This window comes from Primulina tabacum, chromosome 5, assembly GCF_025594145.1.
Source record: "Primulina tabacum isolate GXHZ01 chromosome 5, ASM2559414v2, whole genome shotgun sequence".
NCBI classification, from domain to species: Eukaryota; Viridiplantae; Streptophyta; class Magnoliopsida; order Lamiales; family Gesneriaceae; genus Primulina; species Primulina tabacum.
The window spans coordinates 3,045,598-3,152,821 of record NC_134554.1 but is presented as its reverse complement, the minus strand read 5'-3'; the positions used below and the strand labels follow the sequence as shown (position 1 = coordinate 3,152,821).

The following is a 107,224-nucleotide window of genomic DNA, read 5'->3' as shown; positions in this document are numbered from 1 at the left end:
TCCCCTTCTCCGCTTCAAATGGGAAGGCCAACATCCTTTTGTCGCCCGTTAGCAAGACCGAAACTAGATGCGTCGAGCTGCCTAAGGTCTTGACCACCTCATTTTCTTGATCTATTTATTCTTATTCTCGAAAGAATGGAAAACAATTAATCAAGAGTTGATAATTCCTAGGGTTTACATTGATGTCAGTAGAAAGTGGATTTACATATACCTCGATGACCATAAAAAATCCCAAAAAAATGGATATCCTTCTCATTGCAGAAATTGGGTATTAAAAAATGTGCAACCTCCATGGTTTCCCTTCTTCCACAAGTTGAGAAGGAACCCCAAGAGAGAACTGGATGGTAGGCCGAAGAATCGTTTGAAGAGTGGAACCACGTGCCCGGAACATTTTGAGAAGTAAACAAATCACTTGGTGAAAACCCTTTGCCATGGGTCAACCAGTTAATTGGTTCTTGATAACTTTTAACAGTTGTTTCATGGGTATGCCCACAAGACATACGAGAGTTGACAAAGGCATCTTGTTCATTCACTTCTTTTTTGCATCCAAGCATTAGATCAAGTTCTGAAACTATGCCATTGCAAGAGGGCCTCTTTTGAGGGTCTGCATCCAAACATCTCTGTATTAAAGAGGTTAACTTGGTTGAAGCACTGGACTCAGGAGTAGCTAGAACAGGTCGCAAGCCTTCAGAAACCACAGCAGCTGTAAGTTGCTGCTGAGTGTAGTTCATTTCCAAGACTGTATGGGCCTGCCACCAGCATGTAAAATATAATAAGCCCAAAAGATCAATAATGACCAAGCAATATAAAAATTTATACTCGAAACACCAATTAAAAAAAGGAAATAAAATGCACTGTGTATATTTTACACGAACTCGGCATTTTTAAGTATTATTTAACTTGAGCTAGATTTTCATATTACCAAGTTATATGATTTTGTTTTGTATTAAGAAGTTCCATGGCAAGGGCCGACTCAAGGGGATACAAAATAAAAAGATTCCTAACAAACTAGAAGCTGATAGTGATGGATTTTACAGTAAATATAGGGTAAAAAATGCAAAATATCACCATTACTATACAGACATCATCAATTTTGACATTGATGTTTTCTCATGAAGTTTCGAGACTTCCTAGATGCCCTTAGTTTTTCATGGTAGATACAAGAACAATAAAATAAAATCGTACAACACTTTGTGTGGGGGCTCGTGCTCCTGATTAACATTTAATGGCCAAACAAACTGGATCTGTTAATGTAAACAGCGAAAGCGATTAAAAATTTTTCTTTTGGGCCAATAGAAATTTCGGCATGAACTTCCCGTAAGTAGGACATCCCAAAAATTTCCAAACAACACAAACAACATTTATATACTCGAAATAAAGTCATAACATCAATTCACAAACCTATAGTCGCACTGGCCAGGACTAACATATACAGAGCCGACAAGGCTCGCTCACACAACAACAATCCAAAACATCGTAAAAATAACAGTACAGCTACACAGGTCATTCCATGGCAAAAGTATGACTCCATAATATAATATCTGGGAACTCTCAATCACAATCCAACTACTGGGCACCGCTACCTGACGCTCCATCAGACGCGTCAAATCCTCCTGGATAATCTGCTATGGCATCAAAAACAACCACATCATAAACAGAAAAGAGGGTCAGGCCCCAATACGACGAACCAGTAAAATTATGACAATTATAACTGACGTGAAATAAAATCAAGTAAAATGCAATGAAATGCAATGCGTGTCGGTAACAACGAAATAATGGATACCAAAACGGAGTCCAAATGAAAAGCATCAGCAACAGGAACAGTGGCCACCCGTGCCAGGAATGCAGCAACGTAATGTCATGCCGCCGCTCATCCATGCACGTAGCATCGAGGGTACGGGAGATACCCGCTCAGCCCTCTTGCAAGTCATCAGGAGTGCTAATCCTACCCACCCGCTCCATCGATGATGCAACAACTCGATAGATCAATATCAATATCAATAGCAATCAAAGGAGTCAAGGCTCGAAATGCTATGCACCAATAGTATCAACTCAAATAAATGCATGAATGCAATCACGTATTCACAGAAGCACATAAAGCACGCCACAACTCATTACAAAATACTTAACGTCATTCCACATCGCTATAGACGTGATAATAAAATAGTTCATGCGTATCTCAACTGAATACTTAATTTACCACTGAAATTTCTTAAGGATTTCTCGAAGAATCCAATCCTGTGGCAAATAATACATTTCATATCAAATTCCATTTATTTTTCCAATATTTGATAATTTGGCCTAAATTTAGGCTTTACAATTTCTAAAACTCAACTCAAAGTCAAATATAACGATTTATTTAACTTAAATCTCTCAATACCGGACAACTTGAAATTCGAAAATTCAATCATATCGAATCTGAAATTTTCGATATTTACTAGGAATTTCCAAAATTTTCATTTTCTATTTCTAATGCTATAAACGCATCTCAATAACAAATTTAACATTTCAAAAATCATAAACTCCCAAATAATTAAATCTGAATTTTCGAATTTAATCCAAATAAATTCCGAAAATCTGTTAGATACCTCTAATTAGCTCCGATATAGTACCTACAATCAATAATAAAATATATATTAATTGTTGGAACTCAATGAATTAAAATACCCAAAATTCGAAACCCTAAAATCTGAATTATACATCTGAAAGTTTCGAATATCGTTCTAAGCTTCGAATTCAAGCTTCAACCAACCTAAATCAAGGTTTCCTCTTGATTTTCCGGCGAAAATAGGCGGCGGTCTCCGACGGGTTTCCGAGAGTCGCGATTTTCCTAACAAAAAGGGTATCACTGGATAGCCCTTGTCGAGAGGATTCCAAATATGTATTTACTTTCGAAAATCGTTGACCGACGGTGGTGTTACGGGCAATCAAAGACGGAAGAAAATTGTTGACTTCGGTTACGGGAGAGAGAAAGAGAAACGGTGATGATGATTCAAGTTTCTTTCTTTACATTATATTATTTTATATTATTTACTTAATTAATAAAAACAAATGGGCTGGGCTTCTTGTTTGGGCTTGGGAAATGGGCTCTCACATTCTCCCCTACTAATAAAAGATTTCGTCCTCGAAATCTAGCATACACAACATTTATACAAAAGTGGTTTATAAACATTTACCACTGATAGTACATAGGAAAATCAGAATACATGGAATAATTTATTACATTTTCAAACAAATGAGGCCATTGCTGACGCATCTTAGCCTCTAATTCCCATGTAGCTTCTTCTCTCCCATGTCTACTCCATTGCACCATAACCAGTAGAATCGTCTTATTCCTAAGTTGCTTTTCTTTACGATCAAGGATTTGTACTAGATGCTCAAACATAGCTAAGGGAACTATCCAACTCCACCTCATCAGTCCTCAAGACATGAGAAGGATCCGGCTCGAACTTTCGTAACATAGATACATGAAACACATCATGTATCTAAAACAAATTCTGCGGCAAGTCCAAACGATAAGCCAAAGTGCCAATCCTCTCAACAATCGTATATGGACCAATATAACGCGGAGCTAGCTTCCCTTTGCGCCCAAATCTCATAGTACCACGAAACGGTGATACTTTCAAGAAAACCTGATTGCCAACCTGAAATTCTAAAGGCCTACGCCTTTTATTAGCATAGCTGGCTTGACGATCTTGCGTTGCTTTCATTCTTTTCCTGATCATTTCAACCTTTTCTTTCATTTCTTGAACAAATTCTGGCATTGACATCTGTCGTTCTCCTACATCTTCCCAGCATATCGGAGATCTACACTTTCTGCCATACAAGGCTTCAAATGGTGCCATCCCGATGGTTGCTTGGAAACTGTTATTGTAAGAGAATTCAACAAGTGACAATGATTCTTGCCAACCACCACTAAAATCCATCACGACTGCTCGCAACATATCCTCGAGTGTCTGAATGGTTCTCTCTGTGGGTGATATGCAGTGCTCATTGCCAACTTTGAACCCAATGCTGATTGCAAACTGCCCCAAAACTTCGAAGCAAACCTGGGATCACGATCTGATACTATGGTTACAGGCACACCATGCAATCTGACTACATGATCAATGTACATTTTTGCCATTTTCTTATAAGTACAAGTACGATCATAAGGAATAAAATGGGCTGATTTAGACAATCTATCCACAATCACCCAAATCGCATCACAGCCACGATTAGAACGAGGTAGGTGTGTCACAAAATTCATAGCAATGTGCTCCCAATTCCACTATGGCACTTCAAGACTATGTGACATACCACCAGGTCTCATTCTTTCAGCTTTAACCTGTTGGCACGTCAAACATTTAGCCACAAAGTCAGAAATCTCTTTCTTCATACCTTCCCACCAGTAATGGGATTTCAAGATATGATACATCTTTCTGATTCCAGGATGAACATTGTGTCGAATACAATGAGCTTCTCGAAGTATGGCTTCTTTTAAATCTATAAAATTCGGAACCACAAGTCTACCATTATAGCGCAGACATCCATCTGAAGCCACACTGAACTTGTCTGACTGACATGTCTGAGTCAATTATTTCAATCTATGAACATGCGGATCAGTTCTTTGTGTTGCTTTGATTTTAGAAACAATCTGTGGTTCAACTTGAATAGATGAAACTATAAAGTAGTCGCCCCTAGACTGGTAAGTCCATCCCGAAATTCCCAAATGCTCATGAACTTTTGAAATAGTCAAAGATGCCAACATTTTAGGCTGAACCTTTCTGCTCAGAGCTTCTGCAACTTGATTCATTCGCCCTGGTTGGTACTGAATCTCACAGTCAAAGTCCCTAAGCAATTCCAACCATCGACGCTGTCTCATATTCAAGTCGGACTGTGTGAAAAGATACTTCAGACTCTTGTGATCAGAATAAATCACAAATTGTTCTCCGTACAGATAATGACGCCATATCTTTAATGCAAATACAATGGCAGCTAACTCCAAATCATGAACTGGATATCGAGTCTCATGTGGTTTCAACTGACGAGATGCATACGCAATCACTCGTCCATTTTGCATCAAAACACAACCCAGTCCATTCAAAGAAGCATCTGTACAAACAACAAATCCACCTGAGCCTGTAGGCAAAGCTAACACTGGAGCTGTGGTCAACTTTTCTTTTAAAGTCCGGAAACTAGACTCACATTCCGCAATCCACACAAAACGTCGATCTTTCTGTGTCAACTGGATCAGAGGCCTCGCTATTCTAGAAAATCTCTCAATGAAACGCCTATAATACCCGGCTAATCCCAAAAAACTTCGAATCTCTGACACATTTGTTGGTTTAGGCCAGTTGATAACTGTGAGAGCCCAACCCAAGTTACACCCTTAAGCCCAGCCCATTTAGTATAAGTAAGTTTTTTAAAAAAATAAAAATAAAAAAATCAGATCATAAGCGCTTTCTCTCTCCCGACCGTCTGTAAAATTCAACAAATTTTCATCCGCCTTTGACTACTCGTAAATCCACCGTCGGTCACCGATTTTCGAAAGTAAATACATATTTGGAATCCTCTCGACAAGGGCTATCCAGTGATACCCTTTTTGCAAGTAAAAATCGCAACTCCCGGAAACCCGTCGGAGACCGCCGTCTATTTTCGCCGGAAAATCAAGAGGAAACCTTGATTTAGGTTGGTTGAAGCTTGAATTCGAAGCTTAGAACGAGATTCAAAACTTTCAGAGGTATAATTCAGATTTTAGGGTTTCGAAATTTGGGTATTTTAATTCATTGAGTTCCAATAATTAATATATATTGGATTATTGATTGTGGGTGCTATATCGGAGCCGATTAGAGGTATTAAGCTAAATTTTGAAATTTAATTAGATAATATTTCGAATTTAGCCTATTAAGGGAGTTTATGTTTTTTGAAATGTTAAATTGTTATTGAGATGCGTTTATAGCATTAGAAATGGAAAATGAAAATTTTGGAAATTCCTAGTAAATATCGAAAATTTCAGGTTCGATATGATTGAATTTTCGAAATTTCAAGTTGTCCGGTATTGAGAGATTTAAGTTAAATAAATCGCTATATTTGACTTTGAGTTGAGTTTTAGAAATTGTAAAGCCTAAATTTAGGCCAAATTATCAAATATTGGAAAAATAAATGGAATTTGATATGAAATGTATTATTTGTCACATGATTGGATTCTTCGAGAAATCCTTAAGAAATTTCAGTGGTAAATTAAGTATTCAGTTGAGATACGCATGAACTATTTTATTATCACGTCTATAGCGATGTGGAATGACGTTAAGTATTTTGCAATGAGTTGTGGCGTGCTTTATGCGCTTCTGTGAATACGTGATTGCATTCATGCATTTATTTGAGTTGATACTATTGGTGCATAGCATTTCGAGCCTTGACTCCTTTGATTGCTATTGATATTGATATTGATCTATCGAGTTGTTGCGTCATCGATGGAGCGGGTGGGTAGGATTAGCACTCCTGATGACTTGCATGAGGGCGGAGCGGGTAGCTCCCGTACCCTCGATGCTACGTGCATGGATGAGCGGCGGCATGATATTACGTTGCTGCGTTCCTGGCACGGGTGGCCACAATTCCTGTTGCTGATGCTTTTCATTTGGACTCCGTTTGGTATCCGTTATTTCGTTGTTACCGACACGCATTGCATTGCATTTCATTGCATTTTACTTGATTTTATTTCACGTCAGTTATAATTGTCATAATTTTACTGGTTCGTCGTACTGGGGCCTGACCCTCTTTTCTGTTTATGTTGTGGTTGTTTTTGATGCCATAGCAGATTATCCAGGAGGATTTGACGTGTCTGGTGGAGCGTCAGGTTGCGGTGCCCAGTAGTTGGATTGTGATTGAGAGTTCCCAGATATTATATTATGGAGTCATACTTTTGCCAGGGAATGCTCTGTGTAGCTGTACTGTTATTTTTACGATGTTTTGGATTGTTGTTGTGTGAGCGAGCCTTGTCGGCTCTTTATATGTTAGTCCTGGCCAGTGCGGCTATAGGTTTGTGAATTGATGTTATGACTTTATTTCGAGTATATAAATGTTGTTTGTGTTGTTTGGAAATTATTTCCAACCACAACAGTTTTGGTCAAGTTCCCTGTGGACCAGTCTTTAGACCATATGCTTCTACCCAATCATTTCAGCAGTCTAGTTACCCACCTCCCAGAGGTCCTATTCAGCAGCCATTTCCAGGGCCACAGCAAGCCCAAGTCCATGCTTTGTCTCAGGACCAGGCTCAGGATGCACCAGGAGGAGTGATTGCAGGTATTTGTTATTTTTTTGACTATCCTGCACGCATATTGATAGATGATTAAGATGATGATTAGCGTCCGGGTCCCCACAACAGGTGGTATCAGAGCGATAGATACTTTAGACTGAGATAGAAGAGAATGAGCGGGGTAGATTGAGTTTTCTTTCCTTGCATGTGATTGCTAGCATGAAATTTATTTTAATGTTGACTTACATTGTGTGTGCTAGCATGACATTATGCTTTACTGCTTTAAAATACATGTTATCTAATTATCTGATTTGAATTGGTAATATGTATTATTGAGTATGAATCAGATTTGATTCTTGATCAGCAGTAAGATGATCAGAGAAATATTGGAACAGATTTGTAGTATTTGAGTACTAATGTTTTGATAAGCAGATATACCTCCACGGAGAATTCCAGAAAGGGGTAGTACTTCGACTGAACAGATAGATGTTTCAGAAACTCAGATGGAAATACAGTTGGAAGAGTTTCCGTTATTTCAGCCGCCGATTCTGAGTGATATCGAGACGTCTGAAGATTGTGACAACTGGTTTGATGACATAGAAATACTGTTTGATTTACTTGATTATTAAGATGAGCAGAGTATTAAACTGATATTCCACCAGTTACGAGAGACTGCCAGAAGTTGGTGGACTATAAGTAAAAGAATGCTAGAACAGAGAGGTACAGTGATTTCGTGGGAAATATTCAGAACTGAATTTTATCAAAGATTTTTCCCAATTTCGTACCGAGAGGACAAGAAAGCAGAGTTTGAGAATTTGAGACAAGGTCAACTGGATATTGAAGAATATGTTGCTAAATTCTCTACTCTACTGCGTTTTGCTCCTAATATAATTGGAAATGATGAAGCTGTAGCGGATCAGTTCATCAGAGGATTGAACTCGGAGATAGTTGCATTGATGAATATGCAGCGACCTTATCATTTTGCTGATGCCTTGAGTAAAGCGAAGAGAGCGGAGGCGAGTCTGATTAGACAACTAAAAAGGGTGTGTGCGATGCAACCCCAGACATAGCAATCCTCTCTCCGATTTGATCGCGGCAGCACGAGTGGAAAGCAAGATTTGCTGAAAGCTCGAAAGAAACCATTCAAGAAGTTAGGGAGCGGACTGAGCGGTTCAACTAGCTCCAGTGGTTCCAGCCCAAGTTATACTGGAGTGTATTGCAGGATTTGCGGAGGGAGATATTCCACAGAGCAATGCCAGGGAGTGACTGGTAGTTGCCATATTTGTAGACAGCCGGGACACTTTGCTAGAGTTTGTCCTCAGAGAAGTTCCCGAAGATTTTAGAGAGCAGAAGACCGAGGAACGGACATAGGACACACCTGATGATAGAGTGGCAGGTATTGTTTTTTTATGATTATATTGCATAGGTATTGACATATACTAATGCATTCCCTACGATTATCTTTGACTGAGTTGCATTGAAATATGCTGTATCTGTTGAGTCTGATTGTACTGTAGTATTGATTCCCTTATTTTTTTTTTGGAAAGAAAAATGGATATCAGAGATTTCTGTGAAATATTGTATACTACAGTAAGATGAGAATAAGATTGAGTTAGATTATGATGTACTTGTGTTTTCTGATTTAACCGCATTATTGATATTAATATGCTGAACAAGTACAAAACTATTATAGATTCCTTTCAGGAGAGTATAAGATTCAAACCAGATATGGTTGAGTAGAGATTCCACAGTAAGGATTCTAGATCTAGAATTCCTTTGATATCTGTGTTGTCTATGACTCGATTGTTACAGAAAGAAACAGATGGTATCCTTATGTATTCAGTAGATGTACTGAAATCGAGCCTAGCATTGGCAGATTGCCAATGATGTACGAGTTGGTTGATAATTGCCAGATAAGATTTCAGATTTGCTTTATATCAGAAAAATAGATTTCAGAATTGAATTGATATCAAGTACTGTTGTTGTTTTAGAATTCAGTACAGAATGATATTAAATGTACAGAATGACATTGAATGAATTGAAAGAATTGAAAGATCAGTAGAAGAGTACCGACCAGGAGTTACATCTGATTTAGTGTTTCTCTTTGGCATGTTTCAGTATGTTCCGAGATATTCTGTTGAGTTCATGCTTGTTGTATCTATGATAGCTTGATATACTTACAGCATCTGATTGACTGAATCGAATATCTGAGGATTGTATTGAATACTCTGAAAACTGTAATTATTGTATACAGAAATTATTCAGATATGAATTCTGCTTGAAACAGATTGTATTCAGAATATGCGATATCTGAAGTTAGTATACCGATTGATTTTGACACAGTTGAGATCAGAATCAGTGACTGAGAATGATACCGATATCAGACATATCAGAAACATCAGGAATATCAGAAATTTCAGAAATGTCAGAATTGTCAGAAATTTATTTTTGGTCTGAGTTGGCAGATTATCTTATACGATTGTTATTTTGTGTCTGCCTGAGTATTGTTATATTTTTACAGCAGTTCAGAAATATAATCAGAATGTTCAGAGCTTAATTTCAATAATCAGAACAGAGCATCGATCAGAGTGACAGATATGTGATTTTACGGTATGAGAATGATTATCTTGTGATGTCAAATAGTTCAGAATTGTACAACAGAATTTGATATCGATAATCAGAACCGAATACCAGGTAGGTATTTTTCTTTAATTTATATTATTAACTGATTGTTTATACCAAATAGTTCGAATTGGAAATGACAGACAGGGTCAGAAGCGCACAGAAGTGGATTCAGTTGCATTTTGGTGACTGAGAATGTATAATATTCGGACAGACAATTTTGATATAGACAGATTAAATCAGTTATGGCAGAATTTATGCTGAAATGTTGGCAGAATTGTACTGAAATGTCTGAATCGCAATAAATGAAGATAGAAAGATAGAGATCAGAAGATTTATTACAGAATTTGTATATTCTTGACTAGACATAGGGAGTATATTTCGATGAATTTCGTAATAAGACCACTGCAATACTTTCCAGACTGTGATATGATATGCTTTGTGATTGACAGATTGTTCGATCTATATCTATTAGTTTGTACCAGATAACGTACAAACATGACCAAATGACACAGATCGATGTCAGAAAAGTGGTCAGAATAACTAGAATGCCGAAGTAGAGTATATCAGATTGTGATTTTGCTTGATTTTGTACTTGTGGCAGAATATACCACAAACTCCTTCGCATACTATCCAGATCTGAGAGATTATGTATAGATCTATAGTGCTGGATGTTAGCACTAGTTAACACGATGCACTGTCACTTGGTCCAATGAGAATCATCAAATGAGTATTGGGATAGCAACATACGAAGCATTGTACAATAAGTACTGCAGATTTCTTTGGTATAAGAATAATGTCTCAAAGATATCTGAGATAAGATCTGATACGGTCAGAGATATGACAAAGAAAAGGTAGGTAATTCAGAAAAGAATGAAGATAGCTCAGACCAGACAGACTTAATATGCCAACGTCGGATGGTGACAATTGGTATTCAAGGCTGAAGATTTAATATATCCTTGAATGGGATAAACAGATTTGATAACAGCTGATGGTAGGATTTGTTATGAGCTGTAGTTTGGTATATACGGATGTTATATAGCCAGTATTCCGAGATTGATTTTGTCAGAGCTATTTTGAGAGATGGAATCTAATATGAGATTGAGATTTCAGAATAGATTCATTGAGACGAGTTTCTGATTTAAACTCTGTATACATTTCTTTTGATAACTCTGAATTGATTACTTGCGAGTTCGTTCAGAATGGATTCATTGAGATAAGTTTCTGATTTAAACTCTGTATACATTTCTTCTGATATCTCTGAATTGATTACTTGCGAGTTCGAGGACGAACTCAGATCTAAGAGAGGGAGAAATGTAAGGCCCGAGATTTTATTACTATAATCTGAGATTAATCTGAAATGATTTATTTATTAATCGAGAAAATTATAGACAGAACGGATCAGATCGGGAGAGCCGAAAGAAGGAATCACATTAGGTGTGAAGAATATAATCGGCGCACATGCGCGGCTTGAATGCGCGCATATGCGCGGAACGTCCAGAGAGTTCGGCGCACATGCGCGGCGGAAGGTGCGCATATGCGCGAGTAAGGGAATATGCGAGACAGAACATCTCGCGCATATGCGCGAGAAACGTCGCGCATATGCGCGAGAAGATTTATGCAGCAGGCACCAGCGCATATGCGCGCATATGCGCGCGGCATGCATCATGAAAAATCGCCACATGGTGTCTTGGAATGCAACGTGTATATGTATGTATATATAAAGAACAAACATACTCTCTCTGAAACAAAAGAAAGAAGGAAGCCGAGGAGAGAATTTTAAGGAATGCTTCAAGTTTCTTTCGAGTGAGAATTTGAGTGTTACACAAAATCCGTCCGTCTGATTTTGAATCCGACTTCAGTACTGTGTTCCTATCAACGCAGGCTACAACTGGATGTAAATTTTGTTACGTTTAGACATGATTTGAAATTATGATATTGTCAGAATTGAATATGAATCAGATATGATGTTTCTGCTACAGTAGACATTGTATAACTGAAATCAGATTAAAGAATAGACTGTTTATGAAATTGTTATGAATTTCAGAGTTGATTTAGTTGAGATTCTATATCAGAGTTGTGTTATTATTCAGATTATGAGTTGTACTGATACTGGTTATGAATTCTGGTATTATATCTGTGATATTGAGATAGACGGAGTTATCGTGACTGTATTGTTATGCCGTCGAAACATCAGTAGATTGATATTGATCAGATTCAGTATTGATTGAGATTGATCAGATTCAGTAATGATTTCGATTGTATCATGATATCATTGATATGAATTAGATTGTACCTTGTTCAGATATGGATCAGATTATATACCGATTTGAGTATTGATCAGAACAGGTCTTGAATTGAGTTATATACTGATATGGTATTTATATGATTGTCATTATCAGATTTGGGTATGGACAGATTGACATACAAGACTTCGTCTTCATCAGATCGTGAAGAGAAATGTATAAATTGATGTTAACTGGGAGATCGACTTGAGTTAGATTTAACTCGAGTTTCCCTAAACCACATACTTATATGGTATTGTTTTTATACCTTTGTATTTTCATGATTATGTTTATTCTATTGAATTAGAAATAGAAAGCAGAGAGCTATTGAGTGAGAGTCGCTGACAGAGGGGTTAGATTTTGACAGTATAGTCACTGACCCATTGCACATTGTCAGACTAGGCTTAGTCTTGGTAAATATGCCAAGGCACTGGACGTTTGGTGTATCGATATGCTTAAGATACATACATTGTTCTTATTGTAGATTATTCGATACAGCTAGACCAAAGTCCAGATATAAGAACGTACCGCCACTGCGACTGGTAGTAGTAGGTGGGAGACTTGTTACGTTCTTATTCACCGGGATCCCTAGATTAGAATGAGAGATGAGTCGAGTCTTAGATATCGAGACTAGAACTTGATTTACAGATTTGTATTGATTTATGTTTCGTAGATTACAATTCAGATATTATTTACAGATTGGTATTGATACATGTTGTTTGATTATGCTACATGTGATAAGATATAATTCATGCTTTTATGTTAATTCAGTTAACTGCATGTATACATTATTTATACTGGGATTTATTCTCACCGGAGTATCCGGCTGTTGTCTTGTTTGTATGTGTGCATGACAACAGGTGGGACAAGATCGGGGTCAAGAAGATGATAAGAGAAGACGAGTTTAGAGTGGTGACTCCGGATTTATTGTAGACTTGGTTTAATACTTGAAATTTATTAGTTAAACCTTAGACTAGTTTGAACTAGAAGCATGTTGTACAAGATTTGTATTATTATACTGGTTTGTATAATAGATTGATTCCATTACCTTCCGCATTTTAAAAAAAAAAAAAAAAAATTTAGACCATGTTTATCTTAATTGATAATTAAATCTCAAAGACGATTAAGATGATGATTAGCGTCCGGGTCCCCACAGGCTACAAGAAACAAAACCCAACCACAGAGTCTTGATATTGAGGGGCTGCTTGTCAAGGCTCTAACAGATTTCTTTTTGTAACCATTAGGCAACTGCAATAGAATAATTCACCCTTATCTCAGAACTTCAAAAAAAATCACTTTCAGAAGCCAAACACGTAATTTTTACCTTACAACTTTTTAACCCCTACCAACTAGACATCTACTTCTCAATAACATTATTAAAATTGACAAAGCAAAAGGTGAGACCTATTTCGTAAAAGCATTAGTAGCACAAAAAGCAACGCAATAGCCAATCCCAAGCATCAGTAGCCTTTTGAATTGGCCAATAGTTATGGTAACTCAAGCTCAGCGTGAATTTTAATAATACAAAAATGCAACAAATTAGATTTCAAACTAATTTTTAAAGCAATTTAGATTTCAAGATTGGTAAACAAATTTTTTTTTTAAATATACGCTCCAAATTATCATTGCAAGGAATTAGCCTAGCATAAGAATGACATTAGCTTTTCATCAACTAAAAATATAGTAAGTCGTTGAAAAGTTCTTTCTTGATTGCAATTCCAAAACTATAGACGTCCGATTTTTCAGTTCGTATCTATTTTCTCAGAACTTCAGGTGCCATGTAAATAAGAGTACCAACCATATTTCTTTTCTGGAAGCCACCTGTTTGCTGGTCAGATTTATAGTCTGCTGTAGAAACTTGTTTAAGATTATTCTCGTGCTCAGCTAAACTGAAGCTGCTAAATGTGGACGAAAATTCTTGTCAAGCTGCACAGAACACAGCGTGCAACATGCAGGTAAAAGACTAAAGTTTACAGAAAATTAGTTTTTATACAGAAAATTCAGATGTGTAGTAGTGTTATAAGTTTGGGTGCATCAAGAAATCATTGAAGACATTACAAGAATATTTGCTGGTTTTACATCCCGATGCACAATCCCAAGGTTATGAAGATATTGTAAAGCTTTTGCTGGAAACAGAAAACAAAGGAGCTGTCATTTTGACCATTCAAATCCATATTCATCTAACACTTGAAAAGGTCAAAAGAGGAGTGAGAGGAGAAGAAAATATTAGAACACTAAATAGATTGTTCAGGAACCAGCCAATCAACTTATCAAAGTATCTTTCCAGAATGGCTTAAAAGAGGAGGATAGAACATAACCAACACAGATCTCCAGTGAACCTTATTTTGTATCTAATTGTTCAGAAAAACACTTACAATTCTATAGCACGTCATCCATTCCCATGCTAGTTTGTCATCTCATATGTTACACATTCATCAAAAACATACATTTTCATCTACTGAATTTGGTATGCAAAACACTAAGTCATAGAAATTTATGGCAATTTCGAGAAGAAAATCGAATTAGTGGCGGAAAATTCAGTTACTTTTGGCAAACACCATGAAAATGACATTATGATGAAATTTCAGATTAAGAAACATGCACCATAAAAAGGAGTAAATTCAGAGAAGTTATCATGCAAATCAGCAAGAAATGGGGATTGACAGAATAAGAATCTGATATGCATATCCATTTTTATGGTGGGCACTGCATATGATGGAACTAATTTGGCTGGCGTATGCTTTTACCAAGTTTAGTTGTCATGCACACGTGCAAGAGTTTCAAAATACGTATATATTCAAATTTCCACTTTGCTGATTGACGCTGAAAGGTACTTTGAATATAAAAAATATATGAGGTGTTAACCATGATAGAACAAAGAACTTGGGTCATGCAATACTGAAGCACCAAATATAATACAAAATACAAAGCATCTGCCATATAAATCATAGTTAAGATGATGTGCAATCATGACATCGATTTCAGAGAGATTAATGTTCCCCACTTTAAGCATCGAATATACCAAGAAATTTATTGACACACCAACTACTACCGTTCAATCAATTAAGGTTCATCAGAGGCAAGTGTCTATACCTAAATAATGCTTGGACTCCATTCTTCAATGTGCAGTTTCTGGGCTAGATTTCCAGCCAGAACTCCAAGAAAAACATGTAGTTTGGGGGCCTTGCATGATCACTTTAATATTCCTGGATGATCTAACTTGCTTCAGCAATCATATTCCAAAAAAATTTACAGAGCACCAAAAATAATTGTTTGTAAATACATTTGAATATTACATGATAGTGACATATACTATCAAATTCACTCTATACAAAGGATTCTAATCTCATCAACGTGTCTGCTCACACAGAGGCGCAATTATCTGTAAAACTAAATCTCGCAATATTTGTACGTTTTACAAGTTGTCGGCCGCAGATCTAACTAAATAACCAAGGTCTAGCATGATGGAGGCACAAATGCAAGAAGTAACAAGACCAAACGTAATTACATATAGAAAGGAATTGCGTTGAGAGAATTGACCTCCAAACGTGCTGATACAGCGGAAACCACGGTCCAGAATAGCTCTACATTTTTAGCTCAATACAATCTGCAGAATATTTTTTCCGTAAACTGGTGTTTTCCCAATAAATATCATAAAAAGAAAGAAAAATAACCAGAGTATTTGCAATTCTTAGTGGAATTTATCGAGGTCATCGGAAGTGGATAAAATCTGTTTCTTCACTGCCACTTTGTACCATCAAGAATGGCTCCGTAAACCACACTCTCCGCCCCTTGAAACCAAAAACCCAGAAAATCCCAGTTGATGTTTAAGCAAAAAGTTAACAGATAGCTTAAATACGACTATACGATCCTCGAAAATATAATGGTAAGTGGATTATTTCACCCCTACCTCGGGCAATTGGGGAAGTAATGGAGTAAGAAGAAGAGTGGAGATGAAGAGGATCGTCTGACTGTGGCAGCAACCTCGAATGCAATTGTTTGGTCCCATAATTTCCAACACCATTTTTTTTATTTATGTTCTTGAGGGATCACCAGGATGAAAAAATGGGATCGAGTGAGTTTCTTGAATTAGCTACACCACACAACACGCCATTGAACAGAAACTGGGATTATCATCTGAGAAAGTCATAATCCTGTTATTCCTATTTGGAATCGAAACCGAAATTGCTGTGATTTTATTCCCATTATTCAAAATAAGTCAGTAAATAAAATTGAAACCAAACCAAAATGGAACAAAATATTAAAGTCATAATTAGAACCTTAAATCTAGTTTATTTTTTTAAATGATTTACAAGCAAGCATATTAAATTGATTTCTATAAGTTAAGTTTTATTTTTTTTTTCTTTCGTTAAAAAGATACTTTTTGATATAATTACTGAGCAATTAATTTTATTTAATTTGATGACCACTTGAGCTAAAGACTCAAATCATAACATCAAAAACCAACTTCTCTGGTATGTATCCAAAAGTATAGATAGATGTGGGGTTTGAGCATAATTATCACAGCCATGATTTATTAAGAAACTAACATACAATAGAGAGATACAAAAACCGCTTCACATTTCAAATTTTCTCTAACGTTACATACACATCTGGTGATCTAATCTCATCTACACTATCCTGCAAATGGCTACAGCTTTGACAAACGGTCAACACTTGCGCAACCGATCCTATAAATTATAATTCTACGTTCTTCAAGATTTTTCAAGGCATAGACCATATTGCAAAAAACAGCCTGAGTAGTTGGGTCATATTTCGTTCATGCTTTATGGTATGTGCGAGAAGAAACACCCTGCAGAAGTCTGACGAACCCCAAGAAACTGAGCTTTCCATCCGAGTGTCGAATCCAGTCCTGCAGAACCACATGAACAGGTACGGATGGACTAAGTCCAAGCTCCTGTTCAAAAGGCGATAAAGGTTAGAAATTTCTTAAATTAACAAAAAGAAGAAATGAGAATTCGCAACATCATCGATTGGCTATTGAACCAATCTAAACAGGGGCAGATCCAGAAATTAGGAGATATGGGAGAGATGGAACAGACATGGCAAACTACATGGACTTGGAAGTTTGAGGAGCAAAACTTACAGTTTTATAAAAAATAGATAAAAAATTTCAAAAAACAAATGTGATGACTGGACTCCCCCCTGAATCTAAAGCCTTGAAACATCGATGCAGGAAGATCTTTATAACTTAAGGAAGGCTAAATTCTAGTCCCAAACATGTTTCAAGCAGAGGTCGTATGTTTTTCCATGCCTCTATGCATGTGCATTTGCATGTGAATGCGGGCAAATGTGTCATGTGTGTGAAAAGGAGAATAGAACGAAGGAGGGGGAGGAATACTGGGGCAAGTTCCTCTATCTTAATGGGCCTGTTTCCATCCTTCTCAAACAATTCGTAGGCAAGGCGTGCGTGTTGCTCCCAGGTTTCCATTCCTTCCAGGTGATGTACACTTGTGGCTGCTGCACAAAATTCTTCAAAATCCAATTTTCCGTATTGAAGAGAACTCACCTGATTGACACATGAAAATATGATTTAACCATTTTCATCACCAGTATGATTGTAAGCCTTGTGAGGATAGATGATCTGCAAAATATATGACAACTAACGTTTGAAGGAGAAATAGGTTGCCCAGATTATTACCATATTGACATAATCCAGAACCCGTGAGTCCTTCATTGCATCAGTGTAGTTCTTTGACATAACCTGCAACCGAATAAATAAAATCAGTAAAGTAGGATAAATGAGTAAAAAGACCAAAAACAGAGAAATAGAGAGAGAGAGATGACCGTTTTAAAATTATGTGGATATATAAATCCGCTTTTACTTGGTCCTAGCAATTGGAACTGTTCCCTTAGATAGGCTAACTGAGGTACCGACAACGTTCTTGCAAGTGCCTGTTTCAATAGCCGAACAGGTTTCTTAGTTAATACTTAATCATATGAGCCACTAGTACCATTTTCACTGAAAATACAGTTGAAATGCTAAAAGACGGTACAAGAGAACACAAGCCATTATATTACTGAAAAATTGACTGATGGATTACCGGTGAGTGTTTTCTTACTACAGTAAAAATATACATACCCTTAAAGCCATCTTTCTCAGAGAAGAGGAACATATATAAGCTTTTACTAGCTTATATATAATCATATCCAGCGGGATCTTCATAGAGTGATGGCCAGCCAGCCATGGATGACCTATAAATTAAAAACTTCACCAACATATTTGGGTACAAAGTTATAAACACTAGATTTTCTTGGGGACTCCCTGGAAATACCAGTTTAGGCATCCCGTTTTGGATAAAACAGAGTCCATCATAAAATTTTCCACCCGACTTACAAAGAGCCTGAGCTGCTGTCAGCCTTTTCCGGTAATCTTTGTTCAATAACCTCTTCACAAAATCTATGGCATTAGAGGACAAAGAGGGCCATGGATCTTCATCAAAGCTGGGGTCAGCTTTTAGAACAGCACGGAAGATTCCAGATTCTGTCCTTGACCAGAACGGTCTGCTTCCGCAAAGAAGAATATAAGCAATTACACCGATACTCCACATATCGGCTTCTGTTCCATATGATCTATGCAAAACTTCGGGCGCCACATAGTAAGCACTTCCAACAATATCATTCAATCGTTCATCTAAAATTATCAATCTATCTAAATTAACACCACATAAATAATGAAAAGAACAAAAAAGGTATTTAATACCAATAAGCTTATTAACCTGGCTTTACATAATCAGACAGTCCAAAGTCGATGGCTTTCAAAGTAGAATGCTCGTCGTTTGATGTGAATAGAAAATTCTGAGACGACATAAGAATTCAATTATAGTTGTATAAAGTCATAAAATTCTTAACAAAAGCAGGAAAAAAATATTCAAAAAGCGTATACATTTAATTATATGAGTGCTTGAGTTTAGCTGATACATATTTCCTGGAAAATGGAAAAACCAGTAAGGCATGCTATCAGTCTTGGAAGAAATATTTTAAGGTCAAACATCAGTTGATTAATTAAAGCCACTCCAAGGATATTTATGCAATATAAGTTAGAATTCACCAAATAAAGGAAGCTCCTGTTAGAGTAGTCCATAAAATCGAAGTATATATCCAAACATGTTTCACCTATATAAAGAGGTGATGATTGTAATTCAAACAAATTGAGACTAATAGAGTTCTAGTAGTCAGATGTGGATATAGCCTTTTCTGGCACAACCACGTTTATCATTTATTACACTGCACCCATTCATTGATACATTTTGCTACTTCAGAATAGAACCCCTGCCAGAACTTAAACTACAGAAAATAAGACCAGAATTATCGATACATAGCTTGATGTGGCAAAAGTAATAAATATCAAACTGAATAGCTTTCCTACAGGGATGGGCAAATGAGACTATTCAATGAAATAAAGGTATTACGCTACGGTATATTTGCTAGAAAAAGGAAACATACCTCGGGTTTTAGGTCACGGTGAACCACACCTTGGAGATGACAATACGCAACCACACTTAAAATCTGTACCATGACCATTTTAGCATCTTCTTCCGAGTATTTGCCACCCCTTGATCAAACAAATGTAGAATTACTTAAAAGGCCAGGAATGAAGAGGGACTTCTAAAAATGAAAAAGAAAAGGCGTTAAGCTTTACCTCGCAAGTATTTTATCCAGTAATTCTCCTCCTTCACATAACCTGCAACGAGGAAAAAAGTCTCCGGAAGTGAATATTCAGATTTTAGAGACGCCGTGCCTGAGGTTCAGAGGGGATTTGAAACATGCCAGTTGAATGAAACCACAAAAGGCAAAGATAAAGCTAGATTATATATCTCTCAGCATCGAAAATGTACTTTGAGAAAAGGCATAGCTTTGCCACCCAGTTAATTGATTGAGGTTAACAGTCAAAAGTCAAAACTTACTCCATGACAACATAAACATTTTCTTCATCCTCGTAGGCATCATAGAATCGTACTAAGTTCTTATGTCCCGTCAGTGCACGGAGTATCTTTACTTCTCTTCTGACGTCCTCTATGGCAATAGCTGTTGTCATCTGCAAAATAATTTTAGAAGAGTTGGTTAAATAATGAGAGCTTCATCATTTTCTCTCATCCTTCACATCATTTTTTTCTAATCACACAGCAAGTATCTTTTCAAATGAAAATCTTGCATCGCTTGAGAACCATCAGAATAGTGGTACTTGACTTCCATCAGAAACTTGACGAGAAATCAAAATCTTGTGTGCCAGTACAAATATGATTGTCACGAGGATAAGGATAAAAATCTCAGGATCCACCAATTAAACACTCATATAGGCCAAACTCGAAAAGAAACCTGGTCACGAAAAAAAATTTGCAAAGTTCTTGAGACAATTGCTTATATACAAGTGAAGATCTTCAAAGATAACAAAAAACTACTCGCAAGCATTAACAGCAAATAATCTACTGACTTGATTAGTATTATAATGTTATAACTGTATCTTTCATCCAAAAACCATTATAAAGAAAACAAAAACATTGAAAATATCCAATTAAACATCGCCATAAACAAATATGCCAATTTATGGACAACAAGACATATATCCTGAGATAAATAACTAATAATTCACTTGAAATAAATTAACTTGTAATAATTGATAAAAGCAAGAGATGGATTTTGAGCCATTTCAAATTGTACCTTTGATTTTGGAATGACTTTGGCAGCCACATCCTGCCCTTTCATACTACCCTTCTTCCCCTTAGCTGCGGAAGTGTAACCAAAATGACCCCTGCCCACCTCATCCTCAAGCTCGTAGTGGCTGTTGAAATTCTTTAAGAACCCAAAATTCTTGTCTAATTCAATGATCTCACACTCACTACCCTCTGGTATGGTGGCCTCGTTTGGCTTCAGAGAGCCATGCCTTCTTGCAAGCAAGGCTTTAATGTGCTTAGCTGGTGATGGAGGTGGGAATGGACGCTTAAGGAAGCGCAAAGGAGTTGAAAGGACACTGCTAGAATGCGCGGGGGAATTCTTGAATGCACTAGGAAGTGGACTCGGGCTGTAGAATGGGAATTTGGGCGTTTTCCCAGTAAAGGAATTGAGTGTGGCATCATCGTTATCACCAGGGATTATGGAAGTTTCAGAATGATTTTGTGGTGGTTCGACGGGTTTTCCATGACAAAGTCCCATCGAATCAAGAACCGTATATACAGAAGATTGAATACGTTTAAGTAAAACTAGAGGGGAAAATATGGCTACTCGTGATCACAACATTCCAAATAAGTTTTGACTTCCACGAAGAAAATAAACAAGAACGGGTGCACCAACAATGCTCGAAGACTCGATCTTTTGCATAAAAGCTAAAGAAAGATACAATTTTAAAGCTTGATCAGCAGAACCCAGAAAAGGAAACGAGAGAACTTAGTAAGAAAACATAGTTCAAGGCAAATCAACGCGGAAAAGAGAAGCACGAGAAGGGAAAAGGGAGAAATAAAATATAACTTCTTGAGATGATGAAAGTAAAAGAAGCAAAAAAAATGCATTAAGGGAAGGAATATGAACCAGAAAAAGAACATAAAAGTGAGAAAAGAGTTGATCAAAGTATGCAAGAAAGCAGAGGTGAAGGTGAAAGAAGCCCAACGACCTCTCTTCCTTTGCTTTTTCAAGCTAAATTGTAATTAAGAATTCACCCTTATAATCCAGAAAATTTATCGTTTTATGCATACAATACAAGTAATCCTAATAATGGATTTCTTGATTGTTTTATTTAGATTAGATGATTTGAGTGAATAATGTTAAGAGGGGCCCATAATTAATGAAGTGATAATAATGGGAGTGCGGTTTAAGTTTGGATGGTTCCAGCCTGTCTTTTACTGAGGGAGACCGTGTGTGAAGATGGAGAGGGATCTGTAGACATCTTCCAACAACTCAAGCTAACCACCATTTTTATTTCTTGTTCTTTTTTTTTTTTTAGCTTTGACCAACTTTTTCTCCTACTTTTTTAGACTACTTATTTATTGGCATTAAAAAAAATATTTATTTGGTGGAAAGTTCTTCTACCTCCTAACTCGGGAATTAGGAGATGGTTTATTTTTTTCAAAAAAATAGATAAATTTAAAATAATTTTGGGAAAATTATATTATTTTTAATTGCCACGTTTTCTACTTTTGGTAATTTTAATAATGAATTTTCATTTTCAAATATGTAATTTTCATATTTTTTATTCATGATCACGTTAACGCTGATTTACAAATTTTTCCTGAAACTTTCGTGTTTTTTATTTGCATCTTTTGTCATGTTAACAATGATATAATTTTTAGTCAGGTTATTTGAAAGTTTTTTTTTTCCATTTTTGATCTTTTTTTACTCGAGTTTGTCGGAAATTGCTTATGTGGTAGACGTGGACGATGGTATGAATTTTGGAATTAAACTTCAATATATGTCATGATTTTTTAGAATATTTTCTGGAATGAAAGATGACGAACTCGATAAAAAAACAAAAATGAAAAAAAAAATACAAGCTACAAATTTGATTTGATTGTTAACATGATCAAAAATGAAGAAAGTACAAATTATATGATCAGAAATCTAATTTTCATTTAAATAATTTTAATCTTATATGCTCTTTGATTAGTAAATATAATCATATTCTAGAAAATGTTACAATGAGTTTTGTGTATATAATTGACACAGTTATAAATTACTTGGCAATCTTATATTTAAAAAAAAATTAAAAATTCCACGAGTCTTTATTGTTCATCATTTTCGTGCATCATTTCAAGCCGTGAAGAATATTATAAAGAAAAATTACTCCCAACCACTGCTTTTCCGAATAAAAATATTATTTTGACTTTCTCAGCAAATTAAAGTTATGTGTACATAGACAATTTATACACACATACATAAATTATACATTTCTGATGTTTGACAACTTAATGCAACGCTCATTAACAAGCACATTTGTTCGCTTTGAAAAATACAAATGTCTCTAATTAGTAATTACCACGAAATCTCAATTTTGAATTGGTAAGAGATTGTAACATTATCCAATCACGTTGTTACCAATTAACAGAAAGTATTTTTTTTTAACGATAAAGAGATATTCATTCAATAATATAATGAGCAAAATACAGACTCATGAGATCACTAATACAAATATTTTTTTTTATTTGGGCAAAAATGATGACACCTATGTTTGACGAAAATGATTACATCCCTTCCTCGTGGGAATCATCTTGGGAAATTACTTGTATTTCTGTAAGTTGAATATTAAATAATTTTTCGATAGTGATTCGGATTTAAAAGTAGGCCTTAAAAGAGTGATCCTTTAGAATTTATTCTCCATTATCTTGATGGGAATTTGTTCGATTCTTTTTATCTTTTTGAGACTCGAGTCCTTTTTTTAATGATAAAATGCAAAGTTTTCGTGACACAAAGCTATATTGCAATATATTGTGTTATTTAATTTATATGTACTCGAAACATACACGTATGTGGAGTTAATTTGAGCTTGAGGAAATTAAAACTGATATTTTATTGATATGGGATAAAAAGCTAATACTACGAACAGAGACATCAAAACGAACTAATGAGTCATGTCAATCAACTTTTTGTCCCGAGTTGAGAAATTACTAATTTTAAGTGATGTGATGGTATGCAACTCAGTAATTCATCGTTAGGCAGGACGGGACAAGCCAACTCCATTTCAACGGATTGGGATCTCCTCCCCAGAACGTATGGTCTGTCGGGCATGATATGCTGGGATAAATTAAGTGAGCTGATTGAAAAATTTATTGAATCGAATTATGTTTCATTCATGAGAGTGTTGAAAACTGAGCAGAAGGATCCTAAGTTGAGTGCTCTGCACACTTAAAAAGCGAAAAACGTTTGTGAAGTATAGGAAGATTTTCTGGTGTAGTCACTCTGATACTCGAGTTTGTCAAGTATTCACTAAGAGAAAGTGCGATATAGAGGGTATATAGTGTGTTCTTGTGAAAAATGTTAAATGAATGTCCTAAATGATCGAGAAAACATGAGTATTCATAAGAAAAAAAGTAACTATGATCTTGTTTTCAATATTCGGCTAGTCCTCATGATCAAACGGCTGCACATGCCTTGTCCACATGACACACTATTGCCAATCCATAATTTTTTCTGTCTCGTACATCGCCCCTACGTGCACTGATTGATATACTAATGATTTCGAGGCATGATCATCCATACACGTGGCCCCGGAATCGATGTCTGTCCTGAGATGCTTGGACAGTGGTCATGATGTGAGGTCACTAACAAAGTCCCTGATCCATTATCCTTGTCTTCTTATACCGATCGTGCTAAGCTGGGAACACATGCTTGTTTTAGTATGCGTTGGTCTAATCAGTTTCCCTAGTTATGACATATTATTATATCAATGAAGATTTATATAAGAGCATTTTCTTCACTAGAACCAGTTCTCGCCTAAGCTTCTCTGTCTTTGTTATTCTGCCAGAGTCCAAGGGTGATCGGTCTCTTTCCGGGACATCATGGCCCAACCTAAGTTATTTTTCACCCACAAGCGCCTTCTATCCACTGTATGTTATATCAACTAATGTGATCCGCCACTATATTGGAGACATGGAATGTCTCTCTCTATTCATAATGTGTGTGTTTTATCAACTGATGTTATCCGCCACTATACTGGAGACATTGATTGTCTCTATTCATGATAAGGAATAGACCATAAAAGATCATATTATAAACTAATAAACTTTTGATAGATGGAAGGAATATTTAGCGATGGGTCCAAAAAAAGCGTGAAAACATTAATATAATACACACAATACTTTCTCCTAAACAAAATTTAATACATTATATGATTATTTAAATATTCAATTCCCCTCTGTCGCAAAAGAAAAAAGTTAGGAAAAAACCGTGTTTAATTAGTTTTAAGTTATTCCCATTAACTTCTTGAAGCTTAAAGCCTCGTCAAATATTTAATATTCTTTTGGGAAAAAAATACTTCTCTCTTAATCATTACCCCTTTTCAAGGTCCCTATGCTTCTAATCAAATATTTATTATTCTTTTGAAAAAAAAAAAAAACATCTCTTCCTCATTGGAATGGAAACAAAATTTTAATTTGCTCCTTTTGGCTAATGATGACATAATAAATCTTTAATTATATATAATATAATATATGTGTGTGTGCGCGCGCGCACATGTATGTTATTTAAATTTGATCAATGAAACTTAAGCCTTTGGGAAAAGAATAATGTTTACAATATTTTACATAGATATAGTTTAAAATTGATCAATGAAACTTAAGCCTTTGGGAAAAATTTTATGTTTATAATATTTTATTTTTGGACTAGGCATTCAATCGATTTCCCCGATTAAATATATAGAGGAAAACAAGGGGCTCTGCTATTTGTCCCATATTTTGGCAGAACGGAGTTTAAGCCCACACACAAAAATAAAATAATAAATTATTCTTCTTCTCTTTTATTCCCTTCTCTCCTCCATTTCTTTAATTAAGGAATAAAGTAGATTTAAAAAAGATGATATAAGACTCGTGTTTTCGTATTTATTCCATCGCAAATTTAAAATTTAAAAATTGGACATGATCATGGATTACAGATGTTTTTTCCTATTTATTACAATAATTCCTGTATAGCCGAGAATATTAAAAATAACATAATAAAAAATTAAACATCAAACATGCATTTTGATTAATGTTTATTCAAATGTTTTATCTTCTATTTTATAATTGAGAATCCTGTGGAAATTTGGGGAGGCGCTCATTAGTTATATTTCATCATGATCCTCGGTGCTCGTCTTCAATTTTAATAATTCTTCACAATCTCTACATAATAAAGGATAATAATATTAGGTGTATGAGTTAGTAAAATAAATGAACGATTGTCCAATGATCAACAATTCTATTCTCCTATCAATATCTTTTCAGACGTGTTTATCACACACGGTTTGCATAGACGTGATTTGCGAGCTATTGCGATAATTCGAGAGTTTACTCAGTACACATCGAATGATAGATGTTGTAAGTTTTCAAGAGGACAATAATACTTCGAATTTCTAAATTTTTCTCATTAGGTTTTTTATTATAAGATAAGTGTTACAAGTATAGTCTCTAATTCAAGGCTTCATCCATTTATCGGGACGTCAATTGCCACTATGCCGAGAGGCACGAGGCTAAACTTTAATCATTTTAATGCCACATACCAAACATAATTTTCGACATCATTAATGGTAGATTGGTATCTGCTGGAATGAGATGGACAAACTTTTTAGGACCAAACATTAATTGCATTTCAAAAAAATAAGAACATTAATTGTGCCAAGAATCACTTGCCCTAGTTGAGGTTCCCGTCTTCGGTTCAAATCTCATCGACTTTGTTTTGAGATGTTGGTTAGGTTTATATAAATCCTTCGTCACATTGTATAAAAAAACAAAATATTGACACTCATGGGATATTCGAACAGGTGGATTAGCTAATAGTCAATGACCAATAGTTCAATTCTCTCCACCAACAACTTCTCGTACGAGCTTGTCATACAAGACTTGGATATCCAATGTGGTTTACCTAACTAATGTAAAATACTGACTATTGTGTTATCTGAGAATTTACTCAGTACATATCGAAAAATAACAGTTGTGAAATACCATGTTATTTAAAGAAACGAAACATTATTTTTTTGGTATTAAAAAACAAAACAAAACGCTATAGGAATTTAAAAAAAATGAAAACATTATTGTTGGTAAATAAAACAAAAACATTATTATATCATTTAAAACTCTACCATTCTATCATAAATTTTCTTACATTCTCTGCTATATCCGCTCGATTTATTGGCACCCCATCACTAAATAACCTTTTCTCAACTTGTATGTATATATAGCAAAGACTAGTGACCTTTGGCATAAGTTGTTTTCTTGTATAATTTATTTATAATTAATTTGATTTATATTCAAATAGAGATAATATCATAATTATAGAAATTAATGACGGATTATATTTAATTTTAATAGATAGCAAGCGATGCAGTTTAAATGATAGCGTAGGTATTGTGATAGATTATGTATTTGCTAAAAAAATGAACAATTATAATTAAATGTTCATTAGTCATCGAGTTTTTAGAAAAAACAAAAACAAAATTTCGATATACTGAGATTATCGTACCAAAAATATCGAACTTTTCGAAATTTTTTGTATGCCGAAGATTTCGGTACGATACGATATGGTAACAATACCGAAATATTCGGTACAGTAACGGTATAAATTTTGAAATTTTCGATATATATCGAAATACCAAAACAATATATAGAAATTTAAAATATATATTATTTTTAAATAATAAAAAATAAAATTAAAAAATATAGGTTTTTTGGTATAAAATGATATATATCGATATCGTATTGAAATATCAGTATACCACAAAATTTCGGTATAATTGATATACTGGTTATATTTACCAAAAACTTTGGTATACTGAGACTCGTATATCGAAAGTATCGGTACGATATCGATATATATATTTTATTATACTATAATTTGTTGATACGGTATATGGTTTTCGATGCGGTACGATATGGTATATCACCAATAAATTTGAGCTAATTCTTTTCAAGAAATTGAATAAGTATTAATCATGTTTTATTCTTTAGAATATCGAAAATTCTCACATTCAAAACTAATCTAATCGGACAATTTTTGTGCCAAAAAAAATATGACGAGGACCATGAGTGAGGACAAAAATCAATAACTTTAAAATACTAAAATTGCAACGAATAGTCCAATATATTTATTCTGACGTCTCAATTAATAGCTAAAGATTCACAAATCATACTCCATTTTAAGCAGAATGTGAGCAATATAAGGAATATCTTTTAAAAAATGCAATTATTTTATAATAATTGGATATGAGACTGTTATAATCGAGTTTCACACGCAAGATCTCATACCAAATTTGGGAGACGAGTTACAAGTGATCTGCTAAAAAATTAATTTATTAAAGTTATATATTATATGTTTATTTCATCTATGCTGAGTGGATGCTTTATATATTTTGTGCACTGTAACTAGGTTTCACACTTGGGAACTTTATTTTTCAAGAATTCGATCTAAAAAAATCCACGAAAAGGAAAATATGTGCCAAACAGCATATCTGGGAAATGAGAGGGGGAGGAAACATTAATTTGACACATACAGAGAGTTGATGGACTTGAAAAGATACTCTCCCACTTTGTGTTAATTTTATGGTTTTAGGCCAACCTTAATAACTAATGCTCTTTCAACGGGTGAGCGTGCTTCTTGGCCCATCAAATCATTCGAGTGATTATGTAATTAGGGCCTCAATATTTGGAGGATATTTTCATATGTCGACCTCGAATTTGAGAAATGTATACTCGATATAGTTCGAGCTTTCAAAATTTAAATTGAGCCATGTTCGAGTAGTATGAAATTCGAGTTCGAGCTCTCATTGGTTTGTGCCTTTTATAAACATTAAAAAATTAATATAAATTTACACGTTTGAATTTAGGATACTTATTTTTCTCAAAAATGGATGGAAAACTATTCGTTTTCAGTGGAATTCTGCTTCTCTAATAACAGTAAACAAATTATTTGAACTTTTCGATTGAATAATAATAGAATTATATGTATTTAAAATCATAAGTTATCTTATTAATTTTAACCAACTTATTAAGCGCAGTGAACCTGGTATGGACAATTGTTTCTTTGATTGGAAAATATATTTTTATATATATAATTTATATAACAATGTCGATGGATTCATTTAAGAAAGAAATGTTATCATCTTATCTAAATCATTCAAACTAATATATTAATCACAATTATTTATCACATCCAAGTAAACCGACACTGAGTTTGTGTTTGGTTGATTGAATTAAATAAAAATAGATGAACAATCAAATATTTATCCAACGTTTAGTTAAATTTTTATGACTTTTTAATAATAATTTTGACCCAATTAAAGTTCTATTTTTCTTGATAATTATTTGATCATTAATCTACGAAACAACTGAGATAAGCTATCACAACTCATCAAATTACATTTCTATCCTCTAATTTTCTTATTTCCAAAGCCTGGTCACTTGACTAAATCTCTATCTACGGGTATATATCTCTCCCTCTATGTATCTTGAAGATCTACAAATAATTCGAAGTGTCAAAATTAACATAAGTTTCATCTTGTGATTGCAGCCGAATAGGAGGAGGGAAAATCTCACTTTTTCTCTCATACTCGTTCTTTTTTATCAGGTATATATGATGATTTTTTTAAAAAAAAAATTAAGGACGACTTGGTTAGATTTTGATATTGCTATTTGTGTTTAGATGAGAGTTCACTGTGGATTGATTTGTATATTTTGCTATGTGGTGTTCATTTGCAAGGAAAAAGATATTTGAAGATTTGGGAGTAAAAAATTGATGCAACAAAGCTGTTGGTGAACAATACGCATGAACTGGAGCTTTTCTTTAGCCAGCACGATGAGACACGACTTATGCTTTGGAAGAAATTATCGGGTTGATTTCAGATTTTGAAAAAATTATTGTTGCATATTTCAGGTTTTTAGTTTCATTTTATTTGAGATTTTGAAGAAACTATTAAGCTTTTTTTTAGCTTGCATGATGATAATATCAGATCGGAGCGTTGGTCCTGATCAAATATTTTAATACCAAATGTTCATTGGTGGCGGGCTACGTGTATAAATGTATGAATGAGCATGATTTGGTCTCTTCTGCACCCTCAGTCCTCCGAGTGCGCGCCGAGCACCTTGGAGCCATGGCTTCGTCTATATAAAAAGGTGGTGATGGTGACCGGGGCGTCGTCGTCCGGGATAGGCCGAGACTTCTGTCTGGACTCGGCCAAAGCCGACTGCAGAATTATAGCCGCAGCTCGGCATGTCGATCGGTTACGTTCTTTATGTTGGATAAATGAATAAATAAAAGTGTTGAAGAGAAAAAGGAGTGGGACTTGTCCCACATCAGAAAATGAGACAAGTTGGGTCTTCCTTATAATCTCCAAGTTTGAGTTAGGGGTTTGGGCCCCAAGGGGTACCAGAAGTTCTGTACCTAGGTTCTGTTCTGTACCTAGGCTTGTACAAGTGTTAAATATCTGCATATTTCTTGAAGTGTGCATTGTAGGTAGCGTCCACACCCCATTAGATTTAGCAGAAGAAGAATGGGACGATATCATTAAGACAAACTTAACTGGAGCATGGAAAGTTTGTCTGTACGCATATGTGCGACGCAACGTGTGGCGGCCCCAAACGGGTACCAGAAGTTCTGTACCTAGGCTTGTACAAGTGTTAAATATCTGCATATTTCTTGAAGTGTGCATTGTAGGTAGCGTCCACACCCCATTAGATTTAGCAGAAGAAGAATGGGACGATATCATTAAGACAAACTTAACTGGAGCATGGAAAGTTTGTCTGTACGCATATGTGCGACGCAACGTGTGGCGGCCCCAAACGGGTACCAGAAGTTCTGTACCTAGGCTTGTACAAGTGTTAAATATCTGCATAATTCTTGAAGTGTGCATTGTAGGTAGCGTCCACACCCCATTAGATTTAGCAGAAGAAGAATGGGACGATATCATTAAGACAAACTTAACTGAAGCATGGAAAGTTTGTCTGTACGCATATGTGCGACGCAACGTGTGGCGGCCCCAAACGGGTACCAGAAGTTCTGTACCTAGGCTTGTACAAGTGTTAAATATCTGCATATTTCTTGAAGTGTGCATTGTAGGTAGCGTCCACACCCCATTAGATTTAGCAGAAGAAGAATGGGACGATATCATTAAGACAAACTTAACTGGAGCATGGAAAGTTTGTCTGTACGCATATGTGCGACGCAACGTGTGGCGGCCCTGCATGTGTTTGTTCCAAGAGTACTGCCGTCAACTCAACGACAAAGGTAATGTACGTGATCATAAATCTTTTGATATGTTTATAATCCTGTTGTGCTGCACCGAGAACATTGAAATTCTAGGATCATGGAATCTTATTTTAAAAATTCAAAATCATACAACTGAATTCACCAAATTCCGATGGGGAAAAAAATTCAAGCATGTGAAATTTCACTAGCTCAGCTTGCGAATTCTGTTATATATTTACCCCATAAAATCCTCTGTCTGTATATCAAAAGTAGGACTCCATATCACCAAATCCCTGGTGATACAAAATAAGAGTGAACTCAGATCTCGTGGACTTTTAAAATCAGAGATAACGCAAGGTCTTGTTCAAAAGGAATGGCTCAAAAGAGTGAAATGGAGAACGACCCCGATTAGAACTTCTGGGACAACGGATCCGGCATTGACATCGCTACTACGGTACTTAATCCATGATTCATCCGAGTATATCACTGGAAATTTTTTTTATTGTTGACTCCGGTGTCACTCTACCGGGAGTCCCAATACTTTCATCCCTTTGAATTCACAAAAATTAATGTTAGTTCCTTTATATGAACATATATAGCTCACTCTGTGCGAAATAAGAATTATAATGCCGGGTTGGTCCTAAATCGAACATAGGTTTTAAGAATCTTGTCAGTAGGTGTGCTAAGTTTAGTTTGAAGAATGAAACCATGAATGATGCATAATATATAGATAATGTAAAGTTTAGTTTGTTGGAAATTTGAAGAGTTTTGAATAAAAATTATGTCTCGTGAATGTGGGAGTGTCTTTTAGCTCTCCACATTCTTGAGTTAGTTGAAGAGTTTTGGCTCTTCATATTTTGAGTTAATGAAAAGATTAATTAAGTTAATTAATCTTGCATGACTCTTGATATGCATTTTGGGGCTTACAATAGTGTGTTCACTTCCTCATTTCATACACATGAAAATCTTTTCTCTTTCAAGTATTCTCTTGCATTTCATATTGTTAGCTTTTCATTTGACCTCCGTTAAATCTCGGTGATAAAGTAAATGTACGTTTTCAGTTCGCCGTATTAGTGTCTCGTGCTAAGTCACTGCTGGTTGTTCCTTTGTATCCTGGGAAACAGACGTCCAAGACGATCCTCGAAGCACATACAGGAGGAAACGAATCTGTTTTAAGGACAATGTACTTCGTACAGGCCTCGGTTTGGTTTAATTCATTTATATCGTTTCTCTATTGTTTTCTCTTCACTGTATTGCTCGCTGGTTTTATTGACAAAAACCTTTCTGTACTGTCCCATTTGATATATTGTACAACATAGTTTGAAGAATGAAACGATGAATGATGCATGATATACAGATAATGTAATGTTATGTAACTACAGCGCATGCTTTTCAAATCGTCTTGTGACATATTCTGGTTATTTTGCTTCATATTATTAATTTAGCCTTTTTTTTCAGGAGTCGACACTTTTGGTTGGATGTAAATTGAAGTGAAATTATCCTTTTTGAAATTTCAATATTAAAAAAAACTTTACTAGTTGATGATTTCCTTAAAAACTGATTCTAAGATTTTTAATACCGAAAGTCCAAAAGTTGTTCAAAAAACCTTCCCCCAAAACGTTAAAATGTATTATTTTATCTCCACAATACCTTTGACTTAAATGTGAACTAATTACTAATTATATTTTGGATCTGATAAATTAATGCATCCCAAGTTCTTAAGCAATTAATAAATAAAATGAAATTTTAGTTTTCACAAGTATATATATATATTTTTCTTTTAACTTAATAAGACGCAAAGGACATGGAATTAAATTATATGCCATTAATCACCGTAGCTATGACAATTGAGGTGGTAGGTCCATAATATTTGAGAAAAAAGTCGGAGAAAATTAATAGGATGCATGTGTGCGTCTGCTGATCCATTCTCAGTGTAGCAAACACTAGCCCACATTTTACTAGTGGCACCACGCATGCGCAACTAATAAATAATCACTTGTAGCAAAAATTAAATTTCAAATAAATAACTAATTGTGGTAAGAATTTTATTCAAATTTCACAAAGAAAATTGTTATGGAAAATCCACTTCCTATCAACGAAAAACTATTTTTTTTAAAAAAAAATGACATTTGCTGTCTATAATAATAGTTTTTAAATATTTGCACTCGAGATTGAAGTTATTTTTGGAAGTGTACAGTTGAAGTATATATCAGAATCAAATTTTTTTTAATGGAGTGCTTATACAAAAAATACCAGTGATCGGGCTACATGCATTATATATAAATTGTAATGGATAACTGTTATCATGTATTGTATTGTCTAATATATATTTATATTCCTAAAAGTATATATAATTTGGGTGGAAAATTTAAAGAAGTTGGTGGTGGAAAAATTACCCTTAAGTGTTATTGTTTTGTTTTTGTATTAAATGTGTCAGGTTGTATTTATAATTTGTAATAATCTTGATTATTGACTTCACCAACAGTCGTCTAAAAATAAACAAAAATAAAAGCGAAGAATTTAGGGGAAATTAATCAAATTTAAAAATGAACGTAATGAGCAAGTGACTGGACGTACTTTAATTGAAGAACAAATGAATTTGATACTCACCCATTTTTTTATATTATATATTTAAGGAAAACTAGCTAGTTTTACAATATAGAGATATACAACGTATATTTTTCGATATATTATCATGAAATATTTCTGCTGTGTTATATATCTTGATTAATTCCTATGCTGAAATTGGACAATTGAATTGACTAAATAGGAGAATGAATTGAAAAGGTCTTTTCGCAAGACATTCCTTCTTTATGCTTTAAGAGGAAATGCAGACCAGAAAAACAACTACAAAAACTTTAGAGACGGATGTTATTCATTCACTGCACCAACAACCGTATTAATTAAATGGCATTGGAATTATCAATTTCAAATGATTTTTGTATACAAATTAGCCTGAATCCAGTTTAGAAAAGAATTGAATATGGGGAAGGAAATGCAACAAAACCCTAATGCAGCATTAATTGTAGGGAAGGATCAGATTGAAAAAAGCTCAAGAAAACTCTACAAGATCGATAATATTATATTGAGGAAGTCGATAATAATTAGTTCTTCATTCAAGACTAATCTTGGATTTTTTTCTTCTTTTTTAATTCGCCGACTACTTACTTATCTGTTGTGTAGAGGATTTGGACCTGTGCGAACTCTCCTCTTCTCGGCGCCGAAGATCGCGTCTCCATTTTCTTGTGTTGCATCTCCTAATCTGGAGCCATTTCTATGTACTTTAACAGCATTCATGAAAGAAAAAGAACCTTTTTTATCTCTGGATAATTTACCATCTCCACCTACAAAACATGGGCTCTCCAACATCAGCAGCAGAAGGAATATTGTGCACAAGCCGGCCGCTTCTAATTTCCCCATTAAACCTATGAAATGTTCTCTGCTGGTAAGAAGCTCGATAAGATATAGAATCGGATCCAATAGCTCTACATAAAACAGCTTCTCTAATTCTCTCACCTTGTACACCTTAATTCTTGAAGGCTGAAGCAGAAGATATAAGATTGGTTTGAGGTTTAATGCATAGATTCGAAGTGGGAATTTAAATATGTGGAGCACTGGAGCTTTTCGTATGGACTTGTTTTATACTTTCCAGGGGGCTGTATATATATATAAATTGCATGAATTTTGTTGCCCTTTTTTAAAAAAAAAAATTAAATTCGGACTCATATAATTATCCTTCTATTTTTATTATTTTAACTTGATACATACCATTAAAAAAAACCCATATATATGTATGGTAATAATAATAATATAAAATAAATTATGTCACCAAATCTTGGGTCCTAATTAGTGTATACTTTTGGTGTGTGTTGAGAAACTTTTTCCCTATATATTAATTTCAGAGCCAATTAATTCGTTGCACGAACTCGCACACGTACATACACTTGGACGGAAGAAAGGGTGTCTGCCGACTTAATTATATATTATATTATTATATTATAAATACGTAACTTAATATATATATTACTCAAGGTTTGACTGAAGTTTCGAGAGTTTTTAAAGGAAAAATAACTCGAATTTAATTATCAAAACATTAAAATTCCCTAAAGTACTAATCGACAATTCACGAGCATAATTGTCTGAATCATAAATGGTAGCGGCATAAGATTTAGTTGTCACAACTTTGACAGATATACACAAGTTTTAAAAATCAATTCTACACGTACTTCGTTATATTTTGTATTGAAAAAAGTGACATATATATCGTGTATCGAATGAGTATTTGTTATTTTACATTTCTAAAATAAACTATACTTGAGTCTTGTGGTGCCTAAATTCCGCAATGGTCGTGTTCATCATTTGACAAAAGACTAGGACAAATAATGGGACACTGATATTACGACTATTAAAGCAATTATTTTCTTTGGTACAAATTAATGATGTTGTCTTTATTTCTTTTTTCTCCTGTAAGTTAAATTCGATAATTCCGACAATAGAGATTATTATTAAAATTAGTATTTCGTTGAACCAAAAAAAATTGTAGCAAAATATTGCAATGAAAAATGTAATGGTCGGTCATTTAAGAATATTCATTTGTCCTGTATAAATAATTTATTTAGTTCAATAATGTATACGAATTTTAATTTGACTTGTTTCTTCCATTGGAGACTGACCCACCATGTTTGACAAAGCCTGGAAAAGTGTGTTAAGGTGAATGGATGGCGACTAGGAAGGAAGCTTCTGGCAATTACAAATTGCTTTAATTTTAATGGGAAAACTTCATCATTATCCACAAGAAAAAATATATAGAAATAATGTTCTTCACTTTTTACAAAACATTTTTTTATATATATTAAACTTTTTTTTATTTTTTTGACATTTTATTCATTATACGATCGGGGCATATGGCAAAACCAGAAAATTGTAATCTAATTAATTTTTTAAAAAAATCACTGTCTCTAGTAAAAGTTTACGAATATTGGCTGATTTAAAATTTTTATTTAAATTCAATATAGATTTTTGTATTAAAAAAGAAAGAAAGAAAGGAACACATTGCTATAGGTAGAAATTGAATAAAATGATGGATTGGGCTCTTGGGAAAGATCCGCAGTTGGATTGGTACCTTGCTGGAAGACCAAATTGTATTATTTAGTTTATGAAACAATTAGTTTGTTTACCACTTTAGCCCCAGACATATGACCGCATTCATATACAAACTAGTGGTATATATATGTATTTTTTATTTACTTTGTAAAGTCCTATCTTGCAATGAAAACTTTATAATCATATTATGTTAGTGTATTTTTAAAGTTTAATCTATATTTTTCAAAATGTCTTTTTTTAATAATAAATTTATCATATTAGTATAGATAAAATATAATATAATATAATAAATATCATGTAAAAAATGTTGATTTAATGACGGATAAAAATTTATAATATTAGTTAATATAACAGAATATGATTAATTATATTTAAAATAAGGCAAAAACTTGTGTGAGTCGCACGGGTCGTATTTTGTGATACATATCTCTTATTTAAATCATTCGTGAAAAAAACTTTTTATGCCAAAAATGTTATTTTTTATTGAAAATATTGATATAGTTAACATGTCTCATAGATAAAAAATAAAAATTCGTAAGATGTGCTTTTAAAATAATCTCACTCTCTTTCAATGCAGATGTCATTTTGGTAATTTCGCCAGATAGTTCCAGAATTTTCTTCTATGTTGATATAAACATTTCTCCCGAATCCAAAACCCTAGTGCTGTTTCTCTCTTTTTCCACAATATCTTCTTGATTATTTTCCTCGAGGAAAAACAATGGCGAAGCGCCTGTTACCACTCCTGAACCGCGTTTTAGTTGAAAAAATCACCCCCCCTTCAAAAACCAATGCGGGTATTCTTCTTCCTGAGAAGACATCTAAGGTAATTGCTCCATTTTCCCCTGTTCACATTCCCCTCTTTTTCCGGTGTCTATTTTAGTTTTTAAATTTGTATTACACTAAGTTCACTTCATTTTGTTTCTGGGTTTTGTCTGAATTAGAGAAACTCGGTTATAATTGTTAAGACAATTATAGCAAAATGTCTGGCAATATAGACCAGGCTGATATTGGGGAAATGGTAAGAAAAAGAAGGAGATGAAAAAAAACCAGTATAGAGGTTAATGTTGCTTGTTTGGCTATTAAGAAAATGAACTGTAGATGCTTTGGTGAAGCAATTTTTTCCTTTTTCCTAACTCCCTGCAGAGCCCAAACATTGGTTTTCAGAATGAAGCTTTTTGTAGTTGTTGATTCCTGGATTTAGTTACTGTAGTTGCTGATATGATTTGTTTGATGATTCAGTTGAACTCTGGAAAAGTTGTGGTTGTTGGCCCCGGATGTCGTGATCTGGAAGGAAAGCTGATTCCCGTGAGTTTGAAGGAAGGAGATACTGTTTTGCTCCCGGAATACGGAGGAACTGAAGTGAAGCTTGGTGAAACATTGTAAGTATTTTATCTCGGTCGATTCTTGTTTGATGGGGATCATGCATTGTAATTTTCTTGTCATGCGTTTTTCTTCTTGTTTTTGTTACCCGAACAAAGTGGTCAGCTTGTTTGTGCCACGGCTACTAGTTATATGAAACTAGTTTGGTATAAACTTGTTGACATTTTAACTGGAAAAGCAGACTAAGCATTATATTTCAATTGCTGTACCATATTTGATAGCTCACCATCACACTGAATCTCGTATCTAATGAGTAACGACAGCGGTTCAAGTTAAATCTTTTTAAGCATCGAATTGGACAGATTTTCTGTTTGATGTTTTCTGGAATGGAAGAGCTTTAACACAGATATAAGGATTGTTTTTCTTGAAAGTAATAATTTTGTTCATTACCTGTTTTGATCGGTTGTATAGATGCCATTTGAGCTTGTTACAGTTGTGCTAGGCTGGTTGTGTGGATTGATTTCGCTCTTGATTTTTCAGGTATCATCTGTATCGAGATGATGACATTCTGGGAACTCTGCACGAGTAATTCAGTGTCACCCTTAGGTTTCACCGCAGAGAACCATACTTGGTTTAAATTTTACGTTAGTAACCATTTTGTCTGACAATGATTTTGATGGAGATTGGTGGATTATTTTGTGAAACAATTTTCCGTTATCATGAATTATAATACAATCGAACTGATTCTCAAGAACTCAGAGAAAATGTTTTTGAGATTAATTGTGGTGTTTGAATTGATTTTCGCAACAAAAATGCAATCAGGAGTTATGGCTGGAAAACTTTAGTTTGTGACATGTGAAAATTTGAAAGTAAGCTGAAATCCGGGAAACCATACATTTAGATGCATGTCATCTTCTCCGGAACAAAGTGAAAATTTTGTGTCGCTATGGGTCTGTCTCGATGACAACTCTATTAACTCGAGGAAGTGGCTGGCCTCGAACAAACGAACCGAACAGAACCAGCGATCTCTTCGGTTGGGAATATGGTGCTTCATGAGAAGCTCCTCTTATGGTAGCAAATGATAAGAAGTCTCCATATATTTGCGTCCATCCACCAACCTGTAAAACACCCAATAGTTCCCATCAAGTTGTTAAACATGTGAGATATCCATGTTCTTTACGTGTCATTGCAATTTGTTCAAATATATGTTTTGTAGATTCAAGAATTGTAGAGAAATGTGAGAAAATGGACGAGCGTGGAGAAATATTCGGGAAAAATTCGCAGTTCCAAAACAAATAACTCAAGCTTAACTCGCATGTGGTTGTATCCATATTCTTAATTTGATTTAATGTCATGCGTAAGTTGAATCAACCTGTCTTCCCACAAACCAGGCACTGTATGACACCGTTGTGTTCAATCCCATTTCTTTTGCCAGGTTGTTAACCAGAGTCCGAGTTCCGGTTAGTGGGAGAACCGAATCTTGGTCGCCACTGAGAATTTTCCAAGTAAATTAACCATTAGGTAACTGAAAGAAAGCGGTGGAACGACTATAACCAACATTCAAAACTCACCTGTAAACTAATACACGAATCTTGGACTTGACAAGAGAACCTAGAATACCGATTGTCGGCGTCTCCAGACACTGGAAATCATAATGTAGAACACTGCAACCCAGATATTGAATTGAAAGCGCAAATATTGAACGAAATCGTGGTTCTTTAGTCACTTCGATTTACGAAATGTAAATAAGGGTTAATAAAGTTTAGGATCTGGGCTTTGTGTAATTTGAGAGAAGATGAGATTTACTCGCTACAAATGCTCCACTTGTCGACTCCAATAAGGTTCGCATGGAAAGCTTTCTGCACATCTTTTCTGTTCAAGTACACGTCTGTTTCATCTTCTACGCACACATCAATCTTGGGTTCATCTTGCTGCTAACAACAATCCAACATAAAACATTCTAGTTAAATTAACAACAATTTTTTTTGGAAAAAAAAAATCGACTTTTTATGCAAATACTTATCTTACAACAATTAATCCAAGAACACACTTGCAAAAACTAAATGATAAAAGAATGCGAGGAGGAGCAACGTGACAACATCACTCACCAGTTGATTTAGAACCATGGATTGCCCGAGAACAGATGACAAACAGACATCGAGTGTAACATCGTAAGAATCGATGAATTTTCCGATCTCTGCAGAAACAAGTCGTATAACCCGAGAGCAGACAGGTGTAAGAGCTCCGTTCTGATACTGCCTTCTGATTTGTGAATAGTTGCAAACAAATGTAAATTCATGATATGCAGCATCAGATATCAGTCCATGTGACCACAAGTATTCAGCCCTCGAGTTGAAATCAGTATTGAATTCAAGAAGTGGATTTCCTATCTGATAGTAGTCGCAAGATAATCAAGAAGTCAGCTTAAATACTGAAGTTCACCATTAAATTTTTCATGATTTCAACGAAATAATTGACGTATTTATTGTTATTACTCACGGCAATTCCTTTAAGATTGATCTCTGCTTTAGATTGTACAATGAGGTTGGCTAGTTGTGGAACATAATGCCCTGGTGAGAATCAACTTCTTTATTTCAAATTGAACTTACAAAAAGCAGCTTCATTTTTCATAAACATCCCTATCAAGAGAAACATACCAGCATAACTTTCCCCTGAGATGATAAAATCTCTGTTCTTGTATTCCGGGAATTTATCGAACCAGTTTTCGAGGAAAACAAGGTTATCTTTAGCTAAACAAGAGCAAACGTTCATTTAAAAGGACTCCTATACTTCATTGCAAATTAAAATGTCATCTGTTTTCTAGTAGTTTTCAAGTAAACGGAACCTGTCATTTCGTCATCCACAGATTTATAGTAGGATTTATTGGTAGAATAAGAGAAGCCAACCCCGGCAGGTGATTCCAAGTATATCATGTTTGCCTCTGTAAGTACACATAAAAATGTTTCATTACAATAGCTAAGGGGTGTAAAAAATTTGGTAAAGAAATCCGGAAAACACATTTTATATGGAATAAGTTGAAGAAAAAGTGTCACCCTTATTCCAGCTATAGTCATTTTTCACCAAAATGTTGCCACTTGGCTTAAAGGGTCCATGCTCACTGAACGCCCCCGCTCCCAGAGATGAGCATCCAGGCCCTGAAATATAAAAAAGATTGCATCTTATCAAATCCAAGAACGCCTATACCCGATAATCGGATGCCTCGCACTCTCTCTATGAATGGATGCATGAAAAGTGTTCAGTAAAGTCGGCCAATTTGGTTTAATCGTTTATGTTAAACGGGCTACAGATACGACATGTTCACTAGGAGGATCTATTTGGGTTCCCTATTTTCAATTTTTCTTGCAACACTCGTATGATATCCATAGACAACCAATAGCAGTAACCGCATCAATGATGCATCGAATTGGTGAAAAGGCAAACATCCATGTACACTCAATTTTTAGCATAATTTGTCTCGAAAATACAGATTTCACCTCCCTATTTTCACCAACTCTTTCTGCTTTTCACATCACATTGATCAACTACTTTTCTGGGATCCACTTTGTTTTTCAAGAAACAAAAATGCACGCATTAAAACACAGACAGAGCGTAATTTACCTCCATTTAACCAAAGAACAAGAGGCTTTGAATCTGGCTCAGTTTCAGCCTCCACAAAATAGTAAAAGAATGCTCTTTTCTGCACTTCATCAACGGTAATATAACCTGAATATTGCTGAAAATTAACCGTTGGTTGGCCGGGTAGACTGACTATTTCATCAGCTTTTAAATGGGATTCTACAGCCCCCAAATACATCTGCAATGCACAGATTATTACAAAGATTGGCCATGGCTGCAGCTGAGACACCATGATTGTAACTGTGTGTGTTAACAGAAAGACGAGAAACAGAAAGAGGAGGACTGATTTGTGGTTTATATTGCCTATGTGACTTAACTCTATAATATAGTTTAAATATCTTAATTGATAATTAAATGTGCCCAATGATTCCATATTGAATTTTGATTTTTGAGGCACCTTTTGTACTGTTGCAGATGGAGATATTATATGGAAGATAGATTAGTCTACTCTGCTCCACTGGCATCACTATTGAACTTTCGTGATATTTGAAAAAAAAAAATTAAAAATAAATACATAAATATTTCCCGTCATTCAAGAATAAAGATAGATATATATATATCTATATATATATCTATAAGATTGTATGCACATAATTAAAGAATTTCAATGCTGGAAAAAAAATTTCATATACATATTAACGTCTGTAATCTGAATTTTTAATTGTTACGTAATTAGAAATTTTTATAAAAGAAACCAATATATTAAAATGTATAGAATTTTAAAACTACGTGTGTTTAAAATGAATAATAATTTCCCTTTTTATTTTTCTCTTAAAACTTTAACTCATCTTAAAAAAATGATAAAACAAGAAAGTGGCAGCGGCCCTACCGCTTGGAACTTTATACACAGGTTTGAATCTGAATTTCGAAACGAGAGCCAGGAAAACAATGGGAAAGGCAAAAAGAGATTAAAATATAAAAACAATACAACCTGTGCCCACTCATATCCATAAAATTTTATCATTCTTTATTAGAGATAATAATTGAATTGATGGCCAGTAATGAAAGATATATTGTTTCAACTAATATTTATTTATTTTTATTTTCCTTGGGTGTAACATCGTCAACAAATTATATTATTATTCTTGTGCGTGTGTAATTCAAAGTTTGGGGAGTTATCTTATACGGGGAATGGGCTTTGCGGGTACGTTTTGTGTGTGTGTATTATCGGTCTTAGTTATGGGTTTTGCTTGGCACATATATCCATCTATCGACAAAAAAGATACATTAATGATGACGCTATCGATATATGTAAGAAAATAACAAAACCATTATCACAAATTCAAGTGGCTTGTTACTTACTGTTTGCAATTCTAGATCTCGTGATTATTACTCTAGCATGCTCTTTTTTAATAATATACTAACATGCTAAGAGGATATCAAAAACACACACACAAACATATACATACAGTTTTGATATGGTGCACACCTACCGTGCACACCTATGTGAGCACCGATGAATTGTGCATCCAATGAGTGAGTGACACCTCATCGGTGCTCAAATAGGTATGTACATTAGGTGTGCAGCAACGGTATTCATATTTGTATTTATTTATTAGGTAATACACGTTTATTAGATTTGATGGAACATGTCAAAATTATAAATCCGATAGGTAAATATTGCTTCATCAATGAACATAAAAGGATTTAATAAAACTTATTATTATATATATATATATATATTGTTAGCTACGAAACATAGAATTTGTGTGTAGTATTTTGATTCAACTCTCCAATCATGTAGTATAAAGAGCTTCATTGGTTTTTAAAAATCAAATTTTAAGTGGATGATTTTGGACCATTTTTTACAATTTCCTCTTGAAGAAGGATAGCATGTATTCATGTAAATTCAGGAGGGCTCGGGGAACTTGAGGAACATGTAGTCATGGGGAGTGAGGGTAAGGTAAAAAAGTACATCAAAGTAATAAAAATTATTTTTATTTTTTATATATAAAGGGTATATTTGTAACTTTAATCAGGACTTCATCCAATTTAATTTAAAGCAGTATTTTATGGAGCGTTCTACTATAATAATAATAATAATAATAATTAAATTTTATTGAGGAAAAAAATTAAAAATAATTTTATTGATTTAATTAACAAAGTGTAAAAAATGTAAGTTTATTAATTCAACGTCTCTTCCACTGGCCACGAGTGAAACAGGGGGGAGAGCCTTCCATTGAAGTGAGTGGTATTCCTGCTATTCCTTCTTCTCTGTCATTTATTAACTAAATCACTTTTATTATTGTTTAATTTTAAGTATTTATGATTATTGTCTTGTATTGTGATTGGGTTTAAGAATTTGATAGGTGTTGATTGTCGATGTTAGGGTTTGGGATTATGGGGAGAGGTTAAATTCGCAAATTTTTTATTTGTGTTTTATAATCTTTATAATGCTACTATCTGTGTGTTTAGTTTCTAAGATTTAGGGATTTTGATTAAGAATTTGAAGGTTGTGTTCTTGAGCTAGACTTCCTTTATAATTTTTCAGTTTGCTTGTTGGGATGATTATACGACGATGTGAATATTGGAACTGTGGTGATGATGTCATTTTTTCAAAAAATTTGGCGTTCTTTTTTTGAAGATACAATCTTCACGAGTAGCCAAACAACCCATATTGATTGGCTGGCTAATTTGGGGGGTTAGGGGTTCATAAATTTCTATTCATAGGTTAGACTTATGTTCTTCTATGATCTATCCACGGGTGAGCCAAATTGATTTTGAAATTCTTGCTGAAATTCGGTTTTTAAATCCTGTTTTACCTGTAAATAATGTCTTTAAATTTAGGTATTTCAATTGGTATGTTGTCCATATGCAATCGCCATGAAGATATACTGGGGTTGAAAGGGAAGATTTTTGGGTGGGAGTATTCAAATTAAAGCTGCACCACTTTTAATCAATTAATATAGCCACATTTCTATTTCAGTGATAATTTGTTTCATGTGCCAAGTTGCGAAGCATTTGAATTTTCAACTTGTTTTTCTCTGCATTTAATGTAATGCATTGGCTCTCTGGGCTTGGCTGAACTGCTGCTGCTGCTTTGTTTTTTCCCACTCCTTTCTTGGAGATGATAACGTATGAGACGTAGTATCAATCATGTACCCAAATAAATCTTCTTTTTGTTATTTTTATTTCAATTTTTTGTTACCCTGAGGAAAATTATATTTTTATGAAGAAAATGGACCCAGAAGCTGCACGAACTGCACGCGAGTCGCTGGACTTGGTGTTCCACATGTCGAACATTCTTGAAACTGGGCTCGATCGCCATACTCTATCAATTTTGATAGCGCTTTGTGAGTTGGGTCTCAACCCGGAGTCACTCGCTGCTGTACTCAAGGAGCATCACAGTGAATCACTAGCTCCCTCTTCCTCTACATCACCTCCTTAACCTTGTATCTGAACAAAAAATTTGTTTCTGGTAGTTCATCCAGTCACAAGGCCTTTATTCACATCAACCATAAGCTGGTAACTGATCATCTCAGCGGTGTTTGTGCAGAAGGATTTGGAATGTGTCAATTTTTTAATACATGCAGATATGGTTGAATAGTTTTGAGTGATCTCAAACCTGTATGTTTCAAACCAAATACCCTTAGGTTCCGCTTGGAAAGAAGGAAACGACAATCATCTTCTTTATATTTCAAATCCATTATAATTAACATTTTTTTTTACATGGATGAGCAAGTTATGGATTTGAAATTCATTCAACTTAAATTCGTCCGAACAACCAAATTGATTTAAAATCCATATATTTAAAACTCATTTTTTCAAATCCTTTTATCCAAGAACAATTTTAATTTTTTTATTTTTGAAACGAAATCTTTGAATACAAGCACAATATGCCTAGTTTTGCCGCATCTAAAAGGGCATTCCTATATTTATATATATATAATTTGAAATTTTGATGTGTCTTTTCAATTTCGTGAAATATTCATTTATACAGTGAATCGGGCTGAGGATTAGTATTTTAAAAAACAAAAGGATCAAACTCTTGATAATGGCCCTTTTTATATTGGTCTAGTTTGACTTTGAAGCCCATCGAACACAGCTAGGTAAGTTCAACAAGAAAAGAAAGAAATCCAAGTATGTACGCAATGACATTTGACTTCGATTTTCAAATATCCGAGTATACAAGGATTAGTTTGATTGACCACCTACTCTTTTTTTTTTTACTTTACCATTCACTATTTTTCTTTTGCAGAATGGGATTTTTTATTTTTACTTTTTTAATATTCTTAGGTTAACCTATCGAAGTTACGCTTTAATTTGAGCTGCAGACCCTACTCTGGAAACGGAGATACCCACATTAATAGCAGGACTCTAAACCATTTCGATTATATATTTCGATGTTGGGAAAAAAAATGTTCAAATAGGATGGTAAAATCTTTGGGTTTCATTAATTTTTAAAAATTATCCTAAATGTTATTTTATTTAAAAAATAAAATAGTTGAGTGACTATTGAAATTGTTATGATGAGGTAACACTTTCCCAAAAAAAGAAAAGCAAAACATTTTAAAAAATACTTGTCTTTTAGTTTTGGTTCCAAATGTCGCATTAATAAGAGTAATTGTTATAATTATATATATAACAAATCTAAAACATAACATGCATTGTGATATCTTCAATAAATAAAAACTCTAATTTAGATCAATTGGTAGGCCTTGCCTTTGACTTGACTTTGAACAAACTCCATCCAAAACCAATTCAATGAATTTTGTGTTTCCTTTCGTCAACACCAATAAAAATAAAAATAAAAATAAAAATAATAATAATAGTAATAATAATAATAATAATAATATAATAGCAACTATAGAGTTATCGTAATAATTCTTTTTTTTTTCAAGGCAACTGCCGAGAAAGCTAACCAAAATTCTCGTATATAAAGCGTGGTTCACGGATAGCATAATAATTAAAATGTCTCGAACTCGAAACATAATCGAACATAAAAATGATAAAAAAAAATGTAAGACGGTCTCACGGATCGTATTTTGTAAGACAGATCTCTTATTTGGGTCATCCGTTAAAAAATATTACTTTTTATTGTGAATATCTATAGGATTGACCCATCACACGAATCATGAATATTTAGAAGTCTACAAACAGTTAACCACCCTTTACATGTTTATCGAGTCAAATTCTCGAATGTTCTTAGTTTTATTATTTGTAACTCTTGAATATCACTGTGTCACGAATTGACACTCACTTGCACATCCAATAAACATATAACATTTCATCGATATTCACATAGATGTGGTTGATGAATGTTTAATTTAATCAGCTCTAGCACCAAAAAAATGGAATGATAATCGAAACGTAAATTTTTTAATTTTATTTTTACAATGTAAAAAATTTGACCGATTTGACTATCAAACTTTTAATTATATAATATTAATAATATTATATCTATCATAAAATATTATGAATGATTATTTTTTTATTAAAAAATATAATTTAAGTTATATCAGACAGGTCAGATTGCCACAATAGACGTCTGATTTAATTGAAAGAACAAAAAAAATAAAGAAATTATTTGAGAACATTTTAATTTAATACAAATGAACAAATATTAGCTCGAATGGGGACAAAAAAGGATAAGAATGTGGGTATTTGGAATACATGTGTTTCCATAAAATTGTCAGAGAAAAAGGTTTTGACAATTGGAAGTACAGTAAATGAAAAAAGATACGATTAGGATGAGACCGAGTCGCCCATTGCCTTTGTGCGTAGAATTTCAAATAGATTTCTTTGTTCAAAAACGTGTCCCTTGTTTTATGGCCAATACTGCCTTTAACGTCACTATCAACGCCAACCCTTTGCTGCGAAATGTTTTATTTTATTTTCAAACAGCGGTAATATATGAACCCATATTAGGTTTTTTGCGGGGACGATCTCACGAATCTTTATCTGTGAGACGGGTTAAAAAATAATATTTTTAGCATAAAAAATAATATTTTTTCATGGATGACCCAAATAAGAGACTCGTCTCACAAAATACGATCCATGAAACCGTCTCATACAATTTTTTGTTATGAGCCCAACTCAATTCGAAGCTCCGGATATATCCATATTGTATTTACTATGAAATTAGTTAAAAGGAAAGAATAAAATAAATTTTGTTTACAAAAAACAAATTTTAAAAATATATATATATGTCAGGAGGCGTCGGTCGTAGTTGCAAATGTGATCCTAAGCTTTAAAAATAAATTGTTTAATTAATTTATTTATTTAAAAGAATGGATAAAGATTGATGTAGGATAAAGAGTGGGTCTCACGATACAGAGGGAGATGGATGTCTACTTGCTTCGTCTCACCACCAAATTGCCATCGAGTTAATAGCGTGCTGCTTCAGAACACGACTTACTCGCTATGATTACACGTGAAATGCGACTCATTTAAACATGACCAACGAACATTCTGTTCACAATGTGTGTTGTGTTCTTTAACTAATTTAAAGAGGAAACGATTTTGTACAAAAATTAATTTTCATATGAAAAAATATAAATTTTCTATCGTCAAACTCATCGTATCTTCATGACAAATAAAAAAAAAATAGTGAAGTTGAATTTTGAGAGGAAAAAGTTCTATCAAAAATTTACAACATAAGGTTTTCGGTAACTTGTTAAATTTAAATAGGCAAAAACTTGTGTGAGATGGTTTCACGGGCCGTATTTTGTGAGGCAGTTCTCTTATTTGAGTCATCCGTGAAAAAATATTATTTTTTATGCTAAGAGTATTACTTTCTATTGTGAATATCGGTAGAGTTGACCCGTCTCACATATAACGATTTGTGAGACCGCCTCACAAGAGACCTACACATTTAAATATTCAAATTCCTTTTTTTCCCCCAAGGCACACCATTTTAGAACAAAAAAATTGAAGTATTTCCATGCACTGACTTAAAATTATTCATATTCCACGTATAAAATAATCATGCCTGTCTCTAGCTAGAATTAATTTTAAAACAATTAATTAATATTATATCCGTTTGATACCCAAATCTAAAACAAACAATTTTCCAATACACAAAAAAATTCGAAAATTTATACGAATGCCATTAAAAAAACAAACTATTAATTCCTGATCATAAATTTCGGCTTTTATAGTTATTTACATTTCTCAAACAGATTTGAAGAACCAGCGCAAAATATTGTTTTGTCAAATACATGAGCTCTAAGCCGCTGCGAACAAATTTAAAAACCAAAAACTTTTGTAAAACGATCTTATAAGTCAATTTTATGAGACATATTATTTAATTGAATCATTTTTTAAAAATATTAATTTTTTATGTCAAAAACATTACTTTTTATTGTAAATATATACATGATTGACTTGTTTCATGAATAAAGATCAATATGATCCTCTCAAAAATAACTTACTTAATTTTTTTTTTATTTTTGTTAAAAACGGTCCGCACGGATCTAAAGTAATATGGGTAGAACAGTAAATATTGACTTATTTATGGAACTATTTTAGACTTATTTGTTGAACTCTTTTTTGTCTGTAAAATATACAAGTCACGTAGGTGTCCATTTATCGTCCCTTGTAATCTAAATTTACTGGTAGATTGGTGACACCGCGTCTTCTTCAAATTTAATTCATATATGCGCCCAGCCGAAAATGTCCACAACACGGCTCATCAATCTAGATATATAGACTGACAAATTATATATATCAAGTACATCGATTCACGTATTGCGTACTTGTACAATATTTTTTATAATTAATTAAATTTATATTTAAATGAGAATCGAAATATAATTATAAAAAATAGTAAAGAACTACAGTGCACTTTGGATTAAAAAATAGATAAGAAAAAGAAATGAAAAAATGTCCTAATAAGAATTGAACTTAGAACTGTGAATAGATTTTTAAAAATATGTTTTTTATTATAAATATAGATTGAATATATCTCACAAGATATCTACTCGATTGTATTTCAATCTCAAATTCAAAATCTCGATTTAAATTAAAATACTTTGTGTCATATTAGCTTACGATTATAAGCCATCTGCAAAAACTTCAGAGTAGGTTTCATTTGAGACGGTCTCACGAATCTTTATCCGTGAGACGAGTCAACCCTACCGATATTCAATAAAAAATAATACTCTTAGCATATAAAATAATATTTTTTAATGGATGATCCAAATAAGAGATTCGTCTCACAAAATACGACCTGTAAGACCGTCTCACACAAATTTTTGTCAAAATTTCAACCATCTTTTTCTTTACCATCGAGATTTCGTGACCTAACAATTCAACATTATTTCGATATAATTTTTTATTAGAATTATTTAGAAATTCGAAGTTCAAACTTTTCAATAACATTAAATATGAAATAATATTTTCAAGATTTGATACCACACTATTTTAAGGATCATAAATAGAAAAGAAAAAGAAAAAGAAAAAGAAAAAGAAAAACTTTCATAACTGTTAAAAAGGAAGAATGAGAAATATATATTAAGAAATTGGAACATGCTAAATAAATGAACATGTTCAAGTGAATGAGTTACCAGGTAATGAGTCAGTGAATCCTAAGAAGTTTCAAATAATAATGACAATTTTTTTACATTTACTTGCTTTACTACAAAATCGCACACTTTAATCATAAATTAATATTTTCTCCCTCGCTTTAATTTAATTTATTTGAAATCAATTTTCTCATACAAATATCATAAGCTAATTATTTTAATAATTCTTCCTAAAAATATATTATAGATAGTATAATTGTGTTCCAACTACCTATTTATTATAAAATAAAAACTCATTAGATAAATTAATCTTGATTCTTTTAAGTGTGTCAAAAATGTATCTATTAAATAATTAGTCAGGATTTTTAACTATCTAATACGATTTTTTTTCTAAATTATCTCTTTATATCTCGTTTTATTTTTATATTTGGCTACAAATTTATATCCAAAATTCATCCGAGAAGATTAAAATCGTAGGTTGCCAAAATTACTATGTAAAAGGTCAAAACTGTTAACGGCCAATCTGTACAAAATAAAATATCTGAATATCATTTTTAAAATTTTTAATTTTATCTCTACAATATGATCACTCTGAAGTCTATTTACGGATAATATAGATAAGCCAATATAAAAAAAAAAAATTAAAACTATCTCATCATGATTTGAAACACAACCACCACTCTTCAAAACTGTTGAAATTATAAGTTAAACAAGTTTAATTTTATGTTGTATTTTAATATTATATATATCATAATATAATATTATCTCAGAAAACCCCATGCGATAATCATGATTATAATTAATATAAAAAGCAGTCACGAGATTAAAAGTAAAAATAACTTCAATAAATTTATATTTATACAAAAAAAAAAATATGCTCATGAATATGTCATGTTAGTGGAACGATTCGGGGTGATGAAAATAATCAGTTTTGTATGATAGGTTATTGGATCGGTTTCGGATTTATTAGATTGAGAGTATAACTCAATTTAAAACCGGAAATAATTATATTATTTTAGGATTGAATCATATTAAATCGAACCAAATTAAGATCAGTTCCGGTTTTATTCAACTCCTAACATGCTTAATTATTTTGTTATATGCCTCGTTAAATAAATAACTACTTATTTTTCGACGTTGTTACAACAAAAAGCACATTTATTAATTATTATTTTTACGTATAATAAAAGGTCTCCCTTTCTCTGTGAAACATCCTCCTGTATGGTATTTGAGATAGAGATAGAGATAGAGATAGAGAGAGATTATCTCTCATTAATTTTTTCTCACAATTTTAATCTCTTCTGAATTCTCCCCAATCCTCACAAAACTTTCCTCTGAATTTCTCAAGTGGAATGCATTGAATTCTTTTACCATCAGACTTCACAATAACGTTTCTGGATTATTTACTTTTTTCTGCGTCTGTTGTTTAGAGAATCTCCCTGGCCTGGAAGCTTACAGATTTATTTATAATTTTTTCCCACTTTTTTTTCGATTTTTCTTGTTGAACTCGATTCCTGTTTATGAATCCGATCATCGGCTGAGGGTCGGGTTTTTTTTTTCTTTATCGGATATAAGAGGTGCCCATCAAAATTCTTGGGCCAGAGCCGATAAAAAAGGAACACAACTTTTCAGATTTTTCGTTGAAAAATCCGAATATTTTGATACCTGGGTCTCATCAAGATTAAATTTCCTTCCCTCAACTGTGATAAAAACTCCCTTTTTTTCGTTTAAAATTCCCATTTAACAAGGCCTCGGGAATTGAATTTTCGTCATGGCCAACAGTTCGGTGATTCTTGATAAGTGGAGGGAGTATTTCAGGAGGGCTAACTGTGATATCTTTAGTATAATCGAGCAAGCAATCATGGTTGCGGCCTCTGATTGCCCCTACGACTTCAAATTAAACAGGGATCGAATTGCTGAGATGCTATTCACATGTAAAGTTACCAAATGTTTTGGTTGCGATAAAATTGAATTGGCTGTGCCAAATGTAAAGGGTGCTGAAAACAGTGGGGATAAGCGTAAAAGTGTGACTGAGGCTGTAGGGAGTAAAGATTCAAAAGAAAGCAAGGTGAATAGCTGCGTAGATCACAGGGAGATAATAGAGATGAATGCGAATCAAGTTAGTAATTACAGCTACGGGGAAGCTGAAGCTTTGAATGATGAGATTGATGAGGAGTCTCAGTTATATGAGGAGGTCATGAGGATGAAGGAAATTCTCGAGAACACTGAAGAAGAGGTTTGATTTTGTTTCTGAATTATTGTTTTTCGTCAAGATGCTTTTTTATTGATGATTCATTTAATTTTAGCTGTAATCTTTTGCTTGTTCTTGGGTTGGCCAAGATATCTTCTGGTTTGTGATATTTATTCTAAATTTTGTGCCCAAATGTATTGATACCTTAATACCTTTGTTATGGTAGAATTTAGAAGTGCGTTTGCTTCCTTATTGATTGTTTGGTTAGGCTATCTCGTTTGATCGTTGCCTCTCTTGTTTCTTGACAGTCTGACGTGTTATTGTTTGATTCCCTGAGGAGGCTTCAGCTTCTGCCTTTGTCTGTGGAGATTCTTAAGGTTTGACTGGAACTATTGCCGGCTATAGATAATCGCCTTTCGAGTTCTTTCAGAATTATCTATGCTTCTCTATTCTTGTCACATTTTACTAGTGCTGTCTAACTTTCTTGTTTCTACTTCAGGCTACCGAGGCTGGAAAATGTGTTAATGCTCTACGGAAGCATAGATCTAAGGAAATTCGGAATCTGGCTAGGACTTTAGTTGGGTAGGTGCTCTTTGCTCTACTGTTATTGATGTTTGATGCTTAACTTAGTTGGATTGATATGATACTAGATTGCTGTGACGTATATATATTAATTTACTGTATTCGTGTTACATGATTGTGGACTGTACTAATTAGTCCCAAGTCTTTCAGATTGCATTTTATTTCTTATTCATGTTTGTCGAAATTTTTTAACTTGGATCTGCGATTTGAGTGGTTCCTTTTATGTCTTTTTTTCCATTAAGGAGTTTGAAATATCTTGTATTTTATATGATAAAATCGCTTTTGCTTACTGCCTACACTCATTGTTTCGAAACTCAGGGATTGGACGGTTATGGTTGATGCCTGGTTTAGTTCTACAGAAGCCATTGCAGGTAGCAACTTGAAGATGTTTCTACCATTCATTGCATCTAGAATTTTCTTTTCATGTCTTGTTTTGAACTATTAAATTTTTTATGTCTCGAAGGTGCAGAAGTAGCGACTGAGTCTGTGAAAACTTCTGTCGTCGAAGAAGAGGAGGAAGGGCTTCCATCTCCTCCACTAGATGAAGGAGCTTTCTTTGCCACTCCTTCTTCGATGGAGCTTTCACAGGTGTCGTGTCTTCTCTTTGTTTATTATAAAATGTTCCAAAGTATGGACGTTTTCGTTGTGGACTGACAGATCTTTCTTTATGTTACATTGTTCCTCCTTTGCGACTGGTACAGTTCTTTGATGGCATGGATGATGATGGAAGTGAGTTTCTTCTTTCGGTTTTGCTATTCAGTTCTTTATTTGAATTCCTCGCAACAAAGTGAACTAAAGAGGTTCATGATTTTTAATGGGAATGTTATTTCAGATCCAAGAAACAGTGAGGCATTCAACAAAAACAGAGAGAATGGCAGAAGACCAAGACTTGAGAAGCCCGGAATTCCCATGTTTAAGCTTCCGAATCTTGATGATTCAAGGGCTGCTGCAAAGGACAGAAAGGATGAAAAAACGAGAAATCAAGAACCTAAGTTGATTAAACAACCAAACAGGCCTCGCAGTACCGAATCGGGACTGCGCAGAACAAAACCAGACAAAGACGAGACCCCGAAGAAACCAATGCAACCTCAACAAAAGATGGTATTACAGATAGATTTATGATCATTATCGTGTCCTAGCGGTTCTGATCTTCATTCTTACTGCGTTAATCTTTTTGTTATTCACAAGAAGTTGAGTGACAATGAGGACTCAGTTCAGATGAAACTGGAGGTCACAAAACGGAAACTTCATGAGGGTTATCAAGCGGCAGAAAATGGTTAGCTTCCCCTACTTTGAGCCACATGAGTTTATCATTTTCATAACTGATTCCATCATCTTGTACTTGTCAACAGCCAAGAAACAGAGAACAATACAACTAATGGAGATTCACGAGCTCCCAAAGCAGAATCTTGCACAGAAGAGTCAGAAAACCAGACCTGGTAGCCACCACAACAGGCAACATTGGGCAAACGGGCGGCGGTGAATCGCTGACTCTAATCCAAAATTCATCATCTTTCTTACACCTCCACCCATAACATGCTTAAGTGTACCGCTAACTGTCTGATCATATGGTTTCGAGTTGCTTATGAACTGTATACTTTGAGTGATTGATCGGTAGAGCAGGCTTTTGCTGTGCTGATAAAATTAGCCTTCACAGCAGAAACCTGATGGTCGAACTTTTAAAGAGAATAACGACGAGTTGGAGTTAGTCATCGAGTCTAGGCCTTTTTTCCCCTAACTTTATTTTCACGTAGTCGAGTGCATTTTATATGATTACAATGCCAATGTTACATTAAAACATTTGAACTTGAAAAAATTATTGAAAAAGATTTATACTTATTTTAGTTGTTGAGGTTATGCATGCTTGTCTTACTTTTGACAGCCATGTGTTATTTTATATGATAGAAGTTGCAGTTAGATTATTTTGCAAGTTAAGACCATGTTGCATTTGTATGTCTTTTATGGAATTTCTTTGAAATTTTCCTGTTTTGTGTGCATATATTATCAGAAAAATAGATAGTTAATATCCGTAATAATTATTTTTACTTTCTTGTGACAAATAAACAATTAATTTTGGTGATATAGTTGGATGTTGGGTTAGGTCAACTTCCTACGAAAGAAAAAATTATTGTTGACTTTTGGCTCTCTTCTTTTTAATACTTTAAATAAAATAAATGAATAAATAATCAATCAATTAATTAAACCCTTGAATTGTTAATGGCCAATGACATTACCAAGTTTAACAATTTTACCAAATTTATTAGCCTCTTTTCCCTTTTAATTATGTATATATGTATTTTTAGGCACACACCCAAACGGATAGTACTCTATTACCTTCCAAAAGGAACACTCCATTATATTTTGTCGTATACGTAAAATCACTTAAATTCAAAATACATAATTTGGTCAAATTTTGATCACTAATCATATAAAACCTAAGCTGCGGGGGTGTGGGTGTATATATATATATATATATATATATATATAAAACTAAAAATTAAATTTGTAAAAGGGTGGTGAAATATTATACAATTACATGTAAATTATTTCTTAAGAGCATATAAAATTTAACTGAGGCCCCCTACTTTCCCAATTCTACGCGTATCATATTTGACCAGTTCCACTCCCATTTTGAATCAATTCACTGGACCCGCCCGCGTATATGGATTCCACACGTACAACTCGATTGTTTTTTTTTTTTTTGGGTCTTGATTTCTAAGATAAATTACTTTAATTTTTATTATATGTATATTGTATATATCATTTATTATATTATCACATTAATCAAGCGACGCCGGAGAGCCACAATATAATTTTCCAATTTTAAGCTAATATTTTATATTTCCGTCCTCTAAAAATTAGGGGCTGTGATTTCAGGATCTAGGGTTAATGATCCAAGTTCGAGGATTATAAACATAGTTTTTCGACCATGAATCTGAAAATATAACAATGTTTTAGATAAAATTGTAATAAGAATATTATTTTTGAACGTGATGAAAGTGAATTTATATAATTGTGAATAATGTGGATATACAGTATGTATTTCCTGAAAATTAAAATATTTTTGGTAATGAAATTTGGTGGACCATTCCCTTTATTATAGGAAATGAAGAAGGTCCCATGATTTGATGCTTCATAATCAAAAATAATAAATTATGACTTATAAATCAATGAAATAAGCGTGACGGTAACACTTGAAATAAAATAAAAGTATTTATCTAATGCTAAAAATATAGCAAAATGATACGAAAAAGTGTGTGGCATTTGGCAATTGGCATTGAGTTATTTGATTCTCATTTTGTTGCATTTGAGATCCCAAGTGATAAAGATTGAATTCTTATTCTTTTATTCTCACCCAATCAAATTCGCTGCCCCCAATCTCTAAATACCGATTCCATATATTTTTTGGGAAAATATATGGTAATTGAAATCTTGAATGCCATCACTTATTCCACGTTTCGAATTTGAAAATTGGCATCTCGTTTATTTTTGTTCATTTTATATAACATACCAAATAAAATGTTCACTCTCTTAATTTGTTTGGAATCATTCCAATCCCAAATTTTACATAAATTAATAAATGAAAATTCGTGAGGTTGGCAATATCAACTGATTCTCAAAACCATGCTTTTTCAATGAAATTGACCCAAATGTCTCGTCCTAAACAATTCAGAGGAGAAAATTGTAAAAAAATAAATAAATAAAAATCGCATCGATTAATTATTCAATGACTCGTGAGTCCTTAGCCTCTCCCATCCGGAATCAGTAAATATTTGAAAATTGAACATACGACTTCGATTGATTATAATTAAACTAATAAATAAGCTTCGAATTGATTAAAATATTGGAGAGAAATATCTATTAATTATTTAGACAACATGTTTTGTAAAATACCATAAAGATATCGACAAAAATGAGGGGGAAAAACATGCACGGCTCCTATATATCTCCGTTTTACGACAAATATATGAGTTGAGGTAGCTTGATTTTCTTTGTGTACATTACCCAATTATTAGGTAACCCTAGTTTGAAATAATTAGGGAACTTGTAAAATTAGAATTCGCAATTTGAATCCAAACCAATTGATCCCACAAATTCTCTTTCCTACTTAATTTTTTTAAAAAGAATATACGTACATGTAACGTTGATTTAAAAAGTATAATATTTACAAAAAGTGTGATTATATTTGTTAGACTCCTTATTTTGTTATTATTTTTCATAAAAATAATAGTAGTATAAGAACGGGATTTTTATATATTAAAATTTTTTATAATAATTATATCATAATAATTAGTATCCTATAGTATACAATATAATAGTAATTTTAAATTGAAAAAAAAATATTAATTATAAGCTCACTAGTTTTAAAAGTGCATATTACATTTAAAACACGCTAAAAAAGATAAGTATATTATGATAATCAAAAAAATTATTGTGATACGGTCTCATAAGTCAATTTTATGAGATGAAAACTTTTTAAGACAGTTTCATTGGTTAATTTTGTCAGACGTGTCTTCTATTGGGTTACTTGTGAAAAATATTATTTGTTATTGTAAATATGAGCACAGTTGATTCATCTCACGAATATAAATATGTAAAATCGTCTCACAAGATACATACTCTTATATTAATATGCCTCTGTATAATAGGCAGTATGCATACAGATTATTAAATATGGTTTAACTTCAAAGTACCTATTAATTTGTATTATGATCGGTCATTCAATTTTTTATATTACAACGAGGGGTGGTCAAACTCACTTATCTGTGGGTTGGAAGAAGTTTACGTCATTGAGTACCTCATCAGTCCTTCAATTTAAATAGTTATTGCGATCGATTCTCTACTGGAGAAATTTTCGAATATTTCGCCTCATTATTTATTTATTTATTTATTTATTTTGTGAAATAAATAAAACCCTACGATGAAATTTTAAGTTGATAATGTGAATTGGAAAAAAAATTAGAGTGAGTGAGTGAGTGAGATGGTGTCGACAAATTAAAATGAGATGCGTGCGAAAAATTTTGTTTAAGGTATAAATTTATGTGAGACGGTCTCACGAGTCATATTTTGTTAGACATATATCTAACTTGGGTCATACATGAATAAATATTACTTTTTATACTAAGAGTATTACTTTTATTGTAAATATCGGTAGAATTGATCCGTCTCACATATAAAGATTCGTGAGACCGTCTCACAATAGACATATTCAAAAATTAACACGAAATGATAGATGAGAGAAAAATGAGTTCCGAGAATGATTCAAAACTATTTTACTCATAAATAAAAACTCTTATATGTAAGATATAATAAAATTTATAGATAGAAAGATTGAGATATTTATCTTAATATATGACATCATCACTCTTTAACTCGATCATTTTTTACCATCTTTCATTATTTACATAATAGTTTTGATTGTGCTTAAAAAGCATTAATATGACTCATCATTTTCTTTCAAAGACGGTTCATGAAAGTGGATTTTAGCCGATTGTGCTATTCGAACGAGGAATAAACAATTTGTTGTCTATAACATTTTCCAAATATAAAATTTCCATCTAAAATATATTTAATATTTAATTCACACACATCTTAAATAAACTGATTTTATGTTAATTTGGTAACTCGTACACCTCTCACGTGGCATTCCATGTGATGCCCCACTTTTCGACTTGAAAAAAAATAATTTAGTGTATTTAAAAAAATTTAAGATAAAATACAGATTTTGATTTTTTTTTCCTGCAAGATATAATCTCTCGACACAAATAAGACCTCGAAAAGGATTATTTATTTGGACAAAAACGATGTATTTGTCAAATTAATGAATTTAGTAATGATATCCATGTGTATGGTTCGTTGTTGCACATGAAAACTCAATCCTAAAGCACGTGGCTTGATGCATACAATGCTAAATCATGTATCTAAATCAACGGCAAAATCCCTTATCCTATAACCCACAACCACATTTCCATTACGCCAACTTATATTTCATAATTATTGTGCAAGATATTTATAAAAAAGAAATATAATTTAATTTTTACGTAAAATAGATTAAAAATGTGAATTATTATATATAGAGAAATGTTGAAGTGAGTGGGAAAGGGATAGCCCCTCTTGAACTTTGAACCTTCAATCACCAAAATAAGAACTTGGCAAATTAATGGAAAATGTTGAACGGTGGCCCTAATGTACACTTTGAATTTGGGACAACCTACAATAATGAGCTTTGACAAGCATGCAATTCGAATTATGATATAAAAATAAAAGCATATATATATTTCTTGAGGGAATATAAAGGCCTATATATGATATTCCATCGTTGGTCGCTGAAATTTTAAGTATTTTTAACAAAAAATATGGTTACTTTATCTTTCATTTGTGATGCTTCCGAAAATGGAATGTGGCAGCATTGAATTTAGTTTTATTTGTCAAATTAAGATGGTTTTGACCATATATTTCATATACATTCAAAAGCATTTTGTCGTAACTATGAAACATGACGAAAAAAGTTGAAATAATAGGTAAATATTGTAATCATTTATGGAAGTAATCAAAAGTTCAAAACTCGAGAACGTCCACTAGTAATGCCGTCCTCAGGGTATCGATAACCCCTTCAAAATTGTGTTGTTTCTCAAGCTTGTTATGATGATAATTTAGCCATGTTATTATTATGACAGTAATGCAAGAGGGTAGCGATATTTATTATCAATGCACCTCATTCCATTTGGTTCAACACAAATTGCATAACCAGTAGTATTGTCTACAACATATCATCGAAGATTCACAATAATACTCCAAACCGAACACTAAACAGAAACTACAATCCCCAATAGTGATCACGATATTCCTCCCATTTTCTTGTAGCTACTAATAGCAGATTCGGAAGATGGATACCAGGTAGTTTTTGAACCTTCCATGCAGAAATGTACCGAACACAGATCAAGATAGTAGATTTTCCAAACACTGATGTAAAGCAGAAAAATTTCCCAACGCTGATGAAAAGTTGAAAAATTGGACGGTTTTCATCTCACATGTGCGCCTCTTCCTCTTCTTCCTCGTCCACATAATCCTCTTCATCATCGGCTGTAGCATCCTGGTACTGCTGGTACTCAGAAACAAGGTCGTTCATGTTGCTCTCAGCCTCAGTGAACTCCATCTCGTCCATCCCTTCACCTGTATACCAATGCAAGAAAGCTTTCCTCCTGAACATAGCAGTGAACTGCTCGCTCACTCGTCTGAACATCTCCTGAATTGAGGTTGAGTTGCCAATGAAGGTGGATGCCATTGAAAGTCCTTTTGGTGGGATGTCACAAACACTTGATTTCACATTGTTTGGAATCCACTCGACAAAGTAGGAAGAGTTCTTATTTTGAATGTTTATCATTTGTTCATCTACTTCCTTGGTGCTCATTTTTCCACGGAACATGGCTGAGGCTGTGAGGTAACGTCCATGGCGTGGGTCAGCAGCACACATCATGTTCTTGGAATCCCACATTTGTTGAGTCAGCTCTGGAACAGTTAGGGCACGGTATTGCTGGGAACCACGAGAGGTTAGAGGAGCAAACCCCACCATGAAGAAGTGCAGACGGGGGAACGGAATCAGGTTGACAGCTAGTTTTCTTAGATCAGAGTTGAGTTGACCGGGGAATCGAAGGCAGCAGGTAACACCACTCATAGTTGCAGATATTAAGTGGTTAAGATCACCGACTGGATTAACAAGGAAAAGCATAATGATGTAAGGATATTCCTTTGCCGTTTAAAAGAATACAGCTAGTTGCCGTAAGAATTCGTGCTTTTCAGAAGACATGAGATGTTGCTAATTAATACGCTATTAACATCTAACAAGGCAAAAACATACTAAGTAGACATAATTTTGAATATAAAATTCTACGCCACAACACCAGCCAAAAGGAAGGATGTATGTTATTCAAGGGAAACAAATAAACAGAATAATACCAAACAGATGCTTTGGTTGCATGAAAATAGAACAAGAAGCACTGAAATATTGTCAAGAAGACATATAACACCAATGGAACAACCAATAATGTTGTCCCGGTGTGAAGGGGCTCACTCTACAGAAAATTTAATGAATCCTATATAACGTTTGACATGGTCATCAATAGTGGTAGTGTCGTCATAACATTAATTTTATCATGACAAAGATGCTGAAACATGGAGAATATCCCAACACTTAATTCCCACAGCATAAAATTATTCGATGCCTCTGCATAATTTGTTCACTCATATTACTAGTTTCAAATGTAAAGATAACGACCTATAAAAGCAAGGGCAAAAACACACGCGGACAAAAACCAGAAACATTGTAAATCACTAAGGAATGCCCCTTAGGAATATATTAATAGCAGATCAGATTTTTTTTAAATATAAAAACATTCAAGGGGTAAAAATGCAAAATGAAATGCAATTTTGGTGAATTATACTCACAGCTAGGAGTGGTAAGTTTGAGTGTCCTAAAACAAATATCATATAAAGCTTCATTGTCAAGCACCATGCATTCATCTGCATTTTCAACAAGTTGATGCACCGAAAGAGTGGCGTTATAGGGCTCAACCACCGTATCTGAAACCTTTGGTGAAGGGAACACTGAGAATGTCAACATCATCCTATCAGGGTATTCTTCCCTGATCTTTGAGATCAACAAGGTACCCATTCCCGAACCAGTTCCTCCACCAAGTGAGTGACACACTTGGAAACCTAGAAGCAAGATTTAAACTTTCAGGCGACCTCATCAAAGTCCAATAAAATGTCGTCAAATTTTTCCAAAACGAGAAATCTCCACAAATTATGAATCCCGGTCGTAACTAACAAAGAACCAAGTCCAGAAAAATCAATAATTTACCTTGAAGGCAGTCACAGTTCTCAGCTTCCTTCCTCACAACATCAAGAACTGAGTCAATCAGCTCAGCACCCTCAGTGTAATGCCCTTTGGCCCAGTTGTTTCCAGCACCCGATTGGCCGAACACAAAGTTATCAGGACGGAAGATCTGGCCGTATGGACCAGTACGGACACTGTCCATGGTCCCAGGCTCGAGATCCATGAGCACGGCACGAGGCACAAACCTCCCACAAGACGCCTCATTATAGTAAACATTGACACGCTCCAATTGCACATCGGATGTTCCAACATATCGTCCAGTTGGATCTATGCCATGCTCATCACAGACAACCTCCCAGAACTTTGAACCAATCTGGTTGCCGCATTGCCCTCCCTGGACGTGCAGGATTTCTCTCATTGTTCCTGTATAATTCATAAAAATTCTCAAAAAGAAACACATGATCATTTATCACATCACAAATGGACGAATCAACTGATTAAGTTGTTTGTCGAGATAAACAACTTTAATAATTGAAAGATACATGAAGGAGTATCTACAATCCCGGTAAATTATACAATTTCCTGAAGGGAACGATAAAACGTAAAATTTCCACTACAAGTAACAATATTTTGAAGTCCCAATCCATATTACAGCAAAATTCGAGATCTAACGAGATGAAAACGAAAATCAAACCTTAATCCGCAAAATAAAACAAGTCATAACATGTATAAACACGCATATACATTCTGCCTGAAGTAACAATAAACTATTAGATATTGCACAGATCTAGCCATACAGCAAAAATATTGATGTCGTTGTATCATAAAATTCTCAAATACAAATCGGATCTACAAACAGCACGATGTCAAAGTCATAAGAAACCACGAAATGCTGACAATCGTCTAGATCTACCAACATTTCGACTTCCGAACACATAAACTTTCAAAATCGACTTGACAAAGTAATCTAAGCGTAAAATCAAGGAATATCTTCTCTAACATCAGCAATCAACGTTCATACACGTAAAATTATGAGAAATTCCTTTATGAAAACATAAACATCGCGAGCAGATCTAGATCTTACAGAAAATACCTTCGAATTCGAGAAGAGAGACTCTGAAATTGCAGAGGCAATCGAGTGAGTGATATCTACTCAATCGATGAGAGTGAGTGAGAGAGCGTGTGAGAAGAAATGTTTGCCACACCGAGGGATTTTATCTGTGTGGCAAGAGCCATCAGCGGCACAGGTTGTTTCCCTCCTAACGCTATTGGTTATTGACGCCGTACGATTGCGAAAATCGACGGACGAGATGAAATCAGGGAGTATAGCAACAGAATTTTATTTTTTTTTTGAGAAGGGGGTTTTCGATTAAAATCTTAAAGATATATTCACTAGCTGTGGCTGAAACACACGCTATGATCTTAGGGGAATTAATAGCCTACGTGGAGTTATTCGATTTGTTTACATGATGCGCGTGTAGGAAATATGATTGAGGCGAGTGAAGTACGCCGATACTGTTGGATAGAAGCAGACACAACTATGGTTGCAGGCGGTCACGTGATAGATAATTGTTGGCATGTGCCATGTGGCCCGGAGTAAATAAATATATTATTAGTTGTTGCATATAATGCGCTGGTTTTTTTTTTTTATAATTAAAATCTATATATAATTAATTAATTATAACCTTGAGTTTTAATTATAATTCTATCTCAAAATTAAAACGGAAAGTTTTTATTTTAAATTTTGTAACCAAATTCGAAACGCTATGGTTTGTTTTCAATTCATTTATAAATGGGAAGTGAAAATCCTACATAACCGAGTTAGTAAATTTTTAAAGTTCCAAGTAATTTAAATTACTATATTCGTATAATTGGATATTATTATTTTTAATGAAAAGTAAACATTTACGATATTTAAAGCATAATCGTTAAAGAATGAAATTTAATTAATTAATTACTTAGCATGTCATTATTTAAAAAAATAATTGCACATTTCCCGCCACACTTTAAATTAATTTCAAATTTAAACAAAAAAAGCTTTTATACACGTCACCTAAACCTACCAAATTTCAAAAACCAACACGTTTAAATAAATTACCTGTTTTCTTAACTCTGCTAAAATGTTGTTTGAAATTTTGCCTTCTCTTATTAACATGTAAGCATAGTTTGATACATGTTATAGAATAAACATGTGAAATAGGATAAATAAGATGTATAATATTATATTTAATATTTGGTATGATTTTATTAAGAGTGATTAAATTTATATATTAGATTGTAATGACAAAATTAACCTTATCATAATAAATTTTATAATTTCAAAGTTGTTGCTTGAGTTCATATTTTTTATCTGTTCATAGGCCGATAGTGCTTGCATGATTTATTTATTTTTACCTAATTTTATATATTATATAATATGATAATTGAGTCTTTGATTTTATGAGTCAAGTCAAATATCAATTTTTAAGGTTAATCGATTGATACTAATAATTTTATTGATATTTATAAAAATTATTTATATAATTATCTCCAAATTATTATATAATATATAAAAATAAATAAAAATATTTATTTGATTTTAATTTCTACCTACTAGCATAGATTTATAAAAATAATTTATAAATTAGGGGCAATTAAGTCATTTGTAGTATATTTGATCATTAAATTAAAATTATCACACCTAATAGAAGAGACATTTTATCCTTCTAAAAAATTATTTATCAAGGGCCCATAATATTATCATGGGATTTTTAAAAAGGTATCAAAAATGTGATAAGGAGGATTATTTATCAATCACTTCCTTATCCCATGTACCAAACTATGCCATAAAATATTGGTTCGAGGCGTAGTTGGGATTTAATTTAATCAATTGGATTTCAAGCACCATCATTAATCGTCATTTAACTTCAATTAATAGCAGGATATGGTTTGAATTAGCAACATCATATATATATATATATATATATATATATATATATATATCACAAACTTTTTCTTCCAACTTTACCCTTATATGATACTAATATTACACTTTTATTTTTTTTATTTCAACAATTCAAATATCAATTTATTCTCTCCATAATTTGTCAAATTTCACTTTAATCCATCGATAATGATAAAAAAGACTGTACACACACGCATATCGTGTGCATAGTAACTAGTATTTTATTAAGGTCGAGAGCATGATAGTAACCACATAAGAAGGACACTAACTTTTTCTTCCAACTTTACCCTTATATGATACTAATATTATACTTTTGTTTTTACTTTTTAAATTTCAAGACACTTATTTTTAATTTTTTATTTAAATAATTCAAATATTATTTTAGTCCCTCCATAATTTGTCAAATTTCACTTTAGTCAATCGATAATGATAAAAAAACTGTACACACACGCATCGTTAAAAGATGCTTCAACAGTGGGTGGGACATGGGTGGAATCCCTAAAGAGATGCTTCAACCACCTGGCTACCAAATGCCTGAGAGATAGCTTCTATTTCTGTAAACTTCTTAAATATCAAGGAGAAATGATTTGAGAATTTTTGTGTGTATGACATGAGACACAAAGATGCAGTCTTCTGCTACAAACGAAAGGTTCTTGAAACAAATTCCGAAAAAAAAAACACAACGAAAAGTTCAAATATCTTTATCCCTTGCTCTAAAATCAAGATACCAGGAGTACCGCGTACATCAAGCACCAACTGTTATATGTTAACGGAGTAATCAAAACTAAGAGGCTGCTGACTGACGGGCGCCTACGACAGATCAAAGAAATGTGTTAGCTGCGTATAGTTGGGGTAAAAAATAATAAGCAGTTTCAATAAGATCATACTGCATTGTTGTACACACCCTAATGACAAAAAGATGTAGACAGAGTATTAAGTTACCACACAACAGAACTAACAGCATTCCTGAAATGGAATCACACTAAGAATTTATGTTTGTACATTCCCAAGACACAACTATTTGGTATAGTTTCACACTTGAAGCACAAGGATTTGAGGTGGTGTCTAAATAATTGGGCAATTCACAATTTAGGGAGCGAATTCATGCCAAAAGTAGCACTCAAATCAGTGGTTCAGAAACCCAAACCCCCGTCCAATATGTGACTAAATATATTGAGTGGAAGAAGTGAAGAACAAATTGGAAATCTCCAGCCACAATCTAGAAGGTCCACGGTAGGTGCAGCCATTGTTGATTCTCCAATGGCTGCCATCGTCAATTCACACCAATTAACATGTGCAGAATATCCTCTATAAATAGAGGCTTCAACTTGTTGTTTAAATCATCTCATTCCCAGTTGAGGAATCCTAATCCCAAGTAGAGGAGATTGAGAGTGCTGTGAGATCCGAGAGTTTTTATTTTTTTCTGTAAATTAAATCTATGAATTGAATAGATTGATTTTTCTCTCAAATTAGTTTGATCTTTGATAGTTTAATTCCCAACAAGTGGTATCAGAGCCTGGTTAGAGGTATTAGCCATCAAAGGAGAGCTCTCTGTGAAAAATTCGATTTCGTGAAAGTGTCTGAAATCTTGTTTTGATTATACCACGACGTAGCTCTCGTTCCCACGAGTCTACCGGTATTTTCAGATCGAAAATCGGACATCAAACGAATTTTCTGTGATTTTTCAAAAGTTCTTTATGAAGAAGATGATGAACAGTGCCCGCCATGTCATTGTCACGTAAGCGTCCAGTCAGTGCCACGTCATTGCCACGTAAGCGTCCAGTCAGTGCCACGTCATCAGCACTATTCAATTTTCTGAAAATTGCATTTTGGTCCTTATATTTTCTGCTCGTTTCAAAATGGTCCTTTATCTTTCCTAAAGTACAGAATGGCCCCTGAACTTTTGGTAATGACTTAGAGACCCCTGAACTATCAGAAAGTTATATAGTGATCCCAAAATTTTCAGCAATAGAATTTCTGACCCCGAAGTGCCTATTCCACCATTTTCGGCCGTTCCGGACACAACGGTGTACTCCGTTTTACGAGATTCAGCTCCTATTTTGATAAATAAATATTGAAGATGACCACAGAAGAGTCAACATCATATTCTGGAGCTATGATTATGCTCACGGCAACCAACTACACGCTGTGGAAACCTCGGATGGAAGATCTCCTCAGCTGTAAAGATTTGTTCGATCCCGTAGAATTGAAAGGTGAAAATCCTGATCCAACCAAAGCGTCAGAGTGGAGGAAATTAAACCGGAAATCTATTGGTCAAATCCGACAATGGATTGATCATAGTGTCTTCCACCATGTTGCACAGGAGACAGACGCATATGCTCTCTGGAAGAAGCTGGAGGACATGTACCAGGCAAAGACCGCTCGGAATAAAGCCCTGTTGATGAGGCGGTTAGTCAATATGAAGTTCAAAAGTGGAACTTCTGTTGCCGAGCATACCAGTGAGTACCAGAGTCTGGTAAATCAATTATCGTCTGTAGAGATGCCGCTTGGAGATGAGATGCAGGCACTCCTACTTCTCAGTTCGCTTCCTGATAGCTGGGAAACACTTGTAGTTTCTCTCAGCAACTCGGCTCCAGATGGCAAACTTACCATGTCCATGGTTAAGGATACCCTGTTCAACGAGGAGGCCAAGAGAAAGGATATGAGCACAGATCAGACTCATGCCCTTGTCACAGAGCCCCGAGGAAGACAACAAGAGAAACAACAAAGGGGTAAAGGCAAATGGAGAGGCAGAAGCAAAAGCAGAGGCAGATCCACCGATGGCAGAAAACCTTCGTATAAATGTCATCACTGTGGAATAGAGGGTCATATGAAGAAGAATTGCTACAAATGGCTAGAGGAGCAAGGCCAGAGCAGTTCTCAGTCGAAGAACAAGGGTGAAGAAACGCTAGTCATCATTCCTGGAGATGTAGCGTTCTGTTCGACCCATAATGAGACATGCCTTCACGTTTCAAAAGAAGACACAGAATGGGTGGTAGATACTGCAGCTTCCTACCACGTGACTTCGCACAAGGAATACTTCATGACATACAAAGCTGGTGACTTTGGAGCAGTGAAGATGGGAAATTCCAGTTCCTCTGGGATTGTAGGAATTGGAGATATCCAAATAAAGACAAGTGTTGGAAGTACAATCACTTTGAAGGATGTCAGACATGTGCCAGATCTTCGGCTCAATCTTCTTTCTGGAATAGCCCTTGACAACCAGGGCTATGATAATCATTTCAGCAATGGCACATGGAAGATGTCAAAGGGTGCTTTGATAGTCGCTCGAGGACACATTTGTGGCACACTGTACAAGACTCACATGAAGATATGTACAGACACCCTCAACGTAGCTGAGAAGGAGGGTTCTCAAAATTTGTGGCACCAGAGACTCGGCCATATGAGTGAGAAAGGGTTGTCTACCCTAATAAAGAAAGAGCTTATCATCGTTGACAAAGATGCTGCGCCAGATCCTTGCATTCATTGTCTATTTGGTAAGCAGCACAGAGTCTCATTCAGTTCCTATTCAACGAGAAGATCAGAGTTGCTCAATCTGGTACACTCTGACGTTTGCGGTCCCCTGGAGGATGAATCACTAGGCGGAAATAAATATTTTCTGACTTTCATTGATGATGCTTCTCGAAAGGTGTGGGTCTATTTCCTGAAAACGAAGGACCAGGTATTCGAATACTTCAAAATGTTTCATGTCATGGTAGAACGTGATACAGGGAAGAAATTGAAGTGTCTCCGGTCAGATAATGGAGGCGAATACACTTCCAAGGTGTTCGATGCGTATTGCAAAACATACGACATTCGACATGAGAAGACGGTTCCTCGCACCCCTCAACACAACGGTGTAGCCGAAAGAATGAACCGGACAATCATGGAACGTGTTCAGAGTATGTTCAGTATGGCTAAACTGCCAAAGTCATTCTGGGGAGAAGCAGTCAGAACCGCCTGTTACCTGATCAACAGATCACCATCAGTACCACTGAATTTTGAAGTTCCGGAGAAACTGTGGTCTGGAAAGGATCCATCATACTCACACTTAAGAGTATTTGGATGTTTGGCGTACGCACATGTATCCAAGGAGCTCAGACAAAAGCTTTATGCAAGGACCACTCCATGCATTTTCATTGGCTATGGAGATGAAGAATTTGGATACAGACTATGGGATCCAAAGAAAAAAAAGGTGATCAGAAGCAGGGACATTGTGTTCCATGAAAGCCAGACAATAGAAGACATTGAAAAACCTACAATGTCTCAGAAGTCAAATATTGGTGCTCTAAATTCAGATGCAGCACTAAACCCGTTCGATATAGTGACAGAATACATGCCAGAAGCAGAAGCTGAGGAAGAAAAAGGGGTGTTGAGCAGGGGGAGCCACAACCCACTCCACCAGATGTTCCAGGATCATCACAAGGCCCAGATGATGGTGAATCTTCTCAGACTATTCCAGAAGTTCGTAGGTCTGAACGAGGACGGATTCCATCTAGAAGATATACGGAATCCGAGTACCTTCTGCTTACTGAAGATGGAGAACCAGAGAGTTTCCAAGAAGCACTATCTCATAAGGACAAAGAAACATGGTTGTCAGCAATGCAAGATGAGATGGAATCTCTGCAGAAGAATCACACTTATGAGATCGTAGAACTTCCAAAAGGGAAGAAGGCACTAAGAAACAAATGGGTGTTCAAGATGAAGAAAGATGGCAGCGGACAAGTGGTGAAATACAAAGCACGATTGGTAGTCAAAGGATTCCAACAGAAGAAAGGAATTGACTTTGATGAGATATTTTCACCAGTAGTCAAGATGACGTCAATCCGAGTTATACTTGGCTTGGTAGCAAGTATGAACTTGGAGCTTGAACAGATGGACGTGAAGACAGCTTTTCTTCACGGAGATTTAAAAGAAGAAATCTATATGGAGCAGCCAGAAGGTTTTGAGGTTTCAGGTGATAACCTCGTTTGCATGCTTAAGAAAAGCTTGTACGGTCTAAAGCAGGCACCATACAAGAAGTTTGACTCATGCATGGCAAGTCAAGGCTATAAGAAAACTGCTGCAGATGAGTGCGTTTACATTCAGAAATTTTCAGACGAGAGTTTCGTTGCTCTTCTACTTTATGTAGACGATATTATGATCGTGGGAAAGGATGCAACGAAGATTAGTCAGTTGAAGAATGAACTCTCTAAGTTTTTTGAAATGAAGGACTTAGGACCAGCTCAACAGATTTTGGGAATGCAGATTGTTCGAGACAGAAACAACCAACGGTTATGGTTATCTCAGGAGAAGTACATTGAACGTGTGCTCGAGAGGTTCAACATGAACAACGCCAAACCAGTCAGCATTCCACTTGCCAATCATTTCAAGATGAGCAAGAGTGCATGTCCTTTATCCAAGAAAGAGATCGGGGAAATGTCATCAATACCATATTCTTCAGCTGTTGGAAGTTTGATGTATGCAATGGTATGCACAAGGCCAGATATTGCTCATGCAGTGGGAAAGGCGAGTCGTTTTCTCTCCAACCCTGGGAAGCAGCATTGGGAGGCAGTAAAGTGGATTCTCAGGTATCTAAAGGGTACTACTAAATTATGTCTTTGTTACGGAGGAGCTGATCCAATATTGGAGGGCTATACGGATGCAGATATGGCCGGAGATATTGATAGTAGCAAATCTACTTCAGGATATATCTACACTTTTGCGGGGGGAGCTGTCTCATGGCAGTCACGACTGCAGAAGTGTGTTGCTTTATCCACAACAGAAGCAGAGTATATTGCTGTCGCTGAAGTTGGGAAAGAAATGTTGTGGCTAAAGCGATATCTTCAAGAACTTGGAATCAATCAGAAAGAGTACAAGGTACATTGTGACAGTCAAAGTGCTCTCGACTTAAGCAAGAACTCCATGTACCATTCCCGTACAAAGCATATTGATATTCGATATCATTGGATACGTGAAGTTATGGATCGACAACTGTTGAGACTAGTTAAGATTCATACGAAGTAGAATCCAGCAGATATGTTGACAAAAGTGGTAACGCGAGAAAAGTTAGAGCTATGCAGAGACATAGCTGGAATGCTTGTTTTGGATATGGCTGGAGGGGGAGAATTGAAGAACTCAAATTGAAAATCTCCAGCCACCATCTAGAAGGTCCACGGTAGGTGCAGCCATTGTTGATTCTCCAATGGCTGTCATCGTCCATTCACACCAATTAACATGTGCAGAATATCCTCTATAAATAGAGGCTTCAGCTTGTTGTTTAAATCATCCCATTCCCAGTTGAGGAATCCTAATCCCATTGAGAGTGCTGTGAGATCCGAGAGTTTTTATTTCTTTTTGTAAATTAAATCTATGAATTGAATAGATTGATTTTTCTCTCAAATTAGTTTGATCTTTGATAGTTTAATTCCCAACAAGAAGTAGAACACACAATCACCAAACCTTCTTGGCATGTCAAAATCTGAAGATTGGTGTTCCATACAATTTGGAGTAAAATTGCTCAACATGTTAAACCGGACTAATACCTAGGGAAACTAACTAGTTCAAGTATGTTATGTTTATGCATCAATTGCACTTCTCCACACGTAAGGTCGCTACAGGAAAATGACCTGAATAAAAATTACATGGTCGAATAAAAAAAGCCCAGCAAAAATATTTACAGACACCATTTAAGCGCTAACTTTTCCACCACATGCAGACTGTAATATGAATTAAAATAACAAGGGCTTGAGACGTATACCTGGAAAAAGTTGTGCCTCAGTTGATCATATGAATGTGTACGTATGCATCACAGTCTGCATTGGCCATTGCATGTATAGAGCATCCCCAAAATTTTGACTCAATCCTGCTGCACAATAATGACCCATCACTAGGTTCCTGTAGTTAAGGGCAGCTGGAGGCACTGGTATACGAGTTAGCTGAGGGTACAAAGACTCATATTGGACAAATGGAGGCTGAATCTCCGGTATATTAAATTGGGCCTGAAAGAAATTTTGAGTGCTTGGGGTGTTCCTAACATATCTGCACCAAATCAACATGAAATTGGCAGTTACTGTGAAAGCAATTAAACATCATATGCACCTCGCCCTGGAGCGTATGATATCCTCTCTCTACAGAGATAGAGAGAGAAAGGGCTATTGAATCGAGAGAAGAAAAGGGAAACCCTTCTTCTTCCACTCTCCAATTGAAGATGGAATATCAATGGAATAACCGATTGATTTTTATTACAGCTTCAAGATGATGTAATAATTTATAATAATAATAACAAACAATAAGATTGGAAAAGTCAGAAAAAGGGCTGACGTTAAAATCTTCGAGATTTGTTTTCTTTTTTTGTTTTTAACAAGAATATCTATTTTGATTCTCTCTTATATATCCCCGGCATTGGGTTTTTTAAATAAATAATAAAACATTAACACAAAATATCGATAAAACAAAAACTTTAAAAATTAACAATATCTCGAGGTATGAATAGACTATTGAAAAAATTTACGATAATGCGATGTTTGAAACACATCTTTTATCTTTGAAAGATTAAAACAAATATCTTTCAAAAAAATAAAATAAATAAAGAGGCGGGGACTCAAATCTCGCCTCCTCCTTTTGTTACTGTTATTTTATTTTGTTAAATGATATTTTTAAATAATTGTCCAAATTTATATTACTTGAAAGTTTTAAATGACAGGATTTGCATTTGAAATTTTAAGCTACATGCGTTAACAAAATTAATTAAATCCAATTTTTAATTTTTAATTTTTTTTTGGACAAACGAATTATTTGTTGATCTTTTAAAATACTAAAATAAAATAGAAATTAATTTATATTTTGTGCAAATTGATACGATTTCCAATTTTTCATTCGAAAGTCCAGCGAAACCCTACCCAAAGAAATCCCCAAATCTCTCGTCCAATCATCACACAATTACACACACGGAATGCCAGATCCAACGGTGGTCGTCGTCCCGCCTCCGCCACTCGACGACGATTTCAGTTCCGGCCTTGCGATGCCGCCCCTCGACGACGCCTTCTTTTCCCAACAGTTTATGGAGGGTAACGGTTCTGGCGACAATCAAGACGACCTTGATTTCGATTTCTCATTCGACGATCTATGCCTCCCTTCTTCCGATCTCGACGAATTACTCTCCGATCCGGTCTACAACATCACACAATTAGAAAACGACCATTTGTTTGATAAAGTCAATGGCGGATCAGGTCTTAATTTGGATCAATATCACGGGGCTTTGAAATCAGATGGTCCAAACTTGCGTCATCTTCCCGTAGGCAGCGATAAGAGCTCCAATGGGTCCGGGGTTCTGGATTCGGGTTCTCCAGGTCTAGAATCCAATCAGATCTCTGGTTATTTCAATTTGGTGTCGCCTGAATCAAATGTATCAAATCCAGGGAGCTCTGGAAGTTCCGGTGGTGAAGCGAAGGGAATGAATTGCCCTTCCCCCGAATCTCAGGGTTCTGGGAATTGTGGTTCCAATGTATCTGATAACTCAAAATTTTTTGCCAGATCGGTAAATTCTATGCCAAATGCTAACATCAGTTTTATTAGTTCCGATAATGTCGATCAAAAGATTAAACTCGGGGGGCCTCCTAGTGATAATGTCTACAGTTCCATGTTAAAGAGGAAAAAAGAGAGCGATGATTTAGCAGTTTGTGATATGGATAATAATTTAGAGTCCAGGATTAACGAGTTTAAGAAATCCGAGTGTAACGTTGAGACTAACCGTAATAGCTGTAGTATCAGTGATTTGAACGAAGATGGCGATAAAAAGAAGGCTAGGTTGATGAGGAACAGGGAGAGCGCACAATTATCAAGACAGAGGAAGAAGCAATACGTCGAGGAGTTGGAGGATAAAGTGAGGGCAATGCATTCGACAATACATGACTTGAATGCAAAGATTTCATTCTTTATGACTGAAAACATTACTCTACGGCAACAAATGGGCGCTGGTGGGAGTAATGGCGCAGTCCCACTTCCTCAAATGGCACCTCCTCAACCTGGGATGTTTCCACCCCCTGGTATGATGTATCCATGGATGCCATCTGCTCCCCCATACATGATGAGGGCACATGGATCTCAAGTGCCACTGGTTCCAATCCCAAGGTTGAAATCACGACAGCCAGCCAAGATGGTAAAGGCCAGTAAAAAGGTGGAAGCTAAGAAGAGTGAGGGGGCAAAGATTAAGACCGTTGCAGGTGTTAGCTTTCTCGGCTTGCTGTTTTTTATTATATTATTTAGATATTTGGTTCCGATGATTGATATGAAATATGGAGCTGTTAGGGAGGTATTTTCTGGTGATAACAGTTATGTTGGAGGTGGATATTATGAGAATCACCATGGGAGGCTGTTGATGGCGAATGGGAGTGAACATGTTGTGAAGTATGGTGGTGAAAGAGTATCTAGTTGTAATAGTGGTGGTGCACATTGTGGTCGAAAAGGTCATGGAAGTGGGGGGGAGCCAAGCACCTGACGAGATTGTTCATTTGGGAAATGGGAGTGAACCCCTTGTTGCATCATTGTATGTTCCTAGGAATGATAAGCTTGTCAAGATAGATGGAAATTTGATAATCCATTCAGTGTTGGCGAGTGAGAAAGCCATGATATCGCAGGGTCAGGTAGGTGGTGAAAATGGTTTAGCAGTTCGTGGAGATTTGGCTCCTGCCATTCCTGTCCCTGGTATGGGAAGGAACGGTGCTCGGCTTCCCCACCTAAGGGCACTGGGTTCTGGTTCAGCAGACGAAGATGCTTTGAAGTCAAAGGCCAATGATGGCAGGCTTCAGCAATGGTTCCGTGAAGGCCTTTCTGGTAAATATTTTTTTTATATTCTTTTGCATGTGGCTTCTTTCTGTATGTGGTATTCTAGGTTATAATCCTACCATTGACTATTCACGTGGTTAATTTCAAGAGAGTTGATTCTATGCATGCAAATAAAAATATCTGTAGTTTTTCTAAGAACTCTGTTCATCCAAAGTTGTACTCATCTTTTTTGTTCTAGCATTCCCTGTTTGCAAAGGCTGGTATCTTACCTCTTTGTACGTATTGATGCAGTACAAAGTGTTACGATTTTAAATGTTTCTTTTTGCCTTGACTCCCCTTTTCCTTTTGTATGGGACAACACAGGTGTATGCAATTCATAAACAACTCGCTGGCTCCAATATATATATATATATATTGAATTATGTAGTTCTAAAAGAATCTTTTATTGATATATCTTCTGTTTTGTTTTCAAGTTGGTTGAATGATACTTGTCATGACCCATGTGAACACATTTTTGCTCAGTCTCAGAGAGAGAATATTTGCACTGTTTTCTTGCTCATGGTACACTTTCAAATTTCGTGAAGGATAATGCTAAGCTTTCCTTCAGGTCCGATGTTGAGCTCGGGGATGTGCACAGAAGTTTTCCAGTTTGATGTGTCATCAGCTTCCACCTCAGGAGCCATTATTCCAGCCACTGCCTCGAGAACCATTTCTGAACAGCAGAAAACGAAATCTACGCAGCTCAGCAAGGGAAGGACCCGCAGAATCCTCCATGGTCTTCCTATTCCCCTTCCTGGATCCTCTCACAACATTTCGGAGGAACAAGCTGGAAGACAATCACAAAACAAGAACCTGAACTTAAATAATTCAGCATCTTCTGTGGTTGTTTCTGTGCTCGTGGATCCTAGGGAGGCAAGTGATACTGACGTAGATGGTGTGATGGGAGCGAAGGCCCTCTCTCGAATTTTCGTTGTTGTTCTAATTGACAGTGTCAAGTATGTCACTTACTCATGCATGCTTCCTTTTAAGGGAGCTTCTCCTCACCTAGTGACTACTTGAGAATTGGAATAGGAGCTAGTGCTGAATCAGTTTTGTAGATATTATGCGGTAACTGTGTTTATAGTTTTCTTAACTTGCAAACTTTGATGGGAACTAGTCGGCATGCTTTGCCTTGTGGTTGAGTGTAAACATTTATTAATCAACAGAATTTATTGGTTCAAGTAGTGGATGAATCATTTATCGTATTTTTGTTATAATATTCATATAACACTATATTCAGTTGCCCGGGGGACTGGTTTGAGTGAGTCGATGTTTAGAACTGGTACCCTCTGGCTTACTTAAGACCCGAGCCCAGGGATGCTATACTAGAGCTTGACTGGCTAGGCATTGTAAATTCTCCTACTTACTCGAGCGGTCAATCATGAGCTTATATTCTAGCTGTAGTAGGTACGGAGTTTTGAGTTTGAGCTGGAAAACGTAGAAAGTGAAAAGTCGAAGAATTACCAAATTGAATGGTGTGTGAATCTATTTTCGATTGGTAAATAATAAAAGTCAAGCGCGATGATTTCTCTGAGCACCGAGTTTGAATCATTGGTGATTGAGCTCACTTTGGCTCGGGTTGTGTGGTTGGAAAATGAGAAGTTAGCTTACATATGTCTCCCAGTTCTCTCGTTCAACAAACATTCACACCACGAAGGATTCCAGAACAGCTTTTAATGTTTTCTCTGACCTCGGCCTTTTTTTTTTTTTTTTTATCGTTGACACTGGCCGTGCTTCCTTTGCTGTCCCCTTCCCAAGATTGTGTGATCCCGTGAGAGCAAATGGAGTCTCCAGAACATATTTATAGTACTGCACGATAACGTTTCCAAAAGATCGGTCATAAACATGTAAGTAAGAACAACTAATGGCAAAACCTCTCTATCATGAATCCACTATACGAGAAAACAAGAAGATCATACTGTTTGATCACCGATTTTCTCGACAGAAGTTTCAAGTAGTTCATCAGGATCATATGAATTTCCGGTGACAAAAGGGCCAAGAGAAGCAATGACTTTCTCTGGTGTCACCATCTCTTCTGTTGTTGCATCGGGTTTATTCGTAAGGCGTGTCAAAGGTGAAGCCACCACCTGAACTTTTCCTTGTTTTCCATCCTCAAACTTTACCTTCACCCATGGCTCTGCAAACTTAGGTTGTCAGTAAGTGCCCGATAATGATAATATATTAGCCACTCGCTGCTGTTTCCAAGTCGGTGGAAGCATAAACTGGTAAGACTGTACCTTTCCTGCAACCAACTATATTCAGAATTTTCATAAGCTCAAACAGCAAAAGCAATGTATTTTATAGGGGAAACGAGAAGATCGTGACATCAATATTCTGATAAAGGGGTAGAGTCTTCGGTTTGCCCTGTTCTTACAATGCCATATATATTGGCCATGAATTGTAATTCATCCGATGTATTAAATTATATCATATGAATTTGTTTGATATATATTTTGGTAAATTTCAAACATATTTTAAACTTGGGCTGAATCAGTCGTTAGGCCCATTAGTGCATTGGGTTGTCTAAGGAAGTCTTGGATTTGTATATGGAACGTGTGTGTGTCTGTATCGGACAACATGCTAGTTCGACTGCCAAAATCATGGGTGCGAAATTGTTTTCCATAAAATTGGAATAATAAAATAAACTTTATTTTATTATTCAAATACAACAATTATAAAGAGCTTTGATTATTTTGGTTAACAATATCATTTAAGATTTAATATTTGGATACAATAATAATTAAAATATAGCTTTGAATTACGCTGTAAAATTTTGTGCAAAATAATTTAATTATTTTTTAAATGAGCTTCTCTATCCAAACATCATTTTTAAGTTTTACCTTTTAAAATTATTTTGACTTTAAAAACATCTCTATCCAAACGTATTCGTAATTAATTTGGTTTTATGTTCCACAAAAATTGTTTTGCATAAAATTTTACTTTAATTAATCGATATGTATTATTTTATAATATCGAAGATTATCTCATCCATGCATAACGTGAATAATTTTAATAATTGTAATGATTTTTTATATTAATTATAATCTTGATATATTATCATGCAAGCGTTCACGTATATCTATAATTTATTTATATATTACATAGTCATACTTAATTTTCTTGTCGGGGAAAAGTATATTATTTTCACATTAACCACTTCCGGTTGGGGTACCTACACATGGATTAAGTCTCGAGGTAGTTAATTACCTTATCTTATCTTATCTTTTTTTTTTTTTTTGGAGAAGGAAATCTAAAATACCTTATCTCGTTGATTGCACTCAACATCAACTACCATATTAATTAATACATAAGCCTAATACACAATAGAATTTATAATCACTCGTTTCCTCCATTAATCAGCAATTATAACATATTATTATTATTACATAAAAAAATTTTGTGAGAACATCTAATAAGTCAACTTTTTGTGAGATGTATCTTATTTAGGTCATTCATGAAGAAATATAACTTTTTATGTCGAAATTTTTATTTATTGTTGTAAATATAAGTATGATGGACATATTTTACGGATAAAGATATGTGAGGTCGTCTCACAATAGACTTGTTCTTACTAGATAATTAAATAACCTCTATCCTCAGGATCTGGCGGTAGTTATTATAACTAGCTTTATTAATAAGAAAAGCCCTTTAAAATAAATCATATAGGCCCTAAGATACTAGGATTCTATAAGAATATTAGAAATTGAGATAAACTCCAATGTAAAAAAATTGTTGGGAATCTACATAAATTGGAAACTAAAACCAAAGGGATCAGTTAATCACAGCCCCAAATTACCCCAAACATTCTAATTTTAACTACTTAACTATCAGGATTAGCAAAGAAAGTTGCTTTTACTACCAATTTACACTGCCCATGCTATAAATTATTGGCATTATTATCAATTTCACGCTTTTAAAGACAAAGTTTAGTGATTTCATTGCTACATTAAGAACGCATTTTCCAAGTTCTACCTTCAAAATCAATTTATAATCTTTCTGTCTCGAATTTCTACTACATTTTTTTTTTCAGTTGTCTCAAATATATAACAACATAGTATCAGAAATATCATTTCTTGAACGAATAAAATAAGAGGTTTGTTCATAAACTTTACTTTTCTAATAGTTTTTTTTAGTGATTTCGAAAAAGAAAAAAAGTCAATATATATGGGACGAAAAGAATATATTACTTTTCACAAGGTTAGAAATTTTTTTGTTGTTGTGTATTTATTTATTTATTTTGGTATATAAGTAATGATAATGGTTCGAGATTAATTATTTTTATTAATATTTATGATTATGTAAATATTAAGAACGAGTTAATGAAGTAAATATTTATTTCTTGCAAGTAATTCGTTAACTTATTTTTGTTAGTCCCACGTGCGGAATTTGAGATAATAAAACCCGAAAATAAAGAAAAAACTGGACACCGAGATTTACGTGAAAAACCCCTAAAAATTATTAGGGTAAAAACCACGGGCAAGATGAAAAGAATTTCACTATAATATTTTGTGGAGTACAACTCACTCACTGTGTTTCCAAAGAGAATACACACTCTCTTAATTATAGATGTAAACGATCCAAACCAAACCAAACAGTATCAGGCTCGAGCTTGGTTCGATTAAAATTGTTTGAGGCTCGAGCTCGAGCTCGATCAAGCTTTTATTATCAGGCTCGAGCTTGGTTTGTCTTGAAATTACCAAGCTCGAGAAAAGCTCGAGCTCGGCTCGTTAAAAGCTCGTTTAGCATGTTAATCAAGCCAGGCTCGAGCTTGATTCATTAATAGCTCGTTTAGCATGCTTAACAAGCCTGGCTTGAGCTCGGCTCGTTTTCGAGCTCGTAAAGCATAAAATTGAGCTCGAGTTTGAACTTGATTCGAGCTTGTTAAAAATTAAATATATCTATAAACTAATTTTAAATCAGACATAAAAATGTAAATTCATTCATAAATAACCAAAACGACACAAATAAGAGATAAAAACATAAATCAATATATTATTGAACATTCCAAAATAATACATCTAGAATATCCATCATACACTGATATCACCATATAAATAACAATAAAATAATTTCACTCCTTTAATACTTCAACTAAGTCTGGTGAGAAAGTAGGGAAGACGTTAAAGAATCCATTAAAATCAGGAATTACGAAATCATCTCCAATAACAACAAGTCAAGTATCCTGCAAAGTTAATAATAACATTAGTACTAATATTTTTATTTGTCTTGTGTTCAATTCCTTCCATTGACATTAGCACTAATATTTTTATTTGTTAACTCAACAAATGAGTCGAATTCAAGCTTACGAGCCACCTAAATAAGCCAAGCTCGAGCTCGATAGCCTATTATCAAACATGTTTGCGAGCTCACGAGCCGAATATCTTTAGGCTTGAGCTTGGTTTGATTAGTTTTTGAGCTCAAAATCGAGCTTGAGCTTGGCTTGATATGATTAACAAACGAACTCAAACGAGCTTTTTATCGAACCGAGCTTCGAATAGCTCGCAAATGGTTTGGTTCATTTACATCCCTACTCTTAATACAGGAGAACAAAACACCTCACAAATATTATACAACTAAGCACTCAAATGGATATAAGATGAGAGAAAACTCGAAGAAGAGATGATTTGAAATGAAGGGAGGAGAGCTCTATTTATAGAGCCCTTTGTCCGTGTGAATACGCGTTAAAAATGCGTGTTAAAATTCATCTTCAAATTTTCCTCGCCAACCCACGTTTTTCATTCAGCCCATTCAAAGTATGACACCTTTGGCCCCATATCATTTAATTTTTTGCCGATATTTCTCCCACTTGGAGATTTGATTGAGAACCAAACACATCTCCATACATCATTTCAATCTTGCTATTTCCTGCTGCTTACGTTTCCGCTAGACCACTTGAGGATCTACACCACTCAAACTTTTCAATGTTCACTGGCTTGGTCAGAACATCAGCTATGTTATCTTTTGTATAGATCTTCTACATATCCACGCTTCCTTCCTCTACTACTTCTCGCACAAAGTGAAATTGGACTTCAATGTGTTTCGTCCTTGGAATGAAAGGCTGGATTCCTTGCGATGTGCAAGGCACTCTGACTGTCACAAAACAAAGGAACATTCTCTTGTCTGTGCCCGATCTCCTCCAATAACCTTTTAATCCATATTGTCTCCTTGCAAGCTTGAGTAGCTGCCATATATTCTGCCTCTGTTGTAGATAACGCCACAACTGTCTGCAGTTTTGAAACTCAGCTTACTGCTCCCCTCGCAAGTGTAAACACATAACTAGTAGTAGATTTTCTTTTATCAGGATCACCTGCATAATCTGAATCGACATAGCCCCTGAGTGTAAAATCTGATCCTCCATAACATAATGCAGCATTCGAGGTACCCTTAATGTATCTAAGGATCCTCTTGACAGTGCTCCAATGCTCTCGTCCAGGATTCGCCATATACCGACTAACTGCTCCCACTGCTTGAGCAATGTCCGGTCTTGTACAGATCATGGCGAACATCAAACTTCCCACTGCTGATGCATATGGTACTCGAGATATCTCTATCCTCTCTGCTTCACTACTAGGACACATCTCGGAGGATAACTTGAAGTTAACAGGAAGATGGGTCGATATTGGCTTACTGTCTTGCATGTTGAAGCGTTGCTAGACTTTCTTCAAATAATTTTTCTGGGAAAGCCAAATCTTTCTGTTACTTCTGTCTCGGTGAACTTGCATCCCTAGAATCTTGTTTGCTGGTCCCAAGTCCTTCTTATCAAATTCCCTAGCCAACTATGCCTTCAATCCTTGGACCTAATCTTTGTTGGGGCCTGCTACCAACATGTCGTCCACATACAACAGCAAAATGATATAATCATCACCAGACCTCTTGAAATACGTACAAGGGTTCGCACTCAGTCTGTTGTATCCAAGGCTCATGATATAGGAATCAAATATCTTGTACCAACACCTCGGCGCCTGTTTGAGACCGTACAGAGATTTCTTCAACCTGCAAACCAAGTTCTCTTTGCCTTTTTCCGCAAAACCTTCTGGCTGGAGCATATATATTTCTTCTTCAAGATCTCCATGAAGAAATGCCGTTTTCACATCTAGCTGTTCTAGATGTAGGTCAAATACCGCACACAATGCCAACACTACTCTGTGTAAGGACCGTGTATCGTATTATCGTAAATCCTATATGATTATCGATAATTCATGAATTTGATATGTGATTATACATTTGATGTATATTATGACAATGAAATTGAGAAAATGAATATTGAATATGAATTGACGTTGTAAGAGCTCGAGTGGAGAGGCCGGACGCCAATTCAGTACAAACATAAATATTTTGTACAGAATGTGTGGCGCCCGGGCGGTAGAAAATGACCTCCCGAGCGCCAAGGTAGTAATTTTGAGTATTCGGGCAGAAGACATCGCGCCCGAGCGGTAGTTTGCGACCGCCCGAGTGCGATGCAAGTGATAATCGAACAGGACATGCCGCGCCCGAGCGGTAGTTTTTGACCGCCCGAGCGCGGTGCATTTGAAAGCCGGGGGCAGAATGTCTCGCGCTCGGGCGCGAGAATTCTACCGCCCGAGCGCGAGAGCGGTGGAGATAAGAATCAGATTTTTGTTTGTTTCTTCTTCATTTCTTCACCGTAGTTTCGAGAGGAAAGTTCGAGATTTCGATTTCTTCCGTCCAAATCGACTTCGAAACGCTGTCTAAACGCGAAACAAATTATATATTTGTGATCTTCGCGTCGAGGGCTTCTGACTGAGGTAATTTTCTTCTGGTTCCAGCAGCTCTAAATATCAAAGTGCTGGAATAACATGTATTTGAAGTTGAATTTCCTATATGTAGTAGAATAACCGACAAGAAACTTGTATTCGAAGTCGAAATTGAATTATGATATGAATTTGATTTGATATGAATTTTTGAAGTTTCAAATGATATTTGAAACTCATATTAATAATTTTGGAGTATGTTATTGATTGGAATGAGTATGTTATTGATGTAGATAAAGTATAATATCAATATCTTCAGGCTACATCAACTGGAAACGAAGAATTGAGGTATGTTGCGACATGATAACATACGACATGTATCTATATTATATGATATATGTCGGCTTGATTGGATTGAGAATATGTGTCTATATGCCTATTTGTTGATTGATGTGGCATACATGACATTGAGATTGAGATATCGATGTATAAAATAAATGTTTTGTTAACACACATCATTTTATGCATACATCGATACATGAACATGCACGTTGAGCTATGATCCTTGGATACCTTGATATGATTGGATTGGATTCCGGGGTTTGTGAACACAATTGCTATGCCGGTATTATATGACCCGTAAAGCATAGACAATTGTGGCCCCATATGATTGGATATGAGATTTGGGATTTGATGGCGCTTTGCCGACGCTATCATACGAGTATCCCATATTGGCCGGTGTGCCAGCTCGAGCATTGATTTGATAGCGATTCGATTGATTCTGACATGTGCTCAGTGGATGGGCATTTGACCTGATACCTCCACGACATACATGCATTGCATACCATATATCATTGTTTAGATACTTTTGGTATATATGATTGGTTGTTCCATACGGAGCTTTGCTCACCCCCAAGGGGGGCTGTTGTTGTCTTTATGTGTGGACAATGGCAGGTACTCCAGGATATCAGGAGACCGAAGAGGGTACCTCTGGAGGGAGTCACAGTTTGAGTTGAGGTTTATGTTTTGTTCCCAGTATATATGTATCTATATACCGGGGCATGTCCCGAGGATATGAGTTGTTTGTATGTGATTGGCTTTGATTACGTGTGCGCATGTTTATGACGTGATATGAAATACTATTTTTAGTATTCAAATAAAATGATTTGGGCTCATTGTAAAGAAAATTTAAACTCGTTTTCCGCTGTAATTAGTTAACCCTAATCAGATTGCATTGTAATAACGATTAGGAGCCAAGGGCCCCACACTCTGACTGTTGTAAGTCGAACCATAGGAGAAAATATCTCATTGAAGTCAATGCCTTCTTTCTGAGCATACTCTTTTACCACCAATCTAGCACGATACCGCTCCATTTGGTTATTGTCATCACGCTTGATCTTATAGAACCATCTGTTTCCAATGGCTTTCCTCCCTCGTGGTAGTGTAACAAGATCCCAAGTTTTATTCCTGTCTAATGCCTCCAACTCTTATTGCATTGCTATCATCCACAAGGATATATCTGAGTTTTGAGTAGCCTCGTGGAAACTCGATGGCTCACCATCCTCTGATAATAGACAATATGCAATATTGCTTTCAATGACATAATCTGAAAGCCAAACTGGTGGTCTTCTGTCTCGAGTTGACTGCCTCACATTGGAAACCTCAGACTCAGCATGCTCTTGTTCTTCGTGCTCTGGTACTGCTTCACAAGAAACCTGACCTTCGTCCGTCTTATTTTCCACCTGAAATATAGTAGTTTCTGAATTCAATGTGCCTTTGTCTCCCTTTACTTTATCTTCCTCGAAGATAACATCCCCGCTGATGACAAGCTTGAACAGTAGGATCCCACAAGCGAAACCCCTTTACTCTATCAGCATAACCCAAGAAGATACATTTTATGGATTTCGAATCCAACTTCGATCTTTCATGCTCATTGTACAGAATGTACACAGGACTTCCAAATGTATAAAAACGATAATAATCCGTTGGCTTCCCAGTCCACATCTCCATCGGAGTCTTCAGATCAATCGCCACTGAAGGAGAACGATTGATAATATAACAAGCGGTTTTGACTGTTTCTGCCCAAAATGACTTTTCTAGACTTGCAGTCCTCAACATAGCTCTTGTTCTGTCCAACAAAGTTCTGTTCATCCGCTTCGCCACTCCATTTTGTTGAGGTGTGTAAGCCGTCGTGAATTGTCTCTTGATGCCCTCATGTTGACAATATGCATCAAATTCATCACTGGTATATTCTCCTCCATTGTCAGTCCTTAGACACTTGATTTTCTTTTCAGAATCAAGTTCAACTCGCGCTTTGAAATCTTTGAAGATCTGGAAAACATCTGATTTCTTCTTGATTGGATACACCCAACATCTCCTAGAGAAATCATCAATGAACGAGGCAAAGTATCTCGCTCCTCCTTGGGATACAACCGGTGCTTACCAAACATCCGAATGAATCAGCTCTAATATGCTTTTGCTCCTGGCAGTAGAAGTGTCAAACTTTAATTTGTGTTGTTTACTGGTAACACAATGCTCACAAAAGGGTAGTGACACTTTTGTAAGTCCCGGCAGCAGCTTCCGTTCTGAGAGAATTTTCAACGCTCGTTCTGACATATGCCCGTGCTTTCTATGCCATAACACTGTTAATTCTTCTACTGAACCAATTGATGCAACAGCTAGTTCCGCCTCTTTGTGTGTTTCTCCCAAAAGTACATACAGATTTGCAGCAATCTTTTTCGCCTTCATAACCACAAGCGCGCCTTTCACAATTTTCATGATCCCTTTCTCGATATGAGTTTTGCACCTGATGTCATCCAATTGCCCCAAGGGCAAAAGATTTTTCGTTGGTCCTTTCACATGTCGTACCTCCTGTATGGTGCGAATTGTGCCATCAAATATTTTAATTTTGACAGTACCAACCCCAGCGATTTCCAAGGCATGATCATTTCCCATGAATACAGATCCTTCTGAGACTGGTTCATAATGATCAAACCATTCTCTCCGAGACGTCATATGCCACGTCGCTCCTGAATCCATAATCCATGTGTCACAAAATTTGTGCCTGCCTTCTGCAACAGTTGTTGCTTCGCTGAATAATATTTCACAACTCCTGAAGTACTGACCACATTTCCTTGAGAACTTTTCTTCGATACTCATACACTCTTTCTTGAAGTGCCCTTTACCGCCACATTTAAAGCAGTAAATATTTTTCTTCTTACTTCTCGACTTTGATCTACCTCGTCTTTGACTCCCACTGGAATCACGGTCCATAAATCTTCCTCTTATCATCGGTAACGCCTCTGCCTGCTTTGATGTTATCAACCTGTCTTCCTTATTCTTGCGTCGGCTTTCTTCTCCGAGAACCGCAGTTAAGACATCGTCGAATCTTAGAAAGCCCATCAGAATATTGTTGGTAATGTTGATGATAAGTTGATCGTATGAATCTGGTAGACTTTGAAGTAGAAGCTACGCACGTTCATTTTCCCCTATTTTATGCCCCATGGAAGTGAGTTGGGCAAATAGAGTATTTAGTGTATTGATATGGTCGGTCATCGATGAGGATTCCGCCATCCGAAGAGTATAAAGCCTTCTCTTTATGAAAATCATGTTGTGTAGCGACTTGACCTCGTACATCTTTGTCAGAGTATCCCAGATAACTTTGGTTGTTTTTATCTCAGAGATACTTTACAAAACTTCGTCAGCTATAGCTAAGTGTAAATTAGCAACAACATTATCATTAATCTCGTTCCACTTTACATCGTCCGTAATTTCCACTGGTCTATCTCCAATAGCCGCCAAGCAATTCTCCTTTCTTAAAACTGCTTGTATCTTTATTTTCCACAGCATAAAATTGCTTCCGTTGAACTTTGCTATCTTGTACCTTCCCGCCATTATGTCTATAAAAATTTTAGTAGACCGGACAAAATAATCCCGCCTTAATAAAAAAATGTCAAAAAATCTTTTCTGATGTGGAAGATCAGGCTGCAACCACAGAGCATACTCAGAATTTTAAGAAATTTTAAACAAAGGCTCTGATACCACTTGTTGGTCCCACGTGCAGAATTTGAGATAATAAAACCCGAAAATAAAGAATAAACTGGACACCGAAATTTACGTGGAAAACCCCTAAAAATTATTAGGATAAAAACCACGGGCAAGATGAAAAGAATTTCACTATAATATTTTGTGGTGTACAGCTCACTAACTGTGTTTCCAAAGAGAACACGCACTCTCCTAATACAGGAGAACAAAACACCTCACAAATATTATAAAACTAAGCACTCAAATTCTTATAAGATAAGAGAAAACTCGAAGAAGGGATGATTTGAAATGAAGGGAGGAGAGCTCTATTTATAGAGCCCCTTGTCCGTGTGAATAAGCGTTAAAAACGCGTATTAAAATTCATCTTCAAATTTTTTTCGGCCAACCCACGTTTTTCATTCAGTCCATTCAAAGTATGACACATTTGGCCCCATATCATTTAATTTTTTTGCCGACAACTTTGATGCCTTGCTTATTCTTAACCAACAGGTAAAAACCAGGGAAATATAAATTTAATTTCCATGTACTATGACGCATATCAAGCTCCGAAATTTAATGGTTGAAGAACTACTTTTATATTGTCTTTTATCTATCTTATATATATTATTCGACTAAAAATATATCTTATATTTATCTGTACTAAATAAATCAAAATTAAAGACCTTAAATGTCTCTTAGGACTTTTCCCATTTTCATATTAAAAAATACTCTCACAAATAAAAACCCGCCCCTTAAAAAAAAAAACAAAAAAGAAAATCACGAAATTAAAATTTAATCTTTACTCAAATTTTTTTAAAAAACTAATAACTATTCAAATATATACAAACAAAAAATAGTTTTATCTCGATTTATATTATCTTATGCATGTCATTAGTAAAAACACAATTTCTAGATTAAATCTTCATAATCGTTCATAAAACCTATATAATAAAAATAATATTTATAAGTATATAAAAATGCACACAAGCAATTATATGAATATTCTCTTGCAATTTATTATTATTATTATTATATATTTTTTTAAATCTTTTTGGTGCGTAAAAGTTTATATACCCTATTACAAAAAGATGTTAACTAGTTGAATTTTGTCGCGAACTAGTGAATGCATGGCGAGGTCACTTTTGTGTCCAACATGGTCAGTTCACTCGAGGCCACAACATATTTAGTAATAAAGCAGCCTCCAAGCTTTGGTTGAGAAATTAAGCCATATTTGCTTCTAAATAAAATATTCGAATTCGGTATCTAGACTGTGAGGCAATATTTAAATTTAATAGGCTATTTTTTTTAAATAAAATTTATTTAAAAATACAAAATGTTAGGAGGTATAACAATATTTTGACCAGAAAACGATCGACACGTGTCACTTACATATACGCACATTATCGCTTTCACTCCAAATAATAAATAGTATGATCCGACTTTAACAAGTGGACATTATCAACCAATTATAAAGTGAATAAAATACATGGCATGGGAATTGCGACCCACCTAAGATGGATGCAGAGAGACGAAACCGAATAAGCTATTTCCCATTAATATTAACAAGCTTTTTTGTGGTGGTTCTCCAATTGCTACTTAGCATACCATATAAACATTATGCCCACGATTAATAAAGTGCAATGGGCTGACTCGACAAAACTTAGGCTAAAGAATACAAAATAAAATTTGATTGTTAGATATTTTCAACGGTAGACAAATTTATGTTCATTGACACGTTGATTCTCGTGTGCGCATATATTCTAGTAGAAAATTGCACCACAATGCTCTCCGACCAGCGCCCGGTTGCTCCGGCACGAACACGGATTGACCCAAGCAGATCCATAAAAAATCTGAAACATAAAATTTTACATGTTCGGTGTCACGTCAATGCTCCGATAAAAAAAATAGAGAACGAAAATACAAATTAATGGACTAAAATCGTAAATAAAGAAATAACATTACCGAAAATGAAAATTGTGTAATTTACATAACCAAAAATATTATTGTGAAATCGAACGACCATTACAGCTAATTTGCGTCCGGGCAGATGCTGCGGCGGAGCCCATATTGCAAAAGCTTGTTATTCATGGCATCAGCTTGCACTAAGCTCGCCCTTCGCGGTGGTACCTTTCATGTCATTTAATCGGCCACTATGAGTTAAAATATTGGAATATAATTACCACACACACACACACACACACACACACACATATATATATATATATATATATATATATATATCCTCGCACTCGCACACTTCATGTAACCGGTTAAGGACATTCATATCGACAAGTATTATAATATTCACCTCATCAAAAAAACGTGAGATATAAATGTCACATTATATTAACATCTCAATTTTCTCGTATTTATTTTAACATTAATATTCGTAATTTATTAGTTTCACTATCCATTTATCCATCTTTGTTCTTATTTTATGTTAAATAAATATATTTTTCAATTTGTTTACACCTTTTAAATTATTATTATTTAAAATAAATATTAATATTATTTTAATTTTTTTTATTACGTAAAACTATTTCATCTTATTCACATATTGATATTGTATTATGTCCAAATATGCTCAAAATTGGGTAAAAGAACCAAATTGAGAAAGTGATCATTTAGTGGAATTTGGATATTTGATAAGAAGCATTTTCATAATTCACGAAATTTCTAAAAAATCCTATGTTATTTTCATCCATTTCAGATAAAAAATAGAATTCTATAAATAAATATTAAACATGAAATCTAGATGATGAAAAATAGCGGAGAAGAGATTTCGGGAGTGATTTATAATGTAGAATAATGTGTTTAGATGAATGAAATAATTTATGGAAGAAAATGAGAATTTCTAGAAACTAGCCATTGGATATTTTATTTACAAAAAAATTATTTCAGCTTTATTTAAATATATTAATTTTTTTAATATAAAATAGTAGTTTGGATTTGATTAAAATTGTTTTTTAAAAAATAAAAATAAATGCTGTGGTAGAAATTCATGTACCCACCCACATGTACGCGTCGTTTATTGGCAAAAACTTGTGTGAGACAATCTCACGGGTCGTATTTTGTGAGACGAATATCTTATTTGAATCATCCATGAAAAAATATTATTTTTTATGCTAAGAGTATTACTTTTTATTGTGGATATCGGTAAGATTGACCCGTCTCACAGATAAATATTTGTGAGACCGTCTCATAAAAGACATACTCATCTTTATTTTTGGTCCCGTAAATCACCAAGTTTGGATTTATTTCATAAGTCGGCATTTTTTCATTTATAGTTTTGTTTGTGCTGAGACTAAATTTTAATGATTTATAAGACTAAATGTGAAACCACGACAACTAAGCATGATAAATTTGTAATTTTTAATCTCTCTGTGCGTATGAACTTTTATCCTAAAAAAAGTAGTGTCTTATTTATCTAAAAGAGTTCAAATATGTATTACCCTATATTTTTAAGAAATAATATTTAAAGAATAATATCTTCATTGATGTGTTATTTTTATTTCTTAAAATGTAAATTCCTCTAATAATTTAATTTATCATGTTTAAATATTGGGGAACCAAGTAAATTTTTCTGTAAGCTCAGCTCGACGACCTTGTAATAGTAGCCTAAGCATAACGAGTCAGATTCAGAAAAATTATATTTTTCGTTCTATAAATTGCATGTTTTTTTTTAATTTTTGGTCATATTATTAGCAAATTTATCTTAAATAGGTTTTATGATATTTTTTATTAAACAAAAATGAAATATAATTGTAATTTGAGGCTAAAATGGTTTATTAAAAAGTTTAGCTATGTGACACCACAATGGCTTCCCTCGTTTAAAAAATGAATTATTTCATCTTTACGCATTTGTTTATTTTTTTTAAAATAGCACACACAAACACACACGCACATATATATCCAAAAGTGAGTAAGAACCAATAATCGGCCATTAACAAAGTAAAACTAAAGAGTTCCAAGTTTTACTAGTTACATGACTAAAAGATAAATTATAAAATAGGTAAAGTCAAAGCATTAAAATTAATTTTTTCCCTACACACACCCTATTTCTTATACCTCAAAAAATATATATTTACCATAAAAAGTTTCACATATCCTAATCATGCATATTCCATTAATTAGATCCACTTGAATCGTAGACCGAAGTTCCGAAGAAAGCCCTGTCACACCCAACCCAATCGCTTATAAATATTCAAGTGTCAAGCCATGGATATTCCCCTAGGCCAGAACACAAACCACATTCAAGAATCGAGTGTTTTCCTCTCTACTAAATATAATTTCTATCTATCTAGGTAAAAAAATCTCAAGAAATGGAAGGAAAAGGATGGGTTGGCAGATTTCTTGAGAAGGCAAAGCTTTACATAGCCATGATATGCTTACAATTTGGGCATGCTGGAATGAATATTATCACCAAAGTTTCTCTTGACGGAGGAATGAGCCATTATGTGCTAGTGGTCTATAGACATTCCTTTGCTACTGTGGCTATTGCCCCCTTTGCTCTTCTACTTGAAAGGTGAATATGTTACCAAATTCTGTAATTTTTTCAATAAAAAATAGTATTTTATGAAATTAACAGCAAAATCAAATGATATTTAATCTTTCGTTTTGTTTTTGGGTTTTGTCGCATAGGAAAGTGTGGCCAAAGATCACATTTACTATTTTCCTGCAGCTGTTTTTCTTGGGACTTCTGGGGTGAGAATTTATATAAAACATAAGCTCATGTATATATGCATCATATGTAACATGCCACTTACAAGTATTTTTTTCATCTTATTTTGGTTGGTAATTTCGTGTTGGGATTTAAATTTTGAAGGCCTGTGATCGATCAAAACTTGTACTACGCTGGTCTTAAATTCACTTCGCCGACATATGCATGCGCCCTGAGCAACATGTTACCTGCAATGACCTTTGTTATGGCAGTTATATGCAGGTATACTAAATCAAGAAAAACCCTATCTTTAACAATTCTGAGTGTTTGTACTGGAAACAAAATTAAACTAAAATCTCTTTTGGAAAAAAAAACATTCTCTACGTTTGAATTTACATTTAAAAAAAAAAACCCTTGAGAGCACAATTCAGAAATGAAGAAGAAAATCAATTATTTTCTGCCATAATTTTTAAGCTGTTAAACTCAAGAAAATGTACAAAATTTACTGCCTAGCTAGCTAGGTTCTGTCAAAAACAGCAACCGCCAAAAAAATGAACTGATTTGAGCTAAGAAATGAAGAGTTGTGTTGATCATATAGGATGGAGAAACTGGATTTGATGAAAATAAGGTGCCAAGCAAAGGTGGTGGGAACACTCATAACAGTTTGTGGAGCCATGCTAATGACATTATACAAAGGTGATGCCATAAACATGGTATGGTCAAAATACATACATCCTAGGCAGTCCTATGCTCCTCAAGCTACTGCTGCTCATGCCACCCAAGAAGATTGGATCAAGGGTTCAATTCTTCTCATTATCGCCACCCTAGCCTGGGCTTCTTTCTTCATCCTTCAGGTATATAAATTTTATTAATTATATATATATATATATATATATATGTGTGTGTGTGTGTGTGTGTGTGTGTGTTTTAATTTTACACTTTTCTCAGTGTTTTTTTATATATAGTTTTCTAATTCTACAGGCTATCACATTGAGGAAATACACAGCACAGCTTTCACTCACAGCCCTTGTGTGCTTTTTGGGAACACTGCAATCCATTGGTGTGACTTTGGTGATGGAGCACAAAAGAGATGCTTGGGTCATTGGTTGGGACATGAACCTGCTAGCTGCTGCATACGCTGTAAGTTTTTTTTCTCTTTTGTTTTTCCAATATTATATAAAATAACCTTTACTTTTTTTCTTATAAATATTTATTTGTGATTTTTCAACTTAAAATGTTTATGCAACGTTTATCTTGTATTGATTTAGGGTATTGTTTCTTCGGGGATTGCATATTACGTGCAAGGTTTGGTGATGCAAAAAAGAGGGCCAGTTTTTGTCACTTCTTTCAGTCCACTGATGATGATTATCGTAGCGATCATGGGCTCTTTCATCTTGGCTGAGAAAATATTTGTCGGGGGGTACGTAATTATAACATCCTAAATATTCCCGAAGAAATGTTTAAGATTTTCAGTATTATATGTAATTAATATAGTGTAATCCGGCTTTGTGCAGTGTTCTTGGAGCAGTGCTGATTGTGATTGGACTGTACGCAGTTCTATGGGGAAAATGCAAAGAAAAACGTGAAGGTGAAATTCTTGAACCAGAAAAGGGTGCAACTGGAAACAACCAAAATGTCACCGAAGTGGATGATATTGAAGCAAAATTTGTAGAATTAGAGAAAAATGGAGTTAAAAAACTGTTCGTGTTAGCAGTTAGTGCTCCAATGCCACAGCCGCCTCCCATGATAGCCATTGAAGCACCCAAATTAAACTAGGCGAGGAAAAAGAAGCGAAAGTAAAGGAAAAGAGAGAGTTAAACAACGTCGACGTCGACTAATCCCGGTTTCGAGGTGTGACAAATAATGGTACGAGAAAATATATGAAATGCTTCAAATTGGCTGCATGATTGGGAAATAATAAGGAAAAGGGCATGAATATGGTGACAATAGAGGTTTCGATTTTTCTTTTAAGTTCATATTTAGTAATTTGTTGTTTTGCTTATTAAATTCCGGAGCTTGTAACCTTTTTTGTTCGAGGTGATTAAAGATTTCCAGAGAAAATATATAGCGTTTTACTTTGCTTAATGTCCACTTCTAATAATTGTCGTAATTAAAGCCGTTAATCGCGTAAGAGACAAAAATATTCGAACCACTATATACAAGTACAAATATTAGAATAATGGATATTTTTTCAGTCATATTTGATTTAAAAAAAATGTTTCACTAGAGAAATGAAAATACTTATTTAAATTCAATAGAAAAAAGTTTATTTGATGACGATAAAGTTCAAATCATGAAACGTAATCGGAACAATCTCCTAAAATCTAATTAACATTTTCTTTAGGGTTTCTTGTTCAAAAGTTAGAATATAGAACCATGTAGTAAAACCATAAATTCAGTTTAAAAAATTTAAAATCCCGAGCATTAGTGGGAGTCTTAACTTACATAAATAAATTACTCGATCTATTTAAAATAACTTATTACCCCATTTCTCAATAGCAAAAAAGAAAAATGGATAGTATTTATTTACTACAATTAATATATTAAACTATATTTAATCAAAAGTTTGATAGCTTCAAGAGATATTTTTTAATGGTTAAAGTTTAAAGTTGTGCTAGGATTGCTGGTTCTGAGATCTATGAAATTCTCTGACTTGCTTGGATAAACGAAATTGAAGTGAATTTCAAATCTACTCGATATTAAGTTGTGCAATTTTAACAAATGCGCATGAGATGAGTGTCAGTTAAAATTCTTCCGCTAACAACAATTCATTTAAGCAATCATAATGTTGTGTGAATGTAAATTTTTAAATAATTAGAATCGATGGATTATGTGGTTTGCCGTCTAAAATTTGACATCTATCTGATTTTACTTAGACCATTTATTACCCTACGATTAGATTAATCATGTTTTATTATGACGAAACAAGAATATATGTATAATTTAATTCCTCCGAGTTAGAAGGGTAACTTAATTATACCAAATTTGAAATATGCATTGTATGAAACCGTGTGATTCTATGTCGAAATTTCAAACCTACGATAATTTTATTACAACATATATAATGCACGGAACATACTTTACAAGGTACTTTTTCGGCCAGGTTTGCCTAGTATTAATTATCAGTTGAAAATATTATTTTTTTGGTTGAACTGTCAATTATTTTCCCCTAAATACATGGTAATATATTTGAAACGAATTCTTGATGGTTTCTTTCATAATAAATTATAAGATATCATGTGATTTTTTATTTTTTATTTTGGTTTCATATTTCAGTTTGTGAACGTCATTCTAAGCTGATCGCTATACATATTGTGAATAGGAAATTTAATTCAAAAAAATATATAAAAAACAGACAATAAATATATATATAACTTATCCTTCAAATAAATATTGGATCTCACATTAAAACAAAACAATTTTTCTTATAAAATTAACCTCGTGAAAATTATATAAAAAAATTGAATTAAATAAAAATTTGAAAGTCAAAGTCAACTCACAATTGACAACCAAGCATACTAATTACAAATTTAAGACAAAAAAAAAAAAAAAAAAAAACACCAGCCAACCTACGAATACTAGAGTTAGTAAATCTAGTAAAAAGGTACGAAAGTGGGTGATTGACCGATTGAATACCATAATACCGTTTGCTTAATTATTGCATTAGATCGTCCAGTACTAATAATGCTAAGTAAATTATTTTCAGTAATATTAAACCAGTTAGGTCTAGGTGTTTATTATTTTTATCAAAAAAATTAAAACTGTTCGGTATTTTAAATTGTACAATACACAAAATCTCATTTATCATCGTTTTCTTTATAATATTGCTCCTAATAATCATAATTCCAAGTAAGCGACTACCTTACAATCACGGTCATACGGATATTTTTTAGGCTCGAAGTAAATTTCAAAATTTAGTCCTTAAAATATTATGAATTGTTCCATAATCTTTTGAATTATGAGAGTTTTTCAAGTCTAAACATGTGAAAAAAAGTGTAAACATACAAGATAATAATATAATATTTACACTTTGGCTCGACCTTACTGTTTGTACAAGTCAAAACAGGCGAATTTGGCTCTTAAATTTTGGTTACACATGACAGGCAAATTTAATAGAAGCTATGCACGCACAAACATTCAAAATTTTCGTTAGCTTTCATGCTCAAAATTTTGACATGATATTTCATTTCTCGACAGGTACATTTTTTCTGACGAAAATAGAAATCGATTTTATTTTGAAGAACACAAGCCAAAACTAAAACTCACAAATCGAGTTAAAGATAACAATAAAAGATCAACAGCCCAATGTGCACATGAGGGAGTTTGATTTAATTTGTCATCTTGTAATATAGTTAGGATAGTTTCAACTGTGTAACAAACTTATTCCAGGTGTCATTAGTTCATTTGTTCTTTTGTGTATATATACTTGTAACTGTACTCATCGGTGAGTCAATAAAAACAATCATCTTCCTTACTCCAAAACTTCTTCTTTCTTGGTATCAGAGCATGTAATGGCGGAAGCCCTCTCTCATATTGATTCCAGTAACAACAACTCTTCCAGCACCAATTTCATTTTAGTTAATCCTGCCAACCAGATCAGCTCGGTCAAACTCACCGATGAGAATTACTTACTCTGGCACCTTCAAGTTTTCTCTGCAATTCGTGGTTTGGGGTTAGAGATCTTCATTCTCGAAACCCCACCCATTCCTTCGAAGATGTTAAATACTGAAGAAACGGTAGATTTTATAAATCCGAGCTATGTCTCCTGGTGCCGTCAGGATCAACTTTTGTTTTCCTTTCTTTTAGCTTCTATGACCGAAGGCGTCCAAAGCCAAATGATCGGCTGTGAAACCTCGTCGCGGATCTGGTTGCGAGTCTCACGACTCTTTGCGTCTCGTTCTAAAGCTCGAGTTATGCAATACAAATTGCAACTACAAACACTAAAGAAAGGAACCATGAATATGCGAGATTATCTCAGCAAGATGAAAGGGTACATCGATATTCTTGCAACCTGTGGGCATTCTATTCCTGAGGAGGACCAAATTCTTCACATTCTAGGCGGTGTAGGCCTTGAGTTTGATTCAGTTGTTGTCCATGTGACATCTCGTGTGGAATCTCTTTCGGTCTCAGAGGTTGGAGCCCTCTTATTAGCCCATGAAGGAAGGATTGAATCCTTCAATCTTACTTGAACAACACACCACCTGCTGTGAATGCTGCTGTTCTCTCCTCACACAAAAAAAATGATCACTCTTATTTTCGCTCGGATTCATTACCTCGTGGTCGTGGCCGTGGCAGAAGTACTCGTGGTGGAAGACGAGGATGGAACAACAACAGTGGTCGTCCCGTGTGTCAAATTTGTGGGATTGATGGTCATGTTGCACATAAGTGTTACTATCGATTTGAGAAAGATTTTGTTCCCAAATCCATGAGAGCTCAGTCTACTAATCAGAATTTCTATAACAGATCTTTCAATACTTCACCAGTAGCAGCCATGACCACTACAGGTTCTGAAAATATGAATGATGAATGGTGGTTTCCTGACTCAGGAGCTTCGCACCATGTGACCAATGAGCTTTCAAACTTAACTCTTGGATCAGAATACTCAGGCGTTGGTAAGGTTCACATGGGTAATGGATCAGGTCTGTCAATATCACATGTTGGTCTTTCTAAATATCGTCCACTTTCATCATCTCGCACCTTGTTTCTGAATAATTTGCTTCGAGTTCCTCTTATTACCAAAAATTTACTTAGTGTAAGTAAGTTTGCGTCAGATAATAATGTCTTTTTTGAATTCCATCCTCAGTTTTGTGTCGTGAAGGACCTAGCAACTCAAGCACCTCTTCTACGAGGGACTTTGCATGAAGGACTTTATAGATTCAATCTGGGAATGCCAATTCATCCTCCTCCTCAATCAGCTGCTTATCTCCACACTTCAGGTTCTGAATTTAGCCTAAAGCATCCTCAACCTTTGCTTCAGTCTCCACAAGAAATGTCGCACACTTTAGATCAATGGCACTTTAGATTAGGTCATCCTTCCTTAGATGTTGTTAAGCAAGTTTTGACCAAATGTAATATTCCTCTTTCAAGAAATGATAACTTACGTTTTTGTTCTGCTTGTGCATTGGGAAAACATCATCAGCTGCCTTTTTCATCCTCACAAACTGTTTATTCTGAACCACTTGAACTAGTTTACTCCGATGTTTGGGGACCAGCACACACGATTTCCACCAATGGATATAGATATTATGTGAGTTTTGTGGATGCTTACAGTAGATACACTTGGATTTTCTTTCTCAAATTTAAGTCTGAAGTTTTCCGAGTGTTCACAGATTTTAAAACCCAAGTTGAGGTTCAATTCAATGCCAAAATAAAAATTCTACAAACAGATTGGGGAGGTGAGTTTAGAGCTTTAACTTCATTCCTTAAGCTTCACGGTATTCTTCATAGATTGTCTTGTCCTCGTACTTCACAGCAAAACGGGGTGGTTGAGCGAAAACACAGACACATAGTTGATATGGGGTTGTCCCTTCTTGCTCAAGCATCCATGCCTCTTGATTTTTGGGATAATGCCTTCTTCACAGCAGTATATCTCATTAACATGCTTCCAACACCTGTTCTTCAAAATGATACACCTATTTACTATTTGTTCAAAAAACAACCAAATTATTCATTGCTTCGAGTGTTTGGGTGTAGATGCTTTCCTTGTCTTCGTCCTTATAACATACATAAATTAAATTTTCGTTCTACTCCGTGTACATTCATTGGTTACAGTGAAAAACACAAGGGGTACAAGTGCTTAAGTTCGGATGGTCGGATTTACATTTCCCGGAATGTTACATTTGATGAGTCTTTCTTTCCTTTTGCTCATAAATCTGTTGATAAGGTTCAACCTGATCAATCCATCGAGTCATCGTCCTTATATCTTCCTTCACTCACTTCTCCATCCTCTATTCTCCCTTCTCCATGTACAAGTTCTCAAGAGCATGAATATATACACCCGATCCTTTTATTTCTCCTGCATCTGATTCCAGCCCAGTTCACTCTCCTTCTTCTAATTCTGATGATAAATCCTCCATTCCCTGTGTGAATACTCACCTAATGACTACTCGATCCAAGGTAGGAGTTTTTAAGCCTAGAGTGTTTTTAACTAATCATTATGCTTCTTGTGAACCTTCCACTGTACAGGAGGCGAAATCTCATCCTGAATGGGCTAATGCCATGACCTCCAAGTATAATGCATTGCTGAAAAACAACACTTGGACTTTGGTCGAACAACCTTCTAATGTTCCTATTGTAGGCTGCCGCTGGGTCTTTAAGGTCAAGACCAACACTGATGGATCTGTTGCTCGCTACAAAGCACGATTAGTGGCCAAGGGTTACTCCCAAACTGCTGGCCTTGATTACAATGAAACTTTCAGCCATGTGGTAAAGCCCACTACCATTCGAATCATTCTTACTCTTGCTGCGTCCAAAGGATGGTCTGTCCAGCAGTTAGATGTTCACAATGCTTTTCTTCATGGAAATCTAGAAGAAGATATATATATATGCAACAACCGCCGGAGTTTGAAATTCAAAATGCTAAGCAACCACTTGTGTGTAAACTGCACAAAGCAATTTATGGCCTTAAGCAGGCTCCGCGAGCATGGTTTGATAGACTTCGAACTACTCTTCAAGCCATGGGTTTTCTTGCTTCTAAGGCGGATGCTTCCCTTTTTCTTAAGATCATCAATAACTCTGCGATTTACATCCTTATTTATGTTGATGATATACTTATTACTGGAAGTGATCTCTGTCAAGTTAAAACAGTGATTCAGAAATTGAATAATCAATTTGAGCTGCGAGATTTGGGTTCTCTAACTTATTTCTTGGGGATTGAGGTGTTTCAGCCTTCTACAAATGCCTTTTTTCTTAAACAGACAAAATATATTAAAGAGCTGCTGGTGAAAACAAAAATGGATCATGCTAAGCCATTACCAACTCCAATGACTTCGGGTCTCAAACTATCTTCTCATGGTGATGATTTCTTTGAAGATGCTACACTTTATAGAAGCACAGTGGGTGCCTTACAATATTTAACCATTACACGACCCGACATTGCTTACAGCGTCAATAAGGTGTGTCAATTCATGCACACTCCTTTACACTCACATTGGAAGGCAGTTAAACGTATCTTGAGGTATTTAAATGGTACACTTGAATATGGTATTAAGTTGTCTGCTCCTTCCCGTCTTGGCTTGCATGGTTATTGCGACGCAGATTGGGGTAGTGATCCCGATGATCGGCGTTCCACATCCGGTTTTTGTTGGTTTCTAGGTAATTCTCCCATTTGTTGGAGTTCAAAGAAGCAACATGTTGTTGCTAGATCTAGTACAAAAGCAAAATTTCGAAGCATGGCAAATGCAACTTCTGAGTTGATTTGGATTCAGTCACTTCTCAAGGAGTTATGTGTTCCTCTATCCAGTACCCCGATCCTATGGTGTGATAACATTAGTGCAATTGCACTAAGTGCCAATCCTATTCTACATTCTCGTACCAAACATGTGGAACTTGATCTTTATTTTGTCCGTGAAAAAGTTTTGTCCAAAGTCTTGTCTGTGCAACATGTTCCATCTTTGGATCAAGCAGCTGATGTATTGACTAAACCATTGTCTGCTCTTTCATTTCATCGTTACAGAACCAAGTTTCGCGTTGAACTTCTTCCCACGCTGTGCTTGCAGGGGAAAGTTAAAGATAACAATAAAAGATCAGCAGCCCAATGTGCACATGAGGGAGTTTGATTTAATTTGTCATCTTGTAATATAGTTAGGATAGTTTCAACTGTGTAACAAACTTATTCCAGGTGTCATTAGTTCATTTGTTCTTTTGTGTATATATACTTGTAACTGTACTCATCGGTGAGTCAATAGAAACAATCATCTTCCTTACTCCAAAACTTCTTCTTTCTAATCGATCGATTTTATTTTTTGAACAAATGATTCGAACGTCCGTCCACATTTGACTCGTTGCATCGTATGACGGCGCCAATGTCTTTCGAATTGGACAAATTTAATTAATATTTCAAAGTGTGGATAATGGCTGCTACGGTAAAATTGCATTTGGGATGTGCTTAATCTGCATAGATATCACCTTGAGCCGACCAATATTTATGCAACATCGATTCTCCACATAACTTTGTCTCATATATGTTTAAAAACGTTGTTTTTTTTCTTGCGAGTTATTTTTTTTAATGAAAAAAAACACTCACAACCATTACTCTTTAATTTGGTTGAACACATGATAAACTCCGGATATATAATAGCATATAAATCACAATGATAAACTCGAAGAAAACTACAAACAAGTTTAAGCAAATATGGCTGTGTGTGATTCAAACTTTATACACTCAATCAAATCAACTGTTCTGGTGTAGTGCTGGCCAACTATTCTTGTATTATTAAGAGCTTTTGTCCCATTTATAAGAGACACTATCCGAGACATAAATCAACATCACAGTTCAATCCCACTATCTTATTTAGAAATAATTACTATAAGCATAAATCTTACTTTTGTGACTTTTAGATATATAAGATGAATCCATATGTAATAAGAGTGAAATATGTTACACACACACACACACACACACACACAAGACTTAGACGTAGCATAAAATCACACGCACACATATAAGACTTAGACGTAGCATAAAATCACACACACACACACACTATATGTATATATATTTGTGTGTGTGTACGTATGTATTTTAATATTAATACATTTCCTAGCTCTGAGGATTGAAATATGTTATTATCATCGTGCATTTATTTTACTGAATATAACGATATAATAATTAATAGAATTTAAAAATACCAATTATAACATTCACAATCACACTGTTAACATTCTTCTTGTTTAGTGATATTACAAAATCAAATTACGGAGTGTAAAAAATTAATAATTAATATAAGTTTAGTGATAGTACAATTTAACATTATTCTATTAATAATTAATATAAGTTTAAAATATCAATTAAAGTTTATCATTAAGTTTATAGATAGTAGAGAATGGGAAAAATAAAAATAAAATGAAATTTACTAGTGTTTGAAAATAAAAATGAAAAATTAAAATGTTTTGAGATATAATGTTTGGTGAATAAATGATTCTAATGTTAGTTTTTTAATAAAACATTAAAAATATTCTTAATGGGATAACTCACACATATCTCTCTTCAAAATTATTAGGGATAAGAACGTTAAAAAAACATACAAATTTGATTTTAGAGATTGAAAACACTCCTTAAATTTACAATTCAAATATGAGATACGGACATACAAATACGGCAAAAAATTGTATGGGACGGTTTCACGGGTCATATTTTGTGATACAGATCTTTTATTTCGGTTATCTATGAAAAAATATTGTTTTTTATGCTAAGAATATTACTTTTTATTGTGAATATCGGTATGGTTGACCCGTCTCACAAATAAAGATTCGTGAGACCGTCTCACAAAAGACATACTCTAAAAACACACACACATATTTAAAACATCAATCCAATTGCATTTTATTTTTAAACTAGACCGAAATATTGGAATATCGCAAGTTTCGATTTTTGTTTGATTTTGGATTGGCTTTGTGTTTTTTCCATTCTGTATATGAATTATATTTTTATTTTAACGCTGGGTTGGCTTTCTTCACATTAACTAACAAATTCTCCGAAAAGTAAAGAATTCAAATTATTATTTTTTATCTTAAAAAAATAATTCGAATTATTATTTTTCCCTAAACCTTGTGTACTTTGCACTTCTATACAGGCCAGGCTGTCTTGGGACAATCCATCGTATGGTTGGGTTGGGCTCTGAGATAGTAGCAAATCAGGCCCAATAGTCTGGACTCCTTCATGTGCCCGTCACAGACCTGATCTCTCCAACCCGATGTGGAGATGTCCACTAGTTGTAGAGATACCTTTTTTTCCCTGAAATATATGTTTGATTTTAGACCATTTAAAATTTAATTTTTGTTCTTAACACAAAACTTGTGTCTCTATCATTATAATTGGCAAATAAAATTGAGAAAAATGTGAACTTGCTGAGAATACTGGAATTTACGTTTAAAAAATCAAATTATATCTAGTAAAAGTCGAAGTAACAGAGTCAACCTCGCATAGGGGAGTTGCAATAGAAGAAAAATGGTTTCATGTAAGAAAATAGAGAATTTTATTATTATTCAAATGGAGTTGAAACATTCAAGAAAAATCACCTAACCACCCCCAAGAATTAGTGAGTTAGCGGCTTGGTAAATGGTAGATATTACTTGTATGGATAATGATCTCATTCACTCAATGTATGATACGTATGTTGAATGGATAAATAACCAAATCTTATGAGTAACATAAACAAAACCCTACATCGAAATGTCTCCAAATATTTAAAAATTTATACGTCATTGGAACATGATATTCATTTTCATCTATTGGAGTGTATAATATTTTTTAAAATAAAATTATATCCACGTCAACAATGAAATACATAGTTTGATCGTGTTAGTAAACTATAATAAAATTAAAAATTAAGGTGAAAATTCCAATTCCAATTTTTAGGAAAATCATATGTCTTTTGAGTTTTTTTTTAAAGTAAAGCGCAAAGTTATCTACTTATATTAGTCGATTAATGCAATCATTCGTATATACCTAACACCCCCTCATATCTACTAAAGTTGGTGGCGAGCACGTGGACCTCGTACTTTGTCATGCACATAGATACTAGCTAGGATTATATATTTCAAAATGATTAAAAGTTATACAGGAATACGAATAATTAAATTGCAGTTTAAGAAATTATTCTAAGAAAAAAGAAATATTTTTTGATAAAATATTTTATTATGTAAAAATCAATCGAACTTTTCGAGTTTGGGAAGGGAAAAAAATAATTTTGGGACAGTTTGATTTTGAAAAGTCCTGTCTAAAATTTGCCCTCTCCCCTGTGGCTTCGAGGGAAGTAGGTGAAATCGGACAGTGGCAGCTTGCAAAAGCAGACATTAATAATTTGAATAATTCCAATGTTCAACGATAACACGTGAACGAAACTACGTATGGAATCCACGATTAATTTTTTAGATATTTTTAAATATATATAAACTTTATTATATATCTATACATGATGAAATAAAAATTAAACATAAGTATATGTATAGTTGGTAAATTGATTTATTGAGGTAAACTCCTAGCAATTAAATTAGTGAATGTGTCACAACAAGTCAACAACCTACCACTAATAATTCAATACAAGTAAACATGTTTTATTTAATGTAATAAACAAGGTTTTCTGCATGTAATTAATTATCCGTCTCCAAAAAATACGATTTATTTTAAGAATATGTTTACTACGGTATCACGAATTTTTATCTGTGAGACGGGTTGATCTTACCGATATTTATAATAAAAAATAATACTCTTAAAATAAAAATTAATATTTTTTCATGGATGATCCTAATAAAATATCGTCTTAAAAATTGATTCAGTTTCACAAAATTATATTATAATTTGTTTTAACGTGATTTGTGTGGTAAATTTAAAATATTCGCTCTAAAATCAGCCACCAAACACCTCAAATGTAATGGAATTAAGTTTATATATAAATAACCTTCTTTCTCTTTAGCTTGAAGCTCTGTGTCCAAAGTTTATCTATGGCGTTACCACTTCTAATCCTCGCATTTCTCACCATTTTCGCAGCTTACAAACTCTACCTACGCCTCCGATTCAAGCTTCCTCCCGGCCCCCGTCCTCTACCAATCGTCGGGAACCTGTACGACTTCAAGCCAGTCCTCGTACGCTGCTTCCAAGATTGGTCCAAAGTATACGGACCCATCGTCTCCGTTTTCTTCGGGTCTCAGCACAGCGTTATTGTCCACACCCCTGAGTTGGCAAAACAGGTTTTGAAAGATAATGATCTGCAGTTGGCGTACAGGAACAGGACGAGGCAGATTGCGAAGGTCAGCAGAAATGGGATGGATTTAATTTGGTCAGATTATGGGCCTCACTATGTGAAAGTTAGGAAGCTGTGTACGCTTGAGCTTTTCTCGATGAAGAGGATCGATGCGTTGAGACCCATTAGAGAAGATGAGGTTACGGCCATGATTGAATCCATTTTCAAGGATTGTACTGGTATTGGTTTGATACCTTGATATTTATTTTGCTGTTGTCCCTTTGATACATTCTTGATTTTGATTGGTTGGTGTTTTTTCTTTGTTGATGCATCTGAGTTGACGGATCTTACTCGATTTCGGACATAGTTTGATGTGGATGATCTGTGAGTTAATCGCAAAATGTCAAATTCGTCAGAGTTAAAATTCCATATGTTGTAAAATTGACAGCTAAAATCACAAATGGGCTGTTTTTGTGGTACACTCTCTTTTTAAAAGTTTATGCCTTGAAATTAGTATTTCAGAAGTCTAGGATGGTATGTTCTAGGAAAAAAAATAAAGAAAAAAAGAAGTCTAGAATGCTAATCTGATCAGAACAAACGTACGAATATTTTATTTAAGTGTGATTTAATTCGATAGGATTTTGTGACTGTGATCTTCGTGTAGGATAGATCCCTGTAAAATGCATTCGCTTAACTATTATAATATAAAGTACTCTGCTGTAATTTCATCTGCTAAAATGTGTAAGAACTCTGATTTGATGATACTTGTAGAAAATAAGGTCAAACCTTTGGTGTTGCGCGAGTACTTGGGAATGATGGCGTTTCTTCACATAACGCGACTCACTTTCGGGAAAAGATTCATGGACGATAATGGTGTCGTTGATGAACAGGGACAAGAATTGAAGGAAATTCTTCACGAGGGGATTAGGTTGAGCTCAAGAAAATCTTTCTTTGCGGAGTTCATCCCTTTGCTACGATTCTTGAACTCCGACAATGAGGCACTTGCGAAGGTTAATGCTCGCACCGACAACTTTACTAAGAGGATCATGGAAGAACACACTCTTGCACGACAGAAGACGGGGAATACCAAGAGCCATTTTGTCGACGCGCTGCTAACGCTGCAAAAGGAGTATGAGCTCAGTGAGGACACCATTATCAGTCTCCTTTGGGTAGGCTTTAGTCCAAGATTTTCTACTTATTGTGAGTTATTATACATGCCTCGAATCATGGCCCTAACTTGCCATGTCGAATTGTGCAGGATATGATCTCCGCTGGCATGGATACCACTTCTATCACCGTGGAATGGGCGATGGCCGAGATGGTTAGGAACCCGAGGGTTCAACACAAGATTCAGGAGGAGCTCGACCGTGTGGTTGGTACGGACCGCATCATGACGGAATTGGATATAGCCAATCTCCCTTACTTGCAACGCACAATAAAGGAATGCTTTAGGATGCACCCTCCAACCCCACTGATGCTCCCTCACAAGGCCAGTACCAATGTCAAGATCGGTGGCTATGATGTCCCGAAAGGAGCCACCGTAAGCGTCAACTTGTGGGCACTTGCTAGGGATCCTTCGGTGTGGAAAGACCCTCTAGAGTTCAGACCCGAGCGGTTCGTTGAGGAGGATATTGACATGAAGGGCACCGATTTTCGGCTACTTCCCTTTGGTTCAGGTAGGCGTATATGCCCCGGTGCGCAGCTTGCTATATTTTTGGTGAGCTCTATGGTAGGACACATGCTGCACCATTTCACCTGGACTCCATCGCCTGGAATGAAGCCTGAAGACATGGACATGATGGAACAACCTGGGACTGTCACTTACATGAGAACTCCTGTTCAAGCTGTTGCCACTCCAAGATTGCCTGTGAATTTGTACAAGCGTGTGGCATAGAGTTGTAAATGAGTCTAGTTCAATGATCGTAATCGAGCTCGCGGAGGATCGGTCAATCCGAGTTTGATGCGGACTGTCATTGAAGTTTATTTTTTGTCGAGAACTGATGGTTGATCTGGTAACATCTCCGTGCATGTTTACATATAAATGTTGTGTTATCTTTGATACTTGGTAATCTTATTTACGTGGTTTTTCTTTTATTCTAATCGATGTCTGCCACTTATTTATTTGTATTGTATTTTCACTTGTAAAATAGTTAATAAGTCGGCGAGAATAAATTATCATGCCAATATGTTTTATAAATCTAAAAATACTTGGGACATTTAGTACTTTGTATAATGCAAGTTTCAATTAAAATATTTGGGAAACATGTTTATATACATAAATTATTTATAAACTTACATTATATTTATAAACTTACATTCAGAAAATGTATTGTCAAAAATACTTATTGAAATAATGTTTCCTTAGAAGTTAAAACAACCAGGTTTTGTTATTCTGAAAATTACAATTTTAAGGACAATAAAAACTAATAAATTTCAAGTTTAAATTAGAACATGTGGGGATTACCTAATACCCATTTAAAATGTTTACATTTTCAAAAAATTCTTGCCCTAAGATATCAATTCTGACATTCAATTTTTCTTATAAAAAATTTCAATTCCTAGAAGTTCAGCCAAAATGCCATAAATCCATTTAACTAATAAATTTCAAAATATTTCAAATTTCCAGGGATAAATTTTAGTTAATGAAAAATAGATATTTCAATATTAACCGACATGTCAATTTCAATAATGAGTTGATGCTCGTCATCCTCATTAAAATTTGTTACCTTTTTTTTCCCCCAAAAAGAACCAATTTACGATATTAAAATGTAAATCTATGTTTAACATGATAAAAAATAAAAAAACATATAATTTAAAATATTAAAAATACAAATTTATTATTATAAAACCCAAGGATCAATGGCGGCGAGTTGGGGGGAATCGTGGATGTCTAGTTAAAATTATTTTTTGTTGGTTTACTATTTTTTCATCATTACTTTTTTTTACAAAATATATGTTTTAATAATTAATTTCCGAAAATTCGAATTGTTTCTTCTCTCTCTCAAAAACACTATAAAACACGAATCGATCAAGCTTATTCAGCTCAATACATCGCTAATCTATATAAAAAAAAATTTAATTTAAATTTTATCGGAAGATCTATCGTCAAACATTCGAGGTGTTTATTCAATTGGTGCCACATGGACAATAAGTTCACATTTTTAATTATCCAATTTTTACAGTGTCTGCAAGTTATATAATTATATATATATATATATAATATTTAGTTGTCTAAGAAATAAACAAAAAAAATATGAAATTATAATTTTTCGAGTGAGTTTATTATGTATAAATGACAAAGATGATGTTTCGACGTTGAAATCATGATACAGTATTTATTTATTTTATTGAGTAAGTTATTTCTTCTTTTTTTGGGGTTTAGGATGTTAGCTAAAATTCGATACACTATTTCGGTTAAACATAAAACAAGGTCTTACATTAACTTATATTAAATATTTAACTGACCACAAATAATTTATTAATATTTTGAATTTTTAAAAACTATTTTTTCAAATATAATATAAAATTAAATTAATTTTTCACGAAATAGTATATATACTAAAAAAAATCCTTGGTCAGCAGATATGAATCCACTTGTCTCGTGACTCCACCTACCCACAGATGGAAGCACGTGGAGCTTGTATCATTTTATATTCTATTCCATTGACCAATATTAATTAATTCAAATTTCGATTGTTTTTTTCAGTTGGAATAATTTATTAAATGTGAAGGATTTTTCTAATTGGAAAATAATGATAAATTCATTTAAACAAATTTTTTTTTACCAATTTAGACTAAACAAGAACTTCGATAACATTCAATATATATATATGCTGCATCGTGTGATTAAATGCGAGTCGATGTCACAAAATAAAAGCACACGATCCGATCGAGTAAATAGCTTGAATTTGAATTATATCAAATAAAGAATGTGGTCCTTTTTTTTTTTTTTTTTATAATTCTCGTATTGTCACGAAATGGGTAATAAAAAATAGCGACTGGAAATTTAATTTAACATTTAATAGAGTG

The 107,224-nt window shown here is 34.6% G+C and overlaps 9 protein-coding genes, 2 long non-coding RNA genes and 3 pseudogenes across 23 annotated transcripts in view; 7 read left to right on the top strand and 7 right to left on the bottom strand.

The window, feature by feature from the left end:
- LOC142545530 (protein kinase and PP2C-like domain-containing protein) overlaps positions 1 to 16,379 on the bottom strand; it is a 17,866-nt gene extending 1,487 nt beyond the window's left edge. Inside the window, exons 1-7 of one of the 7 annotated variants that reach the window (XM_075652758.1) lie at positions 16,055 to 16,379; positions 15,819 to 15,935; positions 15,685 to 15,751; positions 15,238 to 15,367; positions 14,203 to 14,270; positions 13,943 to 14,070; positions 212 to 749 (exon numbers count right to left, since the gene is read on the bottom strand). In XM_075652758.1, the coding sequence (XP_075508873.1) occupies positions 212 to 749; positions 13,943 to 13,945 (541 nt within the window). In that variant the 5' untranslated portion in view covers positions 13,946 to 14,070; positions 14,203 to 14,270; positions 15,238 to 15,367; ... (1 more) ...; positions 15,819 to 15,935; positions 16,055 to 16,379. Of the gene's footprint in view, positions 1 to 211; positions 750 to 7,179; positions 7,198 to 13,942; positions 14,271 to 15,237; positions 15,368 to 15,684; positions 15,936 to 16,054 lie in introns of those variants that run through there. The other 6 variants (XM_075652754.1, XM_075652757.1, XM_075652755.1 and 3 more) reach the window with 6 other exon arrangements.
- A 319-nt stretch (positions 16,380 to 16,698) lies between these two features.
- Positions 16,699 to 21,802, bottom strand: LOC142545529 (CDPK-related kinase 1-like). The gene is made up of 11 exons (XM_075652753.1): positions 20,827 to 21,802; positions 20,073 to 20,203; positions 19,808 to 19,849; positions 19,612 to 19,720; positions 18,885 to 18,963; positions 18,503 to 18,799; positions 18,248 to 18,360; positions 17,953 to 18,060; positions 17,807 to 17,869; positions 17,507 to 17,674; positions 16,699 to 17,062 (listed from the first exon to the last, which is right to left on the bottom strand). The coding sequence occupies exons 1-11, from the start codon at positions 21,316 to 21,318 to the stop codon at positions 16,925 to 16,927; spliced, it is 1,740 nt and encodes a 579-aa protein (XP_075508868.1). The 5' UTR covers positions 21,319 to 21,802; the 3' UTR covers positions 16,699 to 16,924.
- Positions 21,803 to 29,861: 8,059 nt separating this feature from the next.
- Positions 29,862 to 31,675, top strand: LOC142546079 (uncharacterized; annotated as a pseudogene).
- Positions 31,676 to 33,486: 1,811 nt separating this feature from the next.
- LOC142545527 (10 kDa chaperonin, mitochondrial-like) lies at positions 33,487 to 38,197 on the top strand. Its single transcript, XM_075652752.1, has 4 exons — positions 33,487 to 33,492; positions 36,825 to 36,946; positions 37,363 to 37,502; positions 37,984 to 38,197. Exons 2-4 carry the CDS (start codon positions 36,842 to 36,844, stop codon positions 38,030 to 38,032), a joined length of 294 nt encoding a protein of 97 aa, XP_075508867.1. The 5' UTR covers positions 33,487 to 33,492; positions 36,825 to 36,841; the 3' UTR covers positions 38,033 to 38,197.
- Positions 34,065 to 34,624, bottom strand: LOC142545528 (uncharacterized). The gene is made up of 2 exons (XR_012820300.1): positions 34,537 to 34,624; positions 34,065 to 34,445 (listed from the first exon to the last, which is right to left on the bottom strand). It is a non-coding gene; the product is annotated as an uncharacterized LOC142545528 (long non-coding RNA).
- Position 38,198: 1 nt separating the features above from the next.
- On the bottom strand, positions 38,199 to 41,411 carry LOC142545526 (serine carboxypeptidase-like 45). 2 transcript variants are annotated; one of them, XM_075652750.1, is made up of 10 exons: positions 41,062 to 41,411; positions 40,497 to 40,598; positions 40,289 to 40,384; positions 40,101 to 40,193; positions 39,943 to 40,013; positions 39,552 to 39,833; positions 39,250 to 39,377; positions 39,015 to 39,107; positions 38,816 to 38,933; positions 38,199 to 38,561 (listed from the first exon to the last, which is right to left on the bottom strand). In XM_075652750.1, exons 1-10 carry the CDS (start codon positions 41,309 to 41,311, stop codon positions 38,388 to 38,390), a joined length of 1,407 nt encoding a protein of 468 aa, XP_075508865.1. In that variant the 5' UTR covers positions 41,312 to 41,411; the 3' UTR covers positions 38,199 to 38,387. The 2 variants fall into 2 exon arrangements, with proteins under 2 accessions (XP_075508865.1, XP_075508866.1); XM_075652751.1 differs by having other exon boundaries at positions 39,250 to 39,374; positions 41,062 to 41,407.
- Positions 41,412 to 43,143: 1,732 nt separating this feature from the next.
- On the top strand, positions 43,144 to 44,625 carry LOC142545525 (mitotic-spindle organizing protein 1B-like). 4 transcript variants are annotated; one of them, XR_012820299.1, is made up of 2 exons: positions 43,144 to 43,263; positions 44,255 to 44,625. XR_012820299.1 is itself a non-coding variant. In XM_075652748.1 (2 exons), the coding sequence occupies exon 2, from the start codon at positions 44,258 to 44,260 to the stop codon at positions 44,465 to 44,467; it is 210 nt and encodes a 69-aa protein (XP_075508863.1). In that variant the 5' UTR covers positions 43,324 to 44,154; positions 44,255 to 44,257; the 3' UTR covers positions 44,468 to 44,625. The 4 variants fall into 4 exon arrangements, 2 of the variants coding, with proteins under 2 accessions (XP_075508863.1, XP_075508862.1); XR_012820298.1 differs by having other exon boundaries at positions 43,145 to 43,270; XM_075652748.1 differs by lacking the exon at positions 43,144 to 43,263 and adding an exon at positions 43,324 to 44,154.
- Positions 44,626 to 50,760: 6,135 nt separating this feature from the next.
- Positions 50,761 to 54,156, top strand: LOC142545524 (putative mediator of RNA polymerase II transcription subunit 26b). 2 transcript variants are annotated; one of them, XM_075652746.1, is made up of 9 exons: positions 50,761 to 51,780; positions 52,044 to 52,112; positions 52,235 to 52,317; positions 52,636 to 52,688; positions 52,787 to 52,905; positions 53,019 to 53,046; positions 53,150 to 53,418; positions 53,506 to 53,593; positions 53,670 to 54,156. In XM_075652746.1, exons 1-9 carry the CDS (start codon positions 51,316 to 51,318, stop codon positions 53,798 to 53,800), a joined length of 1,305 nt encoding a protein of 434 aa, XP_075508861.1. In that variant the 5' UTR covers positions 50,761 to 51,315; the 3' UTR covers positions 53,801 to 54,156. The 2 variants fall into 2 exon arrangements, with proteins under 2 accessions (XP_075508861.1, XP_075508860.1); XM_075652745.1 differs by having other exon boundaries at positions 50,762 to 51,780; positions 52,781 to 52,905.
- A 4,859-nt stretch (positions 54,157 to 59,015) lies between these two features.
- LOC142545521 (tubulin beta-5 chain) lies at positions 59,016 to 62,402 on the bottom strand. Of its 2 annotated transcripts, none has more exons than XM_075652743.1 (4): positions 62,247 to 62,402; positions 61,178 to 61,576; positions 60,763 to 61,032; positions 59,016 to 60,024 (listed from the first exon to the last, which is right to left on the bottom strand). In XM_075652743.1, the coding sequence occupies exons 2-4, from the start codon at positions 61,569 to 61,571 to the stop codon at positions 59,345 to 59,347; spliced, it is 1,344 nt and encodes a 447-aa protein (XP_075508858.1). In that variant the 5' UTR covers positions 61,572 to 61,576; positions 62,247 to 62,402; the 3' UTR covers positions 59,016 to 59,344. The 2 variants fall into 2 exon arrangements, with proteins under 2 accessions (XP_075508858.1, XP_075508859.1); XM_075652744.1 differs by having other exon boundaries at positions 62,238 to 62,384.
- Positions 62,403 to 64,643: 2,241 nt separating this feature from the next.
- LOC142544576 (uncharacterized) lies at positions 64,644 to 71,294 on the bottom strand. The gene is made up of 2 exons (XR_012820062.1): positions 70,837 to 71,294; positions 64,644 to 64,907 (listed from the first exon to the last, which is right to left on the bottom strand). It is a non-coding gene; the product is annotated as an uncharacterized LOC142544576 (long non-coding RNA).
- A 636-nt stretch (positions 71,295 to 71,930) lies between these two features.
- On the top strand, positions 71,931 to 75,082 carry LOC142545520 (bZIP transcription factor 17-like; annotated as a pseudogene).
- Positions 75,083 to 75,363: 281 nt separating this feature from the next.
- Positions 75,364 to 77,196, bottom strand: LOC142546017 (psbP domain-containing protein 6, chloroplastic-like; annotated as a pseudogene).
- A 12,684-nt stretch (positions 77,197 to 89,880) lies between these two features.
- LOC142544575 (WAT1-related protein At5g07050-like) lies at positions 89,881 to 92,359 on the top strand. Its single transcript, XM_075651611.1, has 7 exons — positions 89,881 to 90,158; positions 90,275 to 90,337; positions 90,459 to 90,575; positions 90,892 to 91,147; positions 91,275 to 91,433; positions 91,562 to 91,713; positions 91,808 to 92,359. Exons 1-7 carry the CDS (start codon positions 89,956 to 89,958, stop codon positions 92,067 to 92,069), a joined length of 1,212 nt encoding a protein of 403 aa, XP_075507726.1. The 5' UTR covers positions 89,881 to 89,955; the 3' UTR covers positions 92,070 to 92,359.
- Positions 92,360 to 102,906: 10,547 nt separating this feature from the next.
- LOC142545519 (cytochrome P450 98A2-like) lies at positions 102,907 to 105,289 on the top strand. Its single transcript, XM_075652742.1, has 3 exons — positions 102,907 to 103,434; positions 103,967 to 104,364; positions 104,454 to 105,289. The coding sequence occupies exons 1-3, from the start codon at positions 102,957 to 102,959 to the stop codon at positions 105,087 to 105,089; spliced, it is 1,512 nt and encodes a 503-aa protein (XP_075508857.1). The 5' UTR covers positions 102,907 to 102,956; the 3' UTR covers positions 105,090 to 105,289.
- Positions 105,290 to 107,224: the final 1,935 nt, after the last annotated feature.

Excerpts from the sequence above, each read along its gene's own strand:
- LOC142545529 (XM_075652753.1), bottom strand. The coding sequence starts at position 21,318 with ATGGGACTTTGTCATGGAAAACCCGTCGAACCACCACAAAATCATTCT. Across the intron at positions 19,721-19,807 it reads CTGGATAAAATACTTGCGAG|GGGTGGCAAATACTCGGAAG; the intron begins GTAAAGCTTAAC and ends TGTTTGATCAAG. Across the intron at positions 18,061-18,247 it reads TGAGAAAGATGGCTTTAAGG|GCACTTGCAAGAACGTTGTC; the intron begins GTATGTATATTT and ends CTATTGAAACAG.
- LOC142545527 (XM_075652752.1), top strand. The coding sequence starts at position 36,842 with ATGGCGAAGCGCCTGTTACCACTCCTGAACCGCGTTTTAGTTGAAAAA. Across the intron at positions 36,947-37,362 it reads TTCCTGAGAAGACATCTAAG|TTGAACTCTGGAAAAGTTGT; the intron begins GTAATTGCTCCA and ends TTGATGATTCAG. Across the intron at positions 37,503-37,983 it reads GTGAAGCTTGGTGAAACATT|GTATCATCTGTATCGAGATG; the intron begins GTAAGTATTTTA and ends TTGATTTTTCAG.
- LOC142545526 (XM_075652750.1), bottom strand. The coding sequence starts at position 41,311 with ATGGTGTCTCAGCTGCAGCCATGGCCAATCTTTGTAATAATCTGTGCA. Across the intron at positions 40,014-40,100 it reads CTCAGGGGAAAGTTATGCTG|GGCATTATGTTCCACAACTA; the intron begins GTATGTTTCTCT and ends GATTCTCACCAG. Across the intron at positions 39,834-39,942 it reads TCAATCTTAAAGGAATTGCC|ATAGGAAATCCACTTCTTGA; the intron begins GTGAGTAATAAC and ends GACTACTATCAG.
- LOC142545525 (XM_075652747.1), top strand. The coding sequence starts at position 44,157 with ATGAGACGTAGTATCAATCAT. Across the intron at positions 44,178-44,254 it reads TGAGACGTAGTATCAATCAT|AAAATGGACCCAGAAGCTGC; the intron begins GTACCCAAATAA and ends ATTTTTATGAAG.
- LOC142545524 (XM_075652745.1), top strand. The coding sequence starts at position 51,316 with ATGGCCAACAGTTCGGTGATTCTTGATAAGTGGAGGGAGTATTTCAGG. Across the intron at positions 52,113-52,234 it reads TGTCTGTGGAGATTCTTAAG|GCTACCGAGGCTGGAAAATG; the intron begins GTTTGACTGGAA and ends TTTCTACTTCAG. Across the intron at positions 53,419-53,505 it reads TGCAACCTCAACAAAAGATG|AAGTTGAGTGACAATGAGGA; the intron begins GTATTACAGATA and ends GTTATTCACAAG.
- LOC142545521 (XM_075652743.1), bottom strand. The coding sequence starts at position 61,571 with ATGAGAGAAATCCTGCACGTCCAGGGAGGGCAATGCGGCAACCAGATT. Across the intron at positions 61,033-61,177 it reads GAACTGTGACTGCCTTCAAG|GTTTCCAAGTGTGTCACTCA; the intron begins GTAAATTATTGA and ends TCTTGCTTCTAG. Across the intron at positions 60,025-60,762 it reads CAAACTTACCACTCCTAGCT|TCGGTGATCTTAACCACTTA; the intron begins GTGAGTATAATT and ends TTGTTAATCCAG.
- LOC142544575 (XM_075651611.1), top strand. The coding sequence starts at position 89,956 with ATGGAAGGAAAAGGATGGGTTGGCAGATTTCTTGAGAAGGCAAAGCTT. Across the intron at positions 90,159-90,274 it reads TTTGCTCTTCTACTTGAAAG|GAAAGTGTGGCCAAAGATCA; the intron begins GTGAATATGTTA and ends TTTGTCGCATAG. Across the intron at positions 91,148-91,274 it reads CTTCTTTCTTCATCCTTCAG|GCTATCACATTGAGGAAATA; the intron begins GTATATAAATTT and ends CTAATTCTACAG.
- LOC142545519 (XM_075652742.1), top strand. The coding sequence starts at position 102,957 with ATGGCGTTACCACTTCTAATCCTCGCATTTCTCACCATTTTCGCAGCT. Across the intron at positions 103,435-103,966 it reads CATTTTCAAGGATTGTACTG|AAAATAAGGTCAAACCTTTG; the intron begins GTATTGGTTTGA and ends TGATACTTGTAG. Across the intron at positions 104,365-104,453 it reads CCATTATCAGTCTCCTTTGG|GATATGATCTCCGCTGGCAT; the intron begins GTAGGCTTTAGT and ends CGAATTGTGCAG.